The following is a 143340-nucleotide window of genomic DNA, read 5'->3' on the forward strand; positions in this document are numbered from 1 at the left end:
AGGAGGGCCAAATCAATGCCTGGGGAGTTGCATCCACAAGTAGCCAAAGCCAAGATACAAGAGTATCCAGAAACAAGATGTCACACTGCAGAGGACAAGATGAGAAACAAAAACAGTTCCTGGATCGAGCATCGCAAAGCTCATTGGAGGGGTGCTTTCAGACCGGAAGAAAGCCCACCAGGTGGCAAGAGGCTGAGAAATGAACAGGATATTAGAAAAGAGAAACGGGAAAATGAAAGCAATTTCCTGTTGGGGAGGGAGGTGGAAGCAAGGTGGAGAAAGGAGAAGCAAAGGGAGGAAAATGGAAATAACAGTGACTGGGGAGTGGAAGCCAGGCTTGTAAGGACGAGAAAGGAAAGAAAAAGACATTAAGGGAGAAGAGGGGAGGGAGGATCAAGTGAAGGTACAATATTTTAAAAGGCTGCAAGGAGAGGACAAGTCTGCAGGCAGAGGGAAGAGAGAAGAAATAAGAAGACAGGCATGATAGAGGAGCCAAGTTGTTGGTGAGAACAAGAGAGCAGAGGCCAAGGGCACAGAAAAGGGGGACAGAATTCGAGATGACATGGATAGGAAATGAAGGGCTGACCAAGGGAGAAGAGTTTATTGAATGAAATGAATTAGGAAGAAATCAGAACGAGGGCACTTTTGGGGAAGGAACCTACTTTTGGACACACGAGAGTCTCGGGGTCATAAATCTGAAGTTCGAACAGCCGGCTAGGCCACCCCCTCTTTTTACAGATGAGGAAACTGAGGCACGGAGTGGAGAAAGGGCTTCGGGGGGGTCACACAAGTGAGTCGCCCTGCAGAGTTTGAATCCGGGCCACAGATTCAGGGACGGACGGGACATTGGAGGACTTCTAAATCAACTCCCTCATATTAGAGACGAGGAAACTGAGGCACAGAGTGGCGAAGGGGCTTCCCCGGGGGTAAATAGCCCTGGCGGAGTCGGAATCCAGGTCACGGATCTGGGGCCAGCGGGGGCGGGCCCCTCGTTTTACAGACGGATAAACTGAGGCCCGCCGAGGGGCAGCGCCAAGCCGGGGCGGTCAGCCAGGCGGCTGGGGGTGCGGAGGGTCCCCCCGGCCGCCGGGCCGGGGCTAAGGGTCGGCGGGCGCCAGGCAGGCAGCCGGGGCCTTCGAGACGAGGCCTCGCAGCTCCGGGGGCTCCGAGCCCGGCGCCGTGCAGGTCCGGGGCGGGGGCCGGACACGGCCGCAGGGCGCCCTCCCCCAGCCCCCCGGGGCCGCCCTCACCTGCTCCCGCCGCCTGGCCCCCAGCACCGCCGCAGCCGCCTCCCTGGCGTTGTCAAGGAGGGAAACAAGATTGTCTTAGCAACCGGCACAGGAAGTCCCGCCCCCGAAGCGAAGCTTCGGCAGAAACAGGACAGATGATTGGCTTCAAGGACTGTCAATCATCCGGATAGGGCCTCAATTTAGAAGGCCGTAGCTTAGAAAAAGGGAAAGGGGCGGGACTTCTCTCAGAGCTGCCCTAGACGCGCCTGAAGAACTGGGCGGTAAATCTCCAACTTCCACTAAGTTCCACAGCCCTTTGTTTGGAGCATTCGTTGCGCAGGCGCGGCCCAGACCTTGCCCTCAGGAAGCGTTCACAGAGGTCCCTGAGCTTGGATCCGAAGGACTTGGCTCCAAATCCTGTCTCTTTCCTGTGCTAACTCCGAGGCCTTCGCAAGTCTTTTAACTTCTGTGGCTGCCATGGTTTCTCATCTGTAAAAAGGGCCTCTAGACTGATCCAAACGTTCTGGAGAGCAATCTGGAACTGTGCCCAAAGGGCTATAGAACCGCGCACGCTCTGTGACCCGGCAGTCTCACTACTGGTCTGTGTCCCAAGGAGATCATCCAGGAGGGAGAGGGGCCCCCGTGTGCAGAAGGGCAAAGAAGCCGTTCTGGGCGGGAACTGGGAGCTGTGGCTGCAGTCTGCACGGGAGTGGCGGAATTAGGGAAAGTAATGGGGTGTTACTGAGGTATAAAAAATGGTGGCCCCGCTGGTTTCAGAAACACCTGGAGAGATTTACACGGACCGAGGCTGAGAGAACCAGGCAGGACAAGGATACGTTGTATACAGTAACCGCTACAGTAACACAGTGACCGCTACAGTAACACAGTGACCGCTACAGTAACACAGTAACCGCTACAGGAACAAAGTAACCAATACAGGAACAAAGTAACCATCACAGTACCGTAACCGCTACAGTAACACAGTGACCGCTACAGTAACACAGTAACCGATACAGTAACACAGTAACCGATACAGTAACACAGTAACCCAGTAACTGCTACAGTACACAGTGACCACTACAGTAACACAGTAACCGCTACAGTAACACAGTGACCGCTACAGTAACACAGTAACCGCTACAGTAACACAGTGACCGCTACAGTACACAGTAACCGCTACAGTACACAGTAACCGCTACAGTAACACAGTAACCGATACAGTAACACAGTAACACAGTGACCGCTGCAGTAACACAGTAACCGCTACAGTAACACAGTAACCGATACAGTAACACAGTAACCCAGTAACTGCTACAGTACACAGTGACCACTACAGTAACACAGTAACCGCTACAGTAACACAGTGACCGCTACAGTAACACAGTAACCGCTACAGTAACACAGTGACCGCTACAGTACACAGTAACCGCTACAGTACACAGTAACCGCTACAGTAACACAGTAACCGATACAGTAACACAGTAACACAGTGACCACTACAGTAACACAGTAACCGCTACAGTAACACAGTAACCACTACAGTAACACAGTGACCGCTACAGTAACACAGTAACCCAGTAACTGCTACAGTACACAGTGACCACTACAGTAACCCAGTAACTGCTACAGTAACACAGTGACCGCTACAGTAACACAGTGACCGCTACAGTAACACAGTGACCGCTGTAGTAACAAAGTAACCATTACAGGAACAAAGCATCACAGTACAGTAACCGCTATAGTAGCACAGTAACCGCTACAGTAACCGAGTAACCCAGTAACTGCTACAGTACACAGTGACCGCTACAGTAACACAGTGACCGCTACAGTAACACAGTAACTGCTACAGTAACACAGTGACTGCTACAGTAGCACGGTAACCGCTACAGTAACCCAGTAACTGCTACAGTACACAGTGACCGCTACAGTAACACAGTGACCGCTACAGTACCCAGTGACCGCTACAGTAACACAGTAACCGCTACAGTAACACAGTGACTGCTACAGTAACACAGTGACCACTACAGTAACACAGTAACCGCTACAGTAACACAGTAACCACTACAGTAACACAGTGACCGCTACAGTAACACAGTAACTGCTACAGTACACAGTGACCGCTACAGTAACCCAGTAACTGCTACAGTAACACAGTGACCTACAGTAACACAGTAACCGCTATAGTAACACAGTGACTGCTACAGTAACAAAGTAACCATTACAGGAACAAAGTAACCATCACAGTACAGTAACCGCTATAGTAGCACAGTAACCGCTACAGTAACACAGTGACCGCTACAGTAACACAGTGACCGCTACAGTAACACAGTGACACTACAGGAACAAAGTAACCATCACACTAACCCTAACCACTACAGTAACAAAGTAACCATTACAGGAACAAAGTAACCGCTACAGTAACAGAGTAACTGCTACAGTCACAAAGTAACCATCACAGTACAGTAACTGCTACAGTAACAAAGTAACCATTACAGGAACAAAGTAACCAAGTAATCATCACAGTACAGTAACCGCTACAGTGATAAAGTAACCTCTACAGTGACAAAGTAACTGCTATAGTAACACAGTGACCAAGATGTGGCGGAGGTGGCTTTTAGCAATTCTAAGAAACTTTGGGGAGAAAATGCCATCTGCATCCAGAGAAAGAATGATAGAATCGGGGTCGAAGCATCCTATTTATATCTTTTTTTCTGGTTTTTTTTTTTCTCATGGTTTTCCCCTTTTATTCTATTTTTCTCCCCCAACATGACTCATAAAAATCAATATGTGTATAACCTAAAATATGTATATAAAAAAAGAAAAAAAAATATATATATATGTGTATTTTAAAGGGGAATCTAGACCCTGTGTTCTTTTGATCAGTACATGGGCTTCCCATCCAATTAAACCCTATAGTGTGGACAACTTTCTTTCTTCCTTCCTTCCTTCCTTCCTTCCTTCCTTCCTTCCTTCCTTCCTTCCTTCCTTCCTTCCTTCCTTCCTTCCTTCCTTCCTTCCTTCCTTCCTTCCTTCCTTCCTTCCTTCCTTCCTTCCTTCCTTCCTTCCTTCCTTCCTTCCTTCCTTCCTTCCTTCCTTCCTTCCTTTTTGCACATATTTATTTTTAAAAATAATTTTATAATTATAACTTTTTTTTGACAATACATATGCATGGATAATTTTTTACATTATCCCTTGCACTCACTTCTATTCCGAATATTCCCCTCCTTCCCTCCACCCCCTCCCCTAAATGGCAGGCATTCCCATACATGTTAAATATGTTATAGTATATCCTATTTTTTTTATTACTATAGCTTTTTATATACAAAACAGATGCATAGTAATTTTTCAGTATTGACCTTGCAAAACCTTCTGTATCAACTTTTCCTCTCCTTCCCTCCACCCCCTCCCCTAGATAGCAGGTAGTCCCATACGTGTTAAATATATTAAAGTATACAAATGGTTTCTTAATGCAGTTTTTCTTCTGGGTAGAATGTGACTTTATCAAGGAAAACCCATATGGATGCATGACTAATACCATGACATGGGGGACCAGGAGGAGCATTAGAGTGATTTATAGGGAGTCTGCTCCAAGAGGCTCATTCTTTGTGTCCCTCCACTCCACAGATCCTGCTGCTGGAGGTTGCTTAGTCCTGGTTCCTCTTTTTTTTCTCATTCTCTCCTCTAATTTCTTGGCATTTTAGTTGGTAAGGAGACAAGTTGGTGCTTCATATTGATGACGGAGGACATCTTGAGTGGCTGATGATGGTAGAGTGGTTGTTCTTGTAAGTTATGTGCAGAGTGTACATGTGGGGGCTCAGCTCCATTTCCGTGGCTTTTCAGGTTTAATATACACTTAGTTCTAGGGTTTTAGGGTAACAGCAATCTTGCTTAGATTGCTGGACTCTTCCTGAGTTCAAATCTGGCCTCAGATACTTCCTGGCCAGGTGACCCTGGGCAAGTCACTTCTAACCCTGTTTACCTCAGTTTCCTCATCTGTAAAATGAGCTGGAGAAGGAAATGGCAACCCCCTCCTATACCTTTGTCAAGAAAACTCCTAATGGGATCACAAAAGAGTTAGATGTGACTGAAAAAACTGCCTTGTGAAGACAGAAGGATGAAGAACTTATTAAGCATCAGCACTATGTCCGGACTTGTGCTAAGATCTGGAACATAAAGAAAGGCAAGAGCAGTATCTGCCTTTAAGCAGCTTACTTTCTAATGGAGGGGACATCATAAAGGTAACCAGGTACATACAGTGAAGTCTCGCCCAATTCAATAATGTAACAAGTAATTGTGTTACAATATGTGCATGTATGTGTCTGAAAACATACACACACAAGAATACAAAGTTATATCCTTAATTAAGATTGTCTACACAGTGAAATTACACAAATAAGATCGGAACTCATATGGATTCTAGTTTGACCCCCAGACACTCCCTAAACTCTAACTTGCCAGGCACAGATGAGCAGTTATCACTGGTCCAATGGAAAAGTAGGAATAATACGGTAACTTGGTATTGGTTTTGGGGTCAAAAGTCCTAAACTTGAACTTGACTCTGACACTTAGCCATGGAATACCTACCAGCCCTATTCACTCTAATACTGAGGGCACTGCCCACAATGATATTGATGACAACTGGTGGTTCTAAAGTGTCGGAAGTATTACAAAGCATTTTACATGCATTAATTATCCTAGAAGGAGTTTTAGGTTTCCTCATCACTGAAAGTCTGTGATGGATGACCACTTGTCAGAGATTATAGGTTCAGAGAGCTGGATCTGAGAGGGATCTTCAGGGGGCATCAGAGACAGAATTGGGGGGGGATTTTCAGGGGGCATTATAGCAGGTTCTCCTATATCTGTCTTTCCCTTGAATTTTTGAAACTTGTTTTCCCAAAGTCCAAGTTATGTATTGGGCTTTGTCCAGTCTGTACTCCTCACATCATTGTGCTTCAATCAATGAATAAACAAGCATTTATTGAGCATCTACTTTGTTCTGGGCACTGGAACTACAAAGGCAAAAATGAAATAGTCCCTGCACCAAAGGGAACTTGCATTGTACAGTGCAAATACTACTGGTAGTCTCTTGAGCCCAAGTTTTTTTCTCATTTCTACTTTAGCAACCAATGCCTTGTTCTGGGTCAAAAATCAAGTCCAGAATAACAGATCCCATCATCAAATCTTTCACCTTCTGAAGGATAGAATTATCACTAAAGCTAGTTGAGAAAGTCCTCAGCTCCTCCCCTTTAGCCACACACACAGAACTTCAACAGATGTCCAGATAAAGTCCCCTGCTTCCTTGCCAGCTTGGGGTCTGTTGCCAGAACTCAAGATCTAATTATCACTTCTGGCTGGCTCTCTATAACACATTCTCTCTCTCCTTCACTTAGCCATCACCCAAATGATCCCCCAGGTGCTTCTCTCCTTCCATTCGATGGATTTCTTCCAAGGAGCATATCTCTTAGATACACTGACTGCCCCCATTATCTAATGTGTTCCTTTTCAATAAAGTCTACCCTTCTATCCAGGGACTCTGGGACCTGCCATTTCCCTTATTAGTTTCTTTGTTGTTTTTGCTTCTGCATAGGAGTTCTTTCACAATACTAATACTCCCGAGGAGAGAGGCATTCAGACCAATTCTCACTAAGGTAGAAGTGATTCCTTCTTGTTGAACCCATCAAGATTTCTAGCACCAGTTGACTAGGGAATGGGAATAGTAGAAAGGAACATTAAAAGGCAGAATAATGGGTTTAAAAGGGGAGAGTTTGAGCACTTGGAAGCCATATTCCTAGGACCTAAAGGAGTTGTGATTGGAGTTAAACATGATTCCTTCTTTCCTCTATCTTAAACTGCTTTAAAAGAACCATCTTTAAGAGAAGGGAAATGGAGGCACTATCTGTGTTTTCTGAACTACTTTTTCTTACTTTTAAAATATGTTACAAAGGATGACTCTTTAGGTAAGAGATATATTCTGAAATGAAAGGGATATAAAACAAGATTGACTTTTTTTTTTAAGGAAGGAGGTAATAGTGTCACTCTCCTGCTTCTTGGTCAGACCTTTTGGTAAGTCTGGGAGTTACTTTTGAGGGATTTGGCAAAGGGCGATGGTTAATGTGATGGGAGAAACCAGGGACCATTCCACATGAGAACTGGTGGGATTTCACAGCTTACTTTAAAAAAAAGGGAAGTCTTTGGGTTGGAAGAGGGCTTAGTCTTATTCTTTCTGGCTCCAGAGGGCAGAATGAGAATGTGATGGGTGGAAATCCCAAGAGAACAGATTCCTTCGAGGTTTAATGAAGCTTTCCAACAGTTAGAGTTACAAAGAAGTGGGAATGGGCTGATTTATACAAAGTTAAGGAACTTTGACTTGGGAGAAGGACTAAATGGGTGTTGCTATATTGGTTGATCACTTCTGAAATCACAAGAGACTAGATTTAGAGCAAGAAGGAAGGGACAAGCTTCATCTTCATTTTACAGATGAGGAAACCGAGGCCCAAGGAGATTTGCTGAGAAAGGTAGCAAATATCAAAGCAGGATTTTAATCTATTTCTTCCTAATTGAATCCAGAGCCAGGGTTCTTTTCTCTATCTTATACAACTCTTGAAATTCAAGAGTAGAGTTTGGGGTTCACCTTTGCGAATGGGAGGCCCTGAATGTAGATCAGAGAGGAAAGGCAGCAGGATATTCCAGTGGAAATGCTGCTTTCACATTTGCAATAGGAGGCTGGATTCCTTGGATTTTACTTGCCTCTTTACTTTTCCCAATTCCAAAGGGACCCCTTCTAGTAGTCCCTTTGTAATCTGAAGTGATGAATCACAAGAGGCCACATGGAAAGAGCTGTAGTTTACTAGCTGTGTGACTGGGCAAGTCTGTTCTTCTTTCCAGATCTCAGTTGCACATTTGTCAGTTGAGTATGATAATTCTTTTCTTTTTTTTTTTCTTTCCTGAGGCACTTGGGGTTAAGTGACTTGCCCAGGGTCACACAGCTAGGAAGTGTTAAGTGTCTGAGGTCAAATTTGAACTCATGTCTTCTTGACTTCATGGCTGGTGCTCTATTCACTGCACCAACTAGCTGCCCTGATAATTCTTGAATGGCTTCACTTCTCAGGGACATTTGGTGGAAGAAATATCTTGGAAAAAGCTGTAAAGAATGTTCTCTCTAAAGTCCCTTCCAGCTACAAGTTCATGATGATGTAGCAGAGGCCAAATGGGGTTGTCCTTGGGAGCATGCATCCAGAACTTCTGGAGACTCCAAGTACTCGGTGACTCAATGCTGGAGGCATTTGGAGAACATTCAAATTGTTTCTGGCCATATGGTATTCCAATGCCAAAAGGAAACGGTAAAGCCTGAGTGGTCCCTTGCCCATCCCCCATCTCATGACAGTGATAGAGGGGACAGATTATGACATCAGAAACAGGGCTACGATTCTCCCATGTGATGAGCAGAACCCTCTTTTATTTGACAAAAGCATGTATAGGGGGGCAAAGGGGCAGGGTGAGGATGCACTGGCTGTCTCCCATTACTCTACTTCTGCCTTCCCCACTCTTCCCCCCCAACCAGAAATCATGAGTTCAACTAGGTGAGCCTATCCCATAGGTCTTTGCTCAGCTTTTTATCTTGTTTTGTTTCATTTTATGTTTCTTTCCTGATTAGGCCACTGCCCATCAATCCCACGGTGGGCATATGCAGGATTACAGGTGACTGGGGTTCCAAAGATCTAAGGAGAAAAGCAGGTGAGAGTGATTGACTATGGCAGGTGCACAAGTATGGGCAAAGTTGAGCAGGAAGTTCAGAAGAGGTTTGGTTTGGAAAGGAGTGGAGGTGAAATGTAATATCTTTAATCAGCAGGCTCACCAACTGCTTTATGATCTTGTGAATGAATGAATGAATGAATGAATGAATGAAGGAGTGAGTGAGTAAAAAGGCATTTATTGTGCCCTCACTACGTTTATGGGACAGAGCTAAGCTCTGGGGTCCAAACAGAAAAGCAAGACAGTGAATGTCCTCAAGGAGGCTCATATTCTAATAGGGAAAACAACACATAGAAGAGAATCCAACTGTCATTAGATGATAAAATCCTGTGCTTGTAGTTATGTGTTAAGTATCCTGCTAATACATACTTGTGTTTTAAAATTTTATTTATTTTAATTCACATTGCTTTATGAATCATGCTGGGAGAGAAAAATCAGAGCAAAAAGAAAAAACACGGGAGAGAAAAAAAAAACAGAAAAAAGAAGTGAATATGACATGTATTGATTTACATTCAGTCTTTTAGTTCTTTTTCTGGATGCAGATAGCATTTTCTGTCCAAAGTCTTGAGATTGCTTTGGATCACTGAACTGCTGAGAAGAACTCAGTCTTTCACAGTTGATCATCGCACAATTTTGCTGTTACTGTGTACAATATATTCCTGGTTCTGGCTTATAGGTTTTTAAATATTTAGGTTTCTCATGTTTGTAAGAGCAAACATACCTAATTCATGTTATATACTGAATTCCTCTTTTTTATTCTGCTCCCTTCCAACCTCTTTTTGGAGAGGACCTGGACATGAGACATAATCTAATTTAGGAAGAAGGAGTGGGCTTGTGATTTCATTGACATAGAGCTCCCTAAAAGGGAAACTTCCTCTGCCAGTGCAGGTTGGCACTTTTTTTGGCAACTAGGCCTGGAGACTTGTTCAAGTTCACAGGGAGACTGGAACCCAGGTTTATCCAAGGTAAATTCTTCATCTGTCATGTGACAGAGTCTTTAATAATTTGTGCTTCTGAGCCAGAGCTGTGACTTAATGAACCAATGAGTGTAAGAAAAGGGAAGTCCTTGTATCAACAGAGGCAAGTGCTCCATGACTCAAGTCACTTTCAGTCTGGATGTAGAACAGGAGCTCGCAGTTCTGGTGGACCCAGTCTTCTGATAACAAAAGTGCCTTTGTGTCAGCTGCCTCCCATTTCTAGACAGTTCTCCCTCTTTACCTTTAAGTTTAAGCTTAAATGCCACTTTCTACATGAAGGTTCCCCCTTCCTCTAGGCTGTTTAATATACCCTTCCCTCAAATTATCCTGAGTTTATTTTGTATAGACTTGTATATGTATATGCATTTTGTGTATATATATATATATATGTATATGTATATACACGTGTATTTTATATAGTCTTATGTTGCTGGGTAGTAAAACTAATCTTCCTCCAGGTGGGAAGAGACTCTGCAACTTAATTTGCATGAATTCTGGGAGATGTAATCGCAAGCAGCCAGTGCTTTTTCCTCTCACCTGGAGAGAAATTATTGTGAGAGGTGGACATCTATCCAGAAGGCCAAAAAAGGAATGGGGGGCAAAATGTCTACTGGAGAAGAAACAAGTGAGCTTAAGATGAGCTGGATGTGTGTTTTAAATGGACACCCAAACTAGGATGTTGAAAAGATGGCCAGAAGAGTTAAGCCCCTGACATTTCTTCTTTCGAGAAAGGCAGTGGCTGTGAGAGCTCAAGCCTGCTGAGTTAGCTCTGACCTGAGGCTGAGAAAGGCAGAGATTTGATTTAGCACTCCCCTGCTTCTTTCTGGTGATGGTGAGCATTCACGCTAAGATCCTCTGTGAAGTTGTCGGTAATTCCTGATTTAGATAGTAAAACTAGGTTACTGTGGTTAAAAACTACCCTTTTTAACTGCTTTTGATTCAGACATGTGGTTAATGGCTGCAGAAGGGAAGGACAAAGTTGGTATGGGAGGAAGGAGGAGAGACAGACAGAGAGAGAGAGACAGAAAGAAACAGACAGACAAATAATAGAGCAGGAAGCGACAGACAAAAAGAGAGAATGAGAGAATAAGACAGAGAGAAACAGACAATGAAAAGGAGAGGAATAATAAAAAAAAGAAAAGAGGAGAAAGCATAAGAATAAAAAAACAGAAAAAAGAGGAGAGGAGAAAAAGAGAAGAGAGGAAAAAAGGAGAGAGGAGAAAGAGGAGATATAAAAGAGAAGAGAAGGGAGGGAGAAAGGAGAGAAAGAATAGAGAAGGGATGAGAAAGAAGAAAAAAGTGGAGAGAGAAGGAAAGGAGAGGAAAGAGAAAGGAGAAAGATTATGAGAAAAAGGAGAGGGGGAGTCAGAGATTATTGTTTTTATCTAGCTTGGTGAGGTAGTAAGGGAATGGACGCTTATGCAAAGGCTGATGGGGAGCTTGAGCCGTATGAGGGAGAATCTCAATGATTCTTTTACAAGTATTTCCAAGATGGTGCTAGGATTTTTCTCAGTCTAGTGTGAGCTTGGTCGCCATCATGGCATGGAGAGTAATTTGCTGCTGTTATGGTCTGGCCTGGTGGGAGGAATTGAGAAAGAAGGGCTCCACGTTGCCTTCCAGATGGTGCTTATGATGAATCTTCCAACTCCCAGAACACTTTGGATTATATTCCACATTCTGGCTCTCCCCCTTGTCTTCTTTTCTGATTTTGGGCAAGTCACTTTACTCTTAATGCCTATTTATTCCTTTGTAACTTGGGGCTAATTTTGTTTATACCAGGTATAGGGTACCTTTCTAAAACAGGGATTTTTTTTTGTGTGTGTGTGTGTGTATGTGTGTGTGTGTGTGTGTGTGAGAGAGAGAGAGAGAGAGAGAGAGAGAGAGAGAGAGAGGGGGGGGGGGGGAGAGAGAGACAGAGAGACAGAGATAGAGAAAGAGAGAAAAAGGCAGAGACAGAGGAATAATATTTTTAAGCAATTGAAGGAAATAAATTCCAATTACAAATTAATGAAAAGAAAATGTGATTTTTCTCCCACATCCAAATTTATAAACCCTATGAAATCTATCCATAGACCATTCCCTGTTCTATACTGGTAGGGCTTTCTTCACCTGAGAGTTCCCTATCCCTCGGCTTCTTAACCCCATATGGAGTCTCGTAACAATGTAGTCAAGAAATTATGATTTATTATCAGTAACTATTGATTTGTATACCTGTTGTATATACCATCCTGGAGCCTAGGTCATTGCACACAGTAGATATTCGGAGACAGTTTGTTATTAGTGATATTGGCCGAAGAGTGGGGGTTGTAAACCTGGGAGGAGGCACAGATGGTGCTGGGATGGGTAGGTATTTGGGGCATTTGCCTGCTTTGCTGCTACCCTGAGAGGCGGTCCTCCCTCCCAGCCCCATGCCCAAAAAGAAGAAGCAGGAAGTAAACATCACGTTTATTGTCAACAATCAGATTTACCAAACCAAAAAAAAAAGAACCACATGTTAATAAATATGGCATCTCTCTCACACACACACACTCACACACACACGTGTTGTGGCTCATGTCACAGATGTACAAAATAGGGTTATGGGAGGAGGCTTGGGAAAGAGAGGAAGAAAGAGCAGCGTGGAGGAGCCGGGGCATGGTCTCAGTGATGGGCACGAAAATCACAGTGTTGCACAGCTCAAACACAATTGTCTCACAGGCTAAGTCCCATGGGTGGTGGCTGTGGAAGACACCTCCCAATGGGGGTGTATGGGGGGTGAATAGTGTCACACTCAAGGAGAGAGGGTAGGGTTTGGGAGGAGCCAGAGGGCAGCAGATCAGGGACAGGGCAGGAGTCATCTAGGACACTGGGACATCAACAGGGCCAGGTTTGTAGGAGAAGCACAGGTATGATTGTTGAAGGTGAAAGCCTTTCCTTATCTCCCTACTCCCATCTTGAGGACTTATGTCTCAGAGAGAAGGTGGAAAGTTGAGTCCTTGGCCCCCTGATCCTGATCTTCGCAGAGATTAAGATAGGACCCACCAAGCTGGCCACATCCCTGCTTGCCCATAGCACAAGGGCCCACAGGGAGAGAAGCCCTCAAGCTGGTAAGAATATGGGAATCTCGGAGGAGATGAAGGGGGAAATGTAGAGAAAATGGGCTCGGATTGGGGGAATTGCTCTAGTGACAGGGCAGCCCCAGTCCTTTCTCTTTCTGGAAGGATCTGAGATCACCCTATTTTCTTCAAGCCTCCCTATGGAGCCAGCCTTGGATTGCACCATCTTCCTATGTGCTACCTTCTTCCTGTATCCCATACTCTTGGGAAACTGGAGGGGCTGACATAAGTCACCCCACTTTTGTTTTCCCAGAACAGGTGTGCATCCTTTCCCACTTTGTTCTTTTTCATTTTGGGGGGATAAAGACAGGATCCATACTACATAAATAATTCCAACAATTCCCTTTCATCTAACTCCTGTCAAAAGGATGTTTGATCTGGGAGTGTTCAAGTCCCTTTCCACTGAATACAACTTAAGTTCTCTGAAGGCAGGAACTGTCTCCCTTTTTGTCTGTCTCCTCAGCACATAGCAGGCTCTTCATCAGCACTTGTGGATTGATGGGCTGCTTTGCACCCCCAAAGAAATAACCTCCTTTGCTATCTTCCCTAGGACAGAGGCAGGAGAAAAGTTTGGGGATAAAAAGGATTCAGATTTGGAAAGATCCTGTGATCTCAAATGAGATCTGGAAGAAATCTTAATCCAAGGAGCATTTATCAAGTATTTGTTATGTGATCAGGACCTAAAGAGACAAAGTTAAAAATTAAACACTTTTGCCCTCCAGAAGCTGACATTCTTCATGTAGCCTGAACCCTTTAATTTACAAATGGGGAAACCAAGGTTGAAAAGGATCAGTTGATTCTTGTACAGGTGAGAAGTAGCAAAGGCAAGCCTTCACTCCAATCCATCCTTCCTTCCAGAGTATGAAAGGGAGTAGTTCTGGCTACTCTAGGCAGTGATAGTAACCGAGTCCTTCTTGGATATGGGGTTGAGGAAGTGACATCTTCAGAGAACGTAACTTCTTGGACAGAAAGGCACCAAGAAAGGGGTACAAGTCCTAGCCCTAACCTTGACCTACGCCAAGCTCGAAATTTCTCTTGCTTTCTTTTCCTTCCTTCTCTGGGAGGCTGCACCAGCAGTTGGGGACTTAGCCAAGAGGAGTGAGGATCAGACACTCCCTAACGCATTGTCTCAGTAAAAAGGCCAGAGCCTTGAGCATAACTCGACTTAATTGGCTGTGACCAATGGCAAACATCACAGTTCTGAAATATCATCCTCTTCCATATACGATTGTCACAAAAGCTTTATCTTTAAAGAAGGGGGAGGGGAAGTTCTGGATTCTGCTGTCACCACGGCAACAAGACATGGCATTATTGATAGAGCTTTTGACCCAGAGCTCTTGCTGACATCACCAACCGTTACCAGGGCAACTCAGGTTCTGGCTGAATAATGACCATGACATCACTGGGTCTTTGGGGAGGTTGGCTATAATCCGGTGGTGGAAAAAGGAGGGGAGGAATGTTTTATGTTCTTGAAATTCAAATGTGCCAGTGAAGAAGAGGCTGCAGAGCCAGGGGATCTTAGAATAATGAAACTCTGGTGGAAAAAAAAAAGAATATGGCAGAGCCAAGTGTCTGGCTAGGGGGCCAGAAGGGAAATAAGACTGGGGGACACCAAGAAATGGGGAGAGAAGGCTCAGCTTTGTATTGCAACTTGTGATTAGTCAAAGTACAGTCAGCCCCTCAGGAGGGGTTCCTTTGTGGCAGGATCCCTGGGTTCAATCAGCCCATCTGCATTATGTATTCTTCCCCATCAATGCCTCAGTTTCCCTTGTCCAGTGGGACAGTGCCATGGAGCCAAGGTTTGGGGTTGTACTACAGATAAATATTTTCCTGTTGCTAGGCACTCTGGGTTCTTAAGATCACCATTTATCCAAAAGTCTGCAGCTTCATGGGTAGGAAAAGGAACTGATCAGCAAGTTTGAGCATGAGCCCTGATATAATCCTGACTCGCTGTTAAACCTTAGGTGATCTAACTCGTTTTGGTCTTTTTTCTTTTCTGTAGGGCAAAGGATGAAGTTCCCCAACCAGCCTTTTGGCTTCCCTTGAGGGGCCAGCCCCAAGTGAGACCACGGGAGATCTTTGTCACCTCCAAGATCCTAGATGTGGATTTAAGGTTCTCTCTAGTCTAGTCCTACTGTAGCTCTATATCCTCAACTCATAGTACTTTCCTTTAATCACATCAGGCCTTATTATCCACCAGTCTACAAATTCATTTCATCCTTTATCCATTCCTTTGGCTCGTGTCCTTCCTTCTGCCTACAGTAAGACTTCATCGCTCCACTTTTCACTCATTGAAATCCTACAAGGCCCAGCTCAGATACCATCTTAGACCAATGCTCGCAGCACCTTATTGAACTCTGTCCAACAAACATTTATGATCCCTGCTGTGTGCAGGACACCAAGGTACAAAGCCAAAACAAAAAAGTCGTTTTTGTCTTTAATAACTTGGTGATGCTTCCCTTATTACAGTTCACTTAGTTTATTTTTCAATAGAGATATTTGCATATATATTTCCCACCTTCTAGACTTTCTCCTCTGTGAGATAAGGAGCACATCTTATGTTTACATCTTCCCGCCACATTTAACACAGAACCCTGTATATAACAGGTGGTTAATAAATGTTGGATGAATGAATGGATGGATTCTCTCATGGCACAGAGATGATAAATAGGATCGGGACCCCTTTAAGACAAGTCCAGAACCAATGGGATCGGCCTAGGGTTGAGTGAGGATAGAGTAGACTTTAGCCTTAAAAAGAGCCATCACCTTTTCTCCCCCTCCTGGAGCTATCCAGGGTACTGACCGGACTTCTGCCTCAGGCCCTCTGACTACAGGGAGCAGGACTCTCTCTTTCACAGCCAGACCTCAAATCTCTGTCCACGTCAAAGATTTCTCTCTTGACTCTGACAACTCCTGGCATCTGCCTTAAAGTAAGTCCGACCTCTCATATCTGATAGATCTTTGTGTTGTAGATTGTAGGTTTTATTAAGGCGGAATTTATGTCTTATGTAATCTTCAAATCCAGACTTTGAATTAAGGGGCAGCATCACTCTAGGTTATTCCCAGACTTCATGGTAGGATGATGGTCTCCAATTCTTGACCTTACCTTCCCATTCAGGGGGCTCAAGCTAAAGACTTGGGAAGTGCCCAGTCCAGACTGATTCCAGTGAAGGATGCCTTTCCAAGCCAAAATGTGATCATCCTGTGGTCTACCTGGGCTCTATATGTCTACTGTCCAGCTAAACATTGGTCCATTTTGAGTCAATCTGGAAACTCTCTAGTTTTTCTGAGGAGGGAAACATGAATGATTTGACCCTAAGCAGTAAGATGGATGCCAGTCCATCTTTATTTCTTTCAGTAAAGATAATCTTTCTCATATCATCAAGAGATTAGTGTCTAGACCATGGTGGTTTCTGTGAACTTAGAAAACATTACGGACCACATTTTATAACACAAACCAGTATACATACATGGGCAAAAGATGAGCCAATAACTAAGGAGATATTAATAACTAACCAAAGCCTTTAGGGCAGAAATCCCAGTGCCTATTGGGAGGCAGGACACAGTCTTATTGTACACTGAAAAGAGTTGAAATCCCTTTGCCTGATTTTTAAAGTTCTACACCACCTGGTACCATCAAACCTTTCCATCCTAATCTCCATAATACTCTCCTCCATACAGTCTATGTATCTCCATTTGTTAAACATGGTAACAGTCTTTATGTCTAAGATTTTCTCCTTTCCTTCCTAAATCCAATGAATTCCTTCCCCCCCCCCCCCAGGCTGGGGTTAAGTGACTTGCCCAGGGTCACACAGCTAGGAAGTGTTAAGTGTCTGAGACCAGATTTGAACTCGGGTCCTCCTGAATTCAGGGCTGGTGCTCTATCCACTGCACCACTAGCTGCCCCAATGCAATGAATTCCTAACCATCTTCTGAGACCCTACTCAAATGCCAGCTCTAATACTTTATTAGACATACTGTCTGTTGTACTTAACAGCTGATATTTTTTTATTATGGTTATCTGGAAGTCTCCTTTCCCTGTTGGATTATAACTCCATGAGGACAATGCTTCCAAACCACCTAGCACTATACATGGAAATTACCCAATAAGCTGTTGAGGGACTGAATTGAATGTGACTCCCTCAGACAATTTCCCTGTCCTCTTGCCATGTATAGTGAATATGATGTCTCAAAACTATGGTGTCCCCAGCCTGTCTCTCTTCCTCCCATCGTGAGGTTTCAGATGGTCATCTTTCATATTGCTTCTCAAATAATCTTCCTATAGCTTGGGTATGACCAAGCGCTTTAGCTCAAAAACATTGTTTCCCAGTTGTTCACAGAAAAAATATAATCTACTTAGCCAGACATCTTGGCTCTCTACAGCGCATCTCCCATCTACCCTTCTGGTTTTATTTTCCACAGTTTCCCTTTATATATTCTACAATCTAGCCAGAATGGAGTTGTAGGGATTTTCCACTGCATCTCTCACACAGGGCTGTGTCCAATTAGACAGGGATGAATTTGCTCTTAATCTTTGCCCCTTTTTTGAGATCCCTTGAGATCTTTGAGATTTCCTTCAAGGACTATCTCAGACACCACCTCTTCCATGAAGCCTTCCCTGATGCTCTCAGCTGAAAGCATCCTCCCCCTTCTCAAATGTTCTTAGACCATTTTGTCAAGAGAGATGATAATAATGGCAACCTCCCTAAAGTCCTGTCAACTGACCGAGAGAATGACAAATGCCCTGCATTTCCCACAATGACGGATTCAATGCTAGAGCTACCAGTCCCTCTTTTTTCTTGCATATATTTTAAGATTCCTCTAAACTCCAGGTGCTAAAAATCAGAAAGCTAATGCCCACCCTGTTTTATTGTATTTAGCCTCAAAGGAGGATGACCCTTATCCTTCCCATTACTCTATAAGGATTTTTATCTAATATACCCTCAGTAAAGTAGTTTCTTCCCACCAGGATATGGAAAATGGAGGAGGGATTTCATTCATTCTTTGTATTCATATCCCCCGTGCCTGGCAACCTAATAGGCACTTAATACTTATGATAGATTGATAGATAGACAGATAGATAGATGGTCTAAGGCCTGAGGCAGCTTATATCTCCGTTATTTAATTTAAGTGGCAAAAAAAGCTCTTCACTTGGGAGCAGTTCAAGCCCTCAATCAAGCCCACATCCCCTCTTTGGCTCAAGATGGGCTTATAGATACTGATAGATAGGAGGCCCCGCTCAGGCATACCTATGGATCCAGGCTGTTCTAGATCCGTGACCTGGACCTCAGAACCTTGCCTTTGACTTCTGTCTGGTCTAACACCCTTCACGTGACAGCCTGGGATGCATGGTGACTGAGAAGATGGTAGATTTCAGGGGCACTATGAAGGGAATAGACACCAACTCCCCAAGTGTTGACACTCTGGTTGAATGATGCTTGAAATCCTTTAGAGTTATGATCGGGTATGAAGGCAGATCTGCCTAGGATGGGTCCAGAAGGAAAAGAAATTTGACCAAAGTTACAGAAAAGCCCTGGACCCTGATGCACCAATTCCTATTCCTATAAATGCTTGGTCCAGGGGGAGGCTACATCTGTTGGCAGTGCTCAAGGGAGCTCATGGGAGTGAGCTCCTTGGGAACAGAGGGATGGGGGGGGGAATGACCCCTCCAGTGCATGAGGCAACATCCTCACACAGTGGTGATGCTGAGACACCATCTGATGCTTTGTGATGGGGGGGATGACAAATGAATGGAGAACCGGAGGAGGGAGGCAGTGTGGTACCCTAGGAGAGGCAGCTGGATATGGAGTCAGACAGAACTAGGATTCAAATTCGGGCTGTGCCATTTACTACATGGGAAGTAATTTAACCTCTCTGGGTCAGATTCCATCTGTCAAATGAGGGGTTTGGGCCAGATATTAAAGTTACTTCTAGATCTAAATCTATGACCATGTTTTTCAATCATTCCTGACATACCTGACTTTCTGTGACCCTCATTTGTAGTCTTCTTGTTGGAATGGTTTGCCATTTGCCTCTCTGGTATGTTCCCATTTTACAGATGAGCAAACTGAGGCAGTTAAGTGACTTGTAAGTGACTCCACCAAGCCACCTAGCTAACCTTATGATCTTGGGACCCATGATTTTGTCAGAGAGGTGAACTTAAACTAAGCTCTTTGGGCCTCAGTTTCCACATCTGTAAAATGGAGAGATTGGACTTGATGACCCCAAAGTTCCTTCCATGTCTGCCTCTATTCTTAGACTAGTGAACTCAAGCAAGTCACTTACATGTTCCGAGCCTTAGTTTCCCCATTTGTAAAAAGAGAGGATTGGAGTAGATGGACTCCAAGTTCTCTCTAGTCCTGATCTGTCCTAAGACTCCATTCTGGTCGGTTGTGAATTCTTTTACCATGTAGAGAGACACGCCCAAAATGAGTGGACCCGGTGGCGGGCATTGCCATGCTTTTACTTGTCCCTCTACCTGTCCCCGCTTTCGCCAGGACTCACCCTACACTTGACAGAACAAGCCACAGCTGCTGAGCATCTCCAGATGTCTGTGCTCGTTACCTGGAGCATTCGGAAGAGGGAAAGAGAGGAAGAGGGGGAGAGGGAGAAAGGGGGAGAGAGGGAGAAAGGGAGAAGGGGGAAGCAAAGATATCCACAATCTAGCAGAGAAGGGGGGAGAGGGGAGGAGAGGAGAGTGGGGGTAAAGGGAAGGAATGCTGCCCTCCCTGTGCTCCCCTGGGGAATGGTTATGGAGGAAGAGGGGAGGCTGGGACTATGGGCCCTCCTCCAAGCCTCATGCCTTGGCCTTGGCCTTGGCCTTGCTCTTGCAGGAGTCAAAAGCCATCTTGGTTGCGCCCCCAAAAGCCTCCACCAGCTTGTCATCCCATGGAATGATGTTGCCCACCAAGGGGGAGGTGCAGTTGGCAATGCCCAGGATCTGGGCAGGTGTCAGGATGTGATCCCACAGGTTGAACTGGGCAATCTCACCCACAAAAGCCTGGGTAGCATCAAACCGACCGCCCAGCGTGTCCTGGTGGGAGGACCAGGGGGAAAGGAGGAAGGAAAGGGAGAAACGGGGTGAGGGAGGAGAGAGACAGATACAGCTTCAGTTAATAAAACACCAGCCCTGGTACCGATTTTTCTGAAGTGGGCAGTGGGGCTTTGTGGGAAGGACCCAAAATCAAAAGCCTGGTTCTAGCATCAGCCCTGCTACTAATCCATTGTACGAACGTGGGAAGTGACCCCCTCCCAGACTGTAAAATGAGACTGCTAGATTAGCCCCGAGAGACTTTTTTAGCTCTGACACTCTGTGTTCTAAAGACCCCCCAGCTCTGACATCTTCATCTGGTTTCACAACAATGGCCAAGATGGAGATAAGCAAGCTAATATAGGTCACAGTAATTTGGAAAATCATAGAAAGGGGACCAAGCTTGGAGGAATCAGCACTGTCATTACTCATTATTTTAATCATGCAGAGATTTCTAAGGTTTATCGCTGCTGCTCCTTCCTCCAGAAAGGTCTCTTCTTCCCTCCTCCCCTTCCTTACTTCTTTCCACCCTTCCTCCCTCCTTTTTTTCCCATCTCTCCTTTCCTCCTCCTCTCCCTCCCTTTCTTCTCTTTCCTTCCTCTTTCTCTCCTTTCTTCCTTCTCTCCTTTCCTTTTTTTGTTCCTCCCTCCATCCCTCTCTCTCTCCTCCTTCCTTTTTTTCTTTCTTTTCTTCCTTCCTCTTTTCCCTTTCTCCCTTCCTTCTCCCTACTCCCTATCTCCTTTCCTCCATTTTTCTTTCCCTCTCTCTTTTCTCCCTCCCTCTCTTCTTCCCTCTCTTTCCCTCCTTTCTTCTCTCTTCCTTCTCTCCTTTCTTCCTCCTTTTCTTTTCTTCTTTCCTTATCTCCTTTTCTCTTTCTTCCCTTCCTTCCTTCCTTCCTTCCTTCCTTCCTTCCTTCCTTCCTTCCTTCCTTCCTTCCTTCCTTCCTTCCTTCCTTCCTTCCTTCCTTCCTTCCTTCCTTCCTTCCTTCCTCTGCATTTCCCAGAACCCGAGCCCTCTTTACCTGTTCCTGCCCCAGGATGATGACTCCATGGGGTTTAATGGGATGCCAAGCAGCCAGGTTATCACTGGAGCCACGCAGCTGGCCATCTTGGTAGGCTGACCACAGGCCGTCCCTCGTGGTCCATGCGATGCAGATGTGGTGCCATCGCCCATCCTTCAGATTCAGTGGCAGCTGGGCCACCTGGAAATGGGCACAAAAGAGCCCTTCAGCCAGGGAAGCTCCTGCTCTCAGGCGCTGGCCAACTGACTTTAGAGATTAATTGAAAACCTCAAAGCCAAGGGGATATCAGCGGGCATCCATCCTTCCTGTGTCAGAACCAGCCCTTCTCAATGACATTCCCTACAAGCAGTCATCTCGTCTCCAGTGACGGGAACCCGCTACCTTTATAGATAACTCATTTCTCTTTAGGATAAGCTCCATTTCTTGGGAATTTTCCCCTTCTATCAACAATTCATTTCAAAAACTGTCTTTTGTATGTATACAGTCTTCTTTTGTAAGGGGGCTAGGCGTGCTTGGGAAGTTTTATCGGTATGGGAGACTTCCACTGATGGATGGAAGGCTGGGATAGCCCACTATTTAGTCTAGAGAATTGCCTGGGATTTCGAAGGGTTAAGTGACATGTGTCTCAGACACAGTCACATAATTAGCTGCCTCACTTTACCACTTTGTAAAATGAGGTGGTTCAGACTCGATGGCTCCTTCCAGTTTATATTCTGAGATCATGTTATTTAGAGATGGAAGGGGCAGGATCTGGCACTAAGTGAGCACATTATAAATGCTTGGTGGATGACTAAGTCCTAGACAAGGGAAGGGTTTGAGGTCACCCAGAAGCAAGAAGCAGCCCTGGAATTTGAACCCCCATTCCATGCTCTCCCCAGGACTCCTGAACCCACATTTTGCATTCTTTTCCTTATTGCCTGTAACCTGCCCCATCTCTGGGGTCTCAGGGGAAAGATCCTTTAGGTGGAAGAAGGGGCTATTGAAAGAACTTAGCCTTTTGTGGCCACTACCCAGCATCCTCTAGGTAAGCCCTCAGAATGGAGTGAAGGAAGAGTGCATTGGCACAAAATGGGAGCCCATGGGCTGAGAACAGAGGAGACAGACCGTGAGGAGCCCCAGTCCATTCTGAGGGATGACCTTGAAGTCAGGTGTCATTGGAAGCCAGGGTGACTCCATTTTCCATGAAGGAGGACACTACTCCATAATCCCCTGCAGATCAGCTGGGATCTCCTCTCAGGTAGAGGACAAGTGGCGGCTGAGGGAGCTCTGTCTGCAGACAGTGTGAGAGCTCAAAAAACAGACCCTGTAGACACTCATTAGTAGGTAATTCTGGGTCCATTATTTGGTCTGTCTCTGCCTCAGTTTCCTCATCTGTAAAATAGGGTAGAATCATAGGTTTAGAGACCATCAGGTCCAACTCCCTTATTTTACAGATAACTAAACTGAGTCCTGGAAAGATGAAGAGATTCCCAAGGTAATCAATATGACAGAACAACAGTAATACTTGTACTGCTGCGGAGAGATGGATTTAGAGTCAGAGAACATCGGTTCAACTCCTGGCTCTGTTATAAGCTAACTGTGTGACCCTGGTAAGTCCTTCACCTCTCTGGGTTCAAGTTTTCTATAAAATGAGGAGATTGGAGTGGCTGGACTCTGAGGCTGGATGGGGGAAAGTGCTTTGGAATCCCGAGAGCCTTAGGGAAATGGGAGTTGTTGGCTATGGGGGCCTGAGTCAAGGACCAGCCCAGCTTGGTTAGCATGAAGCCATCCCTGCCCCAGCCCCAATGCCCTGGAGTGGAGAGCTGAGGGTCTCAGCTCTCAAAGCTCAACAACCATCTCCCAGGGGCACCAGAACCTTAGCCAGGAGGATGGACAATGAAGGTGGCCAAGACCAACCGGCTTCTTCCACCTCCCTCTTCTCTAAAGCCCTGAGGACTCCATCCTCTGCAAAGTAGAAAGCATACTTTCTCCATCCTTCCCAGCCTCAATATTCTGGCCCCCTCACACACTACACTATATTACACACACACACACACACACACACACACACACACACACACACACACACACCCCACCCTGATAGAGAGGAAATAATCCTGCCTTCATGGGGACAAAGATGATGACAATTCCTGGGACCGTGGGAGCCTCTGTTAGCTGGCTCCCCCATATCCTTCCCTGGAGACAAGCTGAGAGAAGGGAGGCAGAGTCCTTTATAGATAGGTATCCGATCCATCAATTGGGGAATGGCTGAACAAGCTGTGATACATGAAGGTAATGGAATATTATTATTCTATAAAAATGATGAAAAAGCTGATTTTAGAAAAGCCTGGAAATATTATTGTTCTATAAAAATGATGAAAAAGCTGATTTTAGAAAAGGCTGGAAAGATTTGCAAGAACCGATGCTGAGGGAAACAAGCAGGACCAGGAATATATTGTACACAGTAACAACTAGAACAGTTAGTGCAATGATCAGCTAAGAAAGGTTTGGTTCTTCTCAGTGGTTCAATGATCCAAAGTAATCCCAACAGACTTTGGACAGGAAATGCCATCTGCATCCAGAAAAAGAACTAAAGAGACTGGATGTAAATCAACACATGCTAGGTTCATTTCTTTTTTGTTTGTTTTCCTCCCATGTTTTTTCCTTTTTTTCTGATTTTTCTCTCCTAACATGATTCATAAAACAATGTGCATTAAAAATAAATTTAAAAAATAAAATGGGCATCAGATCTGGAGGAGAAAAATAGAATAGAAGGAGACGCCAAGGTAATTGGCTAGAGATGAATGGCAGGGAAGGGGACCCCTTCCTCATCCCTCCCCTGGTCTCTCCCCCCCAAACCTTTATTCTCTGGTTCCTTCCTTCCCTATCTTCCTTAGACAATAGAGTTCTGAGCTTGGAGTCTGGAAAGGGCTGGCTTTGACACTAGCTAGCTTTGTAACCCAGATAAAAGCAGTCTGACCCTTGGTTTTCTCCTCGGCAAGCTGGGCATACCATTCCCTGCTTCATACCCCTCCCACCCCACAGAGCTCCCTTGGTTCCTTCCTTCCCCAGCCTTCTCCACATCTAGTTCTCTTTCCTTACAGAGTCCCTGTGCTCTTTTTCCTCCAGTCTCAACTCTTCCAGAGCCTTGTCCTTCCTCAGTCCCTACTTGCATTTCTTGTCTCAGAGGTTCCTTCCTCACTGCTGCCTCTTGGGATCCCTGGTACCATTCAAGGCTCACCCAAGTGCCATTCCCTCCACTCAACTCCTTCTGATTCTCCAGGATGCTAATTCTCTCCTCACCCCTAAAGACTATGGATTTCCTTTCTGTAATGTTGTGCTTAATGATCAATGCATATTAAAATGAAATCTCCTTGAGAGTAAGACCTGTTTCCCTTTTGTATCTCCAGTGTCTTGTATACAGCTGGAATTTAATAAATGCTGATTGAACACCATTCCACTCCCCAATCACTCACCTTGTCATTGATGAGCAGCTCCATGGGGTCATGCCCCGCCTCCAGCAGCACCATCTCATTGGACTGGCCTGGCACTGAGTAGGAGAAAGGGGTACCTATCCCCATCCCCCCAGATTTAGACTTCAGCCACATGCAGATGGTAAAGGCGTATAGCTCTGGGAGGGTCCTGCGCACGCGGGCATACATGTAATTATTCTTCACTGGGATGTTGATCTTGAAGGCATCTGGGGGGCTGTAGGCTGATGCCCCTGAAAACCAGAGGAGGGTAGAAGAGGCAAGAAGAAGTCAGCAGGAGGAGATAGCGGGTCACAGACTGACATAGTGGGTCACGGAAATGACTAAGGCAGACTCAGGCTCTATCCTGACCACCCTCCAAGCACTTAGATTCCAAGAGTTGGTCTAGGAGTCATGGATGCCCACAGTTTACTCTAAGACCCAGTTTGGCCAATCGTAGATTCACAGGAGCCCTGATCTGAATGGGATTCCAGAATCATCTCCTGATATGGCTAACAGCTGACCTAGAATCTCCTTTCACAACATCTTCCACAACCAGTTCTGTCCAAACAAAATCCCAGAAGATCTAGGATTATAGGATCATAAGTAAAATTGGAATGTTTTTAGAGACACTTAGTGAACAAACAATATCATCTAACATTTATCTAATGCTTTAAAATTTGCAAAGAGCTGTACGTATGATGTATTTTTATTCATTTTGTTAAATATTTCTTTAACATTCATTTTTTCAAAATTTTGAGTTCCAAATTCTCTCCCCTGCCTAGAAGGGCAAGGAATTCAATTCTGATTATACACATGAAGTCATGCAAACATATTTCCTTATAAGTCATATTATGTTGATATGTTTCACATGCTAACTAGTTACTAAATGAAGCTAACTGGTTTTATAGAATGGAAGCTCCTCGAGGGCAGACTTTAACTTTTGTCTCTACATCCCCCCAAAGAGTGCCTGATACATAATAAGACCTTAATTATGGATTGACTCCCTAATTCCATCTTCTACTGTCTCATTAGTCTACAACTCTCTGTAACCCCAGGCATCTGAGTATTCTCATTTTACTTCCGAGTGGAGAAAGTCATGAAAACTTTGCTGGCTGCAATTACGATGAGTTCACGTTAAGTGGGTCCTCACTGCTGCACGACAGACCTTTTACTGATCTGTTTCTTTAATGATACGCTGCTATTAGCTGTGTTTTATGTTCTTATTGACTCACTCTCACATTCCCCACAGCAGCTGCTCCATACCACCTCCTTCAAGTCCTTTCTCAGTGGATGGTCCTCCTTCCTACTTGACTGAGAAGCTCCAGACCATCTGTCACGAGCTACTTTATCCTTCCTCCTACAGATAACCAAAACTGTTTTTTTTTTCCTATCTTCCTCCAGCATCTGGAGAAGAGGTGGAGGAACCTTGATAAGACTAGTCCTTCTAACTTGTGTCTCAGATCCCATTCCCTCCTACTCCTCTCCCCAAGCTTCAAATAGCAATTCTTTTCCCCAAAGGCATATAAAATCTCCCTTTCATCAAGGACAGTTTGCTTCCTACCTACAAATAAGCCCTGGTCTCCTCTGTCCTTGCTTCATGCCTTCCCCCCACCCTGAAAATCAACACGACCAAAAAAATAATCAAAACTTCTCATTAGTCTTGAATTTCTTCTCAATTCTTGCCTCTTACTTCTGCCATTAGTCCAAACCCTTCCTTTATCAAAGAGGTAAATGAGGCCCAAAAAGGTCAGAGATTTAGAGCTGGAAAGACCTCAGAGACTATCTAGTCCACCCTCTTTACGAATGAGGAAACTGAGATCCATGGAGGTTGTGATTTGCCCAATCACATAGCTAGTATCTAGGGTAGGGTTTGAACTTAGGTCCAGAGCTGTATCCACGATGCCCCCAAAGCTCTACCCCACTTCTCCTTCCTTAATTGAAACTATTCTCTCCATGACCTTCTGATTAAAGGATCCTGGGATTGAGAGCTGTAAGGGATTCTAGATAACACCTCCAATTTTGCTGATGAGGAAACTGAAATCCAGAGAAGTGACATGCATAAAGTCACACAGCTAGCAAATCTCACTAACAGGAGTTTTGGTAGCTCTCTCCCCTGTAGCATGACACCTCCCAATGATCTTTTTTCCAGTCTTCTTCCTTGTTCTTTTGGCAGCATTTGCCATTTGGTCAGTGTCTCCTCCTATATAATTTATCTCTCTTTCCTTGTCTTCTGGTCTATCCTGGTCTTCTTCCTCCTCAATCACCTTCAGTGCACACCGGTAGGTATGGATATCTCCCTTGACTCTAGCCTCTTCATTTAAATTTTTTTTTTGCTTTTTAAAATAGCTTTTTATTTTTTCAAAATAAATGCATACCAGTAAGTATGGATATCTTCCTTGATTTTAGCCTCTTCATTAATTTTTTTTTACTTTTTAATATAGCTTTCTATTTTTCAAAATACATGCAAAGATAGTTTTCAACATTCACCCTGGCCAAATCTTGTGTTCCAAAATTTTCTCCTCCCTCACCACTTCCCCCCTCCTCTAGACAGCAATAATCCAATATACGTTAAACAAGTGCAATTCTTCAAAACATATTTCCATATTTATCATGTTTAGCCTCTTCTCTTTCCTTTCCCCAGGCAGGCAATCTCCCCCAATCTCATGGCTTTTAAGGTCACCTCTAATGGGGATGTCTCCCACACTGGTAGCTCCAACCTTGACTTCTCCAAGTTCTAGATCTGAAATTTCACCTGGCTGCTTAATAGCCTGCTAGCATTTCAGACTCAATATATCCAAAGTAAACTCATCATCTTCCTTTGAAAAACAAATCCATTTTACTGCCACCTTATATATTTACATCACTGACATTTCCCATCATGCCTTCCTTTGGAACATCTTCCAAAAATTCATAAAGAAAATAAAAAATTAATCCAATGCAGAGACCCTGCCTCCTGTCTAGCCTGTCCCTGTAGTTTCCTATCCCTCTGTCATAGGTGTATTGCATTATTTCTTCTCCCTACATAGCATTATTTTTCATTACTCAGTAAATTTATCTTCTTTTCCCCAAACCTTCCCATCTTCCCATCTACCCTAGTTCTGTTGAGGCCATTCCTATTCTTGAAGTCACTCCAGCTTGAAACTTAAGACTCATTTCTTTCTTCCCTCCTCCTCATTCTCTCTCTGTCTCACCAGTTGTCAAATCTTCTCCATTGTTTTTCCACAACATCTTTCCAATTTCTCTTCTCTATACTTAGAAGCTATCACTATAATTCAGGTCTTTAATACCTGGAGGATTGCATGAGCTTCCTAAGTATATGAGGTTGTATCCATCATCCAGCATCCTCTCTCTTCCCATAATAGTCAAAGCAATCTAGGAAAGAACCCTGACTCTGTGATCAAGAAGACCTAGTTCAAATCCCCTTCTGCCATTTTCTACCTTCATGATCATAAGGATATCCTTTCCCTTCCCTAGACTTCAGTTTCCTCATCTGTAAAACGAGTGGTTTGAAGATGGTTTTCTACATCTCTTCCAAGTCTGGATCTCTGAGATTCTGATTCAACAATCCTAAGTCTGGCCATATTATTCTCCTGCTCATAAAGCTTCAGTGACTTCCAACTTCCTGCTGAATAAAATTACAACTCATTAATTTAACATTCAAATTCCCTGGTCTGATGCCAACCTACCATTCTTATTTCTCGTTCCTCTCCTTCCTGTACTCTACATCCAGGCAAACAGCATTATGAGCTCTTCCCTAATCTTGTCTTGTCCAGTCTCTCTTCTAACACTAATTCTCCATTAGAATGTAAGCAACTTGAGGGTAGGAACTAGGAACTCTTTTTTTTTTAAATCATTCTTTGGGTCATCAATATTTAGCCCAGAGCCTGGAACATTGAAGGAGCTTAATAAATATTTATTGACTAACAGACTAACCATTCGCTCAGGATATCCTCACAGCAAGACTATCCCCTTTGAATATGAATGCCTAGATAACTCCATTTTAAAGGTGGGGAAACTCCTAATGTGATTCATAAAGAAATTGTGTTTTCAGGCTAATTGTACACTATTTCAAAGTCTGATTCTTTTTGTACAGCAAAACAACTGTTTGGTCAAGTATACATATATTGTATTTAATTTATACTCTAGCATATTTGACATGTATTGGTCAACCTGCCATCTGGGGGGGAGGGAGGGGTAAAATTGGAACAAGGGGTTTGGCAGTTGTCAATGTTGTAAAATTACCCATGCATATGTCTGGTAAATAAAAATTAATTAAAAAAAAAAGAAATGATTGTTTTAGGGGCAGCTAGTTGGTGTAGTGGATAGAGCATGAGCCCTGACGTCAGGAGAACCTGAGTTTAAATATGACCTCAGACACTTAATATTTCCTGGCTGTGTGACCCTGGACAAGTCACTTAACCCCAACCAATTGCCTCAGCAGGAAGGAAGGAAGGAAGGAAGGAAGGAAGGAAGGAAGGAAGGAAGGAAGGAAGGAAGGAAGGAAGGAAGGAAGGAAGGAAGGAAGGAAGGAAAGAAGGAAGGAAGGAAAGGAGAGAGAGAGAGAAAAGAAAGAAAGGAAAAGAGAGAGAGAGAGGAAGAAAGAGAAAGAAAAAAGAAAGGAAGGAAGAAATGTGTTTTAAAAGTTAATATACATGTATAACTAGAAAAAAATAATAAACAAATAAAGTGGGGTAAAGCCTAAGGAGGATAAGTGATGAAGCTGTAGTTCATACTTCATTTCAGAGGCTTTTCTGCTAGACCAAGTCCTTTCCTTTCCTGTCCATTAGAACCTAGAACATGGCAGGCACTCTCTCAGTCTCTGTTGAATAAATGAATAGAACCATAACCTTTGCCAGCTCTGCTTTGCTCCTGATTTCCAACATTCCCATGCCAGCCTACAGAGACCTAAGCAGCCTGGGACAAAGCTTGTGCTTGCCACCCTCTGCCACCAAACCCTGTCCTTGGTAGTTCCCCTCCAGTCTCACCGTGTTCCAGCTCTGCCACCCGATCCTGCAAAGCGTTCAGCTCCTTTTCTACTGCTTGTTGCTGTTTGTGGTTGCTGCTGCTCAAAGATGAGCGCTCCTTCTCCAGAGCCATGACCTTGGACAGCAACTGAGCCTCCAAGGTTTCCATTTGGGTGTGGAGGGGGTCCTGAGGCGGAAGGGGCCGGGCTGTGGTGGCTGACACGTTCCCATGGACTGGCAGTTCCTGCTATATGGGAGGAGAAAGAAGGAGGGGGGAAGTTGTCGAGAACCCACTTAGGACCACTTGGAGAACTGACACCACCAGCACCCCTCCTCCCCCATCATCATCATCATCACTCATTTTTTACCAATTTGCAAAACATTTTATCCTCAGTTAGTGGTACAGTGTATATACAGCCTCATCCCTTCAGTCAGAAAGTCAACAAAAATGGGAGTAATGATAGCACCTCCCTCCCCAGAGCTGTGAGGATCAAATGAGATTAGTTGTAAAGTGCTTTCAATAGTATAGAATTGCTAGCTCTTATTAACATTATTTTATCCCCACTATACTTCTGTGTGGTAGGTTGCTATTATTCTATTATGATATATATCATAGTTATATTATGATACCTATATGTCATGAGTTGCATTCTTGCAGTGTCTTTTAAAACACTTTTATGGATATCTTTTGATTTTACACCATCATTATTTCCTGCCTATATCATTTAACTGTCCCTTATATGAAAAAATAAAGAAGAAAGGCGGGGGAGTAATTTTTCAAAACTATACAGTGTTTCATACCCATAGCTCTCACCCTCTATTCCAGTATTTTTTTTTCTTTCTATCTCTTCCAAATCCCTTTCACAGATACTTGAGCTCTGCAAGAATTCCTGTGAGGTAGATGGCTTAGGGAAGATTTCCTCCTTTTTACAGATGAGCAAACTAAGGTTGGGAAACCAAAATAATTTGTCCAAGATGGCTCAGAGAGGGCAAAACCCAGCCCAGAGGTCAATTTCCTCTGAAGCTTTCTCTCCCTACTCATTTTCCTCTCTCCCTCCCTTCCCCTTCCTTTCCTTTTATCCCCCTTCATCCTCTTCTCTCTCATCCCCTCTTCTCTCCCACTCTCTCCCTCCCACTTTCTGTTCCTCTCTCTCTCTGCTGCTCCCTCTTCCCCTTTACTTTTACCGCTCCTCCCTCTACCCCTCTTCTTTTCTTCCCTTTCCCTCCCCTTTCCTTCCCTCCATGATTTCTTCCTCTGTTTGAGGGCATAGAAGGCTCATTATCAGCCAGAATCATTAAGAGGATGCTTAATAATTTAGCACACTTCTCAGAGACTAAGAAATCCTTTCTGTGTCTTTCCAGCCTTCTTTCCCTCCCCCCACTCCCCATGGGTCCTATGTACTTTCTGGTCCCCAATTTATTCCTAGTTCCCAGCAAGCTGATAGAACTGACATCACTCCAGTAATTCTGACCAGCTGGTGTCTACCCAGCCTAGCATGGTGGATGGAGGCTATTGTCCCAGCTCCAGCCTTGGGATCACATGGGAGACCCAGAACTGAAGGCGGGAGGGAGGATGGCACACAGGGCAGCAAGCTGACTTCTTTCTCCTTTGTGATGCCAAGAATAGACTAAGGGAGGAGAAAATGAGAAAGAGAGCATGAAATTTGCCTCTTGCTCAGGCAGAATTCAGAGCTCTCTCTACTGGTGGCCATTAAAGTAAATAAACAAGCAAAAATACACTCCGACAGGAGCAAGACTAGATCCCAAAGGACAAGGTTCTAGGCATGGTTCCATGGGGACTGAAAATCTCAAATTGTTGTATTTGAAGGCAAAAAATTCAAAGTCTGGCTCCCTGGACACAGGAAGTTGGGGCAGGGAATGTGGAGAGTTCATTTCATTAACTAGAGGCAGTAAAATAGAAAGTGATCTAGGAGAAGGGTTAGTAAATCTGAATAAATTTACCTTTCCAAGTCATAATTTACTGTGATATCTTGGGCAAATCATCCCACTTCCTATCTGTGAAATGGTCATAAGATTCCCTCCCCTGCCTCCTTCTCAAGGATAATATGGATGGGGGGAGAGAATAATGGTAGAATCAAACATGTGAATATGGGAGGACATGAGAAGCTAGGGGGTTATTTAGGACCTAAACCTAGACCTAAAGGGAACCTCAGAGTTTCCTGTTTCAATCCCACTCCCCACCCCAATTTTACAGAAAATGAAGGAAACTGAGGTCTGGATCTCAAAGATATCAAAGGAAAAGGACCTATTTGTACAAAATTTATAGCAGCTCTTTTGTTAAGCTAAGTTAAGCTAAGAATTGGAAATAGAGGGAATGCCCATCAATTGGGGAATGGCTGAAGAAATGATGGTTTGTAAATGTGATGGATTATTATTGTGCCATCAGAAATTACAAACAGTAATTTTATAATTAAAAACCCAAAAAGGTTTTTGTGAACTGATGCAAAGTGAAGTGAGCAGGACATCGTACACAATAATAGCAACATTATAACAGCGACCAACTATGGAAGACATCTATTCTGATTCAAGATAATTTCAAAGGATCTCCGATGAAACAGACTATCCACCTCCAGAGAGAAATTATGAACTTTGAATGCAGTTTGAAGTAGACTTTTAAAATTCTCTTTTTTGCAACATAGCCGATGTGGAAATATATTTTGCATTTTCCAACAAATAATTGATATGATATCGCTTACCTCCTCAGTGGATAGGAGAGGGGCAGGAGGGAGAGAGATAATTTGCAATTCAATACTTTTAAAAATTAATGCTAAAAAGAAATTAATTAAAAAAACAGCTTCTACTGGTTCACATGTACAGATGTTCACCATTTTGTGCAAAAAGCACATTCCTGAAAATATCGTGTGAACCAAACCTGCTTCAAAGGCACGTTGAAGGCATGGGATCTTAGAACTGGAGAATCCTAGAGTTGGAAGGGACCTCCGAACCCATCTGGTTTAATCCCTATTTTTAGGTATGCAGCAAGAATTCTCTTTATAGTAACCTTGACAGAAGGACTGATCTGGCCATTCTCTGAACATCTCCAGAGATGGAGAGCTCATTATTTTCACAAGTTAAAGCTATTACAATATGAACTGACTTCAACAGTTGGAAAGATTCTGTTAATATTATATTTCTTTGTCACTTCCTCCCTCCCTTTTCCTCCCCATCCCCTTCTCAGATGACCATCCATCTACTCTGTATACACCCTGTATATACATGTACTTGTCCTTTTTCAGGAAGGCTGTGAGCTTCTTGAGAACAGACACCATTTTTTTTGGTCTTTCTTTATATCCCAACACTCAGCACAGTGCCTGATATACAGTAGGTATTTAATAAATTGTTTTATCTATCCAGAATTTAAACTCTCGGGATATCGTGTAAATAGTGAATGACTGAACAAGTTATGAATGTGATGGAATACTATGGTGTTGAAAGAAATAATGAAGAGGAAGGTTTCAGAGAAACCTGGGAGGACGTATGATCTGATACAGAATGAAAGGAGATACAAGAGAACAATTTCCCTAATAACAGCAACATTATAAAGATCAACAACTTTGAAAGACAACAGTTGATGCAATGCCCAACCAGAATTCCAGAGAACAGACAATGAAGTTTGTTTCCTACCTCTTGACATGAAAACAGGCTATAGAATGAAACATTTTTTGTACATGGTCAATGAGGGACCAATTTATTTTGCTTGTCTATGCAGTTTCATATACGGGTTTTATTTTCCTTTTCTAATGAGAAGGGAGAAGGTGAGAAGAGAAAAAATGAATGCTTGTTAATTGAAAAAAATGTTTAAGGCTATAAGCTCCATGAGATAGAAGCTTTCATCTTATATTAATATCCACAGAGCCTAGCACAGTAGTTGGAATAATTATTTTTTCTCCAAAACTTGTGCTAGCCTTAAGAATTAAAGAAAACTCTCTTCTAATTCTCCTATTTCTTCCCCCCTACTTAGTAGTATTTTTTTCTCATTACATGTTAAGATAAACATTCACTTTTGTAAGATTTTGAGTTCCAAGTTTTTCTCCCTCCTCCTCTCTTCAAGTCAGCAAACAATCTGATATATGTTACATGTGTAACATATAACATATGTAAATCACATTTCCACATTAGTCGTGTTGTGAAAGAACAAAAAGAGAAAGCCATGAGAAAGAAAAGACAAAAAAAAAAAAAGATTGAAAATAGCATGTTTCATGAGGCATCTAGATGGTGCAATGGATAGAGCACCAGCCCTGAAGTCAGAAGGACCTGAGTTCAATTTGACATCAGACATTTAACATTTCCTAGTTGTGTGACCCTAGGCAAGGCACTTACCCCAATTGCCTCAGCAAAAAAAAATAATAAAATAACAATAATAGCATGCTTCAATCTGTATTGAGACTCCATAATAATTTTGCTGGATGAAGATAGCATTTTACATCATGAGTCTCTTGGAATTGTCTTTGATTATTGCATTGATGAGAAGAGATAAGTCAATTATGGTTGATCATTGCACAGTAACAGCAATGTTACTCTGTAGAAGGTTCTCTGGTTTTGTTCACTTCTCTCAGCATCATTTCATGTAAGTCTTTCCAGGCTTTTCTGAAAGCCACCTGCTCATCATTTTTTATAGCGTAATAGTATTCTATTTCATTCACACACTACAACTTATTCAACCATCCCCCAACCAATAAGCATTCCCTCATTTCCTGATTCTTTGCCACCACAAACAGAAGAGCTATAAATATTTTTGTATATGTGGGTCTTTTCTCCTTTTTTGGATCTCTTTGTGGTATAGATCTAGCAGTTGTATTGCTGGATCAAAGAGTACACTCATTTTTATACTTTTGAGAATAGCTCCAAATTGCTTTCCAGAATGGTCAGATCAATACACAACTCCACCAACAATGCATTAGTGCTCCACTTGTCCCATATCTTCTTCATTTATCATCATCCTTGTCATATTTGCCAAACGGATAATTGTGAGGTAATGTCTAGAATTGCTTTAATTTACATTTCTTTAGTCAATAGTGATTTAGAACATTTTTTTCATAGGACTATCGATACCTTGAACTTCTTCATCTGAAAACTGCCTGTCCAAATCTTCTGGCCATTTATCAATTGAGGAATGACTTATATTCTGATAAATTTGACTCACTTCTCTAAATAGTTGAGCAATGAGACTTTTATCAGAAACACAGATTGTAAAAAAAAAAATCTTTTTTTCTGGCTTTCTGCATTCCTAATACTGGTTACATTGACTTAGTAAAAAAAAAAAAAACTTTTTAATATAATCAAAATTATTCATTTTTCATTTTATAATGTTCTCTATTTCTTATTTGATCATAAAAATATCCCTTCTCCTTAGATTTGACAGGTAAACTATTCCTTGCTCTCCTAATTTGCTTTTAGTATCACTCTTTATGTCTAAATCATGTAATTATTTCAACCTTATCTTGGTATATAGTGAGATGTTAGTCTGTACTTAGTTTCTGCCATACTATTTTCCAGTTTTCCCCAGTTTTGTCAAATAATGAGTTCTAATTCTAAAAGCTGGAGCCATTGGGTTTATCAAACAGTAGATTACTATACTTATTGATTACTTTATCTTGTGTACTTAACCTATTCCATCGATCCTTCACTCTGTTTCTTAGCCAGTATCAAATAGTTTTGAAGATTGCTACTTTATAATAAAGTTTTAGGTCTGGCATTTTTTTTCATTAATATCCTTAATATTCTTGACTTTTTGTTCTTCAAGATAAATTTTGTCATATTTTTCTAGCTCTACAGAAAGAGTAATTAGATTGGGACGGCTCTGCAATCCCCCTATTTCTTAATGGGGAGAGGGGAAAAGTTCTTCTCTTTCTTCTTCCTCTACACCCAACGATGATTCCTGTCTTCTCTCATTTGACAATTCTAAGCTAAATCAATTTTTAAAAGTTATTGGATTAGTAGATCTGCCTAACATCCTTATTCATTGCTATAAAAAACTTAATGATATGTACCCTCATGTGAAGGGAGGGACATAATTCTACAATGGAAGTATAGAACATAAAAGGCGCTCCCCTTAGCCTAATAGCAGGTAATTTTTAGCTTAGCTAATTATCATGGTTAGCTCAATGTTAAGCCCTGTTTCTAGTTAATATTTCTTCACAAATGCTGTCAATGACACTGTAAATTCAGTGCCCTGAGGAAGGAGTCCCAGGTGTCCCACTCCAGTTACAGTTCTTCCCTCAGACCTCACACAGTGCTTTGTTTGGATCTCTCTGGTACTTGGATTGTAATACCCAGAAGTATATATTCTCAAAGCTAGAAAGGACCTTTAGGGTCTTCTAGTATATCTACTTTTTTTTTTTTTAACTGAGGCAATTGGGGTTAAGTGACTTGCCCAGGGTCACACAGCTGGGAAATGTTAAGTGTCTGAGATCAGATTTGAACTCAGGGCCTCCTGATTTCAGGGTTGGTGCTCTATCCACTGCACCTCCTAGCTGCCCCTCTACTTCTTTTTATAGATAAGGAGACTGAGCTAGGATTTGAAGCCAGGTCCTTTGACTCCAAAATCCCGGACATGTCACATTTTGCTGCAATGTTCCAATAGTAGGTATTTATGAACTCAGTGGCTAACAAATAGCCTTTGAAAGTTGCTAAATAAAAAAAAAATCAGTCCTCCAGCAGCCATCCTAGTGATGAACCTCTCTATACAAAGCCAGATGGGGCATGAGATAACATCCATCTATAGATGGCTCATCCTAGGCTCATCCCTTCAGTCTCTCCTTCCAGTAACCAGTCACCTGATTTTTTCCCTACAAGTCATTTACCTGTTAACTGAGAGGGTTTGGGATGAATGACCCTGAGGTCCTTTCTATAGTTAGGGTCATGAGCCAGTTATCCTCTATGAGAAGAATCTCTCCACCAATGCAGATTGAACCCCATCCTTGCTTACCCATCACTCATAGCATTCATCCATGACTTTGTCCCATGATATCACTACTAATAATAGCTTACCTTTATATAACATTTTGCTATTACAAAGTGTGCTATATAAATGTCAATTATTAGCATGACTATTAGTCTCATGCTGATAATATAAACAGCAGAGGCTCTGGGGTAGGAATGGGGGGAGAAAAGGAAGCTGACTGGAACATACCCTGCCCTCAGCTGTGGGAAACTGAGGCAGAAGCTCCTGGGTTCTTGGGATCAATCCCCCTGAGACCCTAGTCCCTTTCTGAGAGAATGTGGCTAATACCTGTTGCAGCTTCCTGTTTAGAGCAACTATTTAGAACAGGGTTCTTTAATCTGGAGTTCATGGATGGATTTAAGGGGACCCCTGAAGTAGGATAGAAAAAATACTTTTGAATTTTCACTAGCCTCTAATTGAAATTTAGTATTTCTTCCGATTATGAATGTTGGTAACAAACCAAAGTAGCAATGCCTAGGATTTTGCCACTGAGAGAAACCACAGCTCTTTTCAGGTCATTTTATAGCTGTTGCCGATATCTCGGAATATCACTTAGGTTAATGCCAGCACTACTTTGAAATGAGTATGAATTAATTATGAAACTCTCTGGTCAATTACATTTGTTTTTTAAAAAAATATTTCAGTGTATTTTGATGTAATCAGTTTTCTCTGTTTTCTAATGTATTTTATGTATTTTGATGTAATCAATTTTCTCTGTAATCTGATATATTTTATTTTATGTATTTTACATATTTTGATGTAATTGATTTTCTCTGTAATCTGATATATTTTATTTTATGCACTTAAAAACACAGTTCTGGGAAGGACTCTATAGGCTTTCCCAGACTGACTGCCGGAATTGGGATCCAGAATCTGAAAGAATTAAGAATCTCTGGGTCACCAAATTATCTCTAAGATTCCTTCCTGTATTCTAAGGATCTTCCAGCTCAGAATTCTAAGATCAAATAAAATGATATTCGTAAAGTGTTCAGCACAGTGCCTGACACAGAGTAGGCCCTTGATAAATTCTTATTCCCTTGCCTTCTCTAAGGGCCCTTCCATTTTTTATATTCTCTATGAGATTAAAGGACTCTGAGCTGAAAGGGAATCTTGTTGTTTTCCATCTGCCAGCCAGCTTGAAAGAATCAAACAATTGATAAGTGCATTGGAGAAGGTGAATATGTGAGGACCAAGGGTGAAGAAGCCATTTCTTTTTTTTTTCCCCCTGGTTTTTCATAATAATATATTTTTTAAAATTTTTGAAATGTATGCAAAGACATTCACTCTTGCAAAACCTTGTGTTCCAAAATTTTCCCCCTCCCTTAGACAGCAAAGAATCCAATATATGTTAAACATGTACAATGAAGAATATATGAGTAATCAGGGAAGGCTTCCTGGAGGAGAGGTAGAAAGGCAGGGCAGGAATTGAGCAGAGAAGCATGGAAAGCTAGGGGAGAAGAGGATAAGCATTCTGATTTTTGAAACAAGGTGAGCAAAAGCAAAGAAATATCAGCTATATCTAGCAAGGCAACACGAGTAGTTTACTGCAATAATAATCAAAGCACTTTCATAGAAATGATCTTGAGAGATCTCACAGAGAAATGAATGCAACAGTTTTTGTAAGACTGAGATCCACCCTGGGTTTCACTTTGCTTGAACCAGATCCCCCTCCCATTTGAAGCCAAGACTGATCATTGCCCAAGCTTGGCTGGAAGCATGGTCACTATGAGTCTCAGTCAAATCCCCAGTTTGGGGAGGGAAAAGCCCATAATGCACTTTGATTGGCAAAGGTGCAGAGATGGCTCAGCATTTGCTGTTGGGGATGTGTTGGGCTTGTGAAGTCTATTAATTTCCCTCCTGAGACCCTGTCTGCTGCATCCATTGATCTGGAAACCTCACCTACCTTGCTGCATGCTGATGGCTACAGAACACTTATTTCACTTCTGAGCTCCAGACAACTCTGCCAATTCCCCATAATTCCTCTGCCTGGTCCTCTTTCTAGAAACTCAGGCTCAGGATGCAGACACTCAGCCTCTAAAAAGACTGAGACTGAATGTGGATCGCCACATCATATTTTCACCTTTTTATTGTTATTGTTGTTTGCTTGTTTTTTATTTCTCATTTTCCCCCTTTTTGATCTGATTTTTCTTGCACAGCATGATAAATGTGGAAATACGTTTAGAAGAATTGCACATATTTAACCCATAGTGGGTGATTTACTGTTTAGAGAAGGGAGGGAAGTGAGAAGGAAGGGAGAAACATTTGTAACACAAGGTTTTGCAAGGGTGAGTGTTGACAATTATCTTTGCATATATATATATATATGCATATATATATATATATATATATATATATATATGTATGACTTTTTTTTTTTTGGCTGAGACAATTGGGGTTAAGTGACTTGCCCACAGTCACACAGCCAGGAAGCATTGTATCTGAGGCCAAATTTGAACTTCGGGACTGGTATTCTATCCACTGTGCCATCTAGCTGCCCCTCTTTGCATATATTTTGAAAAATAAAAAGCTATTATTATTTTTTAAAAGAAAAAAAAAACTATTTATTCTTAAAAAAGAAACCCAGACTCTTAGCTGCTTCCTAAACCACCCTACTGATATAGAGGTTGGATTTGAGCCCTGCCTTAGACATTGTGTGATTCTGGACAGAAGTGACTGTATTTCTCATTTCTTTCATCTATAAAATGAAATAAAATCCCCATATTACTGGCTCCATACAGTGCAGACCGGCTGTGAGGAGATGGATGTCCCAAAAATCCTGGTGTAGTTTAAGCTACTAAAGATTGTGCTTATGTCTCTCGTGTTCGAAGACTCCTGCATTTAAACTGGACTAGAGTTTTCCAAGGGGGTTTTAGCTATACTATAGACAGTTTTATAAATGAACATTTTAGGTGCTACTGAACTGCCCAACACTGAGGTTCATTCTAAACTCTATCTAGGTGCCAATGCTCCATGTTATCAATGCCATCTCAGCTCTGAATTTGTGTGTTCTAATAGGTTTTTTTTTTTTTTTCAGCTCAGTTTATAATATCCTTCTCAACTCTGACATTCCCTTTTTAGGGTCTCCTAAGTATCCTCTGACATCTGACATCCCTGTTCTAGGCTCCCTCCCAGCTTTGACATCCTTGTTCTAGGCTCCCTCCCAGTTTTGACATTCCTGTTCTAGGCTCCCTCCCAGCTCTGACAATCTGTGGTTCCACTATCTCTCTCAAGGCTTACCAGAGTGTATGTTCACATAAGAGCTCTACAAACACAGCCTCTCCCTGTTGACACCCATAGCCCAGCTCTTTCCTCTCTAGCACACCTCCCATCACTCTACTCTCACTTATGGGGAGACAAAGAGTTAGGCAGAGTTTCCTGGAGTCCTGACTGTTCTGGAGATGGCCCCTTTGTCCCTACCACCTGCCAAGGTGGGCTGAGGGGATCTGTTTGAGGAGGAGGAGGGAATGAGGGTTAGGGCAGCCAGAGGCAGGAAGCATTTGGCCAAACCAGCCTGGGAAGGCCAGTTTATCAGATCCCATTCCCCTGATTGGGAATCTGGAACATGGCACGAGACCTCTCCCTCACCCCCTGCCAACTTCCCCAGCTGCCATCCCAGTCTGATGCTCACCAGGGTGGGGAACTGACTGTCTTCCAGAAGAGCCCACTCAGAGTTTATGAAAAGATGAGAGGGGGTGGATGGAGAGGAAGGGAGGAGGGAAAAAAGCAACACTTTCTCACCACTCACCTACTAATGGATTGAAAATCTGTCTCTGCTTGGCTTCTTCCCGAACTCCTCCTCCTCCTCTTCTTCCTCCTCCTCCTCCTCCCAGCCTTCCCTCTTCCCTCTCCCCACCTTTTCCCCCTCCCCCAATGTTTATCACAGCCCAGAATATGGGAGGCTCCTTCCTGTATATGGCCAAGCTTGGAGTTGAGAGACTTGGGAACAATGGGTCACATCTCCAGATCTCCAGTGATCTTATCAGTCACCTGGACCTCAGTTTCTTCAATTGTAAAATAATCGAATTGGACTAGATCAGGGGTTCTTAACGTGGGTTTCACAGACAGTGGATAGACTTCAGGAGGTCTATGAACTTGGAAGGAAAAAAAAATTACACCTGATTTCCATAACTGAAATTTAATCTTTCTATTATGTATGTAGGCAACCACAGGATTCTGAGAAGGGGTCTCAGGCTTCTCTATTCTGGCTGCCCAAAGCCTGATTAAGAGTCCCTGAAGAATAAATACTAGATGTTCACTGAGATTTCTCACAGCTCTCCACCTAGTATTTTCTGATCAGATGATTTGAAAAGAAGAGGTCTGAGTTAGTACCCTAGCCTTGACATGTCTTAGCTGGCAACCAGAGGCGTGCTACTTTACTGATCTGTACCTCAGTTTCCTCATCTGCAAAATGGGAATAATAAACCTTGGAGCCCTTGAAGCACTATTGAAATAGGGGTGGAGATATTGTGTTGGTCCTGTCATTATTGTTTGCAGTTTCTTTAGCTGTACAAATAAGAACTGGATTAAGGGATCATCTGTGAGTCAGTGTGGGAGGCAGGAAGGTAGCCCAAAGACAAGAGAAAATTAGAATTAAAAAAAGACTAGATGTACACCAGCTACAGTGATGAAGAGGAAATAAAAGGGAGGTGACGTGTGAGCGAGTGAAAAGGCGATGGTTGTCCCAGAGAGCAGATAATAAAACCACAGCCCCTGCTCTTAGCAGAAGGAGTTCCCGAGGGTGGGAAGCCATACACAAGGTCGCACAGGCTCAGATTGTGCAGTGTGGTTTCGCTTGTTGTTTTACTTTGTTACTGGGAAGAGTTCAGTCTGGAAGAAGGAAAGGGAAGATTGGGTTTCCGGGAATGATAATGATCTAAGAACAAAAAGGGATCAATAAAATGTAATTTTAAAAATGGAAGCAGAGGGAAGAAATGGGAGACGAGGAGAAGAGCTGAATTTAAACTGGTATGGATTTAATACTGAAGCTGGACACAGCTGTAGCAGATCCTTCCCTGTTCTTACCTGCTCTGATTTAAAACTCCAGCCCTCTCCTTTTACCCACCTCCAAGATCTGACATTCAATGCTCTAAAACAGTACTGTCAAATGCAAATAGACAGATCCCAGCAAGCTGTGTGTTGATTTAGACAACCTCAAATTAATATTATCTGTCTTATATTTTTATTTATTTTCTTAAACATTTCCCAATTACATTTGAATTTGACTCAGCTCAGTTTGACCCCCTTGCTCCAGGGCACCTCTCAATTTTGACATTCAACACTCTAGGACAGTTCTCCTATCCCCATCCCTATCTCTGAGATTCTAAGGTCTCTTCCAACTCTAATATTCTTTGTTCTGACATCCTTTGTTCCAAGACCCCTCCCAGTCTGACATTCCCTGTTCTAAGCTTACTCCCAGCCTTGATAGCCCCTGTTCTAGGACCCCTCCCAGTTCCGACACTCCCTGTTCTAAGGTATATCCAATTCTGATATCCCTTGCTCTAAGACAATCCTTCCCCCCCAACTCTGACTTTCTTTGCTCTAAAACCCCTCCCAGCCCTGATCTTCCCTGTTCTAAGGCCCCTTCTACAATCCCATGATCTTACACATAAGACCTTTGGCCAGAAAGGACAGTTGTTCTTATTCCTGTTTTACAGAGATAAGAAACTGAGGCTAAGAAGGGTGAATACCTTACTTGCCCAAATGGTCATTAAGCACATCCGGGACTTTCAAGGTCAATAACCCAAAGGGGCTGCTTCTTAAGGTAGTGATCTCTCTATCCCTGGAAGTGTCTGAGTGGCTAATGGATATACCCCATGGGTAAGCCTGCAATTCCTGCTCAGTTACAGGTTGGACTCGATATCCTCCAAGGTTCCTCCTTCCAACTTGAGCAGTGTTGATTCTCGGATGCTTTTAGGCACTTGGCTGGCTGCCCTTCCATTCTTTACTAGTCTGTACTCACTGACCTCCCCTGGCAGAAGCCCTGGACTGGAGATTTTTCTAAGACAAATAGAGCCCTTGGGACCAGATTGTAGTGAATAAGAGAGAGAAGGGCGAGCAGCAGCAGCAGCTTCCCACGGTACTTCCAAGCTCTTCCTTCCCAACTGCTCTGGGAGCCAGGGAGAACAAATCTTTGTAACTTTCTTTTACAGATGAGGATACTGACCCAGGGCTTCCCGGTCCCAGTTCTTTCAGCACCAAGCTTCCAGATTTAGAAACAAAGGATGCCAGAGATGGGAGGAAATTTGGAAACCATAAAGTACAACCCCTTCGTTCTATAGGGGAAAGGTCTGAGGCCCAGATTGGAGAAACAACGTTCTTTGTTTCTAGTCTCCTCACATCCAAGATGGATGTTCTCCGGAAGTTATAGGGAGATTCACCATGTTCAGATCAAATCCATAGATTGAAAAGGGATCTCAGGGGTCATCTAATTTAACCTCCTAATTTTACAGAGAGAAACTAGGCCTTCAAAATGAAGTGACTAAGCCACTGAGAGTAGAACCAGGAGCAATCAATGGAAGTCACAAAGTGGAACATTTGGGAGTGGGGTAGGCAAGGGATCTCAGGGGTCATTTAACTTCCCAATTTTACAGATGGGAAAACTGAGGCCTTAAAAATGAAGTGACTGGGGGCAGCTAGGTGGTGCAGTGGATAAAGCACCAGCCTTGAATTCAGAAGGACCCAAATTCAAATCTGATCTCAAACACTTAACACTTCCTAGCTGTGTGACCCTGGGCAAGTAACTTAACCTCAGCCTCAGGGGAAAAAAAAAAAAAAAAGAAAAGAAAAAAAAAAATGAAGTGATTAAGCCTCTGAGAGTAGAACTAGGAGCAATCAATGGAAGTGGAAAATTTGGGAGTAGTATAGGCAAGGGTGTGCTCATAGGCTAACAAGTGACTCTCAAAAATGTGTCCATGACACACTTTGGGGGGGCGTTCTTTTATTACTTTTATTGTCAGTGATACAAAACTGCAAATTATTATGCATAGCTTGCTATTCTTAAATATCTAATAAAGTTCTTATATAACTTTAAAAAACAGAAAATGAAATGACTTGCTCAAGATCACACAGGGGGAAAGTAACACTCAGGTATTTAAATCCAGATCCTTTTACTCCAAACCCAGGTAGTTTTCTCCCTATCGTACAGCATCACCCAGGTCACAGATGCACCTCCTCAAGCTAATCTTGGAAACTCAATACCTCCTTCTCTTTTCCCTTCCATATCTCCCTCCTTTTTCTTTTCCTGCTTGGAAGCTCTGGGCTCCTGGCCTCAATCTAATCAAGGTTGGGAAGGGGGAGGGAGGAAAGGGGAACAAAGAGGGCCAGATTGATTTCCCCTGCCTAGTCACCCAATTCCAATTTGGAACTGTAATTAAAAGAAGATGAATGGGGCCTCTTGGAGCCCAGACCTCACCAGCTCAGGATAAATGGATGGGTGAGAGAGATGGAGCGGCGGGGGTGGTGATGGGGCAGAACGAAGCTGATCCATTAGAGAGGCAGTTACAAGAGCTGCTGAGTCAGGGGCAAAGAGGCCTCAGACATCCCACCCCTCTTGTTCATAGGGGGTTTCATGGAAAACATCAGTCTAAGTTCAGACAACTTCATCATTTTAAAATCATCTAAACCTCAAGAGACCTCAAGAAGGAGAAATCCCTGACTTTATAGACACAGAAAGGGGGATCTCTTAGCACCTTCCCCCACATTTCTCTTTTGTCATTTCCCCTCAATAACTTCCCCAAATCCTCATCCCCAGCCCCTTTAATAAATTACCAAGTTCTAATTTATTCTCAAACTTCCCTCTGTGGCTGCCTCTGGTAAGTCAGAGTTAAAATCACCAGGAAAACAGGTCATGATGCAAGAGGAAGAGAAAGGAGAAGAAAAGAGTCACCAGTCCTGAAATCAGGAGGACTTGAGTTCAAATCTAGCCTTGGACACTTAACACTTCCTAGCTTTGTGACCCTGGGCAAGTCACTTGACCCCAATTGCCTAAGGGGAAAAAAGGGAAAAAAAAGAGGAAGGAAGCATGGATGAGCACCTGCTGGCTATATCCTACAGTGGTCCATATCCACTAGACAGTGTTGGGGAGGTGGTGGTCAAGCCATGGCAACATAGTATAGTGGAGAGAGCATTGGACTTGGAATTAAGAAGGCTTGGATGTTTATTGTGGTCAGTGAGTAACCTCATGCCCTGGGCTTTAGTTTTCTCATCTGTGAAATAAGGATGGTGACGGTCCTAATACCAAATTCTCCCCAAACCATTGTGAATTGCATTTGGCAAAATTAATAAATGTTAACTTTTGTTATTATAGACAGGATCCTAGTGCTGGAAAGAATCTTAGGGAAGACCTGTCCAAGCCTCTTACTTAGAGGCCGATTTGCCAAGGTCACACAGCTTATGAGCAGGAGAGCTGGGAGATGAGCGCAGGTCCTCCAACATTCAGAAATTTCTCCATGTGGTACCTCAACAGACAAGGAAACTGAGGCCAGGGAGTTAAATGGAGAAAGCGAGGATTCAAACCCAGATCTCTCATTTTTTTTTCTTTGTGTTGCTGCCCCCTTGCTCCCTGCTTCAAAATGGGCAAAGGGGATGGAATCCGTCTGTGTCCATCCCCATAGCCATGGCACGGTCCCTTTCCATGAAGTGAGCATTCGTGCAGCCCAGTCCCTGGCTCTGTTTCTTCCCTGGCAACAACCTCCTCCCTTTTTGCAGCAAATTTTAAAAAATAAATCAAAGCAAAATCAATAGATCTCAGAAAAAGCTCCTCTAAATCCCCTTACTGGCCACACTCTTCTTCAGATTTAGCTGAGTGCTGGAAGCCTGGGGGAGAGAAACACCCCTATGATTCGGCCTGTGGCCCCCACGTTATACTGCCCAAGACATACTCAAGGTCAAGAGCCAGGGGATCAGAGGATTCTTATAATCCTAAAATTCAGGATGTCAGGAACACACGAAGTCAGAAGGTGGAGGGCCCCCAAACTCTGCTGAGGAAGCATAGTATAGGAGAAGGATTGGATTTGGAATCAGAGGACCTGAGTTCAAAACCCAGATCTGCTATTTAAGACCTGTCATTTCTCTGGGCCTCAGTTTCCCTATCTATAAAATGAGGGTGGTGGACTCTTGAACCTCTAAGCTCTAGTAAGTGTGGAATGTCAGAGCTGGGGGGCTTAGAACAGGGAATGTCCCAGTTGAGGGAGACCTAGAATAGGAAATGTCAGAGTTAGGAGGGGTCTTAGAACAGAAATCCATCGATCCAGTACTCTGATTTTACAGAGAAGGAAACTGACACCCAAGGAGCAACAGGATCTGCCTAGGATTGCACGGCCATCCTTTCCTATTATATCAGAAAACTTCTGCTGTGATATATTTCTACTGCAATGTCAAAAGTCAGAGAATGGCGAAATCTCAGTGGAGGAAGGGATGCCAGAGGCTCTGATACTGAGCAGGGTTCCCTCAACAACCGAAATCAACAAAGGGCCGTGAGCTCTCCTGGGAAGTCCCTTCTCCTTCAGCTCGGCTACCCAGGAGACCTTCATTCCAGTTCTAGCTCTGTGCCACATTAGTCCATGGGAAAATAAAGTCACTTTTCTCTGAGTCTCAGTTTTAATAATCCCTGCCTTTCCTACCTCAAGAGAGGGGGATGTTATAAGATCAAGCCTGAGGAAATGATCTGTAAGCAACAAAGGGGTGGAAGGGATTGGCATTGTAAATACTGATGATTGCATTACCCAGCATCCCTTTCAGAAGCAGAACTGAGCATATATTCTGGGAGGCAGAGGTGACCAGAGCTTCAGAAAGGAGGTATTGTCTCATGTCAGGGTCCCAGAATTATAGACTTAGGGCTGGAATTAGAATGAGGGGCCGTGGCCCCTCTCACTGAGTCTAATCCTCTCATTTAACACAGAAGGAAATTGGAGAGATTAAGTTATCCTCCCAATTAGTGAGATTCTGAGGCAGATGCACATCCAGGTCTTTCTGATTCTAAGCCTTGTGCACTATACCATGATTCCCAGCCTAGAACCTCTCTGAGTCTAGTCCCTTTCACCCCTATCCAGACACTATAAATCCCAATCTAGAACCTCTCTGGGTCTAATCCTTTTCAGCCCCTATCCAGCCACCATGATTCCCAACCTAGAACATCTCTGAGTCTAGTCTCTTTCACCCCTTATCTAGATACCATGACAGCCCAATCCAGAACATCTCTGGGTGCAGTCCCTTTCATCCTCTATCCAGACACCATGATCCCCAATCTGAGACTTCTTTGGGTCTAGTCCTTTTCAGACAAGGATGCGAATCGTGACACAGAGAGTGGAATCCTAAGCACAGTATATCCCAAGTCCTTGGCATTTTATGGACCAACTCTTCATGCCCTCTCTCCAAGGGTCTTATTCCTGCTTGAGAAGGGAAATGGACTTCAAGGGGGCACCTGGGGTTTCCAGAAAGAAGACCAGATATTGAATCTGAGAACCTAGATTTAAATATTGTCTCTACTACTTGGCACCTGACTGTGTGTTCAATTCTCCTCCCTAGACCTCAGTTTCCTCGTATGCAAAATGAGAAGGCCTCTAAAGCTCCTTTGAGTTCAGTCATCCTTCCAGGTTTCATGAGGATGTGGCCAAATAGGATTTCAGACCCTAGGGGCTTGGGGAAATCCAGGCCAAAGTCTCAGTTTCCAGCATCATCTCTACCTACTCATTTTCTGGTTCTGCCCATTGCTAACGCCCCCACATACAAGACACCTGCCTTGAACTTTCAGGGAGCATCATTACAGGATTGAAAAAGGAAAGAGAGAAGAGTCAAGTCGGGACCGCTCTTGTGGGGAGGTGGCATCGAGGTCCAAGGCTGGCCGAAGTCCGCCGTGACCATCTACCTGAAGTGACACGACATAGGCAGCGGGTCCCGCTGAGAGGGCCTTTCCAAGCCAAAAGCTGGAGGAGTTGCCAAGAGTAGGCTGGGAAGGAAGCCAACCCCTTTCCGGCTCCATTATCTTGGGATGCCCAGGAAGGTAGGAGAGCCAAGCACAACCCACCAGTACCATCTGCATGCTGCATGTGTTGTGTAGAGTGAGGAATAGGAGAAAGAGAGGAAAAAACCCATTCTCTGTCTCCATTTCCTTCCACTTGGGATTTTGGGTGTTGCTCATATTTCCAAAGAGGCATCCAAGTTTTCAATGGTATTCACTCATGTAGGTACTTTGGCAGGACCTGTACTATACAATAATGGAGTAGAAAGCCACTTGCTGAATATACAGAAGCAAAGAAGAGCCCACCTACTCCATCTGGGGACAAAGCCTTTCACTTTACAGTGAGAGAGCTAAGGAGGGGCTGTTTCTAGGTGTTTACACAGCCTGTTCCCCATGCTGAGTCTGGAATGCTCTCTCTCCTTACCTTGAGGAGTCCCTAGCTCCCTGTAAGGTTTGGATCAGGGGCCTGAATAAGGCCCTTTCTCATCCTTCTGTTCTTAATGCTTTTGTGTCCTCCTGCTGCTCTCCCACTTCTTTCTTCTCTTCCTCCTCCTCATCCTTTTCCTCCTCTTCCTCATTCTCTTCCTCCTCCTTCTCCTCCTTTTCTTTCTCCTCCTCTTCCTCATTCTCTTCCTCCTCCTCCTCCTTTTCCTTCTCCTCCTCCTCATTCTCTTCCTCCTCCTTTTCCTCCTCCTCCTCATTCTCTTCCTCCTCTTTCTCCTCTTCCTCATTCTCTTCCTCCTCCTCCTCCTCCTCATTCTCTTCCTCCTCCTTTTCCTTCTCCTCCTTCTCCTCCTTCTCTTCCTCCTCCTCCATATTACTTTGTATCTATATCTACACACAGGAGAATATAAACTTCTGAGGGGCATGGAGATGGCACAGTGGCTAGAGCAGTGGCCCTGAAGTCAGGAAGACCTGAGTTTAAATCCAGGCTCAGACACTTAATACTTATTAGCTAGCATTTGACCCCAATTGCCTCACCTTAAAAAAAAAATAATTAGAATATAATTTCCTGAGGGCAGAGAATGGCTCCCTTTTGTGATTGTATCCCCAGCACCTAGAACAATGTCTGGGACACAGTAGAATGTAAACTCTCACCTATATCGTGTATATCTAATAATATCTAATAAAGCCTTGTTAAATACCAACCTAGTGGGCTTGATTCCTTCCTGTGCTTTCAACTTTAAAGGACCACAGGAAGCACTTAATAATAGTAATCATAATAATAGCTCACATTTTCCCCCTAGGGATTTAAGGTTTGCAAGGCACTTTAAAATGTCATCTCATTGGCTTTTCCCAGCAAGCCTTGGGAGGCCAAGGGACTCTCGCGATTTTCATTTCAGAGGTGAGGAAACTGAGGCAGAAGATTAAGTGCCTTGCCCAGAGGGAGGGAGTATCTGGAAATGCCCAGGTGTTGGGCCCAGGTGCGATGCTGTATCCACTGTGCTACCTTGCTGCGCCGAGCCAGAACCGTTATGTGTTAAAGAGAGCTAAATCGTCTCCCTGCAGAGCTCAGTGCCTCGTACAAAGGAAGAGCTTAATCAATGTTTGTCAGATTCTGAAGCTCGGATTCCCCAGCCGCCGGCCTGCCTATCTCGAAAATTGTAAGGAATTACAGAAGGTTTAAATTGCAGATCTTCTACTTAACCCTGAAGGCGGGGCTTTTTCTCCCCCATTTAATTCGGGGCTTTCTTGACAGGAGGCTGGTGGTTCCAAAAAGTTTACTGAAATGAAACCCAGCCGCACAGATGCAGACTTGGAAGGGACCATTCTGTGCTTCTGAAAGGTGGACACTGACATCCCTAAGGGACTTGCCAGTCAGGAGTGAGATCTGCCTCCTCTGCCTCCAGATCCCATTTCTGATCTTCGAATCCACTCAATTGCAGATCAGAGAAGGCTGGGGGGGAGGGGCCTGGGGGGAGGAGGGCTGAGGGAGGGCTCATGCAACTTTCCATCCCGTAAAGCCAAAAGCTGGCAGGATGCCCCGAACTAGGAGGAAGCCAGTCCGGGTCCCCGCGGCATACAGAGGAGGAAACTGAGGCCCAAGGAGGCAAATGACGTAGTCAGGGTCTCACAGATCGTGCCAGAGCTGAATTCAAAACCTAGGGTTTAGGTTCCCCCGCCCCTTTACCACCATGATAGATCAAGGCAAGGTGGGTGTGTCTCTTCATCAATAACAGGATAATTCATCTATTATTAGAGGCAGTCCGACCTCTCCCGATTGCTGGGAGCTGTCGTTCCGCGCTCTCCATGTAAATGGCAGTTCTTCCCCCTTCATTTCCCTCCTGCGCCGTATTTTTTTTTAAGGGATTCTCTAGACCCGAACCATCTCTCCGCCCCCCCCTCCCCACGAGAGGCCGTACTGGCTGCAGAGAGAAGAAATGGGGAGAGAAGCCCCTCATCCACAGGCAGGAGGCCGGAGCAGCAGCAGCCCCTTGAAATCCGGGCACAGAGCCCAGCGTTTCTCGCTCTTAGCTCCTTCTCCCAGGGGGAGGGAGGGGTAGTGGCTGGCTCTGCGAGCGCTCAACGACCAATGAGGGGCAGATTTCTCATCCGAGCCCCTCTGGGGAACTAGCAGGAACCCCGGTCTGGGACCCTTTGGGGCCGGGCTCCGCCCGATCGGCTCTCCGGAGCAGCCGTCTGTCCGTCTGTCCCCCTGGGGAGGACAAACAGGGCGGGCGGGCGGGAGGGAGGGATGGAGGCTGTCCTTGGGTCTCCTAACAGACTCAGTCCCACCCCAGCTGTGTTCCGGGAGCAGGGCTAGCAGGGGAAGTCCCCGGGCACCCCATGGCCTCCCTCTGGTCCGTGTGGGATCCCGGCTCTCTGAGGATCTAGAGCTAGCCCAGTCCCCCTTCCCCCCATTTTTAAGGAAAGTGAGAGGGAGAGGGGCGTGGGGGGCACTTGGCCAAGGTCACCCAGCGGTGAGAGGGTTCTCTCCCTGCCCTCCACGCAGCCCTCTTTCCACTCCGCACCCCGGGCTCCCTTTGGGCTCCCCATAAACCGGCGCGCTGTGGACACTGCCTGCCCTGCGGGGCTGCGGAGAGAGAGCGCTCTGCAGACCTCGGAGAGCTCCGGCGGCTCCTCGCAGGCGCCTCCTCCCGCTCCGAGTGGGGCTCGGCGCTGGGCGCGGGGGATACAAAGCCGGGAGCGCGCCGGCGGTCGGTGGGTCGCGGGAGCTCCCGCTCGGCGGCCCCGAAGGGGCGGCCGCTCACCTCGATCTTCTCGATCCTGTCCTTGAGGGCGCGCACGGCCTCCTCCAGCTCGCGGACCACGGCCGGGGAGTCCCACGCCGGGCCGTCGCTCATGGTGTCCCTGGCGGCCCGAGGGGCCCCCGCGTCCTGGAAGGGCAGCTGCAAGTCCGCTCTCGCAGCGGCCCAGCTTGCCGGTGAGCTCGCGGATGGCCTCCTGGTCGGCGCGGATCCTCGCCTTCTGCTGCAGCGCCGTCTGCCGCAGCTGCTCCGCCGTGCTCTGGAGGGCCAGCAGCTCCTCCTCGCGCTGCCGCTGCTGCTGCTGCTGCTGTCCCGAGCCCGGCCCGTCGCCCTGCACGGCGGCCCCGTCCGCGGCCGTCGGGCACTCGCTGGCCAGCGGCGTGCACAGGAAGCGGCTGAAGAGCAGCGGGTGCTGCAGCGGCCGGGCGCTGGCCAGCAGCTCGCCGCCGCCGGGCAGGGGCAGCTCGTGGGGCCCGGCCGAGCCTCCGGGCCCGTGCAGCGCGCTCAGGCTCTGCTCCGGCCCGGGGGGCAGCAGCGCCGCGGCCCCCGGCGCTCGAGTCGTTGTCGGCGGCGGCCCCGGAGGGCGCCCGGGCTGGGCTGGCCGCCGGGTGCACGCTGGCGATGATGCACACGATGGCACCGAGGAAGGCCAGCATGCCCGCGGCCAGCAGCACGGCCAGGAACTTCAGGGTGGCGCGGGCGGCGGGGGGGGCCGCACGGCCCCGGACACGCGGGCTGGGGAGGAAGGGGCAGACGGACTCGAGGAGTTCGCCCAGGGGACTGGAAGGAAGCCCGGCACGCGGCTGGAGCTGCTGCTGCTGCTGGTGCCGGGGCCGCCGCGCTCCCGCTCCCGCTCCCGCTCCCGCTCCCGCCGCCGCCGCCGCAGCTCTGAGCCCGGCTCGGGCTCCGGGAGGGAGTGGGAGACTGCGCCGGCCCCGCCCCTCTCCTCCCCGCCCCTCCCCTCCCAGCCCGCTCCCGCCCCGCCGGCCAGGCCCTCCGCCCCACAGCCCGCCCCCCGCCCCGAGCCTCTTGCTCTCTGAAATGGGAGGGGGAACCCCCACCGGAGAAAGGGGGGACAAGCCTCGCTACCCAAGCGCAGCCCCCCCACCCCCCGGCTGCGGGCCACAGGGGGAAAGGTGACATCGAGCCATCTCCGAGCCCTCGGCCGTCCCCCCTCCCCATAATAGTGAGATTTCTTCTGCACCATCACCGCGTCCCTCTCCGTCACCCCGAAAAGAGGAATGAATGGGGGGACCTTCCGAGATTGCTTTGCCCCCAATGCCAGCTCTCCTTTCCCTCCCCGGGGGCTTAGAGCTGCCTTCTCTTGCGTCCATAGATTTAGCATCCGAAAGGGCCGTTAGAGGCCACAAGCCCAAGCTTCTCAACCTGCCGCAAAGAGGGGTTGGCTGGGGGGGGTCTCAGAGCTAAAGCTGCCGACTCCAAGCCCAGTACGCGATCACACCTTCCTCCCCAGTTCCCTCTCTTCTTCCCCTGTGACCACCCCAAAAGGGAGAAGGCGAGGGAGAGGTCTTCAGGGGCCCTTCCCATCCCTGATCCTGGCTCGCCACCTGGCCATAACACAGGGTGTGTGTGGGGGGGGGGGGCAGACGTTCATATAGTCTCAGGGATGCCTTATCTACCCTCTACCCTCACTCCCTGTCCCTAAAAATCGACTTTCATGCATCCTCGAGATCCCTGCTCCCTGCTCCTTCTGGCCAAAAGGATAAGGAAAAGACTGCTGGGCAGGAGAAGAGCTCTTCCTCCACTCTTATTCCAAAATTCGTTTACTGGTGACATCTCTACTGGTCTCCCTGTAGCCTTCCCCAGCACCCACCCTGGCTCTTCCCCAACTTCTCCCCCCACTGCCATGGTACCCAAAGAGCTGGGCCCCAAGCCATAGCTCCACTAATGCCCACGGAGGCTGGCAGGGCTATCACCCTTCTGGGCAAAGAAATGGAGGGCCTCTGGCAATCCTCCCCCAGCCTTCAAGGCCCACATCAATCTCCTGTTTCACTAGGAAGACCTTGACTAACAGAACAATAAAACTTTCCAAGCAGGAAGGGCCCTTTGAATAAGAGCTCTTCATTTTACAAGTGGGGAAACTTGCTCCAAATAGGTTAAGACAGCCGACTGGTTTCCTGGGGACCAACAGGGGAACAGTGTGAAGCTGATGGAGGCTGGTTTCAAGCTTGCTGTGTGATCTTGGACAATTACTTCCCTTCCTAGAGCCTCAGTTTCCTTTTTTTGTAAAATAAGATTGAATTGGATGATCTATAAGGTCCCATTCTGGCCCTGAAAATCCAAGTCCTATGAACCACGATGATCACACAGTGACTTCTGAAGGCTTAGCACAGTGCTGGACACATGCAAATCCCTTCACAGATATTGACTGACATCAGAAAAATCAGATTGAAACACAAAAAGTTTTAAAATACAGACATGTGTAAACGGATGCAAAACAAACAAACAAACAAATAAAACCCTGGAAAAAACATCCATAGTGATTACAACAATTTATGTGGAAAGGACATTGAATTGAAGCGGATGGCTACGTCTCTATAAGGCCCCATCTTGATATTTTCTTTCATTAGCTGGAGAAGGGGGGAACTATGGTTGCAGAATGTTGCAGGCACTCTCAAACTAGTCAGCTAGTTGTTGGCTAGTTTTGCTCACCTGTGTTCCTTTGTTATATAGGAAGGATCACTGGAGGTGCGTTCAAAAGTGGCCATGATGTAAAAACTAAAGATGTCAATCAAATTTTTTTAAAAATGTAATTATTTATTTTTAAGACACATTGCTTTGCAACTCATGTTGGGAGAGAAAAATAAGAATAAAAGGGAAAAAAAAACAGAAAAAAGAAAAGAACCTAGCACGTGTGGATTTCCATTCAATCTCCTTAGTTCTTTTTCTGGATGCAGATGGTGTTTTCTATCCAAAGTCTATTAGAATTGCCTTGGATCAATAAGATTCTTTATGAAAAATAGTACAAGGCAGTCCAAGAGATATGACAGATAGCAGAAAGTTCAGTGCCAGGAGGATTTCAGATAGTAAGCTCAGAGGAGAGAGAGCTCAGCAAGGGCTGGGAGCACTAGCCCTAATGCTTGGAAGGATACAAAGAATCTGAATAGACTGGGGCTGGGAGGGAAGATGACGTACCAAAAATTTTCAAAAAGTTATTCTAAAATACTTGAAAGTGCTTTGCTTTCTTAGAAAGTTTAGAAAGTATCCAACAACCTTGCTTATAGCACTGATTGCCTTGGTACATTAATAAGAGAAGGATCTGGGACTCTGTGCATATGAGGGAACTCTTAGTATCTTTGAGAAAGCAAATATAATCTATTTATGCCGTAGTAAATAAACCTGGAGGGGCAGCTAGGTGGATAGAGCACCAGCCCTGAAGTCAGGAGGACCTGAGTTCAAATCTGACCGCAGACACTTAACACTTCCTATTTGTGAGACCCTGGGCAAGTCACTTAACCCCAACTGCCTCAGCAAAAATAAATAAACAAATTCGTGAATGAATAAGTAAACAAACAAACCTGGAGACTTGCCTTAGACACATTTTGTGATGTGCTCTGAGTTACAGAATTCTTATGTGTATTGAATGAGATCTAACCCCAGGTCTTGGGTCCAAGCACAGCATTCTATCCACTCATGCCATGTTGCCTGGCCAATTCACCCAGTCCATCCCCACTTCTTCCTCCCTTCACGGAGAGTTTTGTCACTAATTTCACAATACAACTTGATCCAATGGTCAAAGTGACATCTGGATGACTTACTTACCATGTTACTGAATCACAGATGGTTGAATTTGAAAGAAGCTTGTCTATATCCAAATGGGGACCCCATTCTCCAACTTCCTGTCAATTCTCTGTGACACTACCTCTCAAAGCATCTCATTCTACTTTGGAGTGATTTCAGTGGTTAGAAAGTATTTATTACATTAAACTCAAGACTTCTTAAAGTAACACCCTCACATTCTGCTTATAGTTGTGTCCCTGGGGCCCAAGAGAATCAGTCTAACCCCCTTCCTTATAAATCCCTTCCAAAAAGTGAAAATTGCCGTCATGTCCCCCATCTTCTCTTCTTCGGGATAACCATATTCAATTCCTTCCTTGACCTCCAAGCACTTCCCCATACTTAATTTTTTTCTGGATTCACCCCCGAATAACAAGTATTTTTTAATTAAACTTTTTTATTTTTCAAAACATATACATGGACAATTCCTTAACATTAGCTCTTGCAAAACCTTGTGTTCCAATTTTCCCTCCTTTCCCCCATACCCTCCCCTAGATGGCAAATTATCCTAGTTAACAAGTATTTTTTGGGAAAAAAATAAGTATTTTTCGTGTAGGTAAAGAGAGACTGGATAAGTAGTCCATATATTACAGGTGCAGAAAGTTCGTTACCTGGGACACCAAGAGGCAAGACAGGAATTCAAAGCAAGTTTATTGTCCTCTCCAGAATCCTGCCACTGACTTACCCACATCACTCCAAAAACAAGTGCTGAACAGACTATTTGATAGAGTCTGCACAAGATAAAGTGCAGTGGGACTCACTTTATTTTTAACATGATGTATATGTGTTATTGCAGATTCTAATCATTTTTTGCCTTTTCTGGTAAGGGAATACCCATAAAGATTGTGTGGTCCCCTACAACCTTCAGATCTTTTTCAGACAAACTGTTATCTGGACATCTCTCCTCCCCTCCGTTTTATAACAATGTGAAGTCAGTAATAACAAGGGCCTATTCTAGCCTATTTGTATTCCTGATACTTAGCTCAGTGCATGGTACATAGCAAATGCTTAATAAATGCTCATTGTTTGAAGTTGATTGTTTGAACCTAAATTTACATTTACATTTCTCCTGGTTAAAGCTGATCTTATTAGATTCTGCCATTCATTCTCAACTTCTTTGGGTATCCTGGCTCCTTCTGGCAGTCAGGATGGTGAAGTCTACAGACCCCTTCTAAGAAATAATGTTTTTAAATGCAGAAAATACATTGGATTATAAAGGAAACATCATATTAAAAAACCTATTGAAACTTATTATTTTAAATTAGAATTATCAAAGTATTAAAAACAAGTTTATAGACCCTCAAGGTCTGATTATATGGAATGGAGAGGTCTTTTTTGTGAACCCTCACTTTGTTATCCAATGTTTCAGCTACTCCTGACCACTTCATGACATTTGCAAATTTGCTAAACATGTCAGGGCTGAATATGGTGGCAGGGGAATATGTATATATACTCCTAAGTATAGTAGTCAAGAAATCTGAGCTCAGAGTTAATCAACTGTCAGAGGGTCATAATATCAGATTTAGGAACAGAGTCATCCCAGCATCAGAAAGTTCAATGGAAAAGACCTTAAATAGTTTACATTTTATAGATGGGTAAATCAAATATGCAAAAGCAAAGTCCCATCATGATGCTAAAGTAAATCACCTAGAATTTTTGTTCTCTCTCTCTCTCTCTCTCTCTCTCTCTCTCTCTCTCTCTCTCTCTCTCTCTCTCTCTCTCTCTCTTTGTTTGTTTTGTTTTCTATCTCACCTCGATAATCTAGCCACAGGATTTACTGATAAAATTATACCTGACCTAGAGGTCAAAGGACAAGTGATTTAACCACTTCCCCATCCCACCAGGCCTCCATCTCCACAGCTCATAAGGATGTAGGCACCAGGAGGCAGGGGATCCTCAGCTGAGCCTCAAAACCTTATCTTTGTCAACTCCCCCTCTCCTTATCCCCCTCTCCCACCCCTGTCTTTATACAGAATCTTCGGTTCTGGCTACGGAGATAGACAAGAACAAATCCCACCTCTGACACTCATTGGCCGTGTGATCTAATGCAAGTCAGTCAATCGCTACAGAATCCAGTTTCTTCATCTGTAAAATGAGGGGGGTGGGCTAGATGTTCCCCAAGATCCTTTCCAGGTCTGGAGCTGGGATTGGGTGACTTAGTAACTTTAGCACTTAATACAGACGGAGGTCCACAGCACACTGAACCCTCACATTATTCACTAGGACCAGCAGAAGCCTATTTGAACCTCCAAAGGTTTAGTTCCTACAATAATATGGGACCATCTCTGCCGACCCTCCCTGGGGGGTTTCTGGCTCCTATTTCCATCTCCCAGAAGAATGGGTTCGTGCATCCTTCAGAGAAAACCTGCCCTTAATGTCTTCCATATGCCTTTGTGTAGAATATTAATAATACTATCTCGGTACAAAATGTTCCGCTGCTTTTCTCCAGGGGAATAAGCCTTGTATCCAGGAGACTGACAAGAGGCATTGAGCAGTCCTGAGTCAAACAATTTTTCAAAGAATGGTAGCTTTAGAGAAGGTTAAATAGAAGCCAGCATGCCGTGAGGGTTGTGGAAAGAACACGAGGCTGGAAATCAGAACAGCGGGGTTCTGGGTAGGGCCAGCTCTGTGTGTGGCTGCCGAGAGCAGATGCCTACGGCATAGGCTGGCAGGCCCCCTGCCCAAACCCTCTCCCTACTGACCTGCTTCCTGCCTGGCAGTCCCCCATTAGCCTTGCCTCCCTTTGGACTGAAATGCTCCTATTTCCAGGCATCCTCTGAGAAAATGAGGATGTAAGGTTTGCAAAGTAGGAATGTTGAAAAGTAGGATAGGCTTTGGAAAAGGAAGAAGGCTGGCAGAGGCAAGGATGCTCATTAGTGAGATGTCTGCTGTGGTTTTGGACAGCCTCTTTGGCTGTGCGATGGGGGCTCCAGGGAGGCTGTTCTCATTTCCCATTGACTCCTTCCCTTATCTGCTGACCTTAACTATTCCTCACTTCAGGGACAATCTTGCATCTCCATCCCCAACCTTCATCTCCCAGGTTCAACTCATCTCCAACTGCCCACAGGTCATAGACTATATGCTCTCTAGGGTCTCTCCAAATCCCAAGAACCGGACCCAGGTTGGTTCTCAAAGTAGAATCATTATCTTTGGCTTTTAAAAAATGTTCTTTCCCACCCTCCATTCTCTGTCTCTCTTTGTCTCTCTGTCTGTCTCTCTCCCTCCTTCTCTCCTTCCCTCTCTCTCTCTCTCTCTTTTTGGATGTAGTGTCTATTTTACTGCTATTTTTTCCTTTTAAAAATTCTTTGTTATATAGGATAGTTACAGGGGCAGGGAGAAGAGGGACATGGAAAATTGTAAGTGATATGAAAACAAAAATGTCAATTCCAATGTATTTTAAAATGTTTGTTAATTGCTTTATTCTTCCTCTCCACCATCCAGGTTTGAAACATTAGGATTAATTTAGAAACTTTAGGATTAATTCAATAGAACTTTCTCATTGAAACTCAATTTCCACTTTCTACTTTTGCCTCTTCCTTTGGCAACAAGCTAGCTTACATCTTAAACTTTGTCTTTTCACATTCCTTCCATCTTCTTGTACCCATTAAGACTGACTCCTTCCTGATGACACAGTATTCCTGGCTGGCCTCTGGGGCACTGGCTGAACTTTGACTGATCGCCTTCCTCCCTTTCCCAACATCATCATGGTGAGAGGACTGGAGCTCTACATGCTCTTCTTAGTAACATCTCTGGAGTTTGCTCAATTCCTATTTACCACCCAACCAAGCTTCTGAAAACTCGTGTCTAACAACCTCCAGACACTTGATTTTCTCTTCCTCCTCTTCCTTTTTGTTCTTCTTTTCTTCCTCCTCCTTTCTCTTTCTCCTCCTCCTCCTTCTAGTTCTTATTCTTTCTCCTGTTCCTCCCCCTCCTGTTTCTCCTCCTCGTCCTCCTCCTCCTCCTTCTTCTGGTTTTTATTCTTTTAGTTCTTGTTCTTTCTTCTGTTCCTTCTTTTTTTTCGCCCCTGCCTCTTCTTTCTTCTCCTCCTTCTTCTTTCTCTTTCTTCTCCTCTCCCCCTTCCTCCTCCTCCTCCTCCTTTTCTTCTAGTTCTTATACTTTTGGTTCTTGTTCCAGTTTTTCTCCTGTTCATTCTCCTCCTCCTTTTTTCTTTCTTCTCTTTTCTCCTCTTTTCTCCTCCTCCTCCTTTTCTTCCTCTTTCTACTCTTCTTTTCTTTCTTTTTTCTCCTCCTCCTCCTTCTTGTTTTTCCTTCTTGTTGTTCTTATTCTTTTAGTTCTTGTTCTTTCTCCTCTTCCTTCTCCTCCCCCTTTTTTCTTTCTTCTCTTTTTTCTTCCTCTCCCTTTTCTTTCTTCACCTCTTTTTTCTTTCTCTTCCTTCTCCTTTCCTCCTTCTTGTTCTTGTTCTTTCTCCTGTCCCTCCTTCTTTCTCCTCCCCCATTTTCTTTCTCTTCTTGTTCTCTTCCTCCTCTTCTTCCTTCTCTTTTTTCTTCTCTTTCCTTTTTCAAAGGCAATCAGGGTTAAGTGACCTACCCAAGGTCACATAACTAGTGAGTGCCTGAGGCCAGATTTGAGTCATGTCCTTCTGGCTCCTGGGCTGGTGCTCTATGCACTGTGCCACCTAGCTGCCAGTTACCTTTTCTTCTTCAACAAATTCAATGCCCAGCTTATGATTACAGAAAAAAAGTGAAGAGACCTTTCAGGTCCCCTCCTCTTCATTCAGACAGATGTCTTCTGCTCCTCTACTTATTCATCCCTATCCCGTGAACTGGTGACCCTTCTCCTTGCCAAGACAAATCCCTCTCCACACATAAACGCTTTTATTCCACCCCTTCTTCTCCAGCAGATCTCCCCCTTTCTCATCTCCACTCTCTTACTAATCTTCAAACTCTCCCTGCCTACTGTGTTCTTCCATTGCCACAAACACATCCATGTCACTCCCATCTCCCATCTCCAAAAAGCTCTCGTTGATCCGTCTCCACCAGTGATCTTCTCTTCTCCCTTTCCTGGTTACACTCCTTGAGAAGGCTGCTACAACAGGTATCCCCACTTCCTTTCTTTTCACTCTCTCCTACATTCTCTGAAGTCCGACTTTCAGCCTCATCATTCAACTGAAACCGCTCTCTCCAAGTCATCAGTGGTCTTCTAATGGCTAAACCCAATTGTCTTCTCTCAGTGTTTATCATTCTTGGTTTCTCTGCAGCCTTTAATGCTGTTTATCACCAACTTCTCCTTGATCCTCACCTCTCTGGATTTTACTTCTACCTGTCTGACTGCCCTTGCTCTGTTTCCTTTTCTGGATCTTTATCCAGGTCACATCGGCTAACCAGAGGTGTCTCATAGGGCTCTGTCCTGGGTTCTCTTCTTTTCTCCCTCTATGTAATTTCATCTGATGAACAGATCAGAGCCCCCCAGATTCAATGATCACCTGATTCGCAAATTAATTTATTTAGTCCTAACTTCTCTTCCGATTTCCAATTGTCCATGGGACATCTCAAACTAGACTTCCTATAGACATTTTTTTTTTTTTTTTTTTTAAGGATGGGATTAAGTGACTTGCCCAGGGTCACACAGCTAGGAAGTGTTAAGTGTCTGAGACCAGATTTGAACTCTGGTCCTCCTGATTTCAGGGCTGGTGCTCTATCCACTGCGCCACCTAGCTGCCCCATCCTGTAGACATCTTAAACCCAAAATGTCCCAAACTGAGCTCATTGTCTCTCCCCATTCACCCAACCCAACTTCCCATTACCATCAAGGATATCAACATCAAGCCAGTCACTTAGACTTAGGAATCATCCTTGACTCCTCAATCTCTCACCATCACCCCAAAACCAATTAATTGCCAAGGATGTAGTTTCAACCTTCCCGAGAATGTCTTCTCTGCTCTTGACTGACACTCACTATCTTGTTGCAAGCATATAGAATATTTTATAAATATTAAAAATAAGATGCTTCTAGGATATATAGGATATAAAATATAAAACACTGGCATTCAAAGTCTTTCATTGCCTGCTCCACACATAAATCTCTCTAGTTTTATACCTTACAACCACCCATAGACTCTCAGTTTTATGATACTGGCCTCCTGGCTGTTCCTTGCACGTGACACACTATTTCGACTCATGCCCCCCATATCTGGTATTCTTTTCATTTCTGCCTTCTGCCCTCCTTCAACAGGAAGACTTTCCTTATTCCTGGATTCCCTACTTTTCCCTCAACTTTCATTTTATTTATTTATTTGTTTATTTTTGCTGAGGCAATTGGGGTTAAGTGACTTGCCCAAGGTCACACAGCCAGGAAGCATTGAGTATCTGAGGTCAGATTTGAACTCAGGTCCTCTTGACTTCAGGTGCTCTATCCACTGCACAACCCAACTTAATTTTAATGCCTTCCCTCTGAGACTCCCCAATTTACTGTCTGCATATTGGACTTAAAGCTCCTTCTGTACAGGTACTTTTTTTTCTTTCTTTGTAACACATATAGTGAGTGCTTAATGATACTTGTTGACTGACATGAGGAAAATGAGACTCAGAGAGAAAAACAAAAATAATCTTTTCCTTTTCTGCTTTTGAGATCACATAAAGGACTTTCAAGAGCTGAGACAGTGTATATAGTGTTGTTATGATCCTGGACCAGGACTTCAAAGATGATGGCAGAGGGGAGATAGTTACCAGCTTCATCAATGATCAGCAATTGATGTGATTGGTTGTATGATTGACAATTCAAGGTTTCTATTCCTCATTTTGGTGTCTTCCATGTGCATTTCTAGATGTGCCATTTGTGTTGGAATCTATATCTGTGTCTGACCTCCTCATTTTACAGATGGGGAAACTAAGGCTCCAAGAGGGGAGAGAGACTTAGTCCCTATCACACAATCCCTGTAGTTCAAGACTTGGAAAGGAAGCCATCCCTTATTTTATGGATGAGAAAAATGGGTCCCAGGGAGATTGTCATTTGTCCAAGGTCTCCCAGAGATAAATGTCTCTTGTTGTTTGCTTTAGAGTAAAAACCTATCTATCAATGTTGGGCTTTTTTTTTTTTTTTTTCACACAGAGATCCAAAAAACCAAATAGTTTTATATCAGTAGAGTTGGAAGGGACTTTATGGAGCCTTAATGCATACTTGCTCACTTACAGATAAGAGAACTGAGGCCCATAGAGGTTTTTTGGGTCACCCAAAGTCAGTGATTAGAGTAAGAATTCAAACGTAAGTCCTCTGACTAAATTGTATACCCTATGCTATTTGCCTTTGTTCTAAGCTCCCTCCTGGCTCTGACATCCCCTGTTCTAAGCTCCCTCCCAGCCTTGACATCCCCAGTTCTAAGCTCCCTCCCAGCCCTGACATCCCCTGTTCTAAACTCCCTCCCAGCTCTTACATCCCCTGTTCTAAGCTCCCTCCAACTCTGACATCCCTTGTTCTAGTCTCTCTCCCAGCCTTGACATCCCCTGTTCTAGGCTCCCTCCCAGCCCTGACATCCCCTGTTCTAAGCTCCCTCCCAGCCCTGACATCCCCTGTTCTAAACTCCCTCCCAGCTCTGACATCCCCTGTTCTAAGCTCCCGCCCAGCTCTGACATCCCCTGTTCTAAGCTCCCGCCCAGCTCTGACATCCCCTGTTCTAAGCTCCCTCCCAACTGACATCCCTTGTTCTAGGCTCCCTCCCAGCTCTGACATCCCTTGTTCTAGGCTCCCACCCAGCTCTGACATCCCCTGTTCTAAGCTCCCTCCCAGCCCTGACATCCTCTGTTCTAAGTTCCCTCCCAGTCCCTCCCTGACATCCCTAAGGGTCTCCTGGCTTGGGGTCCAGACGCACCTTTACAAGTGCCAGGTGCCTGGTTCCCAAGATTAGGACCGAGCCATCCAGATGAAATCCTGGTCAGGAAGCCTTCAGGAAGGCACTTACTTATTACGTGGACATGTAAACGTCTCTATGGCTGGGAGATGCCCCCCACCCCGGCCCCGAGCCCACCCTTGAGAAAGAAAGGAACCAGAGTCAGGCCAGCAGCCGAGGCTGGGGCCAGAGGAAGCTGCAGCTTTGGAATGTAACAATTTATTGGGGGGCAAAAATAGGCTTTGAACTCCCCATTCCTGGCATTGATACAATACGGAAGAGCAGCAGGAGAAACAAAATGTACAATACGAGAGTAATTAGCACAAAACAACCAGGAAATAACCCAAGAGAACCAAAAAAAGTCCCAAACCCCAAGACCGACCAGCTTTTCCACCCGAAGCATCAGCTGGGGAAGGGAGGGCGTGGAGGCTGAGGTGCAAAGCGGACAAAGGCAGGGAGGCAGGCCAGGAGTGGCCAGGGGTCCGCCCTCCCCCAGCCCCAGCCACTGGGGGGGGCCAAGTTTAGCCAGCTGGGAGCTGGAGGTTCGAACAGAGAACGGGAAACCGAGCCAAATGGCAAGATGACAGGCCCCCCTCCCAAAATATATAGAGAGATATGTATGTGTATATATTTATATATAGAATTCATTCGTGCACAATGCTTTTCATTAAATGCGTTTTTCTTTAAAAATCTAAAAAAAAAAAAATTATAAGATACATTATTCCTTTTAAGGGTTGTTTTTTTGTTTTTCGTTTCAGCTTTTAAAAATGAAATAAGTCTCCACCTCGGCTCATCCGGCAAAGGGAATCCCCCCAGAGCTTCCGTGGATGGAGGACGTTGGCACACGAGAAGGCATGGGTGGGGAGCGGGCCTGGTGCCCACCTCCCTGTGCCCTCCCTGGCTCTCCCTCCCCATGCCTTCTTCCCAAATCTCAAAGACGGACATAGAAGTGGGGCATGGGCTCTCAACTTTTCCCTTAGTACCAAGCGTCGGAGGAGGACGGAGGGAGGATTTTTCATCAGAAATTCAGGAGAAGAACTTCCTTCCTGATGGGGGCCGGGCACAGAGCGGGTCTCCAAGAGCCCTGGGGAGAGACCTTGGGCCAGTGCATGAGAAGCGGGAATAACTCAGGGTGGAAGAGACCACTCTGGTCTCTCCAAGGCAAGAAGTGCAAGGTGGGAGGGGCTGGGCCGGGAGAGGGCACAGGCCACAGGTGACAGCCGCTCCCGGCCCCTATCAAATCAGACAGAGCTTTCTCCCTTGAGAAAGGTCACTGTCACCTTCATCCAGGTCTTCTAGAGGAGGCAGACAGGAGGGTACATGAAGGCAGCCTCAAGACCGCTCTCTGTCTCACCACCCCGTGGGGAGAGCACAGCCCGGGTCCCTTGCCTGGCTGGCCAGGTACATGCTGACCACATCCAGCCCCCATGGGCGCAGAGGGGATAAGGGTGCCGCCCCTCTGCTCCCTTTTTTCCTACTCAGATTTCCTTCCACCCCCTCAAAGAGCAGCACAAGGGAGGGCAAAGCGTCCCCACTTGGGAGTTTGAAATCTGCCGTTTGCTGTGGGTTCTGGAGAAGGTGCTTTCTATCTCTGGGACACAGCCCCCTCCCCTTAGTAAAATATCTTGGGGGACTGGATCTCGACTGCATCGACGCAGGGAACAAGCTGAGGAAACCACACAGAATGTGCCCCGGAAAGTCAGGGGATCCCACAGCCAGGCTGTGTCGGGACTGGAGCTCAGGCCTTCCTGAGTCCGAGGTAGCCTCTCTATCTGCTACACCAGGCTGCCTATTAATTTTAAAATAGTAGTAACAATACCTGCCTCCCCCAGGACCGGGCGAGACAGCAGATGGGGAAAGTGCTTTGAAAATTGTAAAGCGCTATAAAGAATAGTAGGGATGGAGCCGCCATGCATCCCCTCCCCCTCGCTGCTGGGCAGCAGGACAGCAGGGCCCAAAAGGGATGCCCCCCTCCTCCCCCAACCCCCACTGCCTATTTACTGCTTTTGAAAAACACATGCCCCCCCAACCCAGTTCACAGATGGGGGAAAAGAGAGGCCAGTGGGGGGCTGGGGAAGAGGAAGTCAGGAACATGGTATTTCTGCTTCATCCTATGACAAGCGGGGCCAGTGGGAGAACCCAGAAGGCTCTCGGTGTGAAATCAGGCTTGGGAAAATCAGGTATAGAAAAATAAAGAGAAGTGGCTGCAGCTTCTGCCTGGTACAGGGGGCAAAGGGACAAGCAGCAGAGGCCTTGGGCGAGCGGGCGCCCCTTTGCTCAGAGACACCCCAGGAGAGGAGGTATTCACTCCCCCAGGGGGACTAGGGACCCTGAAGCCTAGAAGGGCTGTTCTTGGGCCTAGAGGGTTTAGGTGGGCATCAAACTCAGTAGGGTGGGTGGACACCTCCCTTTTATGGAGGGGCCGGGAGGAATCGATGTGACCTACCTCTAACACCTAGCCTCTTCCCTGGGCATGCATGTAGGGGGTCTCTCTCTCCCCCAGGACATCACCCTCACCCCAATCTCCATGCCCTGGCCTCTCATTGCTCCTCCTTACAGCCCTTCTCTATTCTCTGGGGCATGGCCAGGTGAAGGTTCCCTCATCGAGGACTAGTCTAAAGAGGGAGCTCCCCACCCTCTCCCCTTCACCCACGAAATCTGGCCTTTCCAAGCCAACCCTGCCTCAGCACCCTAGAGCCTATTCCCCCCTCAGGGGCAGAAGTAGGGAGGAAGGCCCTGGGCACGTCTCTTATCATGGATGGCACTGAGCTGGACCCTCTCTCCATCCCTAGGCCAAGGAGGGGGATAGTCTGTGGACCAGTTAGGGTTCCACACTAACCTCTAACCGAGCTGGGAGAACAGGCTAGCAAAGAGCAGCGGGACCCCCAGTGGGCTCCCCATCAGCCTGGAGACCAAGAATACTACCAGCCCATCTCCTAGCTTTCCCTCCACATGGCTGACTGGTGGCCCCACTGTAGCTGTGCAATCACAAGTATTATTATTTTTAAATATCTCTTTCTTCCCCCTCCCTGTAGGAATTCCACAATATTTTTTCTGTCTTTTTTTTTCTTTTCTTGTAAAACTAGTTCTTTCACTCTCCCATCATAAAATCACCTTTGAAAACACGACTTTCCCCCCCACCCCACCCACTTTTAAGAAAGAAAGAAAAAAAACTTCACGAATGACAGACTCTCAGAAAACACATTTCTAGGGTCCCCGGGAAACGGCCAGATTTGGGCGCCCAGGTCAATTTTCATCAGAGGGGTGGGGAGGGAGGCCAGCTCTTCCAAGAGGGACAGCCGGCCGGCACTTGGACGGCCAACCAGCCAGTGGAGGGTTCTGGTCCTATTCACCAGGGGAAGGAGAGGATGGGCCCACGTGTCCTATGCCCTACCCAGGCCCACCCCAAGGGCCGTCGTCCCCTGACCCTCACAGGCCAGCGGCACTTACTTCTAACAAATCCTGAGGTGGGCCAGGGGGCACAGGGGTGGCCCCAAGGGAGGGGACAGAAGGGAGCTGCCTCCTTTCTTCTGCTTCCCTTTCTAATTTCTGGAGTCACTCTATCCCTACCCCACAAGTACACACACCACACACACACACACACATACACACACACACACAGAGCTCAAATCTCAACAACCATCATGGACAAGACGCATCTACTTCCCCAAACAATTACTCTCTAACCAAACACAGTATATTATCTGGAAAAAACAGGAGCCCCCCCCCCTTTGCCAGCTCCCCCTTCCTGGGAGCCCCATCCTAACCCCACCCTCAGATAAGCCACTTGAAAGAGGAGGAAGGTTTGAGGTCTGCCCCTGCCCATGGAGAGCGGAAGGGGTGCAGGGGGCAAGAGAGATCAGGGGGAAGATGTGGGGTCTCCATCCTCCTGGAAGGAGCTCTCCGGGTCCCACAGCCAGAGAGGATGAGGAAAAGACAATGATGTTCCTGACGGGCCGCCAAGCATGCAATAGGAAGACCCAAGATCTTCAGGGATCTTGGACTGCGTGGGACCCCCAAGACCCCAGGGGATGCTGGAAGGTGTGCTCTGGGCAGGACTGCGGGAGTAATTGCTCCGACAGCCCACGAAGGTAAAGTGGGATGGAAAAGGAGCCTTCCCCACGCAGAGGCTGGAGCACCAAAGCGGGCTGGGTGGGCAGCAGTGGAGAAGGTTGGGAAGGAGGGGGACGGCCCCCACCCCACGGGACACACACACACATACAGAGGCACATACACGCCAAGATGCAATGGACACACCCACAGGAAGGACAGCGTCCCCAGAAGGCTCTGCTAGCACCTTTGGTTGACAAACTAGAGGGGCCCACTTCGGATCTTGGGGTCTTTGGAGGGGAGGGGGACCTTCTCAGCCCATCTCCCCCAAAGAGGAATCGGGAAGGAGGGCTAGCAGGCGAAACCCAGGCCACCAGGGGAGGTCCCTATGTGGACGGCCGCTGCTCGGGACCCCACAGTGACCAGAAGCCCCCACCATTGCAGCTGCCCAATCAGAGCCTCCCATCCTGGAGCCCCCAGAGCTACCCACAGCGGAGGGAGGTGGGACCCCAAATAGGGAGAAAGGATTTCCCCCGTTCCCAAATCCAGGAGGCCGGGGCGAGGAGGACGGAGTTAGCACCTGGGGTCGGGGAAGGGAGGAGAGGTCTCAAGAGCACCCCTTCAGCTGCCAGTTTAGCACCGAGAGTGGACACGAGCTCCGGGTTCCCAGGTCCTAGTGGGGGTGGGGATGGGGAAGGGCAAGAGGGAGAACGGCCGAGCCCCCGCTGCCGCCCGGCTTCCTGATGCCGCCAGGACGGGTGATGGGCCACCAGGCAGCAGCCCCGTCCTGTGCCGCCCACCCACTCAGGCAGCCCCGTGAGACGCCCACAAGCCCTGCCCCACCCTCCCCGTGCCCCCCTAGGGCCGAGGGGCTGGGGGCGGGGTGCCTGCGAGCCAAATCAAATCAGCGAAGGACAGGCGGGGGTGGGGGTGCGCACGGGTGCAGGGGGAGCGGAGGTCAAACGCTAGTGAACGTGGGCGAGGGGGAGGGACCGCGGGCGGGGCCCGGGACCACCTCCCCTCTGGGTGGAGACCGGCCCCCCTCATTTGCTGCCGCCCCCGTTAGCCCCACCCGCACCCACAGCCCCCTGCGCCACCTTCTCGAAATCCTCGGGGTTGCAGAATTCCTTGATGGTGACGGTCAGGAGGTTGCTGGTGACATCCGTGACCACCACGTTGGAGCAGGGGGACATCTCCGGGCGCCAGTCCCCGGCCTCCTGCTCGGGCTCGGAGCGCGGGGGCGACGACGGCGGGGGCGTCGGGCCCCCCTCCCCCCCTCCCGGGGGCGAGCGCTTGCTGGTGGCGGCGGACTCGGGCGGAAGGGACAGGTCGAGCACCTCGGACTCGCGCCAGTCGGGGACGGCCGGGCTCAGGGTCTCCGGGAGGAGCTTGGGGGGCGAGTCGTCGGGGTCGGAGGACGAGTGCGGCGTCGGGGAGGGGCAGCCGGAGGAGCTGGAGCTGCGGATGTCGTAGGGGGCGGTGGCCAGGATGAGCCCCCGGGGCGGCGGGGCGGGGCCCTGCGAGGAGCCGGCCTCGGGCTTGCCGGGAGCCACGGGCGCGGGCCCGGCGCCGGCCGCGGGCTTGTTGTAGATGGAGAAGGCCCCGAACTTCATGTGGCGGATCTGCGTGCGCAGGATGCTCTCGCTGAACTTCTTGCTCTTGCCGATGACCCGGTTGCGCGAGGGGATCTTGGGGCGGGCCAGGGGCCCCCCGCCCGCGCCGCCCGCGGCGCCCTTTCCGCCCTTGTCGATGACCTTCAGGTTGAGGATGATGCGGCTCCTCTTGGGCTCCCGGGGCTTCACCTTGCGGTTGATGATCCTCACGGTCTCCGAGAAGGGCGAGATGGGCGGCCTCATGGCCGGGCCGGCCCCCGGGCCGCCGCTGCTCTGCGGGTCCGGCCGGGGCAGGGGGCGCCGCGACATGCGGTGGCAGCGGCGGATGTCCTTCTTGAGCCGGTGCACCGCGGCGCTGGAGTGCAGCTTGGGGGACGTCGAGCTGGAGCCGGGCTTCACCGAGAAGTGCATGTCGCCGATCCGCAGGGCCTCAGCCTGGGCGCGGGCCTGCGGGGCGGGCGGAGGGGAGAAGGTGAGAAGCCCGCCCGGGGGCAGGGCCGGGAGGCCGCAAACCCCGCCCCCACCCCGTTAGAGGGAGGGGGGAGAGACGACGGGACCTCGGAGAAGGTCCCTTTCACCTCCATTAGTGGAGCCGGGGAAGGCCCAGCTCTGAGATACCTGCAGGAAGGGGGACTCACCTGGCTCTCTGCTGCCCTCTGCTGGAAAAGCCAGGCGTAGTCCCCGGCTGGCTTCACGCTTGCGCTGCTCCCTCCCAGCCTCCTCACCCCTTGTCCCCACAAGCGCCCTCATTCTAAGCAGACTGCTCTCCTCTCCCAAACAATCCGCCGTCAATATAGCGCTGCAAGATGGGCAAAATGTGATCGTATTGCAAAGGTGAAGGCTGAAAATTATCTTTGCGAGTATCTTGGAAAATAAAAGGCTCTTATTTAAAAAAACAAAAACAAAAATGTGTCGTTGTAGAGGTGAATGTTGAAAATTATCTTTGTGTGTATTATTATTAAAAAAAACAGCAAAACCAAATGTGATCTCATTGTAAAGGTGAATGTTGAAAATTGTCTTTGTGTGTATTTGGAAAAATAAAGACTTATTATTTAAAAACCAGCAAAAACAAATGTGATCTCATTGTAAAGGTGAATGTTGAAAATTGTCTTTGTGTGTATTTGGAAAAATAAAGACTTATTATTTAAAAAGCAGCAAAAACAAATGTGATCTCATTGTAAAGGTGAATGTTGAAAATTGTCTTTACATGTATTTAAAAAATAACAAAAATGTAAACTCATTGTAAAGGTGAATGCTGAAAACTATCTTTATGTGTATTTGGAAAAATTAAAAAACTATTATTTAAAAAACAACAAGAAATGTAAACTCGTTGCAAGAATGAATGCTGAAAACTAACTTGCATGCATTTTAAAAATTAAAAAGCTATTATTATTTAAACACAATAAAAAACAAATGTGACCTTGTTATAGAGGTGAATGTTGAAAATTATCTTTGCATGTGTTTTGAAAAATAAAAATATATTATTAAAAATGTAAACTCATTGCAAAGGTGAATGCTGAAAATTATCTTGTATGCATTTTGAAAAATAAAAAGGTTTTATTTTTAAAAATCAACAACGGGGGCAGCTAGGTGGCGCAGTGGGTAGAGCACCAGCCTTGAATTCAGGAGGACCGGAATTCAAATCTAATCTCGGACACTTAACACTTCCTAGCTGTGTGACCCTGGGCAAGTTACTTAACCCCAACCTAAAAAATAAAATAAAATAAAAATCAAAAGGCAATCTCATTGTAAAGGTGAATGTCGAAAAATTATCTTTGTATTTCGAAAAATAAAAAGCTATTATTGTTATTTAAGAAAACAAAAACAAATGTGACCTCATTATAGAGGTGAATGTTGACAATTATCTTTGCATGCATTTTGAAAAATAAAAAGCTATTATTGTTATTTTAAAATGTGATCTCATTTGACCCTCAAATATTTGACCCTGGAAAATCTACCATTTTACAGATGAGGAAACTGAGATCTACAGAGGTTGTGACTTGGTCAGTCACCCGACTGGATCTGAGTCCCAGCTTCAGCTCCTGCCAAAAATCTTTCCTATCTTCCTTTAATCTTGATGCTTTTCTCCTGAGACAGCCCCAATTTTTTTTGGATCTATGTTGCTTGTACATAGTTCTTTTCAAGGGTAGTCACATCTCCCTCATATGAGCTTCCTTTCTATCCATAGAACAGTGCCTGGTACACTATGCAGGTGCTGAATAAATGTCTGATGACCTTGGCGGGGAGGGTCTTCCCCACTCATTGGGTCTCAGTTTTCTCATCTGGGAAATGGAAATGGAAATGGAAAATCTAGGGCTCAAAAGTCATCCAGCCCTTCAATTTACAGATGAAACTGGGGCCCAGAGTGGGAATTACAGTTTAGAAATTGGAAGAAATTTTAAAGATCATTTAGTCAAAGCCCTTCAGAGTTGTACAGACAAGGAAACTGAGTCCCAGAGAATCTAAGCAATTTGCCCAAAGTTCCGGAGCTCGTCAATATCAGAGGCAAAATTTGGACTCAGCTCCTCAGGGAACCCCAAATCTCTAGCCTGCCACCTCTCAGTTTTGATATTCTGTGACCCTGCAAAGACAGCGACAATGGAGAGGAACGTTTCAGACGGGAAAGGGGGTGGGGATGAGGAAGGTCCCCAAGGCAGCAGCCAGCTCCCTCCCTTCTAAGGAAAGAGGGCGGGCTCCCTATTGGCTGAACCTCTCGGACGCCCAGCAGGCCCCAGCCAGGCTACCACGGGCTCGGGCAGGGAGCGATAATAAGCGCTGGCATGCATCGGAGGCGTCACCCGGACTGGGCAGCCGAGCACCAAAGGCAAGATAAACTGACCCAGGAATTTGGCCCCGTCCCCAGCTTTGGGGCTAGGACCAATGACCGGCCCCGCTCGCCGTGGCCACGCCCCCTCTGGCTGCCAGCGGGGCTCCTAAAGAGAGCCATCGCTGGGCACTGAAAAACAGAATCCAGGAAAACCAGGGCTGGGAGGGAGCTTAGAACAGAACGTGTCAGAGCCGGGAGGGGGCTTAGAACAGGGGATATCAGGGCTGGGAGGAAGATTAGAACAGGGGATGTCAGTGCTGGGAGGAGGATTAGAACAGGGGATGTCAGTGCTTGGAGGGGCCTGAAAAAAGGGAGTGTCATGGCTGGGAGGGAGCTCAGAACAGGGGAGGTCAGAGCTGGGAGGGAGCTTAGAACAGGGGATGTCAGGGCCAAGAGGAAGCTTAGAACAGGGGATGTCAGGGCTGGGAGGAAGATTAGAACAGGGGATGTCAGTGCTGGGAGGAGGATTAGAACAGGGGATGTCAGTGCTGGGAGGGGCCTGAAAAAAGGGAGTGTCATGGCTGGGAGGGAGCTCAGAACAGGGGAGGTCAGAGCTGGGAGGGAGCTTAGAACAGGGGATGTCAGGGCCAAGAGGAAGCTTAGAACAGGGGATGTCAGGGCTGGGAGGGAGCTTAGAACATGGCTAGTCCCAGAATCTAAAATTTGGTCAGGGTCTCAAAGGTCATCTAGGCAATCCCCTTTAATTTACTAAGGAGGAGGCTGAGTCTCAGGCGATCTGACCCCCGACCAGGGACTTGCCAGGGCCACACATACTGCTGAACAGCCAAGCAGGATATAATATGAGGTCATCTTTCCTCTAAGGAATGGCTGGAGGAAGACTGGGTAGCTCCTCCAAGGGGGGGAAGTCCTTAGGGAGACCTTGGGACTCAGAGCTAAAAGGGGCCCTAGGGCCAGTCCACCCCCTCATTTTACAGATGGGGAAATCGAGGCTCATGCCAGGTGACCCCGGGCCTTCATAGCCCATCCTGTACCCAGCGCCAGGGCCTGGACCCTCTCTCAGCCCTGCTCCGGTCTCCCTTCTAGTATCACCAGAGGCTTGGAACCAGAGCCTGGCACAGAGGATGGGCTAATAAAGGCCAGCTCCCTTTTCTCCCCACCCCTACCCTTACTCCTGTCAATAACCCCGATGGCCACACGGTGGCACCAGAGGCCCCACTGGCAGCTGTCCCAGAGCAGGCAGTAACTGCCATATAAACAATCAGGAGCCCCTCCAATGGCTGGCATTGTTACATGGGTGACAAGACCGCTGAGGAGGAGGAGGGAAAAGGGAAAGGGAAGGAGGAGGAGGAGAAGGAGGAAAAGGAGAGAAGGAGGAAGGGGAAGAAAGAGGAGGGGAAGGAGGGAGAGGAGAGAGGCAGAACTAGATTGCTTTCACCCCAACCCCATCAGCCAGCTATCTCCCTTAGGCCCAGGACTACAAATAAGACAACTCCCTCATTTATTAAGCACCTACTGTGTGCAGAATTCCAAACTCAGGGCCAGGGGAGGCAGGAAAAATACCCTCATGGCACTCACAATCTGTCATTCAACAAATATTTATTAAGCACCTACTGTATACCAGAGGTTGCAAAGACTACAGTCTCTGTTTCCATGAAGCTTAAATTGTATGGAGATACAGCATGGACCTGTGTAAACGTGCAGGATAAATACAAGACAGTTTGGAAAGGGCTTAATAAAGAATACTGTTGGTTGATCGATTGATCTAAGGGAAGGAGAAGGGAGGGAGCAAACTCAGACCTCTCCCTTACTTTTCCAGGCTGATTCTGGGATCATTAGGATGGAGAAAACCTGGGCAAGGGAAGGAATGCTTGGGAGCCCTGACCTCTGATCTTAGCTGTGCTACTAATCTTCTGGGTGAATCTGGGCAAGTCAGTCTCCCTCTCTGAGCCTCAGTTTCCTTTTCTGTAAAATGGGAGGCTTTGCTATGATTTCTCAAGTCTCTTCCAGCTTAAGCACTCAAACATTAATCCCACCTACTATGTGCTTAGTGACCTGTCCCCAGTGAACCTCCAACCCCATTCTTCATCAGTCCCCTTCCCATCCTCTGCCCTCTAGTCAACAGGCATTCTTATTGTTGCTTACATGTGGCGCTCCATCTCCTTTCTCCACACCTTTGCCCAGGCAGATCTTTCTGCTTGGGATGCCCTCACCTCTGCCTTTGTCCTTCAAAACTCAGCTCAAGCAGCATTTTCTACATGAAGCTCTGATTCTTGCCCTCAACGCCCCCCCCCCAGTGGTTTAGCATCCTCTGTCCTACCTATCTCGCATTTATCTTGCATATTTACATAGCCATATGCTGTCTCTCCACAGAATGTAAGCTTCCTTAAGACAGATTCTGTTTAATTTTTGTCTTTTTAACCTCTGGTATACAGCAAGTGCCTAATAAATGCTTTGACGGATGATACTTGATCTTTAAGGGGTACAAAGATGTAAAAAAACTATCTCTTCCCTCCTGAAGTTTATACTCTAGTAAGGGAAATGATCCCCCCCCACACATATATACCATATGCAAGGTAGAATGTGCCAAAAAACTCAAGGGGAAGGAATAATATTGGAGGTTCGGTGAAGGCTTTCTTCCAGCTGAGACAACCAGGGAAAGCTTCCTGGAGGAGGTGGTTTGAAGAAAGAATTTCCATAGGAAACATCTGTTATGTTTGAGGTGGAGGTGGGGAGGGGCTGACTTCCTACCATCTGCTCATCAGAGGATCATGGGAAGACTTCTTGGCAGATATCTCACTCAACTCCCCCATTTTACAGAGGGGGAAACTGAGGCACAGAGAGAGGGAAGGGATTCAAATTGGATAGGCTTCTTAGCCTATCCATTACTTTCATTCTACAAAAGAGAAAATAATTTGCTTAGGTTCAAACAACTATTAAGTGCCAGTGGTGTGATCTGAATCCAGGTCTTGCCCACTCCAAGTCCAGAACCGTGACCCTTGGCTGCCCACTCAGATCTTGAACCTAAAGGGGCCGGGAAGGGCAGAGACCAATAACTGCTCACAGTTTTTATGGCTCAATAAGAATGAATAATCAATAACAATATTAAACTAAATTAAATTAAACTAAAAATTAAACTAACACTTCTATTGCCATTTAAAACTTACAAAGTACTTTACACATATTTTTTTCATTTGAGCTTCACACAAACCCTGTGAGGTAGGCGCTATTAATTATTCCCATTTTATAGATGAGGAAATTAAGGCTAAGAGGTGATCTAATTGCCCACAATCACAGAGATGGCAGGGACAGGCAGGGCCTGCATTTGAACCCAGATCCTATAGTTGTCTCTGCTCTAAAGAATCAGACCCTCATCCAAGTTCTGGGAAGATTATCTTTTCTCCTCCAGAAATCCTACTCCTAGAGATACTTTTGTTCCATAGTTCTATCTGGGATAGCTCTGCCCCTTCTTAAGGTTGTTATAAGATGCTGGTTTTGGAGACAGAGGACCTGGATTCAAGACCTTGAGAAAATCCCACTGATCCTGTGTCTTCCTCTATAAAATGAGGCAGTTGGTTCCTTCCAGTTCTGGGATCTCCTCTAAGTCACTCTGACCCTCAGTCTCCTCCTCTGTAAAATGAGGCAGTTGGGCTCTGAGATGCCTTCCAGCTCTGGGATCTCCTCTAAGTCACTCTGACCCTCAGTCTCCTCTGTAAAATACATAACTCTGAGGACAGCTCAAAGCCTAATTGCAGGGATCTTTTCCGATTTCACAGCACCTGGATCTTTTCCTTGTGAGTGCCAGGGAAGCTCCCCAGCTCAGGCCAGGGGCGGCTATTGCTCCTCCTCTCTCTGGCCAGTCAGCTGTCCAAACTTCCCTTATCTACACTTCTCTTTTCATGAAAAAAATGGTTTGGGAAGAAGTGGCTGGGCACTCCCTGAGGAGGCAGAAGTTCCTCCGTTCCTGGGCTCCCCGGCCTGAAAGAAGAACCGGGTCTGGGCTTGCCTTACTAATTGGGAAATTGGCCCAAAGGTTCCTTGTGAGAGTCAGCACCTGAACCCCAAAGTCAGAGGGGGCCAGAGAGGCCCTTCATTTTTACAGATGGGGAAACTGAGGCTCCCCGGGAACCTAAGGAACTGAGATTGTACCACGGAGGTCACCAAGCCAATGGAAAAGGAAAAACCGAGGCCCCCAAGGTTGCAACTCTGCTTTCCATCCCCAAACCCATCCCTGGAGAGATTCTGAGGACAAAATTAGTCCTGATGCCCTTTTACTTAAATGGACAAATACATGCCTTGGAGTTCCTTAGGGAGCTGCCCTCCCTCCTGCCCTCAAAAGGAAGCTGGGAAACCCTCACTACCAGGAAGGGAATCATGGAGCCCCCGGATAGAAAGGTTTGTCCACGATATCTCATTGAATATAAAAATCTCCAATTATAGCACCCTAAATTGGAGGAATGGGGGAAGGAGCACCATCTAGTCTTTGCTTGAATACTTTCAGTGATGGGGAGCATATTACCTCCCAAAGCAGCCAGATCTCCTGTTGGACAGCCCTTAATGTTGGGAAATCCTGCAATGGCTGCCCAGGAGCGGGAAGCACATAAAACAAGTCAGATCCTTCTTTCCTATGAATTTCAGACTTTCTTTCCCAGTCAATTTTTTCCTTTGCCAAGAAGGACCTTCACAAATTCAATGACTACTCAGGATCTTTTTGTTTTTTTCTGGTGAGGCAATGAGGGGTGACTTGCTCAGACTCATACAGCCAGGAAGTGTTAAGTGTTTGAAGCTGCATTTGAACTCAGGGACTCACTTAGGGGGCTTAGAACAGTGGATGTCAAGGCTGGGAGTGAGCTTAGAACAGGGGATGTCAGAGCTGGGAGGGAACCTAAAACAGGGGATGTCAGAGAGGGGAGGGAGCCTAAAACAAGGGATGTCAAAGCTAGGAGGGAGCTTAGAACAAGGGATATCAGAGATATCAGATTCAGTCTTGGGTGAAATCCCAAAAAAAGGAACATAAAAAGTTTGGTACAGTGGAAAGTGTGCAGGCTTTGAAATTGGAGGACCTGGTTTCTCCTTTGGATCTTCCTTTGCACCTGGGTGGTGGGAGTAAAATTAATTTTTCTGAGTCTTGTTTTTCTCCCAGGAAAGAGCTGTAATTAAGACCTCAATTTCCCCCTCTGTAAAATGAGAGGAGTTGTTGGAGGGGTTGTTGGAACACAGTAGGTGCTTAATAAATGCTTATCTACTTCCTCACACCCCCCCCCCCGACTATAACTAAAGCCCAGGTTCTATATTCCACCTTCCCTTCCGTCTTTGAGACACTAACCCTGACTGCCACCTACCATGGGCATCTGTTACCTCTGCAGGGCAGAGGCCGCTTTGTCCCTCCCCCAGAGTCCCCTGGACCAACTGAACAGCTGTGACTTCCTCTGTTTCCTCATTTGTAAAATGGTTCTGAGGCTTTCTGAGTAACCCACCTTACTGGGCAGGCATCCAGAGCTCTGAGGCTGACCCCGTGAACCAAAACCACCTAATAAATACAGAATTGCTTCCAAACCCATCATTTCCTTTGATATTCAGAAGGACCTTTACATCCCCATTTTTCAGAATTGGAAATCATGGCCAAGGGAGCCTGACGTTACGTGGCCAGCTTGTGGCAGAGTTAGGGCACAGCCTGGAACACAAGAGTTCCAAATTTCTGGGTTGAGGCTCATCCTACTAAACTACAACTAGGGTGTGGCTGAACTGCTCCCCCTCATGGCTCCTGCATGCTGATGATCAATGCTCTAACCCCTGTACCCGAAATGGTTCCACAAGCTATCTCTAGAGCCCCCCGCCTTTGCTTTCCCCAAAAAAGGCAGGATTCACCCATGGTGAGCCAAAGGACCTTGGAAAGCAATTCCTGCATCAGTGATTTCCCTAGAGAAAAATCTAGAAATAGTTACTGAAAATCAGCACTCTAACGGACCTTGAAACACAGAATGTTACACAGCCAGGGAAGGATGGCAGGGGGCTCAGAACAGGGGATGTCAGAGCTGGGAGGGAGCTTAGAACAGGGGATGTCAGGGCTGGGAGGGAGCTTAGAACAGGGGATGTCAGGGCTGGGAGGGGCTTAGAACAGGAGATGTCAGAGCTGGGAGGGGCTTAGAACAGGAGATGTCAGAGCTGGGAGGGGCTTAGAACAGGGGATGTCAGAGAGGGAGGGAGCTTAGAACAGGAGATGTCAGAGGGTGTTAGTTTTTAGAGATGACAACTCAAAGCTTCGGAGTTTGCAGCTAAAGGTCTGCAGAGAGGTCTCCTTGAGAGTAAAAGGCTAAAGGAAGAGTTGGGGGGCTGGGCAGATAGGTGTGCCTGGGGTGGGGGTGAGCAGGGGGTGTCACTGGGACTAGAAGGTGGGAGGCTACTCACAGATTCTTCTGCCTGCTCTACTTTCGGGACCAGAAAGACTGCTCCCAGGGCTCCAGAGGATGCCCTCTGACTTCCTGTGGGGGAAGCTGCCTCCACACAGGTGGACGGCCCCATCTGTCACTGGCCTCCTGATAGCTCCCTGGCCCTCCCCAGGCGCTAGAGCTGCCCCCAAGTCCCCCAAACCGTGGCCCGCAGAGCCTTTCCCATTTACCGCCTCCTGCCCCCCCCCCCTGCAGCCTTTAGGTCTCCCCCCCCAGAGCTTTGAAGAGCCTGCAGCCTCCTTCCCAGACTCTCTGTACCAAGCAACACTGCACGAACTGCACGGTCTGGCCCGAGGCCAGGACAGCCCGAGCCATCTGGGAGGGCCTGTGGGCCGTGACACCCCGAGTTCTGACAGCTAACTTTTTTCCAGATGTTCATCTACCCCCCCAAAAAACCCTCAGAGGGACCAGTGAGGCGCAGTCCCGGTCCGGGAGGGGGGCTGGGCAGGGGTCACGGGCAGGAGACAGAAGGACTGGGGATTACCTTCAGCAGGAAAGTTTTCGGCTTGGGTCCCCTCTTCTTCGGCCCGTATAGTTCCCGCTCCCTCTCCCTGGAGAGGAGACGCAAACATGAACCGAGTCACCCCCCAAGCACCTTCCACGGATCCTGATGAAATAACCTCTGACCTTCCCCCTCCCCCTTCCCGCCCCCAACTCACTTCTGCTCGAAAGCTGCAATCAGCCTGGAGTCCAGGATGTTTTCCTCGGGTTCCCAAGTGCTGTACCTGCGAGAACACACACGCAAAAAGGGGGGAGTGGGGGAGGCGCGCGTACCAGGCCAAAGACAGCGGGAGCCCCGGACTTTCCAGAGACCCCCGAGAGCAGCCAGGGCAGTGCTGGCCGGGAGGGCGCTGGGCGCCGCCGCTGCAAGAGGGAGGGAGGGAGGGAAGAAGGATGGAAAGGATGGGAGGGAGGATGGCAGGAAGGACCGGTGGCTTTGCAACAAGCGGCCCCCCAGACACTCACTTGATCGCCCAACCTTTCCATTTCACCAGGTACTCGATGCGTCCCTGAAAAAGAGAGGAAGAGGATGAGGAAGAGGATGAGGAAGAGAGGGAGGAGGAGGAGGAGGAGGAGGAGGAGGAGGAGGAGGAGGAGGAAGGACGCAGCAGGAGGGAGACAGGCAGCACGGTGCAGGGTCAGCGCCCGCCTGGCAAGGCACTGACCCGACCGCAGCTGCACAGGCCCGGGCCGCTGCCAGGGCCCCGGGCCCGGGTGGGGGAGGGGGAGGGGCGGCCGCTCACCTTTCGGATCCGCCGCTTGATGATGGATTCGGCCGCAAACACCCGCTCTCCCACTGCAGACAGCTCCATCTTGTTCAGCAGCGCCCACAGCCCATAATACTTGAGCTCCCTCCTCCCGCGGCCGCTGCTGCACCGCTCGCGCACGCGCGCCCCGAGCACCCAGACCCAGACACGCTCCAGCCCCGGGCCCCCGCCGCTCCCCGGCTCGCCTACAGTGGCTCGCGCCGCCGCGCGGGCACCACGTGACCGGCACCGTTACCAGGGCCTACACCTCCCCGGGGGCGGTTGCTAGGGAAAGGGAAGAGCGCGCGCTGGCTCTTAAAGGGACCCCGCCCCCTAGAAGACTATTGGGGGGGGAGGGGAGAAGGGGGAGAAGGGAGGAAGAGGAGGAGGGAGGGTGAAGAAGGGAGGAGGAAGAGAGAGGAGGAACGAGAGGAGGAGGGGGGGAGAGAAGAGGAGGCGACGATGAGGGGAGGAGGGAGAGGAAGAAGGAGGAAGAGGAGCGGGGTTGGGGTAATAGAAGGGGAAGAAATGAGGAGGGAGCGAGAAAAGAAAAAGGAGGAGGGAGGAAAAAAAGAGATGATGAGGAGTAGAGAAGAAGGAAGAAATAAGGCAGATGTGGGAGGGAGAGGGCAAAAAAAGAGAAGGAAGGGGTAGGAGAGAGAAGAGGAGGAGGGAGGGAAGGAGGGGAGAGGAAGAAGAGGGAAGGAGGGAGGAGAGTGAAGGGACCAGGAGGAGGGGGAGAAGGAAGAAGCCAGAGGAAGGTGGAGAGAAAAAGGAGGGGGAGGAAGAGCTGGGACTCTAGCTTTTGCAAAGCACCACGGGGATGCTATGCTGCAGTATAAACAGTCCCCCACCCCCTCCCCACGCCGCAAGCCTCCTCCTTGTCCACCCTCCATTTAAACAGCCGGGGCCCGGCCAGGCGGCCCTGGGCTCGCCGCGGAGGCTGGAAAGGCAGCGGGGTCTCTGGGCCCCTCGATGGGGCTGGACAAGGAAGCTCTTCTCCAGCCCTCGTTTGCAAACGGTGACAAGTGAGGCAGCCAAAATGACTGCCGATGGCTGCTCCCAGTTCTCTTAACATCTGCATTTATTTATGTACTGGGGAGAAGGGCGTTGCGCGCACTTCAGATGCATTCAAAAGACCCCCAACCAAATCCGTGCTCTGCACCCCAAGGAAAACACCTCTCCCCCGGGAGGGAAGGGAGCAGGAAGAGGTCGCTTCACTGGGGAGACTGAAGGACATGTTATTTCGGCACCTTAACCCTTTGGGTGCTGGGAATCCACCGGAGCGCCCTGCCCATAGCAGACAGACCTAGTCATTGGAGCTCCACGGACCCACCCCGGCAAGCCCAGCCTCGATCTTTTCTTCCACCGTGGAACCTCATAAAACAGCGGAGAGGGAGACGGGGTGGGGAAACCGAGGCTCAGCCACGATGACTTGCTCCAATGATGGAGCTGGGGCCTTTGACTTCTGCTTGGGCATCCTCTCCCCTGGATCCGTTCCACGGAGAAGAGGAAGCTAATTGGAGTCATAGTGAGGCCCTAATTAGGATTTAAGCTTACAGCAGGGCATCTGAACCTGCAGGTTGGTGAATAAATTTCAGAGGGTTCATCAACTTGGCTGGGAAAAATTACATCTTTATTTCATTATAATTGGTGGCTTTTTATAAGCCTATGTGCTTTTTGTATGCATCCAAAGGCATTATTTATGAGCTTCCCCAGATTGCCAACAGAGGTTCCACAACACAGAAAAGGTTAGAGTATGGAGGGCAAGTATTAAGTTCTTACTGTGTGAGCTAAGTAATGGTCTCAGTGCTAGGGTTACCAAAAAAGGAGCACAGCCTGGACCTTCAAGGAACACATATAAGACATAAATGATACTGAGTACCTGGAAGATAACCTCAAAGGGACTTGGAGAAGTTGGGATTTGAGGAGAGTCTTGGACTCAGACACAATGGTCAAAGGAGGAGCAGATGCTGCAAATACAGCAGATGAGAACTGTCATGTTCCAGAAAGAGTAGAAAAGGCCATCGAGAATGGATTATAGAGTATTTGGAGGAGGAGAGGGGTGGATTGGAACAAGACTGGAAAGGTAGGAAGGCCTTGATTGTTTAAAAAAAAAAAAAGGCAGTTTCTAGGAGAGTGATGTGCCTAGATCTGTGCTTTTGTGAAATCATTTGGAAGATGATTTGGAGCACAGGAAGACTTAACTCAGGGAGACCAATCAGAAGAAAGACAACAGAGATGAGGACCTGGACCTCAGGGGTGGCTGGGGGAGTAGAAAAAGAGCCTTAGCTTAGATTTGCATCAAAGATGATACTGAGCAGCCTGGGGAACTGGAAGGCCTGGATAATGTCCTAGTCACAATGAGGAAGTTCTGAAGAGGAGAGGGTTTTGGAAGAAAGATTCTGAGTTCTGTTTGGGGCAAGCTGAATTTGTTTGTTTGTAATTAACTAACTGTTCATTTTCCTTTTCTTTTCTTTTCTTTTCTCTTTTCTTTCTTTCTTTCTTTCTTTCTTTCTTTCTTTCTTTCTTTCTTTCTTTTTTATGCTGAATTTGAAAAAGCTAGTGATGCTGCTGCTCAGAAATCAGGAGTGACTGGGCTAGATAAGGAAACAGTTTGGTTGGATAAATCTGAGAATTGTCCTGTAGAAGTAATCGTGGAAACTAGTGAGATTTCTAAGAGATTTTGTGTGTGGATCAACACCCACAATTAGTAAACATAATGTGGTAATAGCTCATTTTATTAGCTAGTCTTCATATAAAGCAAGTCTATGGTCTGCAAAGTGTTTTATAAATCTTATCTCATTTTAACCTCACAACAACAGAAGGGAAGGGAGAATAGCTACTGCTGTTAGCTTTATTTTACAGATAGGGAAACTGAGGCAGAGAGGAGTTAAGGGACTTGTCCAGGTCACACAGCCAGTAGGTGTTGGGGGCAAGATTTGAACTCAGGTCTTCTAGATTCCAAATTCAAGAAAGGAACAAAGGAGTAGTTAGACAGAGAGGAGAAGCAGGAGAGAACAGGGTCATAAAAACCTAGAGAGGTAAGGGTATCCAGGCAGATAGTCTCAGAGCTGAGCAAAATGTTAGAGCTTGGAGGGTCTTTAGGACTAGGCCCCTCCTAGATGTGACATCCCTCATGTAGGGCCAAAGTTCTTTCTGTCCCTCCCCACTGCCTCCCAGTCAGAAGGCCCTCCTCCTATTTGGGAAGGGAATCACAAAATGAGGAATCAGCAGGCTGGTGTGTTGCCAGATTGTTTAAAAAGAAAGAGAAAGAAAAAATCGTGAATGTATAACAATAATATTTATGTGAAATCTGTCAAAAAGGAAGCATGGTTTAGGTTAAACAGGCCATCTGCTGGCTCTGTGGGAGGCCCGGCTAGGAAGGCCTCCACACTGGCTTTGATGGGAGCCCTTGGCATTGACCTAGCAGAGAAACTTACAGGCCACCCCCCCCTTTCTGAACTCCCTCGGGGCTGTTTGGTCTGCTCGGTCTCTGCTAACAAGGAGGGAAAGCCCAGATCTGACTGGGGCCTCCAACTTCTCTATACTTTGTATACATTATATAGTTCCTCGGTTACATTGTTTCCCCCAGCAATCAGCCAAGAAACATTTATAGGATGCCTGCTCCCTGCCAGGCACCCGGCTAAGTGCTGCAGTTGCAAAGAAAGGCAAAAGAATTCCCTTCCTTTGAGAAGTTTCACCGGCTACCAGTGGAGACAGTGAGCAAACAACCAGGTGTAAACTAGATAGAGACAGAACAAATTGGAGGTAAATAGCAGAGAAAAAGAACTCATATCAGTTGAGAAATGTCAGCTCTTTGAGAGCAGAAAGTTACATTCTATTCACTTTCGGTTTTAAAGCCCTCACATCCATCACACTCTCTGGTACACAGTCAGTGCTTAATAAATGCTTGTTAAATGAATGAATGTCAAATGCACCAATTGGACTTGATCAACTTCCAGGTTCTAGTCACGCCAATCTAACAAATGTTTACTAAATGAGTGACCTTTCTAAGTCAAGTATCTTGCTAATTTCCGGAAAGGCAATGTGTTCAGTCAGGTTTAAATGTCACCAGCTCTCACACTCCTCAGGAATAGTAACCTTTCACTTCTTTTTTGTAAGGCCTCAGTTTTTAGCTTTGCAAAATGAACACACTCTCTCTCCCCCACCTCTTCTCCCCTTCTCTCTCTCTCTCTCTCTCTCTCTCTCTCTCTCTCTCTCTCTCTCTCTCTCTCTCTCTCTCTCTCTCTCTCTCTGTCTCTCTCTGTCTCTCTCTCTCTGTTTCTCTCTGTCTGTCTGTCTCTCTGTCTCTCTCTCTCTGTCTCTCTCTCTCTCTCTCTCTCTCTCTCTCTCTCTCTCTCTCTCTCTCTCTGTCTTTGTCTCTATGTGTATGTCTTTCTCTCTATCTCTGTCTCTCTCGTCTATCTTTCTGTCTCCTCTCTCTGTCTCTGTTTCTGGCTCTCTCCTTTTCTCTGTCTCTCTTCTCTCTTTCTCTCCCTGTGTCTCTGCGTCTCTGTCTCTCTGCCTCTTCTCTCTCTCCCCCTCTCTGTCACTGTCTCTGTCTGTATTTGTCTCTCTTCTAAGTATCCTTCCTGCTCTCTGTTTCCGACCTAATGGGGTATGCTGCTCCAAAAGGGTTGAATTCATCAGTCAGGGCTGTCTTGTCGCTGATGATCACCTCTGCATTGGAATCCTCTGGATTTGTAAGGCTCTTATCTTATCCAGATGGTTATTATATTTCTTCCCCCTTCCCTGACTCCAACACAATGCTCTGCACCCAGTAGGTACTTTATAAATATGCCAGTCTTTGAAACATGGGATCTACGATTCCCATTCCTTCCCTATTTACTGGCCCACCCACTGAACATTCTTACTCAGTCTAAGAAGCCACCATAGGTTCCTGAGACTTAAGGGACCTTAGAGATCATCTAACCAAACCCTACTTATTTTACAGAAAAGTAAATTGAGACCCAAGGAAGTGATTTGTTCAGGGTTACACAGGAAGTGAGTGGCAGTTCCTAGCTTGATGTAAACTCAGGTTTTCTGTTTCAAAATGCAATGCTCCCTCTCCCCTGCTCTGATCTTGCCCCTCTACTCTCACCCCCTCCTCCTCTGCCTCCCCTTTTTGGACCAGATCTGTGACTTCTTTGATAGGGATGTCTTAGTGATGAAAATCCCTCAATCAATGCACCTGTTCTGTGACTTAGAATCTTAGAGATTCTGCTGGAATGGGATGTCAGTGACTTGTTCAGGGTCATACAGTCAGTAGTGTCAGAAAAAGGCCATGAGGCCACAGAGTCCCTTTACACCTTCCTCCCTGACATATCCTCTTCAATCCAGTGATATAACCCTTCAGGGTGTTCCTGTTCCAAACAAAACCTTCCATCTTTCATTTTCTCTGGCTATCTCCCATGCTGGGAAAGTCATCCCTCCTCATCCTCTCCTTCATCCCTCTTACTGGCTTCCTTTGAGTCCTAACTAAAATCTCATGTTCTGCAGGAAGCCTTTCCCAGCCCCTCTTATCTCTTGTACTTTCTTCCCTCTGCTAATTACTTCCTATTTATCCTGTAATAACTTGTTTGTACCTAGCTGTTTCTGTTTTCTCCTCCCGAGTCTGTGAAGTCTTTGAAAACAGGAGCTGTTTTGCCTTTTTCTGTATGCTCAGCTTTTAGCACAGCACCTGGCACACACTAGGTACTTAAATACCTACTGAATTTCTCCAATCTTAAGTCCTTTTTTTAAAAAAAATTGTTTTATTTTTTTCTGGTTATACATGTACACATTAATTTTAAAAAATTTGCTTATTTATTTTTAATACACATTGTTTTATGAATCATGTTAGGAGAGAAAAATCAGAACAAAAGGGAAAAACCATGGGAAAGGAAAAAAAAAAAAAAACAGAAAAAAGAAATGAACCTAGCATGTGCTGATCTACATTCAATCTCCATAGTTCTTTTTCTGGATGCAGATGGCATTTTCTGTCCAAAGTCTATTGGGGATTGCTTTGGAACATTATTTTTTTTAAAATACACATTTCTTTATGAATCATGTTGGGAGAGAAAAATCAGAACAAAAGGGAAAAACCACAAGAGAAAAAAAAAAAAAAGAAAGAAAAAGGAGGGGGAGTGAATATAGCATGTGTTAATTTGCATTCAGTCTCCAGTCCTTTTCCTTTAAAAAAATATTTTATTTGTATCTCATTTTTGGATCATCTACATTTCCTCTAGAGCTATCTCTTAAAAAAGATAACAATATAGGGTAACTAGAGGGTACATGGAAAGAGCACTAGCCATGGAATCAAGAGGACCTGAATTCAAATCCAACCTCAGACATTTAATACTTAACACTTAACCCTAAACTGCCTTGCCCCTCCAAAAAAAGAGATAATTATGAAAGAGGGAAATGTAAGCCACTTCTTTTTTTAAATAAAAATTTAATTAAAATACAAAAATATTTAAAAATAAAAACTTATAAAAAAATTCTTTATTGATACCTAGTTTTTATATCACTTATATTTTCTCTGCATACACCTCTAATCCACCTGGAGGGATATCTCTTATAACAAAAAAAAAATTATTTTTAAAAAGCGAGATAAAGACTATTCTACAAAAATACATAGAAAAATATTTTATTATATGTAATGTTTCATATCTGTACTCTCTACCCTCAACATGCAGCTCCCTTCCTAACAAGCCAGTCCCTTACCCTGTTTCTCTGATTTCAGAGAGATCTGGATGAGAAGAAGGGTCTAGTGGAGGCAGGAAGGCTGCCTTGGCAGTGGCTTTGAAATGAATAGCCTGGTAAGCTAGAGAAGAGACTGGGCCCAGGAGATTCCTGGGGCCTTCCCTTCCCTGGGTCCCAGGGAACCTTCCCAGGCTCTAGTGGGAAGAATGATCTTTTCTGATTTTGTTCTGTCTTCTCTTAGCACGGAGACCATGTTCTTGATCTTGGAGGCTTCTTTATCAAGGCTGGCATTTACCTCAAGGTTGGTATGAGGTAGACTCTGAACAGGGAAAGCTGCAGGTCTTTCTGGGTCTCTCCCCTCCTCCAGTTGCAAAGATTATACCCTCTAAAATTCTGTCCACTTACTCTGTGAGTAGCATAGTTTCATACAAGGAGGGGTCAAAACCGAGAAGGTTTGGGTTCAAATTCAACCTGTGATACATCCTTGTTGTGTGACTGGAAGAAACTCCAATTCTAAAAGTTACCAAGAAGGTACCTACCCTGTACTAGTGGAGGGCCTGAGTCCACTTGGGAGCTCCCAAAGGACAAATGAAATTACAAGGTAGTCTTCATCCCTACATCTACTCCATTGAGGTCACAGATTTAGAGATTTAACCTGACCCCTTCATTTTACAAATGAGGAAACTGAGGCACAGAGGTAAGTGTCTTGCCCAGAATTACATTGAAATGTCTGAGATCCCTACCTCATGTAAAATACTTAAGGATAGGGACTGATTTTTTATTTTCCATTGTGTCCTCAGAGCTTGGTATACAGTAAGTGCTTAATAAATGCTTGTTGCTAGATTGAATGAAAAGATCTCTGAACTTGACATCAAAAGTCCTGGATTCTAGTGGAGTGCTGTTCCCTTTCTGATCCTGAGCAAGACAGATGGACCTCAGAGGATCTTGTCTAAAAGCTGAAGGAGTCTTGTAGACCTTGAGGTAGACAGGTAAGCTGGAATCACCACTTTGGACCTGGAAGGGCTGTTTTCCTGGAGGTCAAGTCCAACAAGTTTGAACCGACCACCATATTAGGGAAGTCACTTACTCAAGGTCACATACAGGTAATAGGGGAACCCAGGTGATGAATGAAACTTTCTGAGGTTGCTTGGAAGATCAATGAAGGAAATGAGATGAAACACTATTTTTTCCTCCAAATCATCTTTAATATTCTCTTCAATAATTTTTTTTTGCCATATATACCAGATAAATCATCTAAATAAATAGATGCGGTACAATCTCTTACTGATATCAGTACAAAAATAAAACCACATTCTGTCTCCACCTGAAACCCTCCCTGCCCTGCCCTCCCACCCCAGTCTGACCAGCTCCTGGCCGGCCCTCCCTCACCTGCAGCAGGCACGTGTACCTGGAGTGACCTTGTCCCTGACCCCTGACCCTCGACCCCCTCCCTCCCCTCCCTCCCCTCCCCAATACATTCATTTGTCTGTACAAAGCTATAAGCTCATTCTGTGCAAAGAAAGCTTTCCCAGGCTGAGATTGGGGACTGGGGGCAACTGAGGGGAGGTGCTCCATCCATCCTCAACTTGCCCAAAGGAAAAAACCCCCCCTTGTCCATCCCTGGAGCAAGAGGGGAGGAAATTGGCCACTGTTAGAAATATTATTAAGAGTAACACCCCAAAGCAGGCTGGGATGGGGCCCTGCCACCTGGGGATAGACACGTTTGCTCCTTGTCCCTTTGACTTTAACAAGAAAAAAGCTAAGTACCAGAGCTGGATTAAAACATTCAAAAGTAAGTGTGGCAGGGGAGGAGGCGGCAGGAGAAAGGCCAGCTCTGTGCTGCTCACACTGGAGTTGGGGGCCCCTGGGCTAAGTCGACAGGCCCCAGACATGTGAGGGAGTGCCCCTAACTCTGCCTGTTCTGCCAGGAGCTTTGATGGAATGCCTGGAGTGGGATCAGAGTGGGGCGGGTGAGGAGGACACAGCCTGGGCCAGGCCCCTTGATACCCACCCTCTCCAGCTAGGAGCTGACCCTCAGCTTGACCTCTAAACCCTGTCATCCCTCTCCCCTTCCTGGGTCAGGCCCAGGTGGAATCCCTAATGGAACCCAGAGATTTCTTCCTCCCCAGGGGCGGAGGGTGATGGGGGGGCAGTCTGGGGACTTGGGATGCTTGCCAAGAGCCTTCTGCTATCCATGGGAGTGAGTCACAGGGAGGACCCTCAAGAACCAGATTTCACAAAGGAGGAAACTGAAAACCAGTGGTTTGCTCACGCTCATGCACTCAAAAGTGACAAGAGCCGGCTCCAAATCCACTTCGAGTTGCTTCTGCCCAGCTGGAATGATGTGGGCCTTTAGGCTGCTGATTTTCTCAGACCAGCCATGAGACCATGAGCAAAGCCCCCAGCCTCTGGGAAGGGGGGCAAACTCTTACCCCCTTGCCCCTTGGGAGGGGCTGGCATGGGTGGGGGGGAGGATTTGACCTTAAAGTGCTAATCCAGAGGCTTGTTTATTGCAGATATCAAGGCAGTCACCCCCCTCCCATATATATATATAGTTTAATTTTACAATCATCTCTTTGAAAGGGCCTATAGAGCAGAAAGGAAGTCGAGGCAGTCACCTCTTTGAGCCTCTATCTGGAGCCCTAAAGAAAAGGGCATTGCAGCAGTCAGGAGGGGGTATGAATGTGTGATTTGTGCTGATGTGTATACGTGTGTGTATGTGTGCATGTGTGTGTGTAGGAGAGAGAAGCCAAAGATTTCGGGCAGCTATTTTCCTTTGTCCTACTCAGACCCCAGGCTCCGGCCTTCTTATTCATTTGGCACATTTGGCAGTTGCCTCTGGACCGCCCTACTGGGCTTAGAACTAACTCTGCCTTCCACTGGGGCTTGGGACTGGTCAAGCCTTGTGCCAAACCAGGAGAGAGACCCCAAGAGATGTGGGGAGAGCTGGGAAAGGGGACAAGGAGAACGGGGGTTAGAGAGAGTTGTCAGCTCCTTCTACCTCACACTCCCATCCCTGATCCCAATGCAGTGAGGTGCTTTCCCACTCTCTAGGCCCTCATTATCCCTAAAACCATTTCCCCAAACCTGCCTTGTCTGTGCCCTCCCACACTCCCACAAGTCACCTTAACAATCTGGCTTAGATATTCATCCTTACCATCCCATCTACTTCTGGGAGTGTCCGTGCTAGCCATTCCATCACTGAAGCTGGTTGATGGGACATCCCCTCCCATCTTCCTGCCTCAGCTGGGCTGAAGGGGTCTGGCCCAGGGGAAAGACTTGTTATAAGCCTCCCTGTTTCTCAGCGCAAGCCCACACAGGGGTGACCCCACCAAGACATGGGAAAACAGCAGGCTTGGATGGAAATGGGAAGGCCACTGGCTGCCCTACCTGTAACTCCTGTCCTAACCCCAAGCTCCTATCTGCTGGGGCTGAGCTGAGCTGAGAACAGGTTACCCTGGCTAATAGGAGAGGAGGGGACGGGGCTGCTGCCAGTGGGGAAGAGAGGAAGGGACTAGAACTGACTGGCTTCCCCTTTCGCTCAGAAAGGGGGATGACAGAGGGGAATCTGGGGTAACCCTTTTCTAATATCTAGTCTAAAGCTGACAGAAAGTCAAGATGTCCAAACTTTTCATTTATAGATGGGGAAAATTGCAGTCCAGAGGAAGGCAAGAGACTTATTAAATGTCACAGAGATTTGAAGCTAGAATTGCTCCCTATTTTCTCCTACCCCTCAACAGTTACATGCAAATCCCGTGTATCTGTGTGAATGCATGTATAAGTAAAACAAATCCTTTGCTATTATCTCGGGACGGGGAGCCAGACCTAAAATAAGCCATGTCATTCATCTTCTCAAGGTTTCCAGTCAACCAACGCCTTCCTTCTCTCTTGTGGGAACGGCTCACCTTCCAAGGGTAGAGGAGGTGATTATGGGAAGCATATGAACTGCTCTTGTAACAGTTGAAGGCAAAGGTTTTGATAAAATGCCCTGGAACTGGAAGGAGGTAAACTGAGTCCTTAGAGGCAGCAGTTGTAGGCTTCCCTGATCCCCCCCCAAAAAAAAAAAGATGAAAGGGGAGTGTTTGTGGGTGGTAGCAGGGGTAGAGAATGGACTGGATGCTTTTCTGAAAATATGTTTGTTTTGGAAAGTCAGAATGCAAGGAAGCAGGGTCAGAGGGGAAGGATTCTCTACCTCCCCCCCCTTTGCTGGTGTGTGTTTAAGTAAATCAAATCTGCTGCTGTTGTTTTGGAGTGGGGGGTTCAAACCTAAAATAATCATCTTCTCAAGGTCTCAAGTTTCTCCAAATAGGGATGGGAGGAGGAGGGGTTAACAATTAAGGGAACTGTGCCTGAGCTATGAGGTCACAGATTTAGTTAGAAGGGGTCTCTAGTCCAATGCTCCCATTTTAGAGATGAGGAAACTGAGACCCATGTCTTTTCATCCTTTCACACTGTCAACAATGATGGGTTTCCTTAAAATGAGATGATATGTGTGTGGGGGAGGTGAGTATCTGTCTATTGCTTCCCCCCCCCAAAAGCAACCTCCAACTCTCTCCTATAGACAGGCAAATCTATAACCATCTCTGGACCTGGGTTGCCTCATCTGTAAAATGGGCTCAATTGTGTTTTCCCAAAGTTTGGGCCCCAGACACTAAGCAGACAGAAAAATTTCTTGCATCTAGAGCTTGGGATTTAAAAAGCCGTTTTCCCCTCCCTCTTCTCTCAGAATATGGGCCCAAAGGGAGAATGAATTATTCACCTGGAGGCCCCACGGGGGACAAGCAGGCCTGGCAGGTGCCGCCTCCCAGCCCAGAGGAGCCTGGCTTCATGCCCAGTCCAGCCACTCTGCAGGGTGTGGTGTGTACACAGGTGTGTGCTTACAGGGCTGGGGGTGGGGTGGACCCCGCAGGCTTTGGGGGCCCCCCTTGGAGGGGGGGTCTTGGATTCTCCCTGATCCTGAGGACCCCAAAAATCTGAAGGAGAGATTTGGGATTGTGGGAGCTCCCATTCCCCCGGCTTTCACTAGCGGGCTCTGTTCCTCCAGTCGCCTCCCCCTGCCCCCAATCCTCCTTAACCTTCTTCCCACCTTTGTTATCTCGGCCCTCCCCACCAACCCCATGAAAGGAGGTTGTGTTTCTGTCCACTTCCTGGTTCTCTCTAACAATTCTGATGTGGAAAGTTCAAAACAACTGGGAAAGGGGGAAAATCTCACTGGATTTGGAGGCAGGGCTCCAGGCCCCCAAGAGCCCCCACTGAGACTCCACCAAGCCTTATAGAGGAAGAAATGAGAGTCTAAGGGCATCTATTGTGTCTAAGGCCAGGCAAGGCGAAGCTTAGGAGGGGAGATTTGAACCCAGGGCTCCTAACTCCAAAGCCACACCCAGACTCAAAGTTTTGGCTCTGACAGTTAAATCACTGTATTTCCTTCTTTGGGGTCTCAATGTCCCATCTATAAAACTGGGGAAAATAGAGTCACTTCTCTGCCTACCATGAGGAAAAGTGCCTTCGTGTGGTGTGTGTGTGTGTGTGTGTGTGTGTGTGTGTATGAGTGTGCTGGGAGTGGGGAGCACATAACTACAAAAGGCAGCATGGCTGAAGATCTGGCCTTAAAATAAGGAAGACGGGTTCAGGTCTGGCCTCGGCCACATGCTAGCCGGGCAGGACGGTCCGTGTTTCAGCGCCCTTGGCGGCTTTCCCAGACTAAATGCTTATCAGTTTCCGAGGAGGTGCCAATCTGATCCAAAGGAGGGAATTTCCATACTAGGGGTTCTCCCATGGATGTGGATCACAGATTTTTTTTTAAATAAAAGCCCCTTCTTTACAGCATAAACACTGGAAGAATCCTCGCCTTCTGGAGTGGAAGTGGATAAATGCCCATTCACACTGAGCTCTTTGCACCTGGGCAGGGAAGGAGGGGCTTTGAGGGAAAGGTTTTTTTTTTTTTTGGGGGGGGTATCTCACCTGCACTGCTGAGTGGGAAATTCCCACTTTTTCCTCCCAGGTACCAGCTCCCCTTGTCGCCCACCCTGGCCCAAAGGTCTCTGGGAAAACCTAAGCTCAAAGCTTAGATAAACTGCAATAAACTCTCCTGGCAAATCAACCCAGGATGGCGGGATGGGGAAGGCCTTTTGACACCCACAGGTCCTGGGTCTTCTCCCAACCTCCACTTTCCTGCTTGGGCTTCCCTGACCTGAGCCGTTCAGCTCAAGGTCAAGGCTAGTGACCATCTGAGAAATAGACAAAAATCCCCAAAGTTCTTCCCATTCCATCCCACCCGCACCCTCAGCAAACTTCTGTAAACATCATTGTCCCAGGACTGAGGGTGGACTGGAGAACGGAGAGCATTTCTCTTCAGCTCTCTCTTGGTTTTTTAGGAGTTTGTCTTTTAAAATAAAATTATTGCCCTCCTCCCACACCTCCTCTGGCCTGAGCCCCAAAGCCACAGAAAAACATTTAAGGGGGGGGGTCAGAATGGAGAAGTTCAGAGCTGCCCGCTCCGGTCCCGGAAGAAGCCTTCGGCGGCCTGTGCTTCCCGAAAGGTGACGGTGATGGAGTTGGCTGTGATATCAGTCACCGTCACTTCGGAAGGGGGGTGCGTGGGGATCCAGGGAGGGCCCCCTTCAGTCAGGTCACCACCTACCACAGCCATGGAGGAGAGACAGAGACAGATGGGGGAGAGCTTCATTGGACCAATGGCATGGCAGGGAAAGGAGGGGAGCAAAGGTACAGCCCCAGAACCCCCTTCCTCACTTCATCCTGCACATCAGAAAACCGAGCCCCGTAGAGCTTGGGGGACTTGACTGAAGTCTTAAAGCTCAGCAATTGGGGGCCCTGACTCTGAATCCGTGGTTCGTGCCCCAGGACCCCAAATGTCAGCTGCAGAGAGATTTGATTTGGTAGCTGGGCTGGGAAAGGGGAGAGATCATCCCCCAAGCTGCTTGTCTCAGAGTAATATTGTTCTGTGGGGTTGTGCTACTTGCTTGATGGGGTTTGGGGGTGGATTCACTTATGGAGCTCTAGTACCCCCCATATATTGACCTCTGAATGAGAATAAAGGATGGGGATTGGGCAGAGAGAAGCTGAAACTTGAGGGGCAGCTGGAGCTGGGCCCACTAAGACTGGGAGCCATTCCCTTCCACTTAGTTTCCTCCTCTGAAAAAGGAGGATATAAATCTCTGATACCAAAGGGTGTTTGGGGGAGGAACAAAAAGACCGAATGGATAGGGAAGGGCTTGGAAACAAAGATGGGACTGTGGGTGCTTCCAGACAAAGGAGATAATGGAGCTGATCAGTGCACTGGCAGGGAAGGAGATCAGGGTCAACTAAGTGGCAAGTCCACCATCCTTGCTGTACATCGAAAAAACTCTAATCCCCAATTTTGTTCACGATTGTTTTTGGATTTCATCAAGAACTTCTGGTGGGGAAATTCCCTTCACCAATGCTGATCTGCACCTGCTGTCCCACTAAGACTGTAGTCTTAGAGAAATGCCTGGGATCACCGGGAATTAAGTCACACAGACCCCAAAGGGTCAGCAGCAGGGCCTGAAGCCAGGTCTTCCTGATTCTCACATTCATTTCCTAACTTACGGCCATATGACATGGAATAAAGTCAGTTCTGGAAGAGATCTCAGGGGCCATCTTGTCCAGCCAGGCTGCTCTCATGGCTTCTCTCCCAAGGCTAACCAGCGCCTCCAACTCTTCCACAAATAAATGGTTGCCACGTCTCGGTGGCCCAGCTCTGGGCACTGCCCGGCCAAAAGAGGGCACCTCAAGGCTCATCTCTGCTCCTCTGTGCTCCAGATGGAGAGCAAGCCTGCCATCTTCTTTCCCACGACTGGCAGGGTGGCACAGGGGGCAGAAATGGCCCAAGATTGAATCAGGTCCTGCCTCTATGATCCTCCCCTTCTCTCACCTATAGGACTAGAGGTTCCCTGACTTTTTGGGTGCAGTATGATGCCTGGGAATACTTGGACCAAGTCCTACCTCCGACACCTGCAGTAACTAGGTAAAGCCCTGGGCCTCAGTTTCCCTGGGGGTAAAACGGGGCAGGGCTTACCCTCTTTGCCAGGGTGCTGCTCATCAGGAGTGGTGGTGGCCGTGGCCTCGTCCCACTCGCCGGGGTCCTGTGTGGCCTCTTGGGCAGCGGGCTCCTCCAGGAAGGCCTCTCTAAGCTGGCCACGGCCCTCCAGGCGGGGAAGAAACTTCTTTCGGGACAGCCGCAGGTACTTCTGGGCCTTGCTCTGCTTCCTGAGCGGGAAGGGCAGGGTGGGTACGCCGCTGCTGCTCTTCTCCAGCTGTGCTGGGCCCGCCCTACCCACCCCGTCGGGGGCGCCGCCGCCGCCACCACCGCCGCCGGCCCCACTGCCGCCAAACTGGCGGGTCAGGGAGAAGCACAGTTTCTCCTTCCCCTTCACCTGGTGGGCGCTGCGCAAATCCATGCTGTACAGCCTCTGCAGGTCAGGGGTGGGGGACCGGCATGGGGAGCAGGGGAGAAGAGGGAAGGGGGTCAAGGAGCTGGCAAGGGTGGCCCCAGCTGGGGGTGCCCGCTCTCTGCCTCTTTACCTGGGCAAGCTTGCTACCTGGGACCCTCTGATTCTTCGACGCTCCCCCCTCCCAATCAAGCTGACTTTTCATGGCTGGGTTCTACATTTCCCTGAAGCCCAGGCAGACAGAGAGGGAGCAGAGTGGAAAGGGCATTTGATGCCCTCATCAAGGGTAGGTATTAGCTGGTTTATTGTCTTTGTGTTCTGGTGCCTGGCACACAGTGGGTGCTTATAAATGCATATTGGCTTGGAAGGGGTCAATTTGGAGTCGGAGGACCCGGGTTCGAATCTCAACTCTGCCACTATCTGTGTGACTTTAGCCAAGTCCCTTCACTACTAATCTCCTCATTGGTGAAGTGAGGATGTTAGAAAGGGTGACCTGCAGGTGACCTGCAGGATTCCTTCCAGCTCCAAATCAAGGGTCCATGTCTCAGGTTCGAATTCTGGCTTTGCTACTTCTGAACTGTGTGACCTCAAGCAGTAGCTTAATCTCTTTGGGCCTCAGTTTCCTCATCTATAAAACAAAGGGGCTGTACACAATTTTTCCTATATCCTACAATACCTGGAACAAGCTTCTGCACACAGTAAGTACATAATTATTGTTTGGCGAATGAACAAAGCCTTCCCAGCCCTCAGGGACACTCTACCTCTCATAGATTGCTTGAGATTCAAAGATTCTTCTTCTCTCATTCCAAGCACAGTGTGTGCTCCTCAAACTAGCTGGTATTTACTTATCTTATATTGCATCCAACAAGTCTCCTTCCACAGAAGCTAAGTTCCTTGAAGGCAGGAACTACTTCACATATTGGTTCCCCATCCCTAGCAAGTCACACAGAACCTGGTACAGGACAAGAGTTTGTTCATGGAACTTGACTGAAAGAATTGGAATTCTGGGATCTCTCAGTGGTCTGGACCAAAAAAAAAAAAAAATCCTCCCTGGGAAATCCCTGGCAAGTGCCTCAGACTTCTATGTGAACTTTCATTATCTCTGCCAAAGCTACCTATCTTGCTTGTGCAGTGCTTTCACTGTTGGAAAATCTTTCTGATATGTACCTAAATCTGCTTTCTTTGATCACTTCCAAAACATCCACCTACTGGGGCCAATTATTTCCATGGGGGCCAAGCAGAAACCTAGTCAAAGATTCAGAAGTTGGAATGGAACCTCACAAGCCAAGCAGTTCTCCTTCCTTCTTTTCTATTCCTTCCTTCTTCCTTCTATTATCCTTCTTTCCTCCTTCCCTTCCTTTCTTCTTTTTTCTCTTTTCTTCCTTTTCTGTTTTCTTTCTCCATTTTCTCTTTCCTTTCATTTTCTTTCTGATCTCCCTCCTTCTCTCTCTCTCTCTTTCTTTCTTCTTTCCTCTCTCCATTCTTTTTCTCCCCCTCTTTTTCTTTTTACTTTGAATTATACCTAAAATTTGAAAATGTATTACCTGGTTTTATTATTGTTTTTTTCAAACAACTTGAATAATTTATACCTGCTGTTGTTAGGTAGGATCATAGACTTGGAGGTGGAAAGGACCTTAGAGCTCATCTAGGCACTCCTCCCTTTCCATTTAGCTGAGGGAACTGAGACTCGGAGAAGTGAAACTATTTGCCAAAGATCATGTAGGTGGTGAGGAGTAGAGTTGATATTTGAATTCAGGCCTTTAGACTAACTCTCTCTCCCCTGCACCATATTGTCTCCATATAAGAAACTTCTTCAGATACTAGAAGATAATCATTATGCTCCTCTCCAAGTCTTCTCTTCTTCAGCCTAAATTTCCCCAAGTTCTGGAACATACAGACTAAAAAATAACTTAGATATCTCAGTCCCCAAATAAGGTTCCTTTGAAAAGAAAAAATAAATAAAAGCCCAACTCTCCAGTGAAAAATCATCTTAATTTTCTTCTACCTTATTTGGATTTTATACAAGTTTGATGGGGAAGAAGACAAAATGCATTTAGGTCTCAAGCATCACTGGATTCAAGTCTGACTTTGTCAGGAAAAATTAGTATTCTATCCCACCTGTGACAAGTTCCAGCTTAGTGACCTTGGACAAGTCACTATACCCAACTATAAAATGCAGATAACCATACCGAAAGAACACTCTCATTGAGTTGATACAGGGGACAGTCAAACCAAGTTTTAAAACTGTAATAAAACATTTCCTAGCTGTGTGACTCTGGGCAAGTCATTTAACCCCAATTGCCTCAGCAAACCAAACCAAACCAAACCAAACCAAAAAAAGAAACTTGAATAAGTAGCGCAGTAGATAGAATGTTGGCTCTGGAGTTAGGAGGACCTGAATTCAAATCCTGTCTCAGACATTTGACATATACTATCAGTGAGATCCTGGCAGGTCACTTAAGCCTGATTGCCTCACCAAAAAACAAACAGAAATAGGAAATCTGAATGCTGCTTGGTACTCAGCAGGCTAGACCAATAATGAAAAGAAATGCTAGATGGATGCAGAGAAGGGCAGCAGGCTGGGGAGGGATGGAAGACTAGGCCATGGGATTGGGTTCTGAAGGTCCTCAGGGAATTTCAGCTGGAGAAGAGAAGGTTTAAGGGGGCACATGATTGCTATCTTCAGGTATCTCAAGGGCTGTCACATGAAAGAAAGATTAACTTTGTTCAGCTTAGCCCCAGAGGGCAGAACTAGAAAATGTGGGGGAAGTTATAAGGAGGGAAATTGCAGCTCAACATAATTCTTAACTGAGCTGTTCTAGTGTAATGGGCCTTCTTGGGAGGCTGGAGGTTGGGGGCTCCCTCACTGGAGGGTTTCTTTTTTTTTTATTTTTTTAATCATTTTTTAAAATTTATTTTTTATTAATTTCACTGGGGGGTTCAGTCAGTGAGCTGACTGGCCACTTGGTCAGGAGTGGTAGAAGGACAGGACTTGGAAAAAGTGCCTTCCAGCTCTGAGCCTTGGTGTGGGGCTCTGCAAGCCTCAACTCTGGCCATGTTAGAAACCGAGGCAGAAAAATGGACTGGCTGGCGTGAGAGGCCTGGATGACAGGATGTTTGCTGGATTTCAAAGGAAGCTGTTCCCCCTTTAGTTAGGGAGGTGAGACGAGGGTCTGGTCTAGCTTTCCAACACAAATGGAAATTCTGAGAATCTAAGATTCTCAAGCCCCTTCACAGGGTACAGGACTACAGATCTAAAGCTGAAAGCGACCTGGACAGTCCTTGACGTCAGTCTGCTCATTTGGCAGATGAGGAAACAGCAAAGCAAAGATTCAAACACTAGGACCTAGTGATGATCAACTATGAAAGGCTTGGTTCTTTTAAGTGGTTCAATGATCCAAAGCAATCCCAATAGACTTTGGACAGAAAATGCAACCAGAGAAAGAACTAAGGAGACCGAATGTACATCGTCACATGCTAGGTTCACTTCTTGTTTCTGTTTTTTAATCTCTCCGATAGTTCTTCCCTTTTGCTCTGATTTTTCTCTCCCAACATGATTCATAAAGCAATGTGTATTAACAGTAAATAACTTACAAACTCCTAGTCATAAACTGCTCAGCCACACCACTTCTGTAGACCAATTCAACCCAGTTTCTCAAAGAGGCTACCATGTGCACCTCGGGGCAGAGATTGAAAAAGAACCACCTTCCTGTCTTCAGCCTGAGCTTACAAACAACCTGGAAGGACTAGGTTACAAAGATGGAGGCCCGGAGACATCCAGACCCAGAACATGAAGAAATCAGAAGCCAATATTAGCCAGCTCTCCCGTGATCCTAGTTATATGGAATGTGGCTTCCATGCCCAATACCCTTGACCAGGAAATCAGGAGTCCTTGTCAGTCACTCCAGCTGGACTCTCTTCCATTCTTCCTGACAAGGAGCACATTCCCATTTTATACATGGGAACACTGAGGCCCGTGGCCAGTGAATCCAGGTCTCCTGGCTCCAAGAGTCTCGCGCCTTTCTCCCTGAACCAGTCTAAGCACGGAGGGATTAATGCTACCTTCTCAAGTTGTCCAGAATGCCACAGATTTAGAGCTGGTCCCTGGAGAACATCTGACCCCCTTCTTTTTACAGAGGAGGAAACTGGACTAGAGAAAGAAATAACTTGTCCACTCGAGTTATAACATAGCACCCCATCAGGATATTTCAGATATTGGCCACCAAATCTGTCCTTTTCTCCCCGAGTCCTGCTCCATTAGAACATAAGATATCTTTTGTCAAATTGGTCCCTACAAACGCCAGCTTCTCTGCTCAGAAACTCCCAGTGGTTTCTGCTGCCCACATGTCTGGAGCCCTGATCCTGGCATTGAATGCCCATACCATTGCCTTTACTTTCCCTTCACATCCTCCAGGCTCCTGCCCTCCTCGTGATCCGCTGACTACATGCTGTGTTTTGTTCCCTCTCCTTCATGGAATGCCATCCCATACTCTGTTTGCCTTTTGATACTGCTGGGGAGCCCAGAAGAGCGACTCCAACTCTGAGGGCTGCTGGACAAGCTGCTGGGGGAGCCCTTTGGGGCCCTCCACCCCCTCCCATGATGACCTGGGCTAGTCTGTGGGGCTGAGAGGGGACCACGGGGAGCCCCATCCATCCAACCAGTGCCCAAGGCCACAGTCAGGGGAGGGAGGGCAGGGGCCCGAGGTTACCTGCAGCAGCAGCCGTTTGGGCTTCGGGCCTCTTTTCCTACACCCGGATGCACGATCTTTCTCTTCCCTGGGGGGGCATGAGGTGGATGGAGGGAGAAAAGGAAAAACCAGTGATGGACAAGGCAAGGACAGCCGGGCACGTGTGTGTCCCCTGAGATGACTCTGTGGAGCAATTCCTGGGACGACTGGTGGAGGGTCCTAGAACTAAGGCTACCTCATCCAACCGCCTTCATAGGGAGGGAAACCGAGGCAGAGGGAAAGTGCCATGCCCAGTGATTGACGGCAGAACTGGGATTAAAACTCAGGTCCTTAGGTGCCACGCCAAGGATTTTCCCAGTTAGTGACATCACACTGTCACAGGCCTCCTCCTCTCTGGGCCCCCCATAGCAGAGCTGCCAGTCCCATTGGGGGATTTAGAAAACTAGGTGTGAATTTCACTTTAGGGAAAGCTCAGCAAAGTTGTGAATAAATGGAATACTTGTGAATCAAATTCTTCTTTAAAAGCCCCAAGGGAGAGGTTTCACTTCACCCCCTGTTCTAGGATGGAGGGAAGGTACTACAGGTAAGGAAAACCTGCCCAGCTTGGAATGAGCAGTTCTGGGAGTGGTGAGTTTCTCGTTACTGGAGGTCTCCAAACAAAACTCTAAATGACCACTTTGGGGCAGGTTATTGGGGAGTTCTTGTTCATCTGGCAAATGTTTAATAAGCACCTACTATGCACCTGGTGCTAGGGGCACAAAGGCAAATATCAAATAGTTTTTAAGTTATTGGGTTGGGCTAGGTGGGCTTTGGGTCCCTTTCATCACAGAGGTTCTAGGAATCTTATGGTAAATCTATCTGTAAATTTCCTTTTTCTTTCCTCTCTCTCACCCTCTTTCCTTCTCTCTTTCTCTTTTCTTTTTGTCTTCTTCCTCTTTCCCCCTCCCTTCTTTTTTCCTCTCAGAAAGGGAGAGCCCTTTCTCCTTTCTTTTTCCCTTCCTCTCTTTTTCTTTCTTTTCTTCTGTTCTTTTTCTCTTCCTCTTTTCCCCACTCTTTCTCCTTTCCCCTTTCTTTCCTTTTCTTCTTTTTCCTCTTCCCCTCTCTCTCCCTCCCCTTCCTTTTTACACTTTTCTTCTCTTTTTTTGTATCTCTCTTCCCCCTTCCTTTTCTCTCTTCCTCCTTTTCTTACTCTTTCTCCTTCCTTCCTTTTCTTTCTCCTCTCTCTCTCTCCCCTTCCTCCTCCCTCCCTGGATCTCTCTAGCTTGCTTTCTTTCTGCTTCATTGCCTCCCCCCAACATTTATCAATTTTAAGAAACCCAGACTCTGCTTAAATCACTTTTTCCTGAAGCTGCAGGAGGACACACCCTTCTGCTGCCCGCGGGGAGCTTGTGATCGTGACTAGCCAGTGTATCCAGAGATCCCAGACAGAGCATCCTGTCCGTCCTCGTGATAATGGAGAACAGACTCAGCCCTCCCGCAGGCTGGGACCTCTCAGCCATGGATGAACGGGGAGCCGACAGAGCCCCGGGGGCCGGGAAAGGGGCGAACCCACAACTGCACAACAGTCGCCTGGCAGCTGTTTGAGGAAAGCGAATGGAAACTGGAAGGCCTGGGATGGGGGTTTGTTGAAGGGGAATGGAGAGAAGGGGCCCATCAGGGGAACTTGGAACATTCTGTCCTATATCAGACACAGGCCAGCACTATTAGGAAACCTAGGTTCTAGTCCCAGATCTGTATGGACTCATAAGGTAACCTTGAAAAAGAAAATCCATCTTCAAGTCTGAGTTTCTAAGATAGTCGGAATGGACCAAAAACATCTGAACTAGAAAATGCCTTTGAGAGTGGCTGTGACTCTCAAAAGTATCAGTACAAGGGTTGAAATTGGAGTAGACTAGGTGGCCTGAGGTCCCTTTTAGTTCTAGACCAAGGATCATTTCACTGGAGAGATGGGGAATTATGGATACAGAATGTTACATACCTCTTCACATACTGCTGCTGTTATTTGTTGTTTTTGCATAACTGTTTTTGTTTGTTATAAGCTCAAAGGGTGAGGCTTCTGTTGGGGGTTTAAAATTATTCTAATGTAGAAAGTTAAAAATGCAAGAAATCCAAAACTTTGGAGTCCAAGGAACTTAATTCAAGTCTTGATTGCTACATACTACTTGTGGGACCTCAAGCCTCAGTTTCCTCCTCTGTAAAATGGACTGGCCCAGATGTTCACTAATCCTATGATCTTATCAAGTGTGAATCTTCTCTATTCCATCCCTGGTACAACAGAATAAATCCTGGATTTGAAATGAGAAGGCCTAGATGTAATCTTGCCTCAGCTATTTACTAGCTGTGTGATCTGGGACAAGTCACATAACCTCTCCAGGCCTCAGTTTCCTCCTCTATAAAATGGGGGGAGTTAGACCAGGTGGCCTCTAAGGGCCTTCCAGCTCCAGATCTGTGATCTATGACTTTGGATAAACCACTTAGCCTCAGTTTTCCTCATCTATAAAATGGAGATAATTCCCAGTCTTCCTAAACTCTCAGAAATAGTGTGAGTGGAGATAAAGACAGGAGAACACACTGACAGGAGCAGAGCACTCTGGGAGCAGCCCTGGGGCTGGAGAAAGGGTGGAAAGAAAGGAATAGGGAGTCCCAAGTCCACAAAGTGGGTGAGGGCAGCCCAAGGTCAAGTTCAAGGTTGCTAGTGATATCCTGGGCTGGTGAAGGGGGATGGCTCTGGGCCACAGAAAAAGGGATCTAAGCTGCTGTTTGTCACCCTCTATCTGAGACCTGGCTTCAAAAAAGCCCCTGATGCCAGAAACTTGAGCCGCCAAAGGCTTAGCACTATCCCAGACAGACATGTCCCAGCTGTACGCCTGCCAAGCATCTGCTCCCAGCTCCAGCCCACTGGGGGGCCGAGAATCCCCCATGGGGCTGCAGGACATGGCCATGGTGCCGGAGGCCAGGAGAGAAAAGCCTCTCAAGCAACTGTCCTCGGCGCTGGCCCCTCAAGCATGGCCCCTCAGCCCTGGTTCCTCAGCCCGGGCCCCTCGCTGAGGCTCCTTAGGTAAATAAGCTGGATGTACCCCGTGGCCGGCTGGGCCCCATCAGCACAAGGCTGTCCCCCGCCTGTCACGTACTCAGTGTTCTAGCTGACGCAGGCAAGCCGGGCTGCCTCGTTCTCAGCCTGCCCTCTTGTGTGTGTGTGTGAGTGCAGGAGGGTGTGTCCGTGCCTGAGTACTCGTGGAAGTGTAAAGGCGCGGGCGCGTGTGTGTGTGTGTGTGTGTGTGTGTGTGTGTGTGTGTGTGTTACATTGTGCATTGTGTGTGAGTGCCAGAGAGTGTGTCTGTGGGAGTATGTGTGGCAAAGGCATTGTGTGTGAATGTGTGTGGCTGTGTAAGTGTAGGTTGCATTGTGTGTATTGTGTGTGAGTGTGTATTAGTGAATGTATTAGTGTGAGTGAGTGTATTGGGAGTGTATACTGTGTGAGTAGGAGTGTATATATGTATAAGTATGTATATGAGTGGGTGTTGTGCTTGAGTGTATATGTGTGTGAGTATATGTGTTGTGTATTTGTGTTAGTGAGTATATGAGTGTATATGTATGCGAGTATATCATATGTATATGTGTCTGTATATGAGTGTGTATTGTGTGTTAGTGTGTATGAGTGTGAGTGTGCATTTTGTGTGTGACATGTATACGTGCATATGTGTGTGTGCTGAAACCCAGGGTTTGGAACTTAGCTCTGAACCTGGGTCCATGTCCCCAGCACCACTCCTACTCCCATGAGCCCTTCTTCCCTTTGGAAGAAGCTCAGTGAAGGTTGGGCAGGGGGCTGCCACAGAAAGAATTCTGGGTTTGGAGTCAGAATGTGGGCTCAAAGCCTGGCTCCTGAATGTCTGCACCTCCGTTTCCTTCTGTATAAAGGGAGGGACTTCAATCAGATGGCCCCTTAGGTCCCTTCCAGATTTAGGCCTAGGATCCTGTCTGTATGACTTTAGGTAGTTATCTCCTCACCATGGGCCTCAGTTTCCCCATCTGTAAAATTACCTATAAGGTCTCCCTCAGTTCTGATCCTATGCTCCTATAACAAAAAGGTACCGCATAGCACGTTATGAGGCAGGCTCTAAGCCTGGGCCTGCCAATTCCTCCCGGTATGATTCTGGGCAAATCACTCAAGCACTTGGGGAAACCTCAGTTTCCTCCTCTATAAAGTGAAGGGGCTGGATAAGGGAACCTCTTAGAGGTATATCCCTCTGGTCCCAAGATGCTGTTCCCTTCAGGAAGTCTACTATGACGCACCCACTTAGAAGGGACATCTTCCTCCTCAATTCATCCTGGACCTCCCTTCTGCCCAGGGCATGTTCTGTCTGATCACCTAGACAGGTAACTCAGGAACACCTTAATACATGTTTTAAATGAGCCGAATCAAGAACATTTGCCAACTCAAGTCCAAACTCAGAAATCAGAAAGAACATTTCACAAAAAGAGATAGCCCTGGGGGGTGGCTCAGCACCTCCATATTGCCTCCGGGTTCTTTTGTGGCTTTTAATGGGCCATCAACAACTTGGCAGAGGATAGGGTGGAGGGATCCAGAAACAGACTCTCTGCTGAAAACTGGCCCAACATGTTGTGTAATTACAGTGACTTGGTTCCAAAGAGTGGAGAAGAAAATGTCTTTCCTTTCTTTCCTTGCAGAGGTGGGGGTCTATGGCTACGTAACACGGCATACATCACTCAAATGATGTCTCAATTATAGTTTCCCTGAGCTACTTTCCCCCTTCTGACTGCCTTTTAAATTTCTATGGACAGATGAATACTTTGAAAATAAAGTCGACATAAAATCAAAAGCTATCAATTAAAATAATATAAAGTAACGAGAAAATGTGTTTAAAATGGAAATTAAAGACTCCGTAATGAAACATTAGGTTTGATTTATACCCCATTTTCTAGATCATCTGCTACAGATGAGGACCTCCAGTGAACATCTGGGCACCGTTTGTCTGTTCTCCTGGACTTTGTATCATATATGGATGTAGGTGTATGTGTGTGTGTGTATATGTGTACACATACACACACATCTATATGTGTTTGTGTGTGTGAGATAGTAGGAGTATGTGTATAAGTGTACAGGGTTTGTTATATATATGAGTGTGAGTATCAAGCACATGTGTGTAAGAATATGAGTTTCTGAGTGTCTATGTGTACATGCATATACATGTATGTGAATATGAATGTGTGTAAATGTATGAGTGAGTATGTGTGAGTGTATAAATGTGAGAGGACAGAAGTATGAATGAATGTGCATATGTGTGTGAGTATACATGTGTGACTGTGTAAAAATATGATTATATGAGTATATGTGTGTACATGAATGCACACACATGTATATGTGAGTGTGTATGTGTATAAATGAATGAGTGTATATATATGTGTGTGTGTGTATGAAAAACTAGGAGTGTGTGTGCATAAATATATATATATGTAAGTGTGTTTGTAAGAGTATGAGGAAGGTGTGTATGTGAGTATAAATGTGTGTGCATGTGAAACTATGAATATGTGAGTATATGTATATATGTGCACACAGGCACATGTGTGTGATTGTGAGTATATGTGATGTGAATACGAGTATGTAAGCATATATGTGCATGGCTAAGAGCGTGAGTTTATGTATATATGTATGTGTGTGTGCAGGTACATGTGAGTGTGAATGCGTGTGAATGTGCATGTATATGTGTGTGAGAGGGTACGAGTGCATGAATGTGTATGCATGTGTAAGACTGTGAGCATGAATATATGAGCACATGTATGTGAAATAGGATGTCTGTGCATGCACGTGTGTACGTGTGAATGTGCATGTATGAGTAAACGAGTATGTATATATGTGTGTAGGAATATATATGTGAATGTGTACATGTATGTGAGTGTATGAGAATAAATATGTAAATATATGTGTGTAAGAGCATGAGATTATGTATTGTGTAAGTGCATGCAAGTGTGTGTGTGTGTGTGTGTGTGTGTGTGTGTGTGTGTGTGTGTGTATGGCCAGGCTCCCTATTATATTACTCCTTTCCTGTATTTTTATTCCCACACAGTTCTGAGCACCTGCCAGTTGTTGGGGAAATGTTTGTGAATGAGAGTGAAACTTTGCTCTTTTCAAGTGCAATGTCAAAATGAACATACCTCGATAAAAAGTCATTTGACAGGTTCCTTGCAGGGAAGCCAGGGTACAGGGTCAGTGAGTATATAGATCAAGGCAAAGGTATAAGAATTAACTCACAGAGAACACTCCTCATTGGATGACTGGCAGCTCCCTAAAGGCAGAGAGTGTCTTGCTTTTGTCTTGGTTGCCCCAGTGACCATGAAGACTTCATAATGCTTGTTGATAACCTTATTTCTTTCACAAGTCACTCAATGCAAACTATTCATTTTACAAAGGGGGAAACTGAGGTTCAGAGAGATGGAATTTGACTAAGGTCGGGTCAGGGTCTGAACCAGGATTTTGGACACAGGACTCTTTCCCCCTTTACTCCTGGTCACCTAGCCACAAGAAGGGGTCAAAGTTACCTGGGTCATGAAAATGATGAGGAAGGTAACTTCAGGAACCTAAGGAAGAACACCCTAATGTTTAGAGTTCCCTCATCACAGATGGGCCACAGAAGGGAGTTCTCCCTTGCTGGAGCTCTTCAAGCAAAAACTGGATTAAATTGGGAATCCTGCCCCATGAGATGGCCAGGATAATTCCAAAGGCGCCGGCCTACCTTGCGGTTACAAGCCTGGGATTGCAGCTACCTGAGCCTCTTAAGTTTCCCATTCTGTATAACAGAGTAGAACCAAGTTATAGGATTCTAACTTTTGAACTAAAATCTTAAGAATGATCCATCCATCCACCTCTCTCCTTTTACAGAGAGGGAACTTGAGACTCAAAGAAGTTCCAGATAGGAATAACAGAGTTTTAAGACTGGAGCCTAGGTTCTGTGCTTTCAAATTCAGCACTCTTTCATAGTTTTAATGTTCTGTGCTCTATGACTGCTCCCAACTTGAACTGCAGTTCTAAGCTTTCTCCCAATACAGATATTCTATCCTTGAATCCACAGAAACTGATGAAATTACCCAGCAAAATAGTATAAAGGGAGAAGAGGGCACAAGAAAGAACCTTAGGGGAGAATTCCCACAGATATCAGAAGCAACCTGGATGAAAATCGAATAAAGGTTGAGGAGCCGCAGCCAGACAGGGAGGGGAATAACCAGAGAAGTAGTATCATTCCAGCTCTGCCAGCCTGTTCATCTGTAAGCTAGGAGGGACTCTAGAAGTTAAATTGTCCAAGCTCCCCATTATACACAAGAAATGACTGAAGCTCAGGTAGATGGCGACCTGCCCAAGTCACACATCCAGAATGAACTTCATTACTCTTTGACTGGTGCTTCTTGTTTCTAAAGATCACAATATTCTTGACTTTTATTCTTTTAACCACAATCATGATTTAAAAAAATTGTCATTATTGTGTTTATATCACTTTCCTCTGCAGGGAAACTGAGGCACAGCGACACCATATGTCTGGACCAATGCAACATAATGGGTCAGGGATCTGGGAAATGACACTTACAGGGATCATCTCTAATTAGATGATTGTAAGATGATTCAGAGCAGAAACTTTTTTAGGTTTAGCCAAAAGTCTTCTGACTTCTAGGCAAGTGCTCATTCTCCTCGGAAGTGATAGTGAAGTGATCTCTCACCGATATAAGAATGTCCCTAGTCTACAGAGGTAAACTGAGGCAAATTTACAGGAAATAGGAAGGCAGAATGCTACAGTATGTCTCCTTCTCCCTAAAATGGACATAAGTTGTTTGGGCCTAAATTGTATGCTGTCTTGGGACATCCCTTGTTCTGCTGCTTATATTTTCATGGGTATAAGCTGTATGCCCCCAGAAGACTGAAGTATATTCTCTTTCCCAATTTGCTGAAATCATGATCTTCCTTTATAGTCCCACTTGGATGCCATCTCCTCCATGAAGCCTGCCTGAATTCCACCCTCACTCTCAGTTGCCTGGGACCTCTGTCCCTCTGATGCCCTGATCATTCATCTGGGCCCATGTTCCCCCACCACAACCACCACCCAGAAAAGGGAAAATCATTGAGGGCAGAGCTTATGCTATTTTTCACCTCAGTATCCGCCAGGGCCAAGCACATAGAAGGCACTTCATAAATGTGGGTACACATGATTCAGCTCTGGGCTTGATGAAGGCAGGGACCTTGTGACTCAGGTCAGATTGAGCATAAACACAGGCTCAGGAAATGCTCGGGAAAAATGGCACAGGCATCCTTGTGCCAGGTCATCAAGATGCCCACGGCCCACCCCAGCAGGGAAAACAAAGGACCCGCTTACTTCTCCTCATACGCCATGACAAGGCGGGGATCCAGGATATGTTCCTCGGGCTCCCACGTGCTGTACCTGGGAAAAGATGTGAAAGATGATGACCATCAGTAGCATCAATAGCTGGCCAATCTGGGGAAGGGGGTGCCCTGGCCATGGTGGGGATGGCTGTGACCTGGTAGTTCCCCTGCCCAGAGATACCTTCTTGTTTGGCCCTCTTGTCTCTTCTCTCCTGCCTAAGAATGTGTTTGCCAATTCAGCAGCAGCAGCCTTCAAGGCCCACCTAGAAATCTGACTCCTCATTGAAGCTGCACTTCATTCTCAGAACACGCCCAGGATGGAAGTGATCTCAGAACCCTCCCTAGCCCTCTGGAGTTACTTATCATGGCCTCTATTTGTATCAAGATTTTCCATGGAGTGAATTACAGTCTTAAAGCCCTCCTAGACTGGAAGCTTCCTGAGGGTTAGTAGTGGGGATAGAACTCTGGGCAAGTCACTCTGGGAAATTTCCACACAAAGAAGGGGTTGGAATAGGTGATAACCAAAGTCCTTCCCCATCCTGAAATTCTCTGTTCTAAGGCATCTCACTTTGCTCTGACATTCCCTGTTCCAAGATCCTTCCTAGCTGACTCCTGATCCCGGGATGAGACTTGGAACAGAAGGAGACAAAGTTGCGGACAGGGATGGCACTGGAATTTGTTTTGTTCTAATGCACATTTGTTACAGGTTTTTTCCCTTTGATGGTTCCCCAATGTCAGGGAGAGAAAAATAAGTTTGTTGATTGAAAATAAAATTAGATTTCAAGAGAGTGTTTTTACTTTTTCAATGTTAGTTTTGTTTTGTTTTGTTTTTTAACTTTTAAATTTCTTTCTTATCAGGGCTGCGAGAAAGACCCAGTGGGAGATATAGCTGATGAAAAACAAAAGATCAATAAGATTTTTTAAAAGTGCTTTGTAAACTTTAGTGAATGTTAGAAACATGAGCTCTCGTTCTTGTTGACGATCAAATAAGTCACTGGCACTTTGATGGGATTCGCAGTCTGCAAAGCCCTCTCTACAAGCAGGTCATGTCTTTTAGAGACATGTACTCTAGGGATTCTTCCTCTTGTACCAAGGTATAAATTAGGGTTCAGAGAATTAAGGTGATTTGCTCACATTCCCATATCAAGGGAGGGAGGGTCTAAGAAAGGAGTGGAAGTGAGGTCTGCCTGAGTCTACTCCTGGGCCCTACCTGGGTACCACCGGGCAACTCAGGATCAAGCCAGGAGAGAGGCAAACAGGATCCCAGGGGTCACTGAGACCACTTCTCTGTTAATAGGTAGGAAGATCTATGCACAGAGAGGGAAGTGACTGCCTCAGCCTCTGTCCTTTGTCTCAGGCAATCAAGAGGCAGATCAGGGCCCGGAAGATGCTACCTGGGAGAAGTTGGGAGGGACCCCTAGTGTTCCTGATCTGAACTGGCTTCCTGAAAAATGTCAGCCAAGGTCTCAGAAGAGGGAGGGTCAGAGCTGAGAGGGAGCTTAGAACAGGGGATGTCAGAGCTGGAGAAGAGGTTCTTAGGGATCATCCAACCCTTTTGCAGAGGAGGATCCTAGGCCAAGAGGGGCTCCTGAGTTGCCCAAAGGGAAGCATCCCAAAGGTTAACTAGAGCAGAAACTGGAAACTTCTTCCAAGTTCTGTGCAGGAGGGGATGGGCTGAGACAAGCAGGAATGAGTCAGCTGTCCTGGACCTGGCTTTCCTCCATCCCCCACCTCTCTTCCGGATCTTTGCATCCATGGCCCTCCCCTCCAGCCTCCAAGGAAGGAGATCATTCCAGGCTGAACATTCTCTTCCTCCAGAGGCTGAGAAGACAGCTCTGGGGGATGGAGAATCAAATTTGTGAAACACTTAGCACAGTGCCTGGCACATCATATGTGTTCCCTTTGGGTCAGGAAAGGCAGGATTCGGTGAGCCTCGGGAGACCAGGTGGCAATTCAGCAAAACATTGACCAAGATCTAGGCGAGGAGCTGGGGGAGAGGAGGACAAAGGTCAGGGGGACGGGGACTGATGATCCAGGGACTTGCAGAGCAGGGAGGGGAAGGACCCCCTGTACACCTGGCTACAAGCTCTGCTTCTGCCAGTGGCATGATGTATGACTGTGGGCGAGTTATTCTTCCTCTCTGGGTCTCAGTTTCTCTGTCTATGAAGTAAGGAAGTTGGACTAGATAATTTCTAAGGTCTCTCAGTTTATACGTCCTCTATTCTAAGACCCCCTCCCCACCTCTAATGCTCTAAAACCTCTTCGAGGTCTGATATCTCACGTTCTAAAGCCTCTCCCAGCTCTGGCATCCCCTATTCTAAAGACCCTTCCAGGTCTGACATCCCATGTTCTAAGTTCCCTCCCAGCTCTGACATCCCATGTTCTAATGGATCTCCCAGCTCTGACATTCCAAGTCAGAGCCCCTCTGGGACATGGGGTGGGGGCAGCCTCCTGAACACAAAGTCCAGGATCCCATGGAGCATCACCCAGGGTGACCGATCTGAGCAGGGGGATGGGCTGGGGTAGGGGAGGCTACATCAGGCTCAGTGATAGATGGAGGGCGTGGGAGAAGCTGAGCAGCAGGAAAACAGTAGGCCACGTGACCTGGGCTCCCTCCGAGCTCCTCCTCCTCCCCCTCCCCACCTCGGGTAGGAACTCGTAAACAAGCGTGCTAGGAGCTGAGTCAGAGCCCAGCCTGGCATGAGTGCCAACTAACAGGGAGGGAGGGGGAGGAGGCCCAGGCACTAAGGGGAGGGGGCACACTCCAGCGCAGCCTCCAGGAGATGCAGATGGGGGCAGGACAATCTTCAGCGCCCTTTGGATTGGGGACACACTAGGATCATCAAGGGCCATCCCTTCATATTCCTTATGCCGAAGGGCAGAGACATCCACTGACTTATCCCAAGTCAAACCCAAGATAGAGCAGAGCCGGGCCCCGGGTCTGGCCACCTTTCCACTGGGCCCCATATCTGTCCCCTTGCCAGGACCTCAGTCACTCAGGAAGATGGGTGAGCCTACAAGTACCCCTTCAGAGACTTCCTTACTGTGTAACCTCAGATCCTTCCCCTCTCTTTGCCTCAGTTTACTCATTACAAAAACAAGAGATTTGGACGAGATATTAAGGTCTCTTCCAGGTCCCGAGCTAACATCCTACCATTATGGCTAAACTTCTTATCCTAGCATTCAAGGCCCTGCACCAAAATGACTCCCCCTCCTTAGCTTTCTAGCTTCCCTTCACATGCTCTGGGAGGTAGGGAGAGTGGGAACCTTGGAGGTCACCTAATCCAGCCTCTACCTCAACAGAAACACCTACTAGACCTTCACTGACAAGAAGTCACCTAGCCATTACTTGAAGACTGTCAGTAATGGGAAGCTCACTACCTATGAGGTGGCCTATCGCACTTTGAGACGACTCTCCTCGAAGTCTCCTTGGGAAATGGAGGAGATTCAGGCATGTTATGATGAACTTAAATTTACCTTCTGCAGCTTCCCACCCCCACCCCAGGATCCTAAGTCTGTCCTTCAGATACTGGAAGAAAGAGATCATGTGCCTTCCTACCCCTAGCCTTCCAAGTACCCCCTTCTTCAGATGAAGAGTTTCTAGAACCCTCACCATCCTGGTGAAGGGCTAATTAGCCCACATTTCCATGTTAATGCTTTCTCCCCTCAACTCTTGTCTTCCCTTTCCCATCTCCGAGATTTGCTCATTGAGGTGCCCTCCTGGAGTGCCTTCCGTACCCTGTGGCCTGGTCCTCCACTTGTTAAAATAGTTCAAGGTCAAGGCCAAGTCAGGAGTCCCTTCCTCATACTCAAAGAGATTTAGATTGAGTGTTGGGGTCCTCAGAGGCCACTGACTCCACACCCCACATTTTACAGACAAGGAAACTGAGGAAAGGGGGGAAGTGACATCACACATGTAGTAAGTGGCCAAAGCCAGGACCTGCTGCCCAGGAGAGTTTGCCTCCCTGCTCCCTGGCTGCCCAGAGAGTGCTGGGCATCCATACAAGAAAGCTGGGCCCAGCTAAGGATAAGTTCCTGGGGCAGCCCCATCTCAAGGAGGGGATGTAAATTTCCCTTTATCCCACTAGGGGGCGCCTCCAGGACAGTTACCCTTGATGCTGGCACCTCTAGGAGACAGTCCTAGGTACCAGTCAGTATCCCCAGGCTCCTGTGGCTGCTTCCCCGCCAGGCAGTGTGCACCTGGCCCTGGAGGCGGAAGCTCCAAGATCAAATTCTGCCTCATCCACATACTAGCTGTGTGATTCTGGGCCAGTCAATGAACCCCTTTCTGCCTCAGTTTTCCCAATTGTAAAATGGGAATCAGAATAACATCCTCCTCCTGGTACTGTTGTGAGAATTAAGGAGAGACTATTTGTAAAGCACTTAGCAAAGTGCCTACAGATAGCAGGTGCTCAATAAATGCTTAAACAATAATAATTATAATTAATAAGTTAATAAATGCCTTTTCCCTTGGAAATCTTTCATATAGGTCCTGTTTATCCCCTTCAGCAGAGGTATCAAACTTGCCTCCACTGAAACTCCCCAGCTGCCCAAAACACATTAAAATATCACTAGAAAAATGTTTAATAAAATGAATAAAAATGCAACAAAACACAGATAATGTTAGTTTGTGACTTTCTAAGTCTATAAAATGCAGTTGGTTTTATTTGAGTTTGCTACCACTATCCTTCAGTGTCCCCTGACTAAGCACACAGTAGGTGTTTAATAAATGCTTAATCTCTTCCTGGCCCCTTATTGCAGGGGCTCCAGCTGCTTGGGAGTTAAGACATGTAAGGATAAGGGGCTAGCCCTGCAAAGATGACTTCAGCAGAAAGCAATCCAATCTAATTATTATTTATTAAGTATTTACTATGTTTTAGGCTGAAACTATCGAAAAGTAATTTTTCCCTTTAGGGGACTTACTACTGGGGCACATGGAGTGGAGAAACACACTGGGTTTATAGTCAGAAGACATCTCCTGGACCTCAGTTTCCTCCTCTATACGATAGGGAAGGCTGTATTAGTTTTATCTCCAAGGTTCTTTCCAGGTGGAAAGGTGCTGGATCAGGGATATAGAATATTAGATAGGGAAATGGATTTGGTTTTAACTGCTTCTTTCATAAGGGAAGGATCATTAAAGTGGGGAGAGAAGGTAAGGGGAAGAGAAGGTCCTACTTCTGACTGATTAACTGACTGGTTAAAAAACAAACACAAAACTAAAAAAAAAATCCTATGAAGCCAGGTAAGCTCCTGATTTTTATCATTCTTTATATTCTCAGCATTTGGCACAGTGCCTGACACATTTTTTTTATTAAAGCTTTTGTATTTTCAAAATATATGCAAGGATAATTTTTTCAACACTGACCCTTGCAATATCTTGCACATCTCATTATTGTTAAATCCTGTCTGACTCTTCACGATCCCAATGGGGATTTTCTTGCTAGATATACTGGAGTGATTTGTCATTTCTTTCTCCAGCCCATTTTACAGACTAGGAAAACTAAGGCCAAACAAAGGATGAAGGAGCTCACCTGGGATCACACAGCTAGGAAATGACTGAAGGTAGATTTGAACTCAGGAAGATGAGTTTTCTCCGACTGCAGGGGCAACATATTGTGTTGCACATTGTGATACAGCTGTAAGTCTGGCACACAGTAGGTGCTTAATACATTTTTGGTGAATGTTAGCTAGGATGAAAGCTTGGGCCTGGCCTGCCTACCCATCCTTCCCTAGGCCCTCCAGGAAGTCCAGGACTCCCCTGGATTTGGAGGGGCAGGTCCAAGTTTCTGCTCTCTTTCCAAAGGAATAGTTTGGAATAACTGAATTCTTGCATCCCAGCTCCTCCTCAAAGATTTTTGGTCCTTGAGTTCAGCACCATGGGCAGCCCAGGCCCAAGACCTCTGAAATACCCAAGGCAAGTTGCAAAGAGGGGAGAGAGAGTGGGGAAAAGGAGGAGGAGGAGGAGAAAACCCATTTTCTAGCCCCTTCCTCCTTATTTGTTACCATTCTTTTTCCCCTGGAAACTACTTTGTATACACTTTGTATTTACTTAGCTATGGCTACAATGAATCTGGACCTCCCCAAGGAAGTGTCTATACTATGTAATCATTTAGCTTTGTGCAGATTGGAAGCTCCTGGATAGGAACAAAGATCTGGTACAGGGAAACCCCATTTTTTGATACTGAACAGGGTAAACCATTTAATCTGCCCAGGCCTCAGTTTCCTGCTCTGTAAAATGAGAGGGTTGGGCCTGGACATATGATTGCACCAGCATAGGGACTAAACCTGGATGTGGAATCTCCTTCTACCAATGGCACCTCCTCAACTTAGTTCTAGAAAATTGCCTGAGGCAAAAAATGCAGTGATAACAGGGGTCACACAGCCAGGATGGGTATCCAAGCCTTCCTGGGTCCTATGCTGGTCCTCTTTTCTCCAGAGCATGGTATGTATTTAATAAAGGTTTGTTAAAGGAGCTATTGGGATGGGTTGAGTGTGAGGGGCTTGCCCTGGGAATAAGAATGGAAGGGCATTGTGGAGGTGGGGGCCTATGGGAACAGAATGTGGCATATCTTGTCAGTACTAAATGGTATGTGGGTTAGTTTTTGCAGAATTCCTTTTTCTCCTTTCTCTTTTTTATTTATTTTTGCTGAGGCAATTGGGGTTAAGTGACTTGCCCAGAGTCACACAGCTAGGAAATGTCTAAGGCCAGATTTGGACTCAGGTCCTCCTGACTTCAGGGCGGGTGCTCTATCCACTGTGCTACTAGCTGCCCCTATTTTTTATTCTATATGCAATATTTGACTTTTTACTGGGAGTACTGGGAAAGGAAGAAAGGAAGAAGCATTTATTAGGAACTTAACAAATATTACCTCACTTGATCCTCACAACAACCCTCAGCGGGATATGCTGTCATTATCCCTATTTTACATCTGAGGAAACTGAGGCAAACTAAGTGACTTGCTGGGGCACACAGCTAATAATCATCTGAAGCTAAATCTGAACACAGGTTTCCTGACTAACCATTGAACCACCCAGTTGTTTGGGGTAGGAAAATAGTGGGAAAGAAAAGCGATGCACAAACAACAACCTTCAGAGGTAGGTAGGTGCTGTCATTATCCCCATTTTACAGCTGAGAAAACTGAGGCAAACTGACTTGTAGGGACACAGCAAATAATCATCTGAAGCTAAATCTACATAGTTTCCTGACTATCATTGAAACATCTAGTTGTTTGGGGTAGGAATATAGTGGGAAAGACAAGGGATGCACAAATAAGTAAAAAAAAAAAAAAAAAAAATTTAAAATCTCCTTCAAGAGTGTTGTTGGGAAGATTTGAATTCAAATCTTGCTTCAGACAATTCTTCATGAGTTCCCTTGAAATTCTTGACCTTTTGTTCTTCCAGATGAATTTTGTTGTTATTTTTTCTAGGTCATTAAAATAGTTTCTTGGGAGTCTGATTGGTATAAAACTAAATAAATAGATTAGTTTAGGTAATATTGTCATCTTTATTATATATTTCAGACAATTCTTAACAGTAACTCAAGGTGAGTCACAACCTCAGTTTTGCCTCAAATCTCTTCATCTCTTCATCTTTAAAATGGGGATGTTGATAATAGCATCAACCTTCCAGGGCAATTATGGGGATCAAATAAGATAATATTTATAAACTACTTTGTAAATCATAAAGCGTATTAAGAAATATCTCCTTCAAATTAGAACTAAGAATTAATGTTAATCAGAAATGTTATTATTGTTACTGGAAAGCTTTTTGTTGTTGTTGAAGGCCTAACTCCTCCAAGAAGCATTCCATGATTCCTTGCCCCTCTGCTTGGATCCTGTTCATATCTGCAGACCAGCTGAACTAGGCTGTTAGCTCCCTGAAGGTAGAACAACTCCTTATTCCTCTTTTTACCCATAGTGCCTTGAGGTTTGCTGAGTGATACATAAGCATCTAACTCTATAAGGGGCGGGGGGGGGGGAAGGGAAAGAAAGGAAGGCTGGATTGAGGGGAGGTCTTGGAGTTTAGGGCTAAGTCTGGGATGCACTGTTATTGTTACTGTGACAGACAGACGCAAGGACAGACACATACACGCAAACATGTCTTACTTTGGGGGCCATCCTTTCCACTTGACCAAGTATTCCACTTTACCCTGGGAAGAAAGAGAGAGAGAGAGAAACAAGAGGGAAGGCAGAGAGAACACAGTGAGCCCTGAATTGGAGCCACACATCCTTGGCCAAACAGGTGGTTCGGGCTGAGGGAAGGTTGGACCCAGGCTCCTGGATCAACAGTGGTGGGAGCGTGCCTGCTGATGGCCAACACACCCTCCCTCAAACAGCTCACAGAAGGTGTGGAGCTCCCTCCAGTCCTTCCCAGACTCCCATACCAAGGGAACAATGGCACCCTATGCCACCTTCCTTATCCTTTCCTTGACCAGGAAACAGCTTTGGGATGAAAGCATCCATCCTCCGGCACCACCAAAACTATTTGTAAAAAACTTTTTTTTTTTTTAAAGTTCTACCAGGAAAAAACTTCTTCTTGGGATCTCTCCCCTTCCCCTGATCTCATCAACACCAAACTCAGCTCTTGGAGAAGTGGCAGGCTTAGGAGTTAGGGATCTTGGACTTTGGGGTCCCAAACTGTGGTTTGGAACTCAATTCCTTATTCTTGGATAAGAGGCAGTGTGGTGCAGTGGAAAGAACCTCAGGCTTGGCACCTGAAGGGCCCCATTTGAGTCCTAGCAATGACATTCAGTAGCTGAGTGACACAGAATAATCACTTAGTTTCTGGGGACACTTCATTTTTCTTATCCATAAATATAACCGCAGTCATACCTTAACATGAAGATGAGATTTCTGAAAGGAAAGTGCTTTGGCAGCTATAAAGCCATACATATTGTGAGCTATTCACTAGACCAGAAGGGACTTCAGGGACCATCTAGTCCAATTCCTTTATTTTACAGGTGGGGAAACTGAGGCACAAGGAGGTAAAGTTACTTGGAATTTAAGCTCTTGAGGAGAAGCTGCTTCAGAAGCCACTTAATCCAGCCTTCTCATTTTTACAGACAGGGAAATAGAAGGAAAGAGAAATTAAATGATTTATCCAGTGTCACATAGGAAATAAATAATTGAGCTAGGATTTGAACCCGGATCCAAATCTAGTTACTACATGGCTGTATATTCATTAGAAAGGGAGGGATTGTAGCTTATAGTGGCTAGTGAGCCAGTCTCTGAGTCACAAGACTGGTGGCCAATCCCACCTTTATAGATTTCCCGATCTTGACAAGTCATTTGAAAGCAAGTCCCTAGGCAACTATGAAATACTAAGTTCCAGATGAATGGTGATGGCTCCTGTGAAGGTAATGTCCACTCTGGGAGTTCTCCATCAAATTGAAATCACAAAAAGAAAGGCTTTCAGCGGCTCCAAGGAAGTGGAGAAACAACAGAAAATCACAGGGTGTCCTTAAGAGTTAAATTACAGTGAGTCTCCTTTAAGATGGAACTAGGGAACCTAGATGGGGACCGACCTTTGGCTTAACCTCTCGGGGTTCTGGGCCAAATCAGGAGATTGGACTAGATGGCCTCTGGACCATTAGCTCTAAATCTGATCCTAAGAACCAGGGGATTCTGAAAGGAGACCAGGGTCTTGGTGGTCTCTTATTTGTATGCCCCTAGATGAATGAATGCTCCCTGATTGCCTGTCTTGCTGTCTATTCTGGTCAACCTGGAACCAAGGTGAAGTGGAAGAGAAAATAACCCCCCACCCCCCCACCCCCGTCAAGGCTCAATTTCTCAAAATGGAAAATGAAGGAAAGTAGGACTAGAGTGAAGCTCTCATCTTTGGACCTCCTTGCCCATGAGCTCAGAATCCATCCATTTCCCCGTTGGGCCCTGGGGAAGGAGGGGAAAGAATGGTTGGAATGGCAGGAGGAGGGAAGGGATGGAAGGGGAAGGGATGGGAAGGGAAGAGAAAGGAAGGGAGAAGGGAGGGGAAGAAAAGGAAGGGAAGGAAAGAGATGCAATGGGATGCGAAGGGATGGGATGGGATGGGATGAGATGCGCCACTGGAAGCCAGGGGAGTTTGAAGACTTTACTCGGGCTCTCCAAGCTTCCTAAAGAGGCTCCCTCTGTCCAGAGCTCTGGGGCAGCCTAAAGACGGGGTACCAGCGCCCAGCTCCGCCTACCCCTCTGCCCGTCAGCCCGGGGCCTGAAAGGCCCAACCCTCTTCGCCCAGAGGCCGGGCTCTCGGAGAGGGCGGGGCTTGGGGGCCGGCCCAGGACCTAGAAGAGCTCCAAAGTGTTGGCCCAGGGAGCCAGGATCCTCCAGGGAAGTCTGAACACGCGGTCTTGGGACATGCGGTCTCCGGACACGAGGGGGTGGGGAAGGATGGGGAAGGGAGAGGGGCGCCATGGGGGGAGAGGAAGTGGTGCCCGAGGAATCACGGTCAAGTTCACCTGCAGCAGGCAGGGGGGAGGAGGCACGCAGGACCAGTGACTTTTTCCTCCCGCAAAGTTCTGCCCCCAACTTGAGAACTTAGGGCTTACTCCGGAGCTGAAGATCTCAGAGCCCTCCATTGGCCACACGGGACACTTTATCCTCCCACTTCTTCAAGGCGGGAAACTGAGGCGGGGGCTGAGATCTCCGAGCCACCTTTGGGAAGTTCCCAAGATCACTGGCCAAAAGGGAGCCAGCTCCCCGACTCCCCGATGCCCCGCTCTGCAAGAGAGGTGGAGGGGCGGAGCGGAGCCCCCAGACCCGCGGCCGGACAGAGTGCCCGCTCCCCCCCGGCCCCGCTCGCACCGCGGCCGTTCGCGGGCCCGCTCCGAGCCTCGCCGCTGGCGGCGGGCCGCGGGGCGCCTCGGCCAGAAGTGGGAGCAGGGCCGCCGCCCCCCGCCCGGCTCACCTTGCGCACGCGCTTCTTCCGGATACTCTCCACGGCGAACACCTGCTCCCCAATAGCAGACAGCTCCATGCGGGAGGGCGGCGGGGGCGGCCGGCCGCACAACCCCGGAGTCCGAGAGCGGGCGGCGGCGGCGGCGGCGGCTGCCGCTGCCACTCGAGGGTGCGCGGGGTCCCGGGCAGGCGCGCACACACGCACCCAAACACGCACCCACCGCACGCAGAGCCACGGCCACGGCCACGGTCACGGCCACACACCCCCTCGCGCTCACTCACGCCGCCGCCGCCGACGTTCCATTTTAGAACCTGCGCAACATTTTCCCCGGGACGCACGCGCGTCCGCGAGCCGCCCCGCCCCGCCCCCTTGCCCCAGGCCCCGCCCCCCGCGCCCAGTGACATCGGCTACCCCTTATCGGAACTGCCCTAGGCCAGGGCGGGGCGAGGAGGGGCGGAGCCTCGAGCCCCCAGCCGCCAGTGGGGGCCCGGCTTCCCGGTGCCCGCCGGAGCCCGACTGCCCTCGCTCTCCCGGCGGGGAGAAAGGAGAGGGGGGCCCGCATCCCCGCCAGCTCCGGCCCGAGCGGAGGCTGGGGGATGCGGCAAAGGCGTCCCAGGGAACCGGGCGACCGAGAGAGGACCGGGCTCTGGCGGGTCCTCGGCCAGGGAGGCACCTGCCCTCCGGAGGTCTGGAGGGGAATAGAGTCCAGAACGTCCCCCCTGCTTGCGCGCCTCCTTCTCGTTCCCGGGGACCCTAGCGTTTCTGGGCTTGTCATCTTTATGTGAAAAGCCCTTCTCTGTCTGTCTCTCTCCGTCTCCGTCTTTGTTTCCGTCTCTCTCTCCTCGTTCTCCCTCTCTTCCTCTCTGTCTCTCTCCTCTCTCCCCCCCCTCCCAGTCGCTCTCTCGGACTCTATTCCCCCTCATTACGGACTGCGGGACATCCATCTTGAAGTGCCCCTGGAAGGTCTCGATCCGAGCTCATCCCCCCGCCTCTCCCTATTTTCTCCAAGGCCCCCCTCCCCCCCGCCAGTCTCCCGCTCTCTCCCGCCTCGGACCGTTCGCAGCCGTCGGCTGCCACATTTTCTGGCTCGGACCTCGCCGCCTCTCCGCGCGCTTCCTTCTCTCCTCTCCTCTCCCTCACCTTTCGGACCGATTACCATTGCGCGACTCCTTCGGCTTCCCTACTTAAAACCACTCTCCATTTCGCTCTATTTTCTACCCAACTGCCCAAGGGCTTTCCTTAACGGCTGAGCCAAACTCTCTCTCCCCTTCTCTGAGACCTCCTATGGCTCCCGGGTGCTCCGGATAAATCCGAAACTTCCTCTTTGCGGCCCTTCCCAGCGCGGTCCCGCGCCACCTCTCCGGCTCCATTACTCCATCCCCTTCCTGCGCTCTACCGCGCTTCCAAACGGGCTCCTCCGTTAATGCCGTTTCCCTTTTCTATTTCTCCTCCTCTCCCGCCTGGAGCGCCTTCCCCCAGTCTCTGCATCTAGAACCCAGGACGAATTCAGCCCAGACACCATCTCCCGAAGCCCTTGTCCACCTCAGCAAGCGCTGATGCTCCCCCTCCGTGTCCACCTGCGTTATTCTACTTGTCCTTATACACGTGGATGCTGCGTCCCCCGCTAGAACGCAGGCTCTGGAGAAGGGAGCGCGACCCCTTCATTTTGGTCCCGCGGTTGGTACTTAACACACACACGCTTGCTGATAGATTATTTCCTTTGAGAGCTTGCCTCTCCCCAGATGAATTTTCTTATTTTGTTTAACTCCCCAAAGTAACCCGTTGGTAATTTGATTGCTGTGCCACTAAATTTGTAAATTAATTTAAGAACAATTGCCGTGTTTATTCTCTCTCCAATCACTCCTCTCTCTCTCTCTAATTTGTGTTTCTTTATATCTGCAAAGGGGTATTTTTGGAGTTCGTCTTTGTGGGGCGATTCCCAGATATTTGATATGTTTTGTAGTTACTTTGAACGTAATTTCTTTCTTTTTTCTTTTTTATCTCTTCTTTCTGGGTTTTGTTAGCATAACTCCACAGTTGGATTTTGGACTCACGTGGGTCGAGTCTGATCCTGGAACCATTTCTTCCAGGACAACTAGACCCCACGATACTGCTGTCTAGTATCAAAATCCCTCCCCTTCTATTTAAGAAGTGGGAATAAAAAACAATGTTGGAACTCTTCTCATTTTATGTGTAAGCATATATCTAGCAACACCGTGTACTTCTGCTCTAAGTCGGTGGAGCTTAGGAAGGATGTGAAGTGGTTGGACATTGAGCCTCAAGAGAGGGAGATCTGAGCCTCAGATTCTTACTAATCGCCCTAAACAAATCACTGCCTCAGTTTCCTCAAGTGTAAAATGGGAACAGCAATAGTATAACAACAACACTGAAAGCTAATGAGCTGAATAGTTACAAAAATAGAAACATATAAATAAATGCCATTTCCTTCCTATTGCAGGAAGGAGTGTTAGAATATTGGCTGACAGAGCTGGGAAGGGGAGACTTTTTGTATTTTTGTGAATAATCAGCTATTTAGCTTCCAGTTTTGTTGGTATGTACTTAAATACAATAGTTTTGGTTGTTACTTCATCTCTATAGTAAATTCCTCCTTTTCATTTTTTATTTTAATGATTTGGTTTCTTTCTCTGCCTCTCTCCCCATCTCTGTTTCTGTCCCTATGTGTCTGTCTCTCTTTTCCTCTTCTCTCTTCCTCTGTCTCCCTCCCTCCTATCAAATAAACTAATGATTGGTTTGCTCTACTATATTCTTTAAGTTTCCCCATCTCTCCCTTTCACTCTTTTGCAGCTATCTAGTCCACAGGTGTGAATCACTGCATAGAATATCAGCTTTAAAAAAAAAAAAAAAAAAAAAAAAAAAAAAAACTTCACTGATTTCAATCATTTTTTTCTCTTTCATCTTTGTGGTAAGGAATGGTGACCTGGGAGAGAGAAGCATGAGAAATGGAGGGGGAAATCTAGGCAAAGTAAAACAAAAATTGCTCGATAAATTGACTTTTAAAATAGTTTTTAATTTTTCCAATTCAAAAGATTTTGTTTTTAATTTTGTTCCTCTTTGATTTTCAAATATTCCATTTCCCTGTGTATTTGGAAGTTTTAAATTTGTTTATTTTAATGAGAAATTAATTAATATCTTCTTTCTGTCTTTTCTTATAAAAAAACTTTTAAAGAGAACATTCTCCAGTGAAATATTTGGCCATACATTTTTGGTATATTGTCTCATCGTTACTTTGTTTGTTTTTGTCTCTTTGATTTGCTCTTTGATTTGACTTAGTCACTAAGTCAAAATTCTTCAGATTCCCCTTATTGATTATAATTTTCATTGTGTTGTTGTCTAAAAAGGATATTTTAATATATATATACTTTTCTGCATTTGCTTATGAGTTATTTATGCTCTAAAATATGGTCAAATTTTTAAAAGATTTCACCAAAAGAAAAATATACATGCTCCTTACTGTTCTCATTCAGTCATTGTCAGAGAGCTACAATATCTTAATCTTCTAAAATTCTATCCCAGGCCTTTACTTCTTTCTTATTTATCTTTCTGTTAAATTTGCCTAAGTCTGAAAGAACACATTTTTATATCAACAATAATAATTGTCTTATTATCCATTTCTTCTTGTAGTTTGATTACTCTTCCTTTTAATTATCTAGATGCTCTGCCAATAATTGAATATCATTTACTATTGGTATTGTTTCCTTTGTATATATAATGCCTTTAACCCTAATATTATTTTTTAGTCTCTTTGTTATGTTTTTTGAGGGATAATAATTGATACCCTTGCTTCTTTTTACCTTCACCTGAGGCATCATAGATTGAATTGCAACTCCTTATTTTGACTGGTGGAAGTTGTTTTTAAAGGATGTTTTTTGCAAGCAATATATTGGACTTCCCTTAACGAGTTAGCCTGCTACCCTTCTTCATCCATCAATTATGATAGCTCTATTTATGTACCTCCCAACCTCCCACCATATCCTATTATAGTTTTTCTTCTCTTTGTACACTCTTCCCACCCCCACCTCTCTTTTTATAAGGACAAACGGTAGGGAAAGAAAAGAAAGGGAATGAAATAAATACTAGTAGTCTATAGTTGGAGAGGTCTAAAAGTCCAATCCTCTTCTTCTTTCCTTTCCCTCTTTACCCTGTACAGCCCTGTATCACCCCAAACAGCCTCAGAATCTTATCTTTTCTTTATCTCCTTTTAATCCTCCTACATAATCACTTCTTTATAGCTAAAGGCTGTTTTGCTTGTGACTATTTCTGTCACAGTGATCATCCTTTCTGGGACGAATTCCTGGAGTCTGCCCTCTTCTGGTGCCATATGTATTGTCCCTGAAACTGGGTTCCTTCTGGACCCAGTTTGCCCTATTTCTTTATCCCTCAATAAAAAAAATATACAACCACAAGCTTCTCTTTGATCCTCATATGCCATCTACCCCATCCCCTGTCATAAGGGGCCGGGTCAAAGAGGACAGGTCACAGCATCAAAAACCACCCACTCAATAGATTTTAGGGGAGAGACAACTGTTCTTGCTCTCTTCTTCCTTTCATCCGAATATGTGGCTCAGGACTGAGATAATTCTCTCTTGAACTTCCCATAGTGGGAGAGAAGGTCCACCTCCTCCCTTCCCCAACAGCTGTGGCAACTGCTTGCCCAGAGAACAGGGAGAGCAGGTGCTCTCAAAGTGATCTGACACTGGAAAGACTTTTTATTTGTGTTTCTGTCCTCAGTGCTGAAAAGGACATTTACAGCCTTGGCAGTTACTCCATGGACTCCTGAGGTCTAGAGACATTGGAAGGTCTAAGTTCCTGAGAACAAGTGCTTCCTCCTGCTACTACACTGTCTCTCTTAAGAAAAGATGGCCTCGGGGCAGTGGTGCAGTGGATAGAGCACCAGCCTTGAAATCAGGAGGACCCGAGTTAAAATCTGATCTCAGACACTTAACATTTCCTAGCTGTGTGACCCTGGGCAAGTCACTTAACCCCAATTGCTTCAGAAAGAGAGAGAGAGAGAGAGAGAGAGAGAGACAGAGACAGAGAGAGACAGAGAGAAAGGAAAGAAAGAAAAGAAAAGATGGCCTCACTGATTTCAGATAAGCTGGAAAGGCTTACATTTACTGATGCTAAATGAACTGAGCAGAACCAAGAGAGCATTGTACATAGTAAAAATAAGATTATGTGATGATCCACTGTGTTGATCAATCATGAGGTGATTCAAGAAAATTCCAATAGATTTGTGATGGAAAGTGCTTCCTCCAACTATTACAATATATCTTTTTTTTTTTTTTTTTCTGCGACTGGGGTTAAGTGATTTGCCCAGGGTCACACAGCTAGGAAATGTTAAGTGTCTGAGATCAGATTTTAACTCGGGTCCTCCTGAATTCAAGGCTGGTGCTCTATCCACTGCACCACCTAGCTGACCCCTACAATATATCTCTTATGAAAAGATGGCTTCAGGGAACTGGAAACTGATTTTCTGTCCATCAGTTGGAGAATGGCTGAATGAGTTTTGTTATATATGTTACGGAATATTATTGTTCTGTAAGAAACAATCAGCAGGATGGTTTTCAGAGAGGCCTGTAGAGAGTTACATGAGCTGAGGCTAAATGAAGCTAGTAGAATCAAGAGAACATTGTATGTAGCAGCAACAAAAGTATATGATGATCAACTATGATTGACATGTCTCTTTTCCACAATGAGGTGATTCAGAACAATTCCAATAGACTTGGGATGGAAAGTGCCATTTGTATCCAGGAAGAGAATTGTGGGGACTGTGTGTGGGTCACAACATTGTAATTTCACCTTTTTTCTTGTTGTTTGCTTGCTTGATTTTTTTCCCTTTTTGATCTAATTTTTCTTGTGCAGCATGATAAATGTGGAAATATGTTCAGAAGAATTGCACATGTATAACCTATATTGGATTATATATTATATATAACCTTATATATTGGATTAGGGAGGGGGTGGGAGGAAGAGAGGGAGAAAAGAACACTCGAAACACAAGGTTTTGTAAGGGTGAATGTTGAAAACTATCTATGCATGTGTTTTGAAAATAAAAAGATTTATAAGATTTATAGTGGCCTCACTAATTTCAGAAAAGGATGGAAAGACTTAAATGAACTGAGAGAGAACATTGTACACAGCAACAACAAGATTATGTGATGACCAACTTGGTGTTTTCAACAATGAGGTGATTTAAGGCAATTCCAATAGACTTGGGATGGAAAGTACTGTCCATATCCAGAGAGAAAAGTCTGGAGACTGAATGTCGATCAAAACATAGTATTTTTACTTTTTTGTTACTGTTGTTGTTTGTTTGCTTATTTGTTTTTCCTTTCTCATGTTTTTTTCCCATTTGATTTTGTTTGTGCAGCATAATAATATAGAAATATGTTTAGAAGAGGAAAAAAAAAAAGATAAGATGGCCCCAAAGAGGAGACTGAACCCAGGCCATGCCCTGGATGGTCACAAGACCTTGAGGAAAGTGCTCAGTGAAAGCAGAGTCAAGGAAAAGGATAAGTGGCTCTTAAGCAGTGTCACAAATAACTTATATTTTTATGTATCACCAAACTGGGAGAGTATAGTAGAATTTATTACTTGGAGTTCAGTGTTTTAGATCTATGTCAGGCATTCTTATGAGTCATCAGTTTTAGCATTTCTTTTGTGATGGAAGAAATAAGTAACTGTCCTATACCTGATCTCCTTCATAAGTTGAGTAATTTTCTAGAAGAGACCCTACACAAGACCTATATCTAAGCTTTGGATAATATTCCTTGGGGATCCAGGATGAAGACATAAGGGCCAAAGGTTAAAAAAAAAAGTTTTATTTCTCTCTATAAATGTTTGATTATCTTCAGGACTGAACCCAGTTATAGTAAACTCCAAGCTAGGGGAAAAAACACTGCAGACCTTGAATCAATGAGTCTTTACATATCTCCGTATCTGCAATCCTTTATTCTCTTTGTGACCCACTTGTTTACCTTATTGTGTTTTTCTATTCCCCCCATACTATCCTTGAGTTCCCCCCCTTTGCTTTTTCTTTGACCCTTGAAGATGGTAGGATTTTGAAGAGACAATTGTCTTTTTTCCTTCTCTTAAGATATAAACACTTGATCATTATTTAGGCCTGTCAGATTTGTATACTTTGCTTGATTTTGCCCTTGTTAGCTGTATTTGTGTTCCAAAGCTCTTGTCCAGCATTGATATTTTCAACAGGAAACATTGGAAGTAAAAAAAAATTCATTTTTCCCTCTGTAAGATTATGACTGACCTTGAAGGCTATAATCCTCATATTCTCATATAATCCTCATAATGATCATGCTAGGGCTGATAAACATAATGACCATCAACAAACATAAACTTTTTGATGTAAAAAGAAAGGTGAAAATGTAGATTGTGTCATAGGACTGTAAATTTCTGTTATATATTTATTTGTATTTATTGTATATATATGTGTGTTTATTGGGGAGGGGAATGGCCAATGTATGCCATCTTTATTAGCACGCTCAGTGTGCTCAGCTTACTGTACCCCCAGGTGGATTTCAGAGCATACACAGATATTCTGTGATTATTTTAGGTCTTATTGCTTGGTGAGGAAGAGCTTTGAGACTGGCTTCTGAGCTGGATCCTAGTGTGCATAGAAACAGTCCTGACAATCTGACCTGCTTCTTTTTCCAAGCTGGCTGTATGAGTGAGGTGACAATAGGTGCTGTAAGCCTCAGGATGATGGAAGAAGATTGGGAGAGCCCCACCGAGTCTATGCTAGAGTTTGCAAGTAGCCAATCACAGTAAGGAAAATAAGGGAAAGGAGACAAATACTTATTAAGTACCTACTGTGTGCCAGGCAGTATGCTAAGTATTTTACTATTATAATCTCATTTAGAAAATAGGCGCTATTATTACCCCATTTTACAGATGAAGAAACTGAGTCACAGAGTGGCTAGTCAGCTTTTGATGTTGGATTTGAACTCAGGTTTTCCTCTATGCATTCTAGTGTCCCCTAACTGGAGAAGAACCCATCCAGAGGTGGGATACTATAGGGATGAAGTACTGCATACAGTAAGAAGTCTTGGTGAGTTTTCCTAAATGGCTTTTTTTTCTTTCTTTGTTGCAAAGAAGAAAATGCATATATATTTGGAAATAGGGGTTCTATACAAACAAAATGTTTCAATAAAATTAAGATAATTTTAAAAGAGTAGCAAAAACATCCTGTTTGCTTCCCTGTTCCTTTCCGAGCTCTTTTACCTTCATAAATTGTAGTTATAATCTGTTGCAACCGCTATGTCAAAGTTGTTATTAATTTGCATGGTTGTATTTCATAATAAATTGATGGTGACATCCTCCAGATGATCTTGTTTGCAAATGGCATTCTGCAGATTCCAAAAATGCCTGGGAATCCTGCAGAGCCTCCTAAGTGAGATCTATGATTCCTCAAAGGATTTAAGAGGCAAGGTGGCCTAACAGGTAGAAAGCTGGATTCAGGGAACTAAATGAATCAATAGAAATGGGTAGGGCTTACCAGCCTTGATAAATTTCAGAAAGTTCTTCCTGCCTTGGCTACATGAACTAAGGAAATAGCATTCTTCTCAACTGTTTGTGACAGGCACAAATGTACGACCTCCCTGACATGCCTCAGCAAGGAACTGCCAACCAGTGCTTCTCAAATCTTCCTGTAACAATGACCATTACCAGGCCTCGGAGCTTAGCAATTTGTTTGCTCCTGAAGTGGGGAGAAGTAAAGGGGAGAGGGCTTTAGGTACACATATACAGAAAGAGCTTGGTACTTCTCATGCAGAACCAGAGGTACTTTTGCATCCCAGTACTCCAACCCTCAATTTCCCTCCCAGTACTCCAACCCTCAATTGATTTAGGAGTCTTTTTGGGGCTTTTGGATTCCTTTTTTTTTCCTCTTGATTCTTGTCTTGTTCAATACACACACACACACACACACACACACACACACACACACACACACACAGCTCCTTTTTCCATAATTTAGTGAACCCAGGATAATTTTCCCTTTCTCCTTTAGGATGGAGACCATCTCCTCCTTTATGCACGTGTATATTCTCCAGTTGTCTTGATCTATATCTGGCCACTAGATCCAGATGGCTTTGAAGGGGAAAGTGAGGCAGATGACCTTGCAAAGCCCTCCCTCCCTCCTTCAGATTCAGCTCACTTGCACATCATGGCATCACTTCCCTGATATCGTGGTCCTCTTGGAGAACGAAGGACAAAAAACAACAACGTGTATAGCTGTTATCTGGATATTGTTACTTGATTCTAGCAGGAACATGAACACACTGTCTGAAAGTTGCAACAAAATGCTCTAAGAGCTGCACATCTGTGGCAGCTTTTGTGACCATTCTCCTGCCTTCTTTGTTCCTTCTGTATTTGTCTATAATTTCTTCACTTGTCTCTCTGTACGACCTTGCTCTTTGACTCCAACTTAGAACTATAAGGTGACTGCCAACATCCCAATTCATCAACAAGCACTTATTCTATACCAACTATGTGCCAGTTTGTGCACAAGAGAAGCTGTCTTCATTTAGTGGATTCTAGAAAGTCATATTGACATTCAGCTTGCAACTCCTTCTTATTTGTCCATACTTTCCCTACTTTTGCCAAAAGGAGTATAAAATTGAATGGCTGAAATCTCAGTAGATACCTTAGAATTTACAGGCTGGATTTTTTTAAGGGATACGCCTTACATGAACTGATGCTGAGTGAAATGAGCAGGATCGTTGTGTACTTCAACAACAATACTATATGATGATCAATTCTGATGGATGTGGCCACTTTCAACAAGGAGATGAACTAAATCAATTCCAATAGAGCAGTAATGAACTGAACCAGCTACACCCAGCGAAAGAACTCTGGGAGATGACTATGAACCGCTACATAGAATTCCTCTAATTTTGTCCGCCTGCATTTATTGATTCATGTTTGGGCAAATGACGCCATTAAAAGGAATCTAGGAAAATGAAGGCTTTGGGACCATAGTTGGGGTCTATATCTCAGCTGTCAACTGAAATTAGAGGATTTGAAAGAGAAAATGAATTTAGGAAGTAGACAACTGATTAAAAAGATAAGAAGAAAATAGACCTGGCTAAATGGAAGGGAAAATAGTACTAAAATTCATGATGAAAATAACTACTTAAAAGCAGAATTGGCCAAATGGAAAGAGATGTACAAAAGCTAGTTGAAGAAAATCATTCCTTAAAAATTAGAATTGAGCAAGTAGAAGCTGCATCTTCTGAATTTTGGTATGAAAGAGATGTACAAAAGCTAATTGAAGAAAATCATTCCTTAAAAATTAGAACTGAACAAGTAGAAGCTGCATCTCCAGAATTTTAGTATGTTTGCTCACCTCCATCACTCTTATCTACATAATTATCCATTGTTTTGAGAATTTGTACTTTGGCACACTTATTCAGAATATCATCATTAATCTACATTTTGGCATGTATTCATCACTTGTATAGTATTATACTTTTATTTTCTTCTGTGAACTTTTATAAAATCTTAAAGAGGTCTTCCAATTTTATAATTATAAAAAGTTTTACCTGTATAATAGCTTTATACTTTTGATTATTATGAATAAAAGAAAAAAGCTAAAGTTAATTGTGAATTAGATTAAAAGAGACTTGTATTTCTTAAAATGAGAACTAATTGTTTTAAAAATTATTTATGGAAAAGATTTTTAGAACACTTTTACCATAATTTCCACGAATGCTTAATTCTTGATTCAAACATTTGTATGTAATTAGGGCATTATGCAAACAGACAAGTTTCTAAATATGGACAATAATATTCTGGTAGATAGTTTGGAAGAATATTTTATTGCAATTCTACAAGAAGCAGAATTTTAGTTATTTGTCTTTAAAGTATATTATGGATCCCTTCAGTGGAACCCTACTGTCTACTTTAAAATGATAAAAACCTTAAATTAGTATTCAATGTTCTTCACACACACACACACACACAAAAGATAGGGAGAATTGGAATTTTACATTTCTGATCCATGTTAAAGATATAGGAATGACAGGCTCTTGACCAGGGATGAAGGGCAAATAAAAATATATTGGCCTGGAGACTTCAGAATCTGGTCAGAAAAATTTTCAACTGAAAAGTAAAAAAATTTGGGGGAAAAATGTCCACATTTACCTGCCAAACCAGATACCACAGAAAATATCAGAAATGACATAGGAGAAAGACTATCAATAGAAAAGACCAGAAATTCTCAGGAGATAATTCCCAAGAATATAGGCAAGAATATAAGTCATGGCTTCTGATGTCTATGGGGAAATATGCAAATCAGACAATTATGAGAATGAGCTAAGAATTCTTAACTGATGGAAGTAAATTTGATCTCTAAGCATGACTGAGGCTTTGTGTGATGTGATTCCCACTTAGAGTGTGGCTTTAGAAGGACACACTTTAGTCCAAAAAAGCTGTCAGAAAGAAAGAGACAGAGAAGAGACAAATAGAGACAGAGAGAGAGATAGAGACAGACAGAGACAGAGGCAGACAAAGACAGAGAAACAGAGAGAGATAGACAAACAGACAGACAGACAAAGTTGGAAGAGGAGAAAAGCAGGGAAAGTAGTAACTGCTAAGAGTCAATACTGATTGGTTCGACAAGATCAGATCACAGTAAACTGACTTTTTTTTGACAGAATTAGTAGACTGGTAGTTCAGGTGTGTGTATGTGTGTCTGTGTGTGTGTGTGTGTGTGTCTGTGTGTGTGTGTGTGTGTCTGTGTGTCTGTGTGTCTGTGTGTCTGTGTGTGTGTTTAGAGTACTTGCATCTCCACAAAACATTTGATGAGGTCTTTCACAAAACCCCCCAAAAAACATGGGAAGGTGATAGCCTTTGGTATCTGCTCTTGGCCCTTCACTGTTTCTCATTCTCATCACTGTTTTGAATAAAGGTATAGATGACATGCTTGCCAGATTTGCAGATAATTAAGAACTAGGAAAGATGACAGAATTGGGATCAATAGAAGTCCTGACTGGACAGAAATTATGATTTCATTTAGTACGAGTAAATGAAATGAAGGTAAATGTAAAGTTCTACATATCGGATTCAAGAAATCAAATGCACAGGGGCAGCTAGATGATGTACTTGATAAAGTGCCATCCCTGAATTTAGGAGGACCTGAATTCAAATATGGCCTCAGACACTTAACACTTACTAGCTATATGACTTGGGCTTAACCCCACTGCAAAAAAAAGGGGAAAAAAGAAAATAAATCAACTGTACATATAAAGAATGTGAGAGACGTGGCAAAAAACAAACAAACAAACAAAAACCAGTTCATGAGAAAAAGTTTCATCTCAATCAACAAACCATTTTTAATCCTCTTCTATGTGTCAGGCATGGAGAATACAAATGAAATGAATGAACCAATATTAATTCTATATGAATCCAGAGAGAATTAGCTTTTGGGGCCAACCCAAAATGCTGATCACTGACTGTGCTCATTCACAGGAGAGCCCAGATGAGCATCTGTGTCCCAGATCCAGAGTTTTGTGTGTGTTTCTGAGTGCCATATTTTAGGAAGGATGTCAAAAATCTAGAAGAAGAGTAGTCATGACAGGGAAATCACTTTGAACCTTCCAAAGGAAGATTGGTTACAATGTCAAGGATATAGAAGAGAAAAGCAGAAATAGGAGGGATATCATCTATATTTTCAAATATATAACAGACAGTCAATAAACTTTTATTAAGCACCTACTGTATGCCATCTATTTTGGTCTCAGATTAGAATATGATTATCCATCATTAGGAACAATGGATGAAAGCTTCTAAGAGGCAGATTTCAGGTCAAAACTAAATGTCCCCATTATCAGAGCTGTCCAAAAGTGGAATGACAGATAGTAAGTTCTCCATCACCAGAGGACTCCAAGAGGAAGCTCACTGGATATGGTGTAGGTGTGATGTCTGCTTCAGGTCTGGGGGAGGCTAAAAGTTCCTTCCAGCTCTGACATTCTGGGGTCCTACAGAGTAGTAATGGGAAATTAAATGACTAAAGAAAAAAGAAAAAAAAAATGGAGCAAGGAAGTTAATGTAAAAGTGATCCTCCTTGACGAGTAACCTCCAGGTGGGCTGAAGGTAGAGCTGCTGCTGGCCCAGCCTCAGTAGCCAGGCGAGCTCAGGTGCTATCCTTAGCCAGCCCAGGGGAAATGAGATAAAGAGCCTTGGCTATAACTGAAGTCTTGGTCTCAGGGCTGGGACACTTACCTTATTGTGACCACAAGATGGCACTCAAAGTCCATTGGGTTGACAGGTCTGAGACCAGGTCCTTGAGGTTTGTTTGGGTATTTTGGTGGGTCAGGACTCAACCAACCTCATGGAACTGCTGGGTGACTTCCAGAGGAGTTGTCCAGGCTCCTGAGCAGAATTGCACTTATCCATTAGAGGGGTGGGGGTGGACATGGAGCTGTTTGAGAAGACATATAGAAATAGAAGGACTCCCTGGTAACCCTTACCTCTACCCCAATAACAACTTTGACTTATATTCCACTATTATAAATTCATTCCTTTAGCTTGAGACTTCTCAATTCAAATTCACTGCTGAATTTCTGATTTCCTCAGTGAGGACATTGTTTCTGGAGGTACATGAGCTTCTAATGCTTGTTCTTATTCTGTTCCCCATCTTGTCCATGGTCTTCTACTAGTCCTGCCTAGAAGGGAGGCACCTTCCTTTAGGTCTTGGACACTGTGAATTCTAAAGCAGTGCTTGGGAGTTTACTCTCACCTCTCAGTGGGTGGCTAGTCTACTCATTGGATGATTTTTCTTACTCTCCTCAAGTCCTAATTCCTGTTTGGCTATATAACCTGTTTGTATCATCTAAGAATCTTTCTCTTGCCTCTTGAGTCACCAGCAATCTTGACATACACACACACACACACACACACACACACACACACACACACACATACACACACAAAATGCAATATTGCATTGAGTCACCAGCAAGCTTGACAGTTCCTGGATCATGGCATTCCATGATTTCTAGGTTCAGGGCTTCTAGGGGGCCCTATCAGCTTTAGGAGAATATTCCAATTCTTCTGCAGGACATTCAAACCCCTTCATATTCTGTCTTACACTCTACCATTACGGATAGATGGGGAGGGGAAGGATACATCCCCAGGCTGCTGCTCTCCAGGCTCAGTGCCGAAGATGGTTATAGACATCCTCTTGTCCAGCACAGAATGTCCTTCTCCAGCCTCCTCCCACCTCTTCCCGCTGGGCAAGAAATAACTAGTCCTTAGGCTGAGCCAAATCCTTCCCTGGGGTGGAAGGAGGATGGAGCATCTGGGCTACAATTCTTTTCTGGGATCCCTTTCCCTTCCCCCACCAGAGAAACATCCTGTCCCCTCTGTAGGGGGAGACCAACTTAGCTCAGTTGAAGGACATCAACATTCACTGCCCACAAAGCCAGGGATGCAGCCATAAGAATAGATAACATAGGGGCAGCCAGGTGGCGCAGTGGAGAGAGCACCAGCCCTGAAATCAAGAAGACCTGAGTTCAAATTTGACCTCAGACACTTAACCCTTCCTTGTTGTGTGCCCCTGGGCAAGTCACTTAACTCCAATTGCCTCAGCAATAAATAAAGAAACAAACGAATAAGTAAATAAATAAATAAAATAATTTGACACACTCTCATATAGATTTTCCTTGCCAACTCCGGACAAGAATGCAGTTTAGATGCCCTTCTTTTTCCATCCTCTCACTTCACCTGTGGTATCCCCTTTCAAGAAATAATACATTTCTTCCCCCATGTTTTCCTTTTCCCCCTCCAGGTGACATATTTCTAATTGATTCTCATTTGTCATATAGAACCTCAAATTCCTAGTCTTACAATTTGGTACAAAACAATACAATAAACATTCATCAAATTCCTCCTTTGTGAGAGGTTTTGACCTATGTACAGAAGACAAAGAGACAAAAACCCCAAAACACAATTATACTTATTCTCAAGAGACTGCTCCTTTGTTCCCTTAATGACCCTTTGCTAAGCAGGAACTTCTATGAGACAGTTAGCTTCTCTTCCTGTAGTATGTAAACATAGAGTGAGTCCATACTCACTGCTTGTTACAGAATTTTTTTTTTTTTTATCTTCTTGAGTTTCTGAGCTTTGATGATTTTATAGGTCAAAGGTCCCACTCAGCTCAAAAATTTTTTTCAGGAAGACTTACTGAAAGTGAGCTTCTGGTAGGTCTGGCTTTTTATCTACCTAAAGGATGATGAAGCTCTTTTGAAGCACTGATTTCCTTTGGTTTAATGTATTCCAACTTTTCTTTCATTTGTTATTGTTATTGAGTATTATAGCCTGGTTCAAATGTTTACTTTTTCTTCTTGGCTGCCAGCAAGATTCTCTCTTTGCTGCTGAAGTTCTGATGTTCTTGCTTCTCGTGACTGAAAGGCAATGGTTTTTAACAAGGTAAAGAGAGAAAGAGATGGATTCTTTCAATTGTTTAGGGGCTAGATATAAAATGGATGGATTATTCAGACCTCAGATTCTCCCCTTTTCACAGAACCTTAAGAGATGGAAGTAGGAATGTTCTCAATTTTCAGTATGAGCTTTTATACTTTGGAAATGGAAATGACTCCAAACAGAGCTTGATTGTTTTAGTGATTGTCTAGACTTTTAAAAGTGAAAGATCCAAAGCAATCCCAATAAACTTTGGATAGAAAATTCCATTTGCATCCAGAAAAAGAACTATGGAAATTGAATGTAAATAAACATATACTATGTTCACTTTTTTTTCTGTTTTTTTTTTCTCTCTCTCATGGGTTTTTCCTTTAGCTCTGATTTTTCTTTCCCAATATGATTCATTTAAAAATGTGTATTTTAAAAAGTTAATATACATATATAAACAGAAAAAATAAAGCAATCCAAAAAAGGGATAGAGAAAATTTTAATAATGTAAATTAAATTTAAAGATGTGTCCTGAGCACATTTGAAAAGCTGGTTGTTAAATATTTACTAACACTCCCTTGGTTGGAAAGAACTTCAGAGGCCGTCTAGGGCAATTTTACCCAAACCCAAATCCCTTCCATGTTATCCCTAAGAAGAGGTCATTCAGCCTCCCTTTGAATTCCTCCAGAAATTGGTGAACTCTCTACCCTTCTCCAAGACAATCAAATCCACTTTCAATCAACTTCTTCCGACCAAATAATGCTGGATCTTCTTAATGTCCTGGTCTTGAGGCTTCCAATCATTCTGATCGCCCTGCTCTGAACACCCTCCAACTTACCACTGTCATTCATTCCTAAAACAATGAATAATGACTAATAATCATATTTCAGATGTAGTCTCATCAGGGAAGAACATCATTAGATAAGTACTTCCTTTTTTCTGGATACTATGTCTCAATGAATGTAGTCTAAGATAACACTGAATTGCTTGGCTGCTTGATATATGGTTGATTTGGGGTACACTGAGACACCAAGATCTTTTTCACATTAACAATTCTCTAGAAAAACATCTTTTATTTACTTTCTCACCATTGTTTTGCTCATTAGGGCCCCTCTTATTTAAAGTTCTGAGCATGATTTTTGGCACCTGTTTAATAGCCATGAATGATAAGTACTTTGGGATCTGAAAGAGATTCTGCTATTGATTCCTAAGTTTATTTCTCATTTTCTGATAGTATTAGATTAAAAGTGAGAACCCTTTATTATCAGAACTTGAGAAGAATTGAGACAGTCCCAGCTGAGCTGAGGGAAAGGGCTTCAGCTTTTCCTCAGAACCAATCCCAGGACCTTGGTGCTTGGCCCCTGGACATTCTACTCCTTCCCAAGTTTGTGCTGATCCCTAAAGGACAATTCAAGGCCATGAATCTGTTTGGCTTCCCAGGGTTCAAAAATCTACTCATGCTTCTGGCTCTGATGCTGAAATTAGAGGGTGTACATTCACATCACTTATGTCACTGGGTTCATCCAGCCATGTTCAATCCCCATGTGATTTGGCTCGTTCTTTACACTTCTCCTCACTAGTCACCTGGCCCCCTTAGTGGGATACCGGTTACCCCTTCCAAACTCCTCTAAATGGACTGTTTTCCCTATTAGAATGTACCTCTCTTAGGGGCAGGAAGCATTTTGCTTCTTTAGTCTAGTGTCTGGCATACAGAAAACACTTAATAAATACTCTATCTATCCATCTATCTATGTCTATCTGTCTATATTCATCCCTCTCTCTCCATTCATCCATCTATCCATCAGTTTTTCTACCTCTTTATTTATCTACTTATCTGTCTATCTATCTGCCTACACTGATGGTGCCTGAGTTCTATTCCTAGATCCAGAGGCATCTCCCTGTTGTCTCCACATTGATCCTCCAGACCCTAAAATTGGATTTTGGGGGGCTAATTTACGAGACAGAAGTGTACTTACACATTCTTTGGCCTCAGCAATCTTAGGACTGGTGAATTGAGAGGGAAATGAGTGTCTTCCTATGAAAGGAATAAAGAAATTGCCCAACTCTTTTTGGAGCTCTGGCTAAATCAAGATATTAAAGATAAAAGGAGTCAGTCTCAAAAACCCATAAGCCTGTCGTTCCCCACTCAGGAAAAGATTTTTCTTTTTTTATTGTCTTTTCTGTCTTATTAAAAAAAATGTTAAGAAAATTTCATGATTCCTTCCATACAGACAACTTTCAGGGATAGCTAGTATGCTTTTTGGGGAGGAAATTCATGTCTATAGCTGTATATACACCACACTTCCCATATGTGTGTGTATTTTTAGTGACTACACATCTTTATTAAAGTAAACAGAAATCAGAGAAGTTATACATATTAGGATAGGCAATGGGACCGAACAGAATAAAATACTCTTTGACTTGGGAATGAGACAAAACTTCAGTTCAACCAAGGAGAGAATAATTTCATAGGGAGAATCCATTCTTAGCAGCCTGTAGGCGAAGGAAGTGAGTTTCCTGACTGTAGCTCCAAGAGAATCTCCTGTCAACCATTCAAAAATCTTCACTTGACTCTCACATCTCATGTCTCTGAAACTCCTTCTCTATAGTATCTGTCCCATTCTCAGATAGGCAGCATTGTCAACTCAGAGGTCTCTCAGCCGATCAGGAGTCATGTCTCTTTATAATACATGTCATAAAATGACATGTCCCTCAGGAAAACCATTCCATGCTTGGATAGAAATGGAGTTAAATAAGTAAAAATAAATCAAAATATTGGTACCATGCATGTCCTTTTCTCAATACATATGTCAGAATGTTCTGAAGAATATTTCCAAAAAAATAGACAATCTGAGTTAGAAAATACCTTAGACATGGTCTATTCCAAATTTTTCATTTTAAAGGGACACTAAAGCTAAGAAAAGGGAAAAGTCATACAAAGAGTTAGTGTTTTTGTCGTCCAGCAAGCACTTATTAAGCACCCTCTGCTAATAGAACCTAAGTCCAGACTTAATGCTTTCCCCACTAATCCACTCTTCCAAGATTTGTTGTTTCCTTTTTTAAAAAATAACTTTTGCTGATATCAATATATTTTATTGATTTTTTTTTTGTTTATACATCATCCTTATCCCTCTATTCCATATAATAAAGAATACAGAAAGGAGCAAAAAAATAAAACCCAACCCAGAAAAAGTAACCAAAAGATTGGAAAAAAAACAAACAAACCCTAATTTTATGGTCAGTGTTCCCACATCCATAGCTATCTACCTCTTTGCAGAGAAGAGGGGTAAGGATTCAGAAATTTGTTGGAACAGCTCTAAACAGTTTGGGAAACTGTTAAATTTTTTAATGTGTGTATTTATACCTTGGAAATCAGTCAATTCCAAATCAGGACTTGGTTTATTGTTTTGTTGATATCTAGAATTGAGAACGTGCTGGGGAAAATATTAATAATGCAGATTGGGGCAGCTGGATGACGCAGAGTGGATAGAGAGTCAGGAGCACCTGAGTTCAAATCTGGTCTCAGACACACTTAACACTTCCTAGCTGTGTGACCCTGGGCAAGTCACTTAACCCCAATTGCCTCAGAAAAAGAAAAAAAAATTTAAATAGTGCAGATTAAATTTATAATCATGTTATATATACATTCTCCCTCCCCCTAGGCTGATTGTTAAACATTTAACAGCCTAGCACTGTATAAAGTACCTTCTCATCCATCTCCTTTGAGACCAGGCTTGCTCATTATTATTTCACAACCCTCTGTTCCTATTATTTTGTTGTTGATCCCCACTCCCAATTTCCAACATTATAGTCATTGTGTACAGTTTTCTTTCACTGCTTACTTCACTTGCCATTAATTCATATAAATCTTCTCTTGATCTATATATTTTATATATTCCCCATCTCCATTGGTTCTCACAGTTCAATCATTTTCCATTATAATAAAATATCACAAAACATAGAATTGTTTTCCAAATCAATGGGTATCTACCATGTTCCCAGTGCTTTGCTACTAGAAAAAGTGATGTTATATATAAGAAACTCTTCCTATTTTATTGATCTTCTAGGAGTATATACTTAGTCTCTGGATCAAAAGGTAGTGGACATTTCAGCTATTCTTTTTTAATTATTCCAAACTGTTTCCCAAAAGGATTGGCCTAATTCACAGTTCCACCAACAATGTATTAGCATGCCCATCGTTCCACAACAGTTTTAACATCGCCTATTCCCGTTTTTTGTCATATTTGCCAATTAACTACTTTTGAAATGAAACATTATGGTAGTTTTGATTTGCATTTGTCTTATTTTCACTCGGTAGTGATTTGAAGCAATGTTTCATATAGTTTTTTTCTAACATTTTAGCTAACCACAGTAAGAAAAATAAATAGTTCCAATGGGACTACATTACAGAGAATAGGATAGAGGAGGTGAGGGCAGAATGTGGGAGAATGCAGAGTGGGGACAGTATGGGAAGAGTGACAAGAATGAACTCTACAAAGGGAATTCTCTGAATTCCCTTGGGTTGAAGGAAGGCCTTATATCTGGACACAGGATATAACCCAGGTGTCCAGGGGTGGGTCACAGCTGAGGAGCCATTTGCTTTCCTGCCTCTAAGCCCAGACCTACCAAATAAACATCTCTTTGGCCTTGGCTCTTGCTTATTATAACTTTTGCTTCCTATTTCCTTTCCTACCAATTCTCTTTTCTTCTTCCAATATGTTGAAAGTATTTCAACTCCCTATAGGTTTCACTGAGCTTCATCAGTCAATCAATCATTAAGCCAGTCATCGAGCATTTATTAAATGCCTACTGTGTGCCAAGTGATGGGGATATTAAAAAAGAGAGAGACAAAAACAGTCCCTATCTTTATGAAACTCACAGTCTAATTTGAGAGACCAACATACAAATGATATCTTTCTCATTTTGTGGAAATAGCCTGGGCTCCTTTGTCTCCGAAAGATTAGCTCCGATTTACCTATTCTGGAAAAATACTTTCAAACTTTGCCCCTAGAGCCACTGACTCATTCATCCCTTTTGACCTAGTAAAGCTTATATGCCAAAGAAATCAAAGAAAGAAGAAAAGGTCCTTTATGTGGTGGCAAAGAATTAGAAACTGAGAGGGCTGTCCCTTAATTGGGGAATGACTGAACTAATTATGGGTGTATGAATGTGATGAAATACTAGTGTGCTGTAAGAAGTGATGGAGGGGATGGTTTCATAGAAACCTGGGAAATCGATACAGAGAGAAGTAAGCAGAACCAGGAAAACAATATTTGCAACAGTAAGGACAATATTGAAAGCAACAGCTGTGAAAGACTTAAGAATTACGATCAATGCAATGACTAGCCATGGTTTCACAGAATTAAGGGGGAACATGCTCAGAGAGAGATGATGGACTCAGGATGCAGTCACACACACACTATATTTTGGTTTTATCCATGTATATGTACACACAGATATATATATATATATATATATATATATATATATATATATATATATATATATATATATATATATGCTTTTTTTGTATTTTATATACATTTTTCTCACCCTTGTCATATCAATATCCATCCCATCTTCTCTTACCTTCACACAATTCTTTAGGTAATCTTTAGCTGGAGATTCAGACAAAATGTGGGAATTAATTTTGCTTGACTATTTGTTACAAAGGTTTTGTTTTTACTTTTCTTTTTTTCTCCCCAATGTGTGTGTGTGTGTGTGTGTGTGTGTGTGTGTGTGTGTGTGTGTGTGTGTGTAGGGTCATAGGAGAAAGATAAAATAGGTTTTTACTTGAAAAAATTAAAATTAACTTTAAAAGAAAAGATTTCCTTCAAATCCCACTTAGTCCAATCCCTGAATTTTATAGAGGAGGATATGGCATCCTAGGGAGGAAAAGGGGGTCACACAGTAGAGAGTGACAATTAACAAGGATTTATTAAGCATTTACCATGCTCCAGGCCCTGGACTAAACATTGGACACATACCAAAATCCTCCAGGGGTTCTGCGGTTCTGCAATCTCATAAGTTCCCTCTGGAGATGCAGATAGCAATCTATCCCTGCCTGTCCATTTTCTTTGTCTTCCCATAAATTTACCAAAGATGCTGGAGGCCTTCTTCAAACTATTCTAATTCTGTGAAAGTAGCAGTGGGGTGCTGCGGCTGTCTAAATCACTCTCTCTCACCATGGGTACGCTCCATTCCCTCTTTCCATGATATATATGTTAGTTGTGTGACCTTGGGTAAGTCACTTAGTTTGCCTCAGTTTTCTCATCTGTAACATGGGGATAATAATAGTACTTAGCTCCCAGGGTTGTTGTGATCAAATGAAGATCAAATGAGATAATAATTGTAAAGCATTTAGCAAGTGTCTTATATATAGTAAGAGCCTGGGAAATGTAAGCTATTATTATAATACAATAATAATATTGTATTATTATAGTATAACAAATATTATTATATTATTGGATAAATATTGGATTAAAAAAAACTCAGGCAGAAAGGGCATAGTAGTTCAAAGCAAATGATATAGAGTCAAATATCAAAGCAAATTAAGTGACAAGCTGGAATTGCCTTAAACCCATGTGTACACAGAGGTGACCAAGGAACATACAGAGACAGCCTGGCCAAAGTGTCAAACAGAGAATACGAGTGGTCTGGTTGCATGCATGGAGTAGCATCCATGTAGAGACAAAGTGTGGCCAGGACCCAGGAGGGCAGGAACACCTCCAAAGCTGAGGGACAGCCAGTGTCCTCTGGGTTTGAGTCCTGCTCTCTGCTGCTCTCTGCTGGGTATGTGTTGAACTGCTCTGGGCTATCACCTAGCTCCCCCAAGGCATGAGTAATGGCCAGTGAGTAATCCTCTTCCCTCAGATGCTCTGGACCAGGGATTTTCATGCAAATAAAGGAGAGGTGTGAGAAGAGTAAGAATGAAAGGGCTGGATACAGCCAGTGAGCCTCAGGGGTCATTTGAGAGTCTTTTAAATCCCTGCCTCAGTTAGAGCTGGAAAGGACTGAGAAAATATAGATTTTCATTTTACAGATTACAAAAGTGATGCTCTTTTCACTCTTTTTATTGTTGTTTGCTTGCATTTATTTTGTTTCTCATTTTTTTTCTGGTTTGATTTGATGTTTGTGCGGCAAGATAATTGTATAAATATGTATGCATATATTTGACTTAATATATATTTCTACCATGTTTGAAATATATTGGACTACTTGCCATCTAAGGGAGGGCGTGGGGGAAGAGGGAGGGTAATTGGAACACAAGATCAGAATCTGCAAGGGTTAATGTTAAAGAATTGTCCACGCATATGTTTTGAAAAATAAAAAGCTTTAATAAAGGGAGAAAAAAAGAAAGAAAAGTGATGTTCAGAGAGAGAGAGACTTTTCCAGCATCAACTGGTAATAAATGTCAGAGCCAGCATTTGAACTCAGACTCTGTGGTTCCAAGCTAATGCTATCTTTGATGTACCAGAGGCTCTTAATCTGAAGTATGGGAACAGATTTCAGGGGCATCTGTGAACTCAGATGGGGGGAAATAACATGTCTTTATTCAGTAACATCTAACTAAAATTATAGCATTTTCCTTTATTATGAATATAGGCAACAGCCTATTACTCTGAGAAGGGTGCATAGGCTTCATTAGACTGCCCAAAGGATCCATGATGCAACACAGATCAAGAACTTCAATATATACCAGCCTGAACCCCTGAGCCAAGTCTCCTCCTCTTCCTCATCCTCTTCCTCTTCTTCCTCTTCTTCCTCTTCTTCCTCCTCTTCCTCCTCTTCCTCCTCTTCTTCCTCTTCTTCCTCTTCCTCCTCTTCTTCCTCTTCTTCTTCTTCTTCTTCTTCTTCTTCTTCTTCTTCTTCTTCTTCTTCTTCTTCTTCTTCTTCTTCTTCTTCTTCTTCTTCTTCTTCTTCTTCTTCTTCTTCTTCTTCTTCTTCTTCTTCTTCTTCTTCTTCTTCTTCTTCTTCTTCTTCTTCTTCTTCTTCTTCTTCTTCTTCTGCTGCTGCTGCTGCTGCTGCTGCTGCTGCTGCTGCTACTGAGGCAATTGGGGTTAAGTGACTTGCCCAGGGTCACACAACTAGGAAGTGTTAAATATCTGAGGCCAGATTTGAACTCGGGTCTTCTTGCCTCCAGGGCTGATACTCTCTCTTTTTGATTAAAACTTTATATTTATGGCTCATAGTAAGAACTTAAGTTTTCATTCATTCACTCACTCACTCATTCACTTATTCATTCAGGCACTCATTCATTCATTCATGCATACATGTATTTCCATGGTGCTTTAAGGATATCCTTATAACACTATCTTGATATTATTATTTTACAAAGATCTATTGAGATCTAGAGAGATGCGACTTAGAGATTCAATTCTAACCCAAATCTGCTAACTTCAGAAGCAGGGATTTTCTGAGGACCAAGCTAAGAAAAGGGAGAGAGGGAGGGGAAACTATGAGGCTCAGGCAGTGCCCACTCTCCCCACAAGTCCCTAAATCAGTCTGTTTTCCTCTGCTCCAGGATTCCTTGGGATGGTTATCATGAGTGACACTACTCCCAGACACACTTCCAGGCAAGCAGAGGGAAATGTTCAAAGGACTCTGAGACCAGTGAGAGGGCTATTCCTTCACTGGAGGTGGGGGTAAACAAGGATGAATCTGATTTCAACAGATAGAAATGGGGAAGGAGGGAATTGCAGGCTAAAGAGCAGTTTGATTAAGAACCAACAGGTGGAGAAGTGAAGAATGTATCCAGAATATTTATTGCAGCTGCATAATGTAGTGGACAGAGCACTGGCCTTGGAATTAGAAAGCCCTGGGTGCAAATTTCACTTCAAACCCTTACTAGTTAGGTGATCTTGGGCAAATCACTTACCTGAGTGTGATGTTTCAGTTTCTTCATCTATTATAAAGATTCTTAACTTCAGGTTGAGACCCCACCTGGGGTCATGTAAAATTATGTCAAGAAATTATGTTCTAAGTCTCTTCCCAGCTCAAAGATTCTAAGGCCCCTCTCAATTATGATTTTCCCTATTCCCTATTCTAAGCCCCCTCCTAACCCTGATATCCCCTGTTCTAAGCTTCCTCCCAGCTCTGACCTTCCCTGTTCTAAGCTTTCTCCCAGCTCTGACATCCCCTGTTCTAGGCTCCCTTCCAGCTCTGACATCCCCTGTTCTAGGCTCCCTTCCAGCTCTGACATCCCCTGTTCTAAGCCCCTCTTGACCCTGATATCTCACAATTCTCTCATCTCCAGCTTGACCTTCCTATGTCCCAATGCAGAAAGCACACCAAAAGAAAACCTAAGACCATATAATCTAAGATTTCTGGGGACTGACATTGCCACAGTTGACCCTGATGGCACAGCCTGGTACCATGAGCAGAGTCTCTTCCCCATTTCCTGGCACAGACACTACATAGAACTTGGAAGGGATTCTGTCCAACCCGGCCCGAGTGTCCAGCTCTTCTGCAGGGCCTCTGACAAGCGATCTCCAACTCACAAGCCCCTGAGGGGACAGAAGGCTCCCTGCTTCCAGGGCTGCTTGAGGGTTAAGGATTTCTTACTTTGTGTTCAGCCTAATTCTGCTGATCTACAACTCTGTCACTGTCACTTTCACCGCTCCTGTCCCTAGCTGGTGTTTAGCTGAACAATCTGAACCCCCTAAGATGATCCCAAAGATCTGTGATGTTCTAAAGACATCTCTCCTTCTTCCTCATCCCAGTTCAGATGTTGTCTGGTTCTGCTGATGGGAAGGAGATTAGGGGAAGGGCTCATCTAGCTGATACTGATGAAAATGGACAGGACTGAGGTGACAGCTGCGGCTTGAGTGCTATGAACGACGGCGGTCTCGAGAACCAGCTCCCTTCACCCCCATTCCCAGGTGCTCTCGATGACTCATCCTTCTGCGGCTCTCCCAAGGGAATATCTCTTTCCAGAATCCACAATCACCCCAAGGCTAACAATAGAAAAATGTTTGACACATACAATCATGAAAACAGACAGCCCCGGGGGCACAGAAATACACAATGGTAAAGATTTCCTAGCTGAGAGTGAACAATGACCCAGTGTACTCCCTCAGCCCCAGGACCGACACGGAGGTGGGCGGGGGCCTGCCCTTTTTCCTCTGACTGTCCCAGACAGACAGCTGGATGGGTAGACAGTCTGAAGGACAGAGGGAAAACACCCAGGAAGGGGAATGGGGGAGAGGTGACAATGGTCTGGGGAGGGAGGAGTCAAGCTATGTGGGCTGTCTCTGAAGTGTCCCAGAGAGGCCATTGGGGGGGGGGGGAATGGAAAGAAATTTGGAAAAAGGAGAGATAGGAGGGGAGCTAACAGCGTGTGAGGGTCATGAGCAGAGGGTCTGCTAGGATGGAG

The 143340-nt window shown here is 45.5% G+C and overlaps 4 protein-coding genes across 9 annotated transcripts in view; all 4 read right to left on the minus strand.

The window, feature by feature from the left end:
• DNAL4 (dynein axonemal light chain 4) overlaps nt 1-1524 on the minus strand; it is a 15499-nt gene extending 13975 nt beyond the window's left edge. The window contains exon 1 of one of the 6 annotated variants that reach the window (XM_074271753.1): nt 1251-1524. The gene's annotated coding sequence lies outside the window, so the exon portion shown is untranslated. Of the gene's footprint in view, nt 1-662; nt 1189-1250 lie in introns of those variants that run through there. The other 5 variants (XM_074271755.1, XM_074271756.1, XM_074271751.1 and 2 more) reach the window with 5 other exon arrangements.
• Nucleotides 1525-12391: 10867 nt separating this feature from the next.
• On the minus strand, nt 12392-51857 carry NPTXR (neuronal pentraxin receptor). The gene is given in 8 exon segments (XM_074269658.1): nt 12392-20086; nt 21105-21284; nt 24560-24807; nt 29542-29767; nt 50654-50782; nt 50784-51176; nt 51178-51554; nt 51740-51857. Coding segments are annotated over 8 exon segments (1908 nt in total). The 3' UTR covers nt 12392-19849.
• A 10637-nt stretch (nt 51858-62494) lies between these two features.
• CBX6 (chromobox 6) lies at nt 62495-79199 on the minus strand. Its single transcript, XM_074271758.1, has 5 exons — nt 78433-79199; nt 78155-78198; nt 77848-77913; nt 77673-77739; nt 62495-68401 (listed from the first exon to the last, which is right to left on the minus strand). Exons 1-5 carry the CDS (start codon nt 78499-78501, stop codon nt 67385-67387), a joined length of 1263 nt encoding a protein of 420 aa, XP_074127859.1. The 5' UTR covers nt 78502-79199; the 3' UTR covers nt 62495-67384.
• A 7106-nt stretch (nt 79200-86305) lies between these two features.
• Nucleotides 86306-117846, minus strand: CBX7 (chromobox 7). Its single transcript, XM_074271759.1, has 6 exons — nt 117525-117846; nt 114731-114774; nt 106618-106683; nt 98261-98327; nt 93179-93572; nt 86306-91758 (listed from the first exon to the last, which is right to left on the minus strand). Exons 1-6 carry the CDS (start codon nt 117591-117593, stop codon nt 91604-91606), a joined length of 795 nt encoding a protein of 264 aa, XP_074127860.1. The 5' UTR covers nt 117594-117846; the 3' UTR covers nt 86306-91603.
• Between the last annotated feature and the right edge of the window lie 25494 nt (nt 117847-143340).

Source organism: Sminthopsis crassicaudata, chromosome 5 (genome assembly GCF_048593235.1).
Source record: "Sminthopsis crassicaudata isolate SCR6 chromosome 5, ASM4859323v1, whole genome shotgun sequence".
Taxonomy (NCBI): domain Eukaryota; kingdom Metazoa; phylum Chordata; class Mammalia; order Dasyuromorphia; family Dasyuridae; genus Sminthopsis; species Sminthopsis crassicaudata.

Coding starts and splice junctions, on each gene's coding strand:
- CBX7 (XM_074271759.1), bottom strand. CDS start 117,593: ATGGAGCTGTCTGCTATTGGGGAGCAGGTGTTCGCCGTGGAGAGTATC. Junction 106,684..114,730: donor TGGAAAGGATGGCCCCCAAA/GTAAGACATGTT, acceptor ATCTTTTCCCAG/GTACAGCACGTGGGAGCCCG. Junction 91,759..93,178: donor GCAGCACCCTGGCAAAGAGG/GTAAGCCCTGCC, acceptor TGGCTGTGGTAG/GTGGTGACCTGACTGAAGGG.
- CBX6 (XM_074271758.1), bottom strand. CDS start 78,501: ATGGAGCTGTCTGCAGTGGGAGAGCGGGTGTTTGCGGCCGAATCCATC. Junction 78,199..78,432: donor TCAAGCGGCGGATCCGAAAG/GTGAGCGGCCGC, acceptor TCTCTTTTTCAG/GGACGCATCGAGTACCTGGT. Junction 68,402..77,672: donor CGAAAACTTTCCTGCTGAAG/GTAATCCCCAGT, acceptor CCCGCCCCGCAG/GCCCGCGCCCAGGCTGAGGC.